The following is a 144,179-nucleotide window of genomic DNA, read 5'->3' on the forward strand; positions in this document are numbered from 1 at the left end:
CAAGTGAGTCTGTGATCATCTCAGTGTGTTAACTAGCTAAATGTGCACACCAAAGTGTATGACAAGTGCATCGTGTGTATCCTATCTTTAGACAGCAAGCTTACAACTACAGTGGGTTTTATTGGTTATTCAGGTACAGTATTTTGTTAGTAAGTAAAACTTTGGAGCAACTTTCTCAGGTTCTGTGTGTTTTCTTCCCCTATAGCATATATTCAGAACTGTCTGTGTGCATTTTTCTGTCCTTGTTAAAAACTGCGTGTGCTTATGTGCATCCCCGTATGAGTGTACCTGCCCGTCGTTGGGTGTGTGCCTGCCTGATGCCACAGGTAGTTGTGTGCTCAGTGGAGTGTGCGTCGCTACACCTGTTCTCCCCTCAGGGAGGCGCTGTCCACGGCCAGCTGGCAGAGCAGAGCCGGGGCAGAGGATTGGACAGATTGGATAAGCGGTAGGACATCGGGACGAGCAGAAGACATGACTGAAGGTGAGGGCAAAAATAGAGGAAATAGGCAAAGTACAGAAAGAAGAACAATAGGTAAACGCTGGCTGAATATTAGATTATGCAGCAAGCTTTGTCTGGATTCGTATAAAGGGCAAATATGATCACACGAAGAACCATGATCCTACCATATCCATCCCATGTCCATATCCATGTCATTGTCTTAGTGTGATAAGACTAAATTAGAAACGACAAGCCAGAAATAAGTGGCAAGTACAATACTGACAAAAAGACAAGCAGATGCACAAGAAAGTGCTCAGACAGGCCTTGTATGACTGTACTGACTCGTATGACTAGGGTATAACAGTACATCAGATGGAGTTTGACCTGTAATTGTCGCACCCGCGTCCACCCACCAACCTTCCTGGGGAGATCAGTCATTTCCAAAATGTCACATCACAGTGGAGAGATGCATCACAAAGTTTCACCACAACAACATCTACATGGTCTAGGTTTTGTATAAAAAACACAAAGGAATTTATAGATAAAAGAGCAGAGGAAGTCTGAGACATAGTCTTCACACTGTAGGATGAAATGCAAATTAAACCTTTATTTTCAGTTTTAGATACTGTTACAGCATTGTTAGTGGCCCTGTACCCACTGACTCATTTAATTGTATGATGGCTTGTTCAGTGTGGCATGATAATAAATGACACTGTACCTATCAGTCATTGCCTGTCTTTTAATTTTCATCTCTATTTTCTTCTCTCATTTTCTTTGGGTCTAGTTCAGTGTGTTTCCCCTTTTAGTGGTCTGTTTGAGGGTGAAAACTTGGTTTCAGGACTAAGGTAAGACTTTCTGTAGCTTCAGGTTAAACTTCTAGGGTTGGGGTTATGCATTTAGTTGTGACGGTAACGTTTAGTGTGCAAGGTTATGAAACGCAGTACGTCAGTAACTCTCCTGACAACTAAAGAAAGACAAATGTGTGTGTTTGTGTGTCCTGCACAAACATGCAGTGTCAGTGTCAGTGGCTGCAGTGTCATTGGGGACATGAGATGTCTCTCTTTCGCTCCATATGCAGTAGTTTGCTAAAATACTGCAGCACTACTGCAAACCGCTGAGGGGATCAGACAACACATGCACAGACACTTGTACTCATACAGATGCATACAGAATATAGTTCTCTAACTACATAAGGTATAAGTATACTGTAAACATATATATTCAATTTCTTGTTAGTTTGCAGCTGCCTCACATCCATCCACATATTGCAGCTTATTCAGTAGGGAATAAAGCTTGCAGGCTGAATCAACACAAACTCACACACACACACACGAGTCTCACTTGAGTATAATTTATATAATGTACTCATCCTCCCTCTCTTGCTCTCATACTTACACACACACACATCCCTCTAGCTCTACCCTGTCTTCCTCATTAAGAGAGCAGTCCTTCAGTCTTGGTCTCTGGAGTGTCTTTCTATATCTTCAAAGCCTGTGGGAATTCTGTTTTTCCCTCTCTCCCTCCTTCTTCCCTTCTCCCTTTTTCCCTTTCTCAGACTTTTACATACACACATTTAGACAAACCCACACTTGATAGCCATAGGCCCAGGTCCACTGGGAATGTGGTACGGACAGAAGGTAAGACTGGAAACAGAGAAAGAGCCGAAAGTGATAGCGGGTAGAAGATAGGATGTAGGCTGAGAGGTAATGAAAGAGGAGAATAGGGGGGGTAGAGAAATGTAGGTAAGAGTCAGAAAGAACTAGGCAGCGAAAGTAGTGAAAGGGAAGTGGAATTCGAGGAAGGAGGGCCAAGAGGGTACAGAGCTGAAAAAGCACAGTTTGAGAGCTATGAGAGTGGGATGGAGAAAAAAAAATCTCAGAAATGAACTGACAGGCAGAGAGAGAGCCAGAGACTTCTACACCCACAGTTATGTCTCACTATACCTCTGAGGACACTTACTGACATAATGACATAATGTATTCCCTAGCCCCCCAGCCTAAACTCAACCATCACAACCAGGTGTCTAACACTAACACTAACCCTAACTCTAATCCTGAAACCACAGTCTTAGAAAAATGTGTCCACACAAGCAAATAAAAACACATGCACACACATAAGAATTTGGAAATTGAGTCATACTCAGCCCTGAGTTTTAACCAGCAGCTACACCCAACGCAGCCAATTCTCGAACACTTTTGAATTAGTTCCCGCTCCCCTCTCCCCAGAAAAGAGAAGCGTGAAATTGACCAAGTCAAAGCTGCGTTCTGAGCAAAGCTGATTTCCTGCCATTGTACCAGAGGCAGCATCTATCCAATGCGATTCTGCTGTCGTGACCTGGGACAGAGTTTGTGTTTCACCCTTGAAAATCTTTATGAGGCTTGTGTTACATATGGGACTCTGCATTCTTTTGGTTTAGAAACGAGAGGTTGTGAATTAAATGAAAGCAGGCTGATTTAGGTTTGTTCAATATTAGTTTTTTTATACGTTAATACAGTTTCCGCCATAATTTTAACTGGAAAGTTATCTCAGTGTAGACTGTGTTCGTCTTCCAAAATGACCCCTATGAGAATTTCGAATTATTAGGTCACTTGTTTAACAAAATATCATTATCAGGAGGATCCACTTACTTCGTTTTTTGAAAGATCTTGTGGCCTTTGTCAGTGAGCTACATGATGAGCTGCGTTGAGAATCTTTTGGAAGTGTGTCTGTGATACCTTTTATCAAAGATGGGCAACTGCACTAAAAGTACAGATGTGTACCTTTGGAAAACCAAATCATACTGTTTGAAAACACCTATTATAAATCACAAATGTCATCTTATAATCATGATTCTAAATGTGTAATGTACATATACAGAATGTTACGTGTCTGTTTCTTCTAACGCACAGCAGAGCCCATCTGCAGTCACTCTGCCTGTATATGTAGGTAGATTTAATACTCCCCTCTTGTCACATATGATATTTAGCTCTTGACCACCCCATGCTTTGTTACTCTTCCTCGTTCAACCCTGGTGGTTTTTGTTTGGACGCGATGAAAAGCCCCTCAAAACAGCTTTATCTATGGTGCAGCAGAAGCAGAGTCTGTGAAATGTGGTAACGGTTTTGGACCCACAGGAAAGCGGCGTAGATGGAAACTCAAACCAGACATGCTTATGAGAGACACCAGGGGACATTGGGGAGGGGACTTCGATTCAGGTCCCTGAGTGGTAGGCACGTATAACAACCATCAGCTCTGTTTTGCTTTGGCTGCATTAAGACCGGCTGCTTTGGCACAGAACGCACACACTCGCACAGACACACATGCTCACCCTGGTGTCTGCACTGCGTATGGTTTGCATTGGTTCTGCTGCTGGCTTTTGTAAACAGCACTAACTGTCCTGGAAGTTCTCAGACTTCTGAATGAAAGGCTACCTCCATCTCTCTGTCTCCCTCCCCTTTCTCTCTGCTGCCCTTTGACCTGCTTTACCATATGGGCTGTCACGTGTGTGTGTTCTTGTCATGCGTGTTTAGGCAAGTCCATGACATGTGATCTCTGCAGGCAAAAAGTTCTACACATTCAATGTCGTCCACTACTATTGACTCCAAGTCAGTTAAGGACTGCTGCTACTGTAAAAAGGAAATTTCATTATTTATTTCATAATTTTTCTATTTTATAGGAACAACGTTGATTGGTTCTGTAGCAGGACTGAGAACTTTCTACAAATATATTACAAGTCATCGTAATTTTAAACCGAGAAAGTAGGTCGCTAGAAAATTTCTTTAACGAATTGGGGAATCTGCATTATCCAGTCCAGTATCCCTAGGAATTACACTCCAGATAATTCTGCACTTCAGGATTCAGTGTCAGTGCTGGAAATAGTGTACATATTAATAAGAACAGCTATCATCTGTGCAGCAACAATGAATGAAATTAGAATAAAGTGAACCAAAAAAATGAAATAACATCAACACTGATGAATACTATTCCTTCTCTAACGTCTTTCTGCAGGACAGCGAAAACAAAATTCACATTTAATGTTTGTTTAGACAAACACTAAAGCCATATTGACAATTAATACTCAGTGTGGGGTTTAATGTGGGAAGAGAAGCACTTCATTGCCCTTAAGGGGGTTTAGTATCTGAATTCTTTTTTATCTGTGTAATATTGAGTCATTGTTTCTCTGTTAGTGTGTCTTTTTGATTTCTTGTATTAAATGTTCATTAAATGTTTTGCCTCAGAGGAGCAATAAACTAAAAGAGTAACTAAAAAGACAGATCAAGTAAAAATCACAAAAACACAAACACACACAGAGTACAAAGGGGAAACTGTAAAATACTGAAAATTTGCTCCAAATACTTTTGCAGAGCTGGTCTTGATTCAGATAATTCAGAGAACCAAACTAAAATTAATCAAATTCAACTGAAGTTTCAAAAGCTACACAAACAGACACATCTTGTCCACATTAAGTCAGAAACCCTACCCATACATACCCTATTCCCAGTCACAGGATGTGAGGTCACCAGAGAGACAGTGTATGTGTGTGTGTGTGTGTGTGTGTGTGTGTGTGTGTGTGTGTGTGTGTGTGTGTGTTTGCGTTTTGTTGTGACCCTCCTGGTGTCTTCTTTCTCTGGGAGATTAGGTTTCAACCATCATTGGGGCTTGCTAATTAATGTCACAACCTGCTCGCCATGTCACTGCCAATTTACTCTACACACACACACACATTACTTAGAGGCTCAGGCCTGTACGTACCTTTTTGCACCTATACACACACACTTCCTCTCCTCACCTGTCACAATTAATGTCATACATTGCCTTCTGACTTTTGGGATTTTCTGCTTTCCTCTCTCTCCATGTCACTCTATCCACACAGTTCGCCTCCTCTCCACCAGCATTTCACCGTCTTTCTTTTGGCAGTTTCTCCACCACTGTCCTTTTTCACCTCGCTGTCACTACTAATTCACCATCTTTTTTCTTTCCTTCTCTATCATATTCCCCCCCCCACCCCCTTGTTTTTTGTCATTCATTTTTTCTTTTCTTTGTATGTCTTTCCCCATATGAGCCTAGAAATAACATTCCTATTTTATCACAACTATTTACTTTTATTTGTCATGCTGTCCTGCTGATCCACTCTTAAATCATCATATTGAAGATTAAGTTGCGAACAACTACGACATGTTTGGTTTACTTGTCAGCTTTGAGGCAATAACAATGATAATGTTGCAGTGATGTCATTTGGGTTATCTCAGCTTTGGCTTGGAGACATTACATTTTTTAACTGTAAGCCTGTGTTAAAATAACTGGGACGTGGAGTGTTGCTGCTGTCAGGTTACATGGTGGGAATTGCAGGACCTACACTATTGCTGCTTTACTCACACACTACTATAAATTAGTTTCCAAGATGAGTGCACATTTTGGCAGAACATCCAGAAACTATATGAAAGAAATTAAAGAAGCATTAAACAACTGTTAAAATGTGGTATTATTGTATTTCTGCAAACATGTTTTCTTCATGCTGTGTTGCTTTATGACCATTAATCAGCAAAACAACAAGTACAAAAAGTTATATTGTATCATATAGTTGTAATGTATTTAAAATCATGTAACGTGTAAAAAATTATCAATTTATTAACACGGAAACATTATTCTGTTCATTGCAACTGACAAAATATTTCAACTAAACTCAACAAACGTGGAGTTCAGAAGCATTTTTATAAATTGACATCAGTTGAATGGAAACATCCTATGATCAGCTACACCCATACACACTCAAAGCTTCTACTTCTCTGAAAGAAAATGTCAATGGGAGAAATAGGTGAGACGGGAGTCGTCCTGAGCCATGAGGGACACACTTAGTAACTACTCCTTTTGTCTGGAATCAGTGTCAGTTCTTTCTATCAAGGCTCATGAGCAAGAGAGTGGTCGCCCACCACTTGTAGGGTCAGTGGTTCAATCTCCAGCTCATCCTTTCCATATGTCAAAGTGTCCTTTGGCTCCCAGTGGGTCAGGCCAGCACCTTGCATGGCAGCTCCCCCATCATTGGTGTGTGTGTCTGTCTGTGTGAATTGTAAAGCGCATTGAGTACCAATAAGATATAAAGAGTGCTATATACTGTAAGCGCAAAACCATTTACCATTTTCTTTCTTCTTTGAAAAGAAAAGAAAAATTGCTACACAGTACTGAACATTATAATCCTCATGAATGGAAGGATTAGATGTACCCTATATACACTTTGCAGTAGCCCAGGTATGGCTCTCTTCTCCTACCTAGAGGGAGAAAAGGAGCCATTACCTTGTGTCAAAAAGGCTCCTTTCTCACCTATTTCTCAGAGTGAAATTTAGGAGAAACATATCACATAAAATAGAAACTGAAATGAGAATCACAATTCTGTCTCCCGAGCAGTCGAAACGCAAGCTTTGAGCAGTAAAATGTTCCTCTGTGCATTTGTGTCCCCTGTGGAGCTTTCGAGTACGGTCATGTTTAGATGTGACCTTGTATTTAACCACATCATTCCCTCCTGCAAACAATCAATAAGTCCTCATTTGTCCAGCCAGTCAGACAACCTCACTCAACCTCTGATTTTGTGCTGGCTGTGTCACTGTGTGTTCATGTCGTACTGTGTGAGTATGTTAATGTTTGCGTGTGTGTGTGTGCATGCAAGTGGTTAACACTATCATTATCCCTAATGATTGACAATGTCCTCCCATTTCCACCTCCCCCTCCCTCCTCCCCTTCCTTCCCTTATTGACCCTCCTGTCAGCGGCATGTCACCGTAACTTCCTCATGTCATCAATAACAGGACTTTATCTGGATAGACAGTCACCCCCACTGTCATGTACCTCATGGCTTATCTGGGATACTGTATCTGGAAAGAGAAGTAAACTGAGTCTGTGTGGGAGCATCTTTGAAAAGTCTCTTTTTAAAAGGGCAAAACATCCTCACAGGAAGAGGAAGGTGACGAAAGAAACTTCTCACATGAGGGGTCTAGAGTTCAGGGAAGTTGGATGTTTGGGGTCAGAGAAAAGCTCTGCTTAAAGAAAAATGAGTGTTTTGTTTAGTGTGTCTACATGATGGTCCATACCGTTGCTTCGAATGGATTGTGTTGCTCCAAACAAAAAAATTCCAGCATTTAAATTAGCAAAAACGGTGGTTTGAATAGGGTTAGGTACAAAAACATCAGGGGTGGGTTGAGTGAGTTAATGTATATTCTTGTTTTTAAACCTGACTTTTGTGACCCAACCACCAACCCAAGGTGTATGTTTTGGTTGTTTTTGGTGGCTGGTACAAATGATGTACTGTGTTGTATTTCCCAGGAAGACAGTCCCACATTATACAGGCGGACAGTGAAAATCAAGTCCGCACATAGTCAAACCTTGACATAATTAGGTACATATGTAGGTCTTTATGTTGTATGTACGATTACAGTCATGTGTAAAAGTTAGTACGCCCATATTTTGAAATGAGATGTAGGGTTAAGTTTGCATCCTCCTACGCTGAAATCGCATGTAGGGGGATGCAAAACCTAAACCGTAACCATACCCATAACCAAAGATTATTTCATCATCAGAAGTAATAAAAATGGTAAAGCAGTTAAAGTAAAATAATTAAATCAAGTTTGCGTTGACCCTTGATAAATAAATTACAATTTGTAATTAATTAAAACATTTGTAATAAGTGGGTGCTGACTTGCACATGAGTGCATTGCATATATATATGCATTGCATATATGTAAAAAATAATTTCAATATAAATAAAATGATCAATGCATTACAGTCATAAGGCATAGCCATGGTTCATTATAGATTCCCCCCCATCACTCTGTGAATCACCAGGTGTTTTATGGGTGTTTTCTTCAGAAAGATCAGGTTCAGTGAGTGATGTGTTTTCGGTTTGTGGTTTGTTTGGAATAAGTACAAAACAAGAGGGAGCGTATTGTTTGTTTCAACAGCAAACCACTGTGACTGAAGAGACACAGAGCAACACCCAAAGAACTTTAGGTTTCATCATCAAAGAGTCATAGAAAAAAGCCCTGAAAGTGGCCATACTGTAATGACAACTCATGACATGCAGTGCAAAACGCCACAGCAAAATCAAAGGGGAGATCATAGCCCTGCGGGGCATAATGCAGTTAGATCCTCAGAAGCAGAGTATTCCCACTGTGTGCCTGAGTGTATCTGATGTCAATAGCGTCAGACTTTGGGTTTCTTTCCGACACTAGTTCTAAATCTTAGTGTTTGACATGAGCTTTTAGAATGTCTGCGTCTCCCCTCTCTCCTCTCTTTCTCCCATCACGGCTCTTTTATTTAAGCCTTTGAATAGTTACTTCAGTGCAAAGAGAGCAAGAAAAGAGATGACGACAGAGAAAAGGAAAGAAAAAGGTGAGACAAATGTAAGAAAGGTTAAGAGGTATTACAAGGAGAAAGGACAGTGAAGAACAGAGGGAGAGAAAGTGAGAAGAAGAGATAGGAGAGAATGACAGATGGGCCCAAAGAAGAGAGGGATGCTGGGTTCAGCACTGCGGCAGAGCTGAGCATATGACAGCTTTACAGTGGTCTGTGTGTGTGTGTGTGTGTGTGTGTGTGTGTGTGCGTGCGTGCGTGTGTGTGTGTCTGTGTGTGACGTCCTGGCTCTGCTATACAAGCATGTTTGTATGTGTTGAACTGTGAGTTTGTGCATCCAGGCTAAATCTTTTCTGTGTATAACGGAGTGTGTGTGTGTGTGTGTGTGTGTGTATTCGTTCATGCACATGCTCATGTTCGTGTCTTGGCATGGTGCCAGTGTTTACCTACGGTTTTTCTCTGTGTTGAACGTAGCCAGAGGGACAGTTCCTCCACCTGTTATCCTTTTCATTCCCCCCCCCCCCATTTCCTCACCAGCTCCTGTCATCCATCTCCATATTGACTTAACCAGCGATAAATCAGGGCCGCCGTGTGTGTGTGTGTGTGTGTGTGTGCGGGTGTGGGAGTTGCATGTTTGTTTTAGCCGTGGCACATGTTGGCTTAGTGCTCAGGGAAGATTTCTCACCCATCTTAAATAAAATGTTGCTGAACTCATTTGGTGACTGAAGTTTGTTTTCCGATTTGTCGCCCATCCTGGTATGTTTTCAGAAATAGGGAACGCTGACAAACATTACACGCAAAAAATGTAGAAAAAATGTGTGAAATGACATTGTTTGCAGTATTTTGCTCTTTTTTTTTTTTTTTTTTGCTCCAGATGAAATCCCCATTCTGCCATTGCCTCCCTCTCAGCATGCAGTCGCTCCAGCTCCCACTGAACATCCTTCTCCTGCTAGTCGTAATTTCTGCACTTCCTGTTTCTCTGGCTTTGGCTGTGATGTCTGAAGCTGAGGTGAGAGGTCACGAGGACCAGGTGTGCTGGAGCTGGCGTTGACTGGTCCGGCTGCTTTGCTACCTTTGTCTCTCCTGCTGTTAATCTGGCACAGTTTGAGCACATTTTGTTCTATTGTTCTCCCCATGAATTAGGTGTTATGCTAAGCTGCTTTGTCTGGCTGCCACAGCTTTATGCAATGATTTGGAGCATGTTTTGCTGGCAATTAGCTGTTTTTGTAGAGCACAAACAACACTAATTGTGCAAAATTAGTATCAGATATGAAAAAACTAGTTTGTTTTCTTTTTTAAATTTACCTTCACTAATTGTTATTAATTGGTGAAGGTAAATTGTTGAAGTGTATTATTGATCAATTATAAACTGTTTATAAGAGCAACCTTTGTGCTGGTTTCTACATTTTCAACAGTAAGGCTTATAGTGCTGACTTTTTAAAACATTTATTTTCATCTTTTATTTACAAATAATGAATTTGAGGTTCACGGGTTTCCCACTAGGCCAACGTGTCTACAGTTACAGTCTAAATGTGTTTTTAGAGCAGGGTGGACAAGATCGTGACTATTAATTTGCATTGGAAATCACTGTACCACATGTGATTTTCAGTTTTTAAAGTACAGTTTAACCAACTTGTTAATACGTTGTTAGTACTGTCAGTTGAAGACAGTTACAGTTTGTTCAAAATTAATCCAGAACTTATTTGCACCCCTGGCTCTTTGACTCCTAACTGCCTGTAAACTATTCATCTTTTGTGGAACAGATGATGGAGGAGAATAAATCAAAGTTTATGGTTCCACACTGTTAATAGCTGTTTCCGTTCAGAACTGTAAATTTCTCTTCCCTCAAAGGTCAATTTGCTCTTGGTCAGAGATGGAATAAATATTTTGATTCACAGTATAGAAATACTCTGTCACAAGAAAAGGCCTGCATTCAAACTTTTTATACTGATCAAATTATAAAGTATTAGATTATACAGAATGCCACATTTACAGTACAACAACACATTTGCATATATTACTGTATAGTATATTGAAAGAATATAACTACTCATCATTGCTTTTGTACAATTTCTGGACCCCTTATATTAACAACATTTTTCTTAGTTACTTTCTACAACAGTTTTTGGCCATGGGAGCACAAAAGATTAGCTCAGTTTGACTTTATATCGTTGCTTTCCTAAAATCAAAAATATCTCACATTGTTGGATGTAATTGGTAGCTAGGTCAGTGGAGTGTCAAACATTACGACGTGTAAAAAGCAAACATTTTCCATTAAATTTGCCCTTCATACTGTAGGATTTCATAATACAATTTGTGGCTGTTTTAGGTCAACTGTTTTATGCTGGGAGCCTGTGGCTGACTTGTATTACACATTTTATGAATAGTTCCTGCTTAGATAAAGGGCAGAAGATTATAAGCCATGATAATTTACTCAATAAAAGAACAGGCATCATTTTAAGACTCTGTGGTGAGATATAATTTCCTGTCCTTTCAGCACATATCTTCAATCTTGGCTAAAGCCTTTTGTATCTGAACTTCGCCACATAAACCTTTCGTAACACAGCCATGGGCTTGCTGTAATAGATGTCAGTGATGGTTTTTACTGCTGTAAGGTCAGAACTGTGCCTCCAGTTCGGGGTGAGTCAGGGAGGTGAGACGAGCTGGGGCGATGCTGTTCCCCTCAGAATGGAAGATGTGAGATTGTGACTGTCATACGCCGTCGCTCATGAGTCAAGGGTAACGTTTAATTTCAAAAGGATGTGTTGCACAGTAAGGGTTTGCTCATATGCACGTAGGACACACACATACATAAACACATGCATGCCTCGCTTGCAGCCTTGTTTCCAGGGCAATAACCTAAACATTCAACATGAATCCACAGTCGGTTTGTCTATGAAATAGGACAAGAGCGTTTAGGGTCTCTGACTTGTCTTTAAACTGCTGAGGTGGATCACCAAGGAGCACAGGGCATAAAAAGAAGCCGAGCAGAAGGGCCCCATAAAGCCAGGCAGGGATTTAACAAGGACTGTGGGAACACTGGGGAAACATTAGATCAATGTCAGTGGAAAGTTGATTTAACGTTGCATGTAAGCTGGGGACGTGTTGTTGATGTATGAAAGGTTTTACAGGGTTCAGGGAGGGTCAGGCACTCTGAGGAGGTGGAGGAGGATCAGGAAGGCAAGTGGACGAGACTGAAACAAAAACAGACATGAAGATTGGAGAAAGAAGGAAGCAGAGACACTGCGAGACATTTGGGACTGGGAAGTAAGTCTGCATGTGCTAGCTTGTGGCCGGTGACATACCATTTGTCATGAGTCAAGAATGACAGAGGGGAAACAGTGGGGACCACAAGTGAACTCTTTTTCCTTCATTCACTTTGGGCTGTCAACTTGTTCCTCTTTCCTCTGGTTTTGGTGTTTCTGTTTAGATGTTATGTGTGCATACTGTGCTGTCTTTGTGTGTGTTTGTTTGTGCATGAATGAATCCTGTGTCTAAGCTTTTACTTCCCAAGTTATGTCTATGGTTGCAGACTTTCTGTGTACTCTCTGTGCATTGTGACAGATGTGGAAACCTTTATTTCCCATGATAAATAAGCTAAGCCAAGGGTGTGTAAGTTTGATTCATAGTGTGTGTGTGTGTGTGTGTGTACCAACTGTGTCCCAGAGCATGTGCTGAAGAGTATGTAAATGCCAGGCCATGCTGGGCCTAAGGGCAAACGGGCCACATAGGGCAACATAGAGTTTTGAAATGATTTTTTGGCAAACTAAACACTGTATGCATATTTATCTAAAATGTTGGCTATGTGCATGCAATAACTATAACAAATTTCCTTGGTTATGATATTTCTTGACTAACACAGATTTATTTTCGCTTGACTGTAGGGTGCCAGCACTGACTGACCTCATGCACACATTATGTTCATATTAAACAAATAAATAAACGCAAATCCAGGACCACATAGGAGCATGGAGGACTGGCCCAGAGCAGAGAGGAAAAAATTTGCTAAAGGCCTCAATTTTATCTGTCAACATATGAAATACTTTAGAGGGGTCCTAATGGATCCACTTTAGTAGCTGTAATCACCAAAGATCGACCCATCTTTTAAGATTTATCAGTACATGTACATTTTCTATCTGCATTGTCCCTCACAGATGAGGAAATGCAGTTACAGTAAAAAGAAAACATACCAAAAACAAAATCAAATTGTGTTCCAATTAGGTTAAAATAAGTCCTCATCAATCCACTTTGGGAACTGCTGAAACATGACATCTCATTCGTTCTACCAAACTGCATGCTCCTGCATCAGCATCATCCTCTAACTCTGCAATCTTCAGCTCCCTGCAACCCATCTCAATTAATCCAGGAAGTCCCACTGAGATAAAGGATCTGCACCATCTCAGCAGCCAATTGTCTCTCTCCTGACGAATTCACTCACCTGGTTGGCTAGATTGCAATCAGTGGGAGCTGATTGAAAGGCAAGGACACAAAAGGACAAAGACAAAATCACTTAGGCAGCCTATTAGGGCTTGAATGGGGTGCCCATTCACAACAATACAGTAGGAGCTGATAATCCGCTGCTGATAAGCAGGAGGGGACAAAGTTGCAGGCCTCAAGAGGAAGTCAAGAAGTGTGTGTGTGTGTGTGTTTGTGTGTGTGTGTGTGTGCGTGTGCATGAGTGTAGTGATTTGCCATTAATATGTATAGAAGCAAATTGTGGCCGTAAACATTTGAAGAATTCTATTGTTCCACTCAAACCAAATGTCTTTTCTTTGACATTTGTATTAGCTGACTTGAACTTTGCATTTAACATGCAATCATGTAATCTATGATTCAGTAATGTATACATAAAATTTATGTAACAAATTCAAATGGCTCCAACTCAATAAGCAAAGTCAAACTTGCTCTTGTTGTGCATGTGTTAAACATGTCTTTGCATAAACAGTAGACTGTCACTTACTAATGAGTAGAAACGTGTAATTGTCTACGTGCAAATCCCCAGCTGATCCTTATAGATGCAGAGAGTATATGGTGTGTATGTGTGTGTGTGAAGTAATGTGCCCACACTCTCCCCTGCTCTAATTGTGGTCTTGGTGCTTGGATTACCATAATACACTTCCCACCACCAGATTCGCAAACCGTACACTACAATACAGTCAGTTTAGCCACAACCTCAGTAGGCTTAAAGCTTAGAAGGCCTGAGTAGAGGATTATGGACCGGCCCCTAGGTCTCTTATTTTAGAATAGAGGCCAAGAATGTTCTACATCTCTAACACCCCTCTAATCCCACAACGTTATGAAAAACTGTATGTGAGCATATGTGCTTGTATCTGTGTGTGTGTGTGTGTGTGTGAGTGTGTGTTTCTGAGAGAGGAAGAAGGCACAATCAGTGGTTTGGGAATCTCTGAGCTTGTGTATGCATCAACAGTCAGGTGGAGGTCAACTGGGTCTGTTAACAGATGGATTGATGTGGGGATCAAAGGGTCACCGCATGCATGCATGGAAGAGGGGAAGTGTGTGTTGGGGAAGTGTCCAGTGGCCTTTAACAAATGTTTGGCAACAGGTTAGAAACATTTTCAATGTTTCAGCAGCTTCTTTGTTAAGATTTGTGTTTTTCTACATCAGTATTACTCCACACACATGTAATTTACCCAGTCTCCCGGGGTGACAAGAGGAAACCATGTGAGTGGATACAGGAGGGATCTTTTTCATTGCCAAAGGTACAACAGGGTGTGGTATTCACATCTGCTGGCATTGATTTGTGTTTGTGGATATGCCTTTTGTAAGGGGTTAAATACACTGCTGTCTAATGATGCTTTCATATTGTGTGTCTCTTCATCTCCCTCCCTGTCTCAGCCCTCATCATAAAGAGAATGGAGCAATATGCATCAGACATCAAAAAACATCAAAGCCCACATACTGTTTACCTTCCATGCTTTCTCTCCTTCATGCTTTTGCTCTCCTTTTTAGTTCCCCAAGCCCCCCACCCCCACCTTGCATGCATTACATGTCTGCAGATAGTGTTTGATGTGGAACATCAGCAAACAGGGTACGTACATGTGAGTTAGCATATACGCTGACACACTGTCCATGTGTAGCAGGTAACTTAATCTTCTAGTCACCATTGCAAGTACATTTTTCACTCTGCGGTTGCACCTGTGTAGTCTGTGTTATTATATTTATATTACAAATATTATATATTTTATAAACATATATTTATATATAAATAATATATATATATATATAGTTATAATATCGTTCTATATTTATATTTCTGTCTGTGTTGCCAATAAACAAGGGCAAAGGGTTTTTATTGGGGACCAGTCCATCTGTGGTCAAGCTACATCATGTTTTAAAGAGAAAGATGTATGATGCTCAACCCCAATAATAATAATGCTAACACTAGAGAAAAAGTCTGGACACCAACAAAGTCTATGGGACACATTTCCTGCAGACCAAGCAGTTTCATTTGGGGACTGAATGTCAAATAAAAGTACTGACTGGCAGAATTGCAGAATCTTTGGTCCCACTGTACAATATTCAGTTTGGTTGGCGTGGACACTGGAACTCTTCAAAACTACAAAGAGAGGATAATGAAAAAGCAGGTTTTCATATTGATCAATTGTTTTGACAATAAAATAAAGTTTTCTTACCTGCAGGCTGTGTGTGTGTGTGTGTGTGTGCGCTGACAGGGCGTGGATGCCTTTGGCGGACCAGTGAATGATTTTTGAGGTGTCTATGGGATCAAAGTGTCAAAGTGTGTTTTCAGACGTTCAGCACTGCCAAAGACATGTGTGTGTGTCTGTGATAAAATGAGGTGTCCTGTCCTCCTCCAAGGGCCTGTAACTCCGGTTTTTCATCAATCACTCCCTCCCCTTTCTCCCTTTGCTGTCCCCTGACCACTTTAATTCACTGACCCTGCCTCTAACTACACTCCTCAGTCAAACTAGCTGAACATTGTTTCTCGGTTGCTTCTCGTCACTTTATTTCCTCCAGCATCAATATTCTTATCAAATGTTTCACGTTTGTCTGTCTTCTCTTGTCCTCGTCTGTTTTTCTACCTGTGTATTTCTCATTTGTTCTCCCTCTCTCCCTGTATCTCTCATCTCACGTGTCCTCATCACCCTTTACTTTAACACCAGCGTCCCGTTGTGGCTGTGCAGTGTGTACATTGTGCTGCCAAAGCGTCTCACTGTAGCCATGATTTATGACTGCTTTAACAGCAGGTATGTTTGCCTAACAGTTACCTATCAGGGAAAAATCCTTACTCCCATCTCTTCATTTCCTTGTAGGCTTTCCACAGAGCCCAGCTGTCAACTCCAATGACCCTCTTTTTAAAGAACAGTCCAACTAACAGCTTGTAATACACCACCACACACAGTACACCTCCACCTGTGTGCCAAATATTTAACACATTCATTCAGGTAACTGGTTTAGGACACCTGAGGGTTTTTTTCTTGTGTGTTCCCCTGTTTAAAAATTCCTGTCAGTCTTGTTTTAAAGTTCTTGTTTTTGTTCACTCTCCCGTGTACGCATGCTGCGTGATACTGTATGTGCATAATAGTTAGATACAGGCCAGTTTTTTCTTATAAGCAGCTGGGAGGATAACTTTTCTTTGTTGTAGCTCTGCCAAACTGATATGTAGGCGATCAAACACAAATCTTTACTTTTGTGTGTTAAAATAGATGTTATTTCATAATATGTCTTCTTCTCTGCATGTGCTTCTTTATCTTTGCATTTCTACCCCAGTTTGAACCGTCCACAACTCCCACCTGCTACACTTAGAGAAACACAAATTAGTTTTCCCCAAACCCTCAGCATGAGCTAACTACTGAGCATTAGTAGGAAACGTTGTCCTGCTGAGTGCTCTTGCCAGCCAGGAACAAAATGCCAGCAGGGGAGGTTAAAAGAACTTCAGTGTAACTTTAGAACCGGCGTCAGGCTAGAACTGTTTTTCATTTGCATCCATGGATGAACTACAAGGCGAAATAAAAGATGGAAAAAGAAGGAGAAGAAGGGAAGGATAAGGATGAAGAGCTGTTTTGAAGGATGTTGTTTAGAGGGAAAAAGATGTGAGGATATGGAATGATCCCCTAGAGGGTTTTGTGAGCTTTGAGGCATCCTTGGCTCTTGAAGCGCTCACAAACGTGCTTCATCGCGCATTTGGCAGTATATTGATATAAGTTCAAAGGCGTGCACAGACTCGGAAACAGGTGGGGATAGATGGGGAATGCACAACTCATTTGCAAAGCAAAGATTTTGTTTAATATAAAGTTTCAAAAATGTGTCTGGTTCACTGTTTGCATGTGCAGAAGTACTGTATGTTATGTCTATGTGCACTCTATCAATGAATCCATCCCATGTGTTTTAAATTTGCACTGTGTTCACTCTGCAGGCCTCCCTGTTTACTTCTACATCGTCCTCTCAGCAGCTTCTGATATCTCTTTATAACCATTTGGTTGCATATTTCAAATGTAGTACCAACCTCAGAAATCGAGTTGGTGGAAGGTTGGAAGAAAAACAAAAATTTTAATTGGGAATGAAACTGAAAATAATAGTAAAAAAACGTTTTTAGACAGCTATACATACCTAATCAGTTAATGATTTTTTAAATAAAATATAAAAATAGTTTTTAGAGAACATGGTAACATCTTAAATCTCCTTGTTTTGTCAGACCAAAAGTCCAAAGTCACAATAACTGAAAAGTAGTTTGATGATAAAAATGTTTGAAACTTTTTTTAAAGTTAGATTTGAAAATGTTCTTGGTTGCTTTATGGGTAAAAAACAGGTATTAAGACACCTGAATATGGCACTAAACCTTTCAGCCAGTTTTCCCCAGTTGCCAAAGATACTGATAAAAAAAGTGTGTAAAACTGTTGACAAGACCAACTACAGTTTATAAGTCAACCACCATTTTCCAGTTCAGCATCCCCCTCTTATAATACATCCATGGTCAAGATAATCAGCTTAAATTAGTAAAACTTTATTCTGTTTATGTTTATGCACATGTGCTTTCTCCTCTGTACACACAGCTTGCTAAGACAAACCTGGCATCTTTTCCTCTTCTTGCTGCTACTTGAATCCACATGTGGGGTTGTTGTTTACTGAAGGACTGCAGGTCTGGATGTCCCAGTTTGTCCTGAAAGTTCAGGGGTATCTGAAAATCTGAACTGACAAAAACTGGATTTTGCTTCTGCAAAGACACACTAGAACCTGTATTTAAGCCTAAACTGAGAGAAGTATTTCGTGTAAGAGTAACAAGCTCGCAAATCCCAAAAACACATCATGTGAACCCCTGCATCAAGAAAACCAGTACCCATACCCTTAATGGTGGGTGCATTTGAAACAGAACCTCCAGATTTTGCAGGTAAATGTTTAGCCTCCATCGCTGACGAAATCTGTTGCACAACTAAAAAGTGCGGGCAAGCCAATCCAGACTAGTCACCAAAATGAAACAAAAATGTTCTGTTTAAACTGAGCAAATACAATACAGATTTGGGGATGGTGGAGGGTCTTTGTACTCACGAGAAGAACAAGTGAAACAATATGAGCATTTAATGAATTTTCAGTGTAGAAAATAATCCTTTCAGGACTAATGTGAACACAGCATTATTGTCTGCATGTTGGCGTGTGTGTGGGGATGGGATGTGTTTATGTGTCTACACGCATGAGTATACGGGCATTTGTGACCTCTCATGTGTGGTCAGTGCCTGAGTGACTCCTGTCACTGTGTGTTTGTCTCACGCACTTCACAGTGTCACCTGAGCTGCTCTTGCCCCCACCCACTTGTCCTGGGGCCTCAGGTGTATGGAGCCATTCATTCTCCTGGCAGTTACCACGTCAATAGCTGACACTCAATTTAGTCTTCCCCCACCACCATTTCCACATCCCGCTCCTTTCTTTACCTTTTAACAGGTTTCCTTTTGTTTTAGCTTGTTTTCTTTTCCCTGATTACTGTTGTTTTTCAATTTCATGGCCATTTCTCCCTCATAATCAATTTGAACAACACGCCCATTACTTATAACTGTTTGGCTGAGTTGCAATTGTCTCGGAATTCAATAATCATTTTCGTTCTTTTCTGCTTGGTAATTGAGGCAGTGAAGTGTGTGAGTGTGTTTTGCTTTTCAGTTTAGTCAACTCTGCCTGTCTCTTATTCTCTTGTTGAACTGTGTGTGTGTGTTGTGTGTGGTGAAGTCAATAGAACACCACATTAATTACACTTGATGCATAGATGACAAAGAGCATCCGTGCAGTGCACTGGTAGCATACAGTCACACAACAATGGAAACGCACACACACAAGGACACAGTATCTCTGTCTCCCTCTGTAGCATTTTAATTAAAAGCCAAAAGTCCCAAATGTTGTGAAAATGACACACACAGGCAGCCCCACCATCTACAATCAAACAAATTACATTTTCATGCTGAAAGCACAACACTAATAAATCACACTTTTCACATTTAATGCAGGATCCGGTGACAATGTGACAATGTTTTATGCTGGGTTTTCATTTCCTAATGGTTAAGCCCATACCTTTCTCATTTATTCCTTCTCTCCCTCCCTTGTCAAGTTCCATCATTGTCCTCATCTATCCTGGGTTCCTTTCTCCTGTGTGCACCTCCTGAATTTCCTGTTAACGATACTTCTTCTACCTCTTTTCCCTTGTCCTTTATCCTCCTTTCTTTCCTTCTTTTGCACCCCCCCACACACTTGCCTTTTACTCCTCATTGGGAATAGGAGGTAATTTAGAGCGATGTAGGTTAATGACAGCAGAGACTTGCGTCGGCCACGATGGCCTGGCGCCTGGGAACACGCCTGGAATCCAGACTAGGACATCTGACATCCTCTTCATCTTAGTCTATGCACTGATAAGCATTGAACAACAACAATCTCACATTATCCTGTTTTAACACAGATTAGACTGGAAGAATGCTTCTAACTGAGAAGCCATGCACCATTTTCTGTAGGCAAACCCAAACCCATCTAAGCAGGCTCATCAAGACTATCCTCTCCATCTGTCAGTATAGCATACAAGCAGACATTAATCAGACAGCTCTTGACCACATCAGACCCCCTCTCAGCCACCCTGAACATCCCTTAGTTCTCACACAGTTGTTTTTCAGCGTTCAGTCTGCTGTGCAGAGATGACACAAAACCCTTCTTTGTCTAATTGGCTCTTTAAGACACCCCAGCGATTAAAAATGTCCCTGGTGGCAGCATAGGAGGCAGTATAGCTATAGCTTCTCCTGCTGAGCTGTGACAGGCTACGTTTTGCCAACCCCCTCCCTCCCACAGCCCCACGTTATCTTTGCTTTCTTTCACTGTGATTCTCTGATTCTACAATACAAAAGGAGGCTACTTGGAGCAAAGGGGGAAGCCCTAAGGCAAACAGAGGCCCAGGCAGCAGGACAGAGGGCCATTGATGGCCAGTGCAGTGACAGAGATGCTGAAAGACACCTCCAATGGACAGGGAGAAAAAGAAAAGGCAGAGAGAAAGAACACAGATGAGTTGCATGGGCATTAATTCAGTAGACCCTAAGCAGAGGCAAAGTGACTGCAGCTCCTGTTTTGATGCAACCAAAACATCTGAAAAAGTTTCCTGGAACAAAGTGATCATCAGTTTAGGGAGAAAATTACTGCTAAATTTAACCTTGCAAAGCCACTAAAGCCCTAAATCTTCTAAGCTCAGTTTCTTCTACAAGATATTAGGCTGGGAAAAAAAAAAACAAGCATCCACTAGGAACAAACTAAGCCCATAATTCATAAGTCAACCATGTAGCAAACTATGGGGAGCAGTTTGGGCTGTGACTTTGCACTTTTCTAAACACCTAATTTATAAGACATTTATAAGAATTTGCTGATCCAGGTACAAGAGGAGAATGTGAGTATAAACAAGAAAGTCAATTTTGAGTAATACATTTAAGTTTAAAGAGTCAAAAACTGCAGTTACCTCTGCACCTTATGTATTCTACTGGCAGGATTTATATATCTAGCAACACTGATGTGCTGTGCATTTGGACACAATACAGATCTGGGGACTCTCAGGTCTGTGAGCTCTGCTCCAATGAGAAGAGACATAAGGCACATCACATTCATTAGCAGCCATTTTTTATTTCTTTGCTAATTCTTTGCTAAAGATTTGTCATGTAAAAACATAGGTATACTTGTCTATATCTGTTTTCTTGTGTATTAGCTACGTTGCAAACTTTTTAAAGTCAGTAAAACCTGACATTTTACAGAATATGTGGTTTTTTGTATTTAATTCTATTTTCAAATGGAGAAAAATTAACCACGAAGTAGCTGATTACCAGCTGTTATACCTTTGTCTGAAAAGGAATTGATGCAACTCATGCACTGGGATGGATGTGATGCACCTCGCATCACATCCATCATATCATCGTTCTTCCAGTTGGCTCACAGACGTTGGGTCCTCAGAACTGAAGACTGCAGTTGGATCCTCTTGGCCCTACCATCTGTTCAGACAGATAACAGGCATGTGTTAAAAAGCTAGTGCTGCATTGGTGTAGGCATGGAAGGATAAGATAAAAAACAAAAAAGGTCGGTTTGAGTAACAGCTTCCTAAGTTTGACGTCTTCTCAGACATCCAACCAAGGCACAGCAGCAGAGTGACAGGGTTTTACTAAGGGCCCATTCTCATGAAAGGTGAACATGCAACCTAAACTTGAGGTAATATTCTTTCACATAAGCTTTGATATGTTAGGCTAATTAAAATAAACTTACAATAAAATATGGAAGGACTGGGTTGGAATTTGCATATAAACAGTGACTCACATACACAGCAATCATTTTGTAATGTAATCCAGCAGGACTTTAACCTTGACATATTCCACTGGCTGCTACAGCACTTTTCCAGGTGATGTTATTGCGAAAACTGAGCAGAGCTGCTTGTTTTTGGTCAAACAATCTTGTGTCTGTCTATCAGAGCTTTCTTTGTCAACAGGGGGCTTCACTGAAAAACAAACAGCTTTTCTTCAGGCAGTGCTGTCTGATCATGAACTTACTGTAAGGTCAGGTAACTGAGGTTTTTTTCTACTTCTATACATCTGAACAAAGGACCAGTCTTAATCCACTAACATTGAAATTTATCCAATCAGATGTGCTCTAGGAGCAGATAAGAGCTCATGTCAAGGAAATATTTTACATATTCTGTGGTAAGCTTGAAACATTACCCGCCTGAAAGAAAATACATTTTTAGACTTTCAGAACACCATCAGTGAAACTTGTGAACCAATGCTGAAAATGTCCTGGTGTGAAAGGAATGTTTAGCAGGGTTATCTTGTCAATTTTGCTCTTAATTGTAACTTATTTTGCTTCAGCTGAGGCAAGTGCAACATCAGATAATGGCCAGTCTGAGCTGCATGGTTGAAGGCAAAGGGAGGGATCTACAACAAATATCTGGCTACATTAATCTGCAGTTTGATAGTTTTCAAAGTGCATATCTGCTATTTCACTGTTTTGGCCTCAGGCAAATTTGAGGCTTATTATCTGTTCAGCAATTAGCAGGCAATCTGCTCATTATCAAGCCAATTATCCTGCACTAATAGCATGCTTAATCAATCTCATTTTATCAATTATTACCGTTTAAGGAGGTGAGTGCCAGATAATGATGCAGTAATTTGAAGTCAAAGAGAGTTGGAGAGATAAGACCTAAGTTGTTTAGACTGTGAAGATTGTGTGTGTTCAGTGTTTGAATGCGAGTATGTGAATGTGTGTTTGTTGCATTGGACCGTTTGCAGCGCATCCTTATTACACTGTGTGTGCACACTCTAAAGGATGCTTGCCTGTGTGTGTCACTGCATGTCTATGTACAGTTGAGCAGTGAATAGGAACCTGTGAAAAGGCATGAGTGTGTAGGGTGGTGTGTGTTGTGCTTGTGGTGGCAGCTGCTCTCAGTGCGACATTGTCCTCTAGAGATAAGAGAACTGGGCCTCAGTCATAAGTGTAGGACTTATCAAAAGGGACCATGCACCATTACACAGCTATTCTGACAGCCTAAAATCCAGCATTACCATGCACACACACATACACGCACGTACACACAAAGCATATAGGTTCAAACATCACATATGGGTACATGTTTCAGTAGACAAATTCTATACTCATACAGAACCCATATGGATGCATGCATCAACAAACACACACACAGTCTGACAAAAATACACTCAGTAATAGCAGACACCCTGTTCTCCTTTCCAAACCACAGTCATTTTTACAATAACCCTGTCATGCAAGTAATCTTTGTGTTTTCCTTACACACAGGACACACTGAAATACACACACACACTGTTTCCTTGCCATTGCCCATGGATACCCACGCTGGATGCCCTGAAGGGGGCACAGAGGACAGGGTATCATTTTCAGAGAGGACCCATTGTCCCGTGTAGCTCTCGCCCCACAGGACATGGTATGTGTGTGTGTGTGTGTGTGTCATGATGAGGGGTAGAGGGTGGGGCTGAGGGGCATTAATTACCTGTGTGCCTCTCCTGCTGTGGGAGGCACAAAGGTCGCCCCCGCCAAGGGGCTAATTATTAGGAAAAGAGCTTTTTAATTTACCACTGTCTGCTTCCATTCCAGGGAGGAAGAGAACCATGTCATTCAGCACTGCTGCATGTGCATGTGTGTGTCAGTGCTGAGCACTAAAATGGCAAACCCAGCCTGCACAGGTGGTCCTCGATCTGACCCTGTGACCTCTAAGGACATACAGTTTATCTAGAGCCCTGTTGTTTCCGCCTTGACGACACCTGTCAATCAGCTAAGCTGTAATGGCGGTGGATTGAGTAACAGAGCCTGATGTCAGGTCAGATAATGTAATATGTGAGAGGAAGGAACTGGTGGAAAGACAAACAATGGTGTTGTGTCACATTGTATTACATGTGTATTCAGCAGTAAATTGTATACAAGTAAACAGTGATATCTACCTATATCCTGCCATTATTGTATTAGATTTTGATATTTGTTAGAGGGAAGATTGGAGCAGTGTTGCTAAATATGACTAAAGGCACATACACCTAAACACACATACACATACAACTAAAAATTTAGAACCTTTATTTCTACGAGTGAAAAAGAGGTGAGGAGGAAGAGGAGACATTTTGGATCATGTTGCTCCAGCTTAGAATTTGGAAGCAACGATATCAAAAGTCATAACTCACTTCAAACTAGTGTAACTGAATTTGATGTAAAAGTCTCTCTTTTTCACACACACACACACACAAACACACACGCACACACACACACACATTCATGTCACATTCCCTTTGACATCTAAACTCACCTCATCCCACCCCATTCCTTCACCAGTCTTTTAGCATGCGACACCACAGCTGCAGCCGCTCAGCAGGGGAGGGATCTGTGGATTTTTCAATCAACCCTGGCTCTATGAGCTTCTCCTCTCTCTGAGATATTCTGTCAGGTTGCTCCCTCCCAGCTCTGCCTTCCTACAGTCTGTCAGATCCTGCTCCGTCTGTTTCCCCTCGCTCCGTCTGTAAATGAGTGAACCAGCTACTCACCAGCACCCCAACCTTTCAATGCACCCCCTAGCCCGAAAGCCAGCATGGGGTCCCAGTTTCCTGACACACAATGATCTCTCAATTTGAGGGGAAGTAATCCATTTAGCCTGTGCACGCGGCCTCCATTTTGGTGCCTTTATCACAGCGTTTTCCCCTCCATCCTCCCTCCCTTTCTCCCGCCTGCTCGCGTTGCAGTGTCTCATGATTTTGCAGCCGTGAGGTTTAAGAGGGCTGAACTGATCAGCGCATGGCTGGTTTAGTCTTTTCAGTCAGGCTTGTGAATAAGCCAGGTCAATTTCTGTTACATGCTCCGACATCTGCTGGATTTGGTTGGTATTCCTGGAATGTGTATAATCTACTCCAAATGTGATATTCAAATGAGGGGTTGTTGTAGCACAATCACAGTACATATTTTTCATTTGCCACATGTCTCTGTTCCCAGACATCTTTATGTCTCGTTTTAGATGCATCTTCTTTTTGTTTCATTATTATGATTATTGACAATAAATATACATTAATTACACAAAAATCAATCAACAACTATCAGTCATTGCTTTTCAAAATAAAGTTGTGCGGCATGTCAGCCAAAGTTTAGACAAAAATACTACTTGGTTATGGCTAGAGGAAAGATGGTAGGTAAACAAACAGATGTCCAACTGGTGCTGTCAGTTTTTATACAAAAGACTGTAAATAAGTTCCCAATGTTACCTACTTTTTAATCTACAATTAAGGTAATGGGTTCATTTGAGCTTTTACTTTTGCTAATAGAAACACTTATTGTTTCCTGGGATAAAATAACAGGTGGTAAACAGCAAATAAGGATTTTATAACTTATGTTGGGGGAAAATAATAGAGCAGGGATAAAACAGAAAAAGGAAACAAAATAGGCAGCTTTAAATAACAAGCAAATGACATTTGGTCATAATATTTTTTAGTTGGAAAAATATTAAAACAGTGCAATGTGCAATATTCCAGCTTACAAGAAAATCAATCCATGCACTCAAACTGTACATTCAGTAGATACAGTATCTTTTCCCATTATCTTTATACAGTCTATACGTCTACAGCTTGTATCCACGTCATCAGGTCTAATCCAAATCACGCTACCTTTTGTTCCCAGCAGCTTGACAGGTATAGCCAAAACTAAAAGTTTTGTGGAGCGTACTTGCTCTACCTGCAGTGTAGTAAGTAATTCAAAAGAGACCTTTAGGCTCAGCAGAGTAGAAGTAATGTTTAACATCAGGGGAAGAGAGCAACAGAAAAATCTCCTCTGAAATGAGAGCGACTGGTCGGCTCCAGCCTCTGCAGCGAAACTAACCGGCTAAAGGTGTCAAGCTAAGAGGTCACGACTTGCACACACATACAATAAGACATATGCACACACAAGCTGAAGATGGGCCTCTGTTTCCATGGGAACAACCTGCCAAATCCTGTGAGTGAGATGTATTTAAATGGAAATCTATCTGTTCTCCGCTGCCTGCACATATCCAGATTCCTTTCAGGCACCCCCGTTAGTCTCTCCTCACCCCTTGTCTCGGTGCATTTGGCCACGGCTGGTCGAACTGCAAAGACAGCACAGCCCAGAGGTTTTTAAGCAGATTACTGAACCCACAGTGAAACCAGAGGGGGCTGCGTGTGCGTGTGTAGAAACTAATAAACGCAGAAAAAAATATATAAACAACAAAGAGATCCGGGGAAATGAAGTGAGAATTAGAGGAGGCAATGATTTAATTCAAATTGTCATTTTCCCAGCTTGACACAGAGATAGAATAAATCTAGTTTTAATGCAATAAATGAGTGGTTTGGGTTGAAAACCTCGAAAAACATGTTTTCACTTTGTCATCATGGACTATTGAATGTGGCCAGATGAAAGAAAATGGCAATTTTACAATTTTAAATAAAATCAACAAAAATAATTAACAACACATCAAAGGGTGTTAAAGGTAAAAATCTCTCAGAAGAGCTAAAAAAAAAATTCTATCAGCACGACCTCTAACATGAGTGAAACAAACCAAATTAAGTTTAGTTGGACTTAAGAACTGAAATGGCTTCAGAAAAGGACTCTGTTTGCAGTCAGTGTGGACAGGAGGGACTGTGACGATCACTCTATCCAATCCACACACGGGCTTGAAAAAATGGAAAGCTCTCCTCACTGAAAGAAATTCAGCCAACAAGTTGAACTGGAAACCTGGAAAACATAATGTAGCACTTCCTGAAAGATCTTGAGCCTGTAAAGCAGCATTGGTTCCCTTGACCTGAAACATCCTGATGTTTATTGATAAATCTGCCTGCTTTACCCGCCAGGATTTAAAACTGAGCTCCAGTGGTAATGAATTGATTTAATTGAGAAGACAAAGAGACTGATAAATACCAGGTACAAATCCAAGGCCCCATGATCCGATTTCAGAGCAGGTCATTACATGTCTCTTAACATCCTCAGTAGTGTTAGCCTTGAGTAGACACTGATAACTTGAGCCATTAACGTTAGCCTCGATCAGGATCCTTAGGGAGTACACAGTATGGAGGATGATTCTTCTTGTTCTAGCAGCTCTGCCGCCCACAGCCTCGCTCCTTAGTGTTTACCTATATATTTTACTCTGACGGAAGGAACAAATTAATCAGCTAGTGCTCTCTGTAGCACAGTGCAAATGTGCTGTTGCACCTAATGATAGTTTGAGGTTAATTTGTACACCTCCAAATGCGTCTCCTGTGGAATGAAAGAGAGAGAGAAAGAGAGAGAGTGTGTGTGTGTGTGTGTGTGGGTGTGGGCGTGCGCACACACACACACACACTCACACACACTTTGCTTATGCTACATTTACTGCACTCCCCTGGGCTAAGAAAGTGCCGTTCCCATGGAGGTATTAATGAATCACTTACAGCTGCATTAGATATAAATAGATACTCCAGCCTGTTTTACATTTTAATACACATCATTTAGTCTTCTTTTACCACTTTTTTTAGCAACTTATATCTGTTTTTGTTATAGATAATCACCAATCTGATATTGTATCATATTTTTGTAGCATTTACAAAAAAAATCTTTCTTACTACATAGGGACAAATATTTTTTTAGGTCCACAGTATTTAGTTAAATTGAATAGCTTAATTAATTGTAGATTTTCCTTGTAGCTTTCATCAGTTTAGAACCATAATTATGGTGGTTACTGCAAATAATGTTAATTATACAACAAAACATAAGCTTAGATATAAGTTAAGACAGGTGGGTTAATATCAAGAAATACATTGTGTTTAGGATTCAAAATGCAGCAGGAGCCATGTTAAAGGAATATCTTAACCCCACAACTCATCCACAATAGGTTTCATCACATTTCAGTCATATCTTCAAGCTTCCCTCCTTAGATATTACTGTCGGAATATTTTACAGATATTAACAAATAGTAGAGACCTCAATATCAATAATTAGTGGGAAATACCGTGTGTGTGGGATTGAATCTATGACATTTAAAATCTGGACATAAGACATTTTCCAGATAGGATGAGCGACAATGTTGTGATTGGAGATCATCCAGCCCAGATTTCATCGAATACTCTATGTGTCTGGACAGTTCTCTGGATACTGTTTTGTTTTGTGCAGTGAAAACAGAACAGTTGAAAGTTGATGTTGCAAATACCACAGGTGTGGGTGCTGAGACCAACAGGCAACCTGTTTCCTGCTGCAGTCTTCATGCTAAGAAACCCAACCAGATACAGTATCAGTTCTGACTTAATATCTGCACATAATAAGTGTTTTCTCCTAAATAGTATTTGTATTTTTGTTTGTATTTGCATATGCAAAGTGGTGTTTAAACCTTAAAGCCCAGCATTTGATCACACCTCTGTTTGGCACGACAGCTAATGACGAGCAACATAGGAACAGTGAGACAGCAGATACTGTCACTCAGCATGACACTGCTCATTATCTAGGCAAACTCGCATTTAATGAGCATAAATCTAGATATGAGTTTAGGAAGACTAGTGCCTTATGACCTCATCATTGTTTACATCACCTTTGTAGAAGTGATTGGTGGGATTTAGGCAGCTGAGTGACATTATGTGTCTCTGTGTAGTCGTCAGTGTAAAATGTTCATTGCGATGTCATTTGCTCTTTGAATGGTAAATGGGGATGGTGTTAAAACAGTGGCGTAGTGCAACTGTACTAAAAAGTCATGCTGCGTGCATCTGTCAAAAACTTGGATCAAGGACACTGGCAACAAAAGGGAATCAAGTAAATATCTGAACCACCCATTTTTACTGATGAAGGAATGACACTGAAAAAATGAGACTTCATGAATTATTTAATTTACATCCTGAACAATTTCAACTCGGCCTGCTGAAACTAACCAGAAGAAAATAAAGTGGTCTCGCAGTTGTTTCAGAAACATTTCCCAAAGCTTTGTTGTGTTTCCAGACGTCCCCCCCCCCCACCCCCCCGATAAAATGATTTTCTTTGTTACAACGCACCTCTGGGTTGTGCTGTAGATTCAGTGTGTGAGATGTTTTCCTGTGTTCCCTGCCAAACGCCCGCTATCCCCCGAGCATGTTAACGACCACCCCAGATGGACTGCATCACTTCCTCTGAGAGCAGCCTGCGACTGCTCAAAGCCACAGAAAGAGGCAGACAGGGAGAGAGTTCAGCAATAGATGATAGTTTTCCATTTTACATCACAAGCTCGCACGCTTCTGAGGAGGTGGCCAAGGTCAGTGCCAAGCCTTAAATAGTAGATTTTTACAACATAACATTTTTTATTAATACACTTTAAAACATTGTGCTCACAAGGGAGATTAATAAACAAATAGGTGATCATATTAGGTTTAAACAAATTGTTCTAAATAGTAAAATCTAAGGTGTCGAAAACTTTACTGCTCAAGCATTGTACTTTTTGTGAGCTGTGGTAACATTATAAACCAGGAGTATAAGCTACAGGGACCCTGTGGGACACAGGGACACTGTGCCCAGGCCTTTAGAGGCTAAAGGTCAAATAAGTGTTGTGTTAAGTCCCTCTACCATGTTACGTATAACAGAAATACATAGTAAAATCTTGATACTGTAAAGACACAGGGGGGCCCAGGCAAACAGCCCCCCCAAACCAACCATGTAATTTTTCTTCTAGTTTTTAAAATTTTGTATCATGTGACCAGAACGTTGTGCTTGTTTCAGTGCAGTAACAGATCCATCTAACGTTGTATGTATGACAGTTACAGGCAGCTACTGTGGCTGACTGTCCTAACAAATGGTCTCCATCTGTCCTACTGAACGTAGCTTAGAAGGGGCCCCACTCAGGGAGTTTTGGGGGAAGCTGTGGTCCACAATGTACCGGTTTATAGTTGTTGCAAAACGTGCCAGTTTGAGGGGCCATCTGGAGGCCCTTTTCCCAAAGTTTTAGGGAAGGATTTTTTTGTCTGGTTTGCCTCTTCTGATGGCACACGGCTGCTCACTCTCTCCAGAACCACAGGCAGGCAAATTATTGTCGCGTCACCTTAGTCACCTTCAAATCCACCTCCACCTTCACACACCTTACTGCTCTCAGCTGTCAGGCCCAGAGAGAAACACCCGACATTGGCTATGCACACCTAGGAAACTCCCAGTCCCGAGTTCTCGCCTCTAACTTTCCACTCAGATCCTTAAGCCAGGATGCAATGTGATGAATGTCAAAGTGGAGCAATGCCAGCCTCCAACTCCCTGCTCCAAGCTCAATGCTAGTCCAGGGACTTTCTGGATGGATATCCACCCACCCCAAAACAACTTCCTCATGCTCCCTTTCTTTATATTTCAGTTCTCACACATGAAAAATCCCACCCCAATCACTGTTGTCTGTAGGACCTGCTCTCTCTCATAACGCTGTGGTGTTTGTGGTCCATTTTGTCTAAATCAATATGTGCAAAATGGAGAATAAATTAGATCATTTTGACATTTGGATGCGTATGTGTTTGTATTTTTTTTCAGATGGCGCTCCAGAAGGTCAGATGGAGATGTGGTTTCATGTTTAGTTTGGATCCACACTGACAGTGATTTGCTCAGCTTCTGCTACATCTCACATTGTTGTAATGTAATGGGATGTGAGCCACAAGGTCAGTTTGTTGGCGCACACGTGTGTGTTTTTGTTTTTGGTACTGTGCAAATTTCTTCTTTTCTGTGTATTTTTTTAGTCCGCCAGTGTTTTTATGTGTTTATGTGCATGTTTGCATTGCTTTCTCACTTTGTCTCCCTATCACTGTGTGTTTGTGCACTGGTGTTTGTGTGTGGTTAGTTGAGGTTGATGAGAAACCCGGCATTTGGCAGGGGAGCCATTGTGGCTGCTGCTCTGTTTATACAATTTTCTGGCTTGGTCGTTGTGCAAAGCATACTGTCTACCTCTAGCCCTGCAAACACCCATACACATACCCACACACGCCTCTGTAGTTTTCCTTTTTGCATAATTCACTACTGTAAGAATCTGCCATAAAACCTGAGTTAAAAGTCAGTCAGATCAGGATGAAAATTAAAATGAATCAGTCCTGTAAACCCCCTTATGCTTCACGCAGCAGCGAATGAGTCAGTGACTTGTGTTGATTCCACAGCTTTAATGAAAGACTGAAGCAACAAAACAATTTAACATCTCTCATTTATAAATTACCATACTGTACAGTTTGACTTATATTGTAGTTTAGATTTATTATTGCTCATATGTAAATTCTGTCTCTTGTGTTTAAAACATTTATATCCCTCTAACAAATAACACATTGTGCGATAGCTTTTGGTGCTTACTTAACTCTCTGCACCATGAGTTATGAAGAGTAAAGGGTTTTGGGGGGGGAAAGAATGTGAAAATTTAACATAGTCAATAGATTTAACCATAGCCACAATCTTTCTGTAACCCTAACTGTGTTTTTTAGTCTCAACCCATAACGTCATCTTCAACCCAAAACATAATCCTTCCCTATGCCTCACCAAACTTAATTTTTTATAATACTGTCCTGCTATAAAACTAGTGTTGTCTCAATGTGGTTGTTAATGGTGGATGTCATACTCACTACTGTTGATCATTTTAAGAATTATGTCATAAGAAATAACATGTAAAATTAAAAATAAAATTACAGAAGGGTGGGAGGGTAAAAAAACTCTCTGTTGCCTCAGGTCAGTGGTCTCCTGCTCTTTAATAGATGGTCAATTCTTCCATCTTTTATAACCCTATTGAGTTTTTCTGATGTAGTTAGAAGCAGATATTTCTCTCAGGCACTATACAAACCTAACAAGCTTCAGTGGTCAGAGGCTCGTACAGTATGTGGTCGTGAAACCGAAAGGGACAAGTCCAGAGGCACAATGAGTGCAGAGTAATGACTGAAGTCAACACAGATGTTCATAGCTGCTGGACAGTAAGAAGAAAAAGGCAAACGTAGAAGGAAAGAAGCAAAAAGGGGAGTAAGCAGTGAGCAGTAAGTGGAAATTATGCCTCTGCTTATAAAATTCCTATGTTGCGGTTGGTCTGTATCGCGGATCTTACACTGTAATATTTTGCCTTCACATGTCTGTGTTGACTGAACTCTTGCTCCTAATTCAAAACACTTTTGGTTCCTTCCTTAGAAATCTGGCAAGAAAATACATCCTGGGGTGTATCTGGAAAGTGTCTAGTTAAGCTGAGTTACATTTTCACTTGACATTCAAATCTACCTCTAACATAGTCAAATTGGATTTGTCCTTGCTTTGCCAAAACACAGATTGCTGTTTACATCTGTCTTTTTCTTACTATTTACATGCTGCAAATGTGCCAGTAAACAACTTGTCTTCATTTTTGTATTGTCCCAACAATCTATTACTTAGCAAGATGTTGAACTTACTAAGCTCCCTGTCACCTGAGTGGATCAACAAAACAAAGCTTTCCATTTACATGACACCAAATGCGTCGGTTTTCACATCAACAGCTGAATTTGTTGATGCGATGTTAGGTGCTCTGTCAGTGTATTTACATCTGGACTTAATGCCAAAGTCCGAATGTAGTCCAGAACTACAATAAACTGTTTTTCCATTTATTTGCAGTAAATGTGCTAAAAGGAACATGTTGTACATCTTTTTGGCAGCTTCCTGCTGCAATTTGGCTATCACAACCAATTTTCCAGATTAGACAAGGACAGTTTTAGTTTGGAGCGGTTACAGGACATTTGGAGGTTCTAGCAGTGAAAAAAAAGAAAAAGAAAAAAATGCACATTGGAGTTGTATGATAGCTGACATATCTTTGTGGTGTGAGCTGCTGTGTGATCCAAGCCTTTATGTTGAACCATCATAAGAACTAGAGGTTTTGTAGTGGTCGGGCTTTGATGGGGTCCATATTTTGTAGACTTTAAATCTCTGTGGTAAATTCCCTTCTGACTTGTTTACCAAGGACAGAAGGGTTTGGTGCAGGAAATTAGTTTTTGCCATAAGGATATCGAGAGCCTTCAAATTAAGACATTGCACTAAATTTTCTAGCAATCTTGTAAACACGAGTTTACCAGATTACTAGAAAATTAATAGCGACTGTTTCCAGGCACCCATTTTGATGTGTTCTTCTGTTTTGTTATTCTTTATTGTTAAACTGTTAAATATAGCCCCCTTAGGAGTTCTTGGACAAAATAATTCCAGTGGTCCCTGGCAATATGACATTATGCATGGCAAATTAAAGTTTGTAAAATGACAGGAGCTGGTTAAAAGACTTGGATGCAGACAAGGACAAAAGGCTAAAGCGTCCCCAGGGAGGTGTGGAAGAGTGGAAGATGCTGTGTAGGGTAAATCTGAGTCAATAATTACATTCTTTGTATGAGTCATAACTTAAATCTTAACACAAAGACATGGAACATGTCATACTGTATAGTGTGACCTAACACTTCCAGAGAATATAATTTGGTAACATAAACAACTCCACCTAGAATTCATGGACAAAAAGATCCTTCAGGACTGAGAACTGCCTTTATAAAATGTTCTTTAGAGTCAAAATAAGCCAGTTAAAATTGTTTCTACATCCACAAGTATGTTTTACAAATACATGCTACACTTTAAACCAGGATACATCTAGAAACACCAGTTTGCAAAAATGTAAACAAAGATATACTACAGGCTTACAATGGGACTCCAATGTGACGGAATACGAGTAGCTGATGGCTTTGAACTCTTTATTCTGCAATGTGTTGGTGTGTGCACGTACCTCCCAATAGAATTTGTGAAAACATTTTCATGCATATTAAACAACATACAATGAGCTGATTAAAAAGCAGCTTATTGCATGGATACAAACTCAGCTGTACTTATTTTGGGGCAGGGAGCGAAGAAATTAGCCACATAAGTTATTGAAACTGAATTTACACTGACCAGTGCAGGTAATATTAAAGTCAGCTCACAAACTCTGGACAGAAATATATCCAGTCCAATTGAGAATAGTGTCTTTTTGGCTGTTAAATATGTTGAAATATTACAGAGAAAAACAGTAGTGACATAATGCGAGGGACTACTGGAAGCTTAGAGAAATCCATCAATAAATGTTGAATCTAGTGATCTACTTTAGTGATGTATTGTACCACTTCATTTGAAGAGCAGGCCGTATGAGTCCATAAATCACATCATCAGCACCACAAACTGCCAAAAGCACACACTCTGCTTTAATGGATACAGAACAAATGAACTGATAATGCAGTTTCATAAATACTGTAATACCAATAACGGAAGAAGCATTGTATGATATTCAACAAAGTCAGGGATGGAGCCTCACACTGAACTGAAGTTGGAGCACAAATGGACCGGTCTGTTATGGCAAAATCAGTGTGTGTGATCATTTTGACACTTGGCCACATTGTTAGGGGAATATTAATGTAGTGTCATTCAGCATCAGTGGCATAGATTTAGGAGCACAGTGATCACATTTGGTGGTTGCATGTAGCCCCATTTGTCTCTCCTGAAGCCTAATGTGTAAAGTCCCCAAAATACTTGCCTACCATTATAGGCAGACCCACACTGTTGGACAACTTGGAATGCTACCAAATTTAGTGTTATTTTTACTTATTTAAAATATCAGCTAATAACTAAGAACATTAATTTCTGAATTACTTTGCATTAGTTGCTGAAATGTGAAGAGTCTATTGCATTAAGCACCTTTCAGACATATCATAATGACAATACGAGCATGTTGGATCTTGGTTAAATTTTCACGTTTTGATGTGATGCATGTCTGAATTATGTTCCTTCCGCTTAAAGTAAAAGCAGAGTAAGATAAATGGAAAATGGCTGATAGAGTCAAAGAAAAAAAAAAATCAATACCGTTTTTTTATCTGGGATTCATTCTCTCTACTCTCTCCTTGACCAGGGCTTGAAAACCACAGTAATAATTTGAATCCACTTAATAGATAAATGCCCAGTAAAATGTTTTATATTCAGCAAGAGAGTAACAACCCAGCTTAATATGCTTGTGCACAGTCAGACTCCATGGAACAGGCAGCAGTTCCCCGCTCCAATAAAGTTAAACAATGAAATTGATGCAAATGCGTTAGATTCACAGGAGATGGAAAATGGAGCAATGAGTGTCCCTCAAGCTCACGAGGGTAATTATTTAAAAATTTTATGGCAACATATGTTTTAAAAACATATGTGATTCAACCTAAGAGAGTAGAAACTGTATTCTGCCATGCGGCTCTTTCAGTTAACGTGCTGTCACATCTGAACAACGCTGTAATGAATATGAATGTTAAAGTCACCTGTCAATGACAGTGCCAGAAATGTTAATGTGTTTTCTGTCTAATAAAGTATTTAACCCCAACATTTAAAAAGGTACAAATATGTTTATAAAATAAATAAATAAATAAATAAATAAAGCCAGTGATTTTATCGGTTGACAGGACTGAGCCTTTAAATGCTCATTCATGATGCTGGCCTTTATTAACAGAACGAGTGAATCAAAGTGACCTCACACACCTTAAACTGACCAGGTTTGGATTAAACAGAAGTCACTGTTTTAGTGTAACTGGTGTCAGCCAAGCCTTACTATGTTAAATGTAAATAAGCAGAACTTATTAAGACGAGCCAGTTTGCCTCATCCCCTCGTGTGTTCACTCATGTAATGACTGTAGCAGCAGCAGCAGCTGCCGCTGGTTCCCTCTGTGAAAGTCACCTTCCCTCTCTTTGTTGCTATCGCACCTGTTTGTAATTGGCTCCGATTTGAGGAGTAATGTTTTGCACCTGTGTCACTCGGCGACACTCCGGCCAATCAGGAGCAGAGGTTGTAAAAGTCTTCCTATGAGGGAAAAAGTCGATTTGACTTGAAAGAGGAGCTGGGATTGATGCTGGGCCTTTAGGGGAGGTTTTCAGTGAAAGGCTCTCAGAGCAGAACAGCCTGGATTTATTCCAGCAGTGAAAAAGATACGCGAGATGGGACAGATAAGTCTTTAGCAGGATGAATGTAGCTGAAAACACGATATTCAGTTGATATAGTATTTCATATTGGTAGGTTCATGTTTATTTGGCTCTTTTCTTGCAAATAACATTCAGATACTACAAGTTTCTGGCTCTGCTTTTCTTTCCTCTGTGTGTGTGTTTGTGTGTGTGTGTGTGTGTGTGTGTGTGTGTGTGTGTGTGTGTGTGTGTGTGTGTGCGTGCGTGTGTTTGCATCATGGGGGATTAACAGGTTTGAAGGGCTGACAGCTTGGTGACAAGCTCAGTTTGACTCACCAACTTCGTTTGTGATCAGTACAGTATGAAATGCACTCACACAGACACTTTATCATCATTCTCCAATGGACCTTCACACACACAGATAAAAAGGAATGCCCCCCCACACACACATGCACTCCCTCTCTTGAGCAGACACAAGTGAAATGATCTGGCCGTGTAGACTTTCTGGCTCTGTCCTTCTTCTTCGCTTTTCTTTGTTACTTCCCCCTCTTTCCCATTCCTTTCTCATACAGTAACAGGTCAAATATTAATAAAACAACATGTGTTGTCATCAGAGCACTTGGACGTGATCTAGTGTTGAGCAGCAAAGTTAATTCTAAACATTGAAAGTTGTGCTCAGGATCAACTGCAGAGCTTCTCAGTAAGAACTGACTGATTATACCGTGTCAAAGAAATATATCTAAACCAAAATTATATCCTTTTTAAGCTTTTAATACATTTTTCTTAAGAAAAGATACTGTTCTAGATTTTTTATGGAATCACACAAGCAATATAATTGTGCAAATGACACACAGATTTACACACTAGTGTCAGTTTCATTGCCGCATACAAGAACTGAGAAAGTGCATTGAACAATTTACTGTTACTTTTGTTAAAGTATTATTACTACAGAGTTATTTTATTGCAAGTGAAAGTCCTGCACAGAAGGATGGGACCAAGTCATCGGTTTATGTTGGACACATTAGTGGATTAAAAAGTACAGTATTTTCCTCAGTGTGTAGTGAAGCAGAACTAAAAGTAAATGCCTTTAACAGTGTCACAAGTCTTAAGTCAAGTCCACTTACTAGTTTTGCATGTTAAAAATGGATACACATAAAATCCAACTTGTCAAATCCAACATATTTTATATTCATTAAAAGCAGGATTCCTCCTTGACATCGGTTATTATTCCAAATGGGATAGATACCACTACATATTAACACATGAAACTTATCTAGTGAATTAATGGAAAAATGATACATAAATAAAATTAAACACTATGAGTAATTTATGTGAAAGTTTGTTTTGGGTACGTGTTATTATTTGAATTGCATGCTGGTATTTATAGTAAATTGTAGATTACAGCCAACATCTCCTAGGACCGAGAAACAATAATTTTTCAGAGCTAACGGATAATTGATATTTTTATGTGAACATATTCTTTGGTTCTCTTTATTTGTAAAATATCTGCCAAGAGAACCACAGAAAAAAACATCTACTTCAAATTTCCTGGGCTGTTGGAGAGAGGATTGCAGTTTAAAGCAAAAGGAGAGGTACTGAAATCATTATCATCCTAACAGTGAACAGATGCAGAAACAGAAGACAGAGGGCAGAGAGCAGAGGCACTGTTTTTACATTTGTGATTTCACTCCTTATCATATTCTAGCAAAATTGTAGACTAATAGGCTACAGCTTGGAACAAAACGTTTGAACCACTTGAAGTGTGTTTGATGTGACTTTCCAGATGTCTGCATGGCCTCCACAGTGGACTCATAAATTCAAAAATAACACTTATTGTGTGTTCAAGAATTAACTCGATTCCCTTTTTAGGTCTGCTCCTGAACAGAGGGCATAAAAATGTAATTTTAAATTTTTAAACAACCACATGTTTATAAAACCAGTCCAATTTTCCTGACCTATCGGTAATGGAGAAATTATTATTATTGCTCCAAACAGTAGAAATAATACGAACAACAAGAGATAATCTGCTTCTGTGTAAATAAATAGAAATGCAAAAGCTGACTTGGCATATTTCTCCCAACAAAAGTGGAGGACAACCCCAGAAGGGAGTTGATGAAAGGCAGAGCAATACAGACAGAGAAAAGGGAGTCACAGAGTCGTGGACGGGTGGGTCTCACAGTGCTAGGTGCATTTGAAATTTACAACATGTGGTCTCTTGCACTTAATGCAGATATTAAAATCATTACCACTGTGTGTTAGCGAAAGCCTCCCCCTGCACGAGCCAAAGGGCTGTGTTTTATGGCTCTTTTATTTAGTAATCCACAGTGGTTTCTCCGTTTCTCCTCTCGGCCTCCCGTTCTTACTGCGCTCCTCTTATCAAAGAAGGCCAGTGTGTACTTATTATTGAGCCTATAATCCAGTTATCAATCCTGGCACAGGGGGGGAAAGTACAGTTAGTTCTGAAGGTCGGCTCTCAGGCGAATTGATTTAGAGACAATAGCGTAGAGGGGCGAAAAAATAGAGAGATGAAGATAAAGTTTGGGAGGAAAATTTGCAGGCAAACATAGAAGGAGTGTATGTAAAGAGTAAAAACACACCCAAATGTAAACACATACCCAGACACCTGGCCCTCGTTTTATGAGCCTTGCAAAGATCACAAATATGGTGAATTTAAAATATCTTACTGGTGTGTGGACGTTGGTGTTAGATGGCGGTCACCCTATATAAGCAACAGCACAGCCACGGGGAGAGAGCAGCTCTGTGTATCTGGCTCCTCCACCACAGGGTAAACACTGAGTCAACGCAATGCTTTATGTCAGACCAGAGAAATTCATTACGTCTTATCACACATTTAGGTTTTGAGGTCAGCAACAGAACATAAACCCACACATGCACTCAGTGTTTATTATTGTGCACTTACATATTATTACACTCCTCCATTTTCATAACACACATACCGGGCAAAGGCCTGGGCTGAAATTCAGTGTTTATTAAATGGGCTGCTCTGCAGGGCTCTGCACGGAGAAGTCCTTGCTGGTTGAAACGGCAAAGAGAGGCAGAGCAGAGAGAGAGAGAGGGACAAGTGGGAGAGAAAGTGTAGAAAACATTAAAATAGTCTTTTCAAACATATTATTAAAAAACATATTGTCTTTTTCTACTAGTGTTATGAAGCCACGTAGATTTTTCTTTATTTGTCTGTCGACATGTCAGCTTTCAATACAAAGTGGATGAAAATCAGTAAAAATGTGATCAGTTGTCATCCATTGAAAAAGTGACTTTACACACTGAATGTGTGTATTGGCCTCTTTTTTCCATTTTTATTTATATAAAATGTGTAACATGGTTGCACACCTCCCTCTTTGCATGAGTCCTAACTATGTCCACTTTTCTGATCCTCTTTGTGGTGCTACTGTTGTTTGGTTCTGTTGAGGGCATGCAATATCCTGGAGTATATTGGAATACTCCAATAGAACCATGTCTTATTTACTTGATACTAGAGCCATCACCGGGGGGGCCCAGACTGCGGGACCTGACAGGTTCGGACAATGGGGGCAATAATTCTGAAGATTTCACTGTAATGTCAGTGCTTCTGTAAATTCAATCCATTCCATTGTGGCGGAGACACATTTCTGAAACGGAATAATACAAAAGCTGGGCAACAAATAAATCCCAAACTTTGTCTGTGAGTGGATTCCACCAGGGAAACAGCTTCTTGTAATATGGCTACTCTGACCCTTCAGGGAAAGGAGAAGAGATTTATTTGAAATAGAAAGAGGTGGTTTACAGAGAGTTGATTTCCCAAAGCGTTCCACACGTACCAGCCTGCTACTGTCCATTCTCCTTTTCTTTAGATCTGCCTGCATATGCTTTTCATATAGAGAGGTATCCAAGGTCACTGAAAAATAGAAGAAGAAACACAGTCGAACTACTTTGATCCTTCCCCTCAGCCTGAGTATTTTATTTACCTTAATGATCAAAGGATGCTTCCAAGCACCTTGACCACAAAGTTTAGCACAGCCTTCATACTTTCTGATATGAAATACTTTAGCAATTTTCTGCATTGATGTAATGGATTCTTGACTTGCTGTATGAAGGCCAGAGCAGTATTGTACATTCAGATTTACTGAATTATTTGTTTTGACTGGGTGTTGCATGAGCTAATTAATGAACACACATTTTATCGATTTATGTCTTGCTGCTTTCACACTCAAGCTTTCCCTGTCTCAATTTCTCCAGCACTCACTGATAACTTTCTTGGCCTAGAAATTAGTTTGCTCTTATGTGGATAGAGGCTCCCTTGTGTGCAGGATGGCTTTTCATCTGACTGTAGCAGATACCCTTGGCCCAGTTCACCCGCAGCTCATCACACGCACGCCTATATGGCATCCATGTAGGCCATTTCACATGCCATTAAACATTACTGACTACACAGTTCACTCCAGCAGGAAAAATAGCTCAGTTACATCAGCTTGTGCTACGAGAATGAGAAGGTTATAAGTGCAAGTGACATCTTTAGCTGCAGCTTAGTTGGCTGCTAATTAGTCATTATATGTTTTACTCTGCAGTGCACAGTTACTGGCAGAGCTGAACTGGCTGGAGCGGAAGAGAGAAGTGGAAAAGATTATTGGGTGCGTGTGTTTGTGCGATCTCGCTGATGTGTGTGTAACTCTGTGCTGCATTCTGCGGTTTGCAGCTCCACTGACTGATGTCCCGTCCTTCCTGTCTACCAGTGTGGATTGATGTTCCAGACTGCACTGCACTCAAGGCCGACCACTGCTCACCCAAGCCCCTCCCTGACTCTGCCTTAGCCTGGCTTAGCCCTCCGCAGCCCTTGTTCACCTTCACTGGTCTGGCTTGGCTCTCCTCAGTCGAACCTCTTTGTCATGGCCACAGCGCAGCTCGCCTCAACTTAGTTACTGTTACTAAGGGGAAGAGGAGGAGGCTGAACCTCTGGGCCCGCAGATATACGAGCCCTAAATGATTTTTCATTAAGCTGACTGTCATAATGAAAAAGCCCTTTCTTTTACCTTGTTTTCTTCTCCTGCTTCCTCTCCTCCTCCTTCCCCTCCTACGCCTCGTCTGCCTCCATATTACTTTTACGTTCAAGGGCAGAGCAGTCATTTGGTGCTTTACGGTGGAGAGGAGCCAGGCTGAAATGAAGGTTTGTTCTACTTTGTGTGTGTTTGTGTGAGAAAGAGCACATCCGGGTGGGGAGGGGTGAGGTGTGGTGAGAGGCTGGGGCCCGAGGAGACAGATGACGAGGGAGGCATGGCCGTTGTGAGGTGATGACCTCAGTAGTGTGGAGATTTAGTGAAGTGTGTAAGGCCAATGTGCTGTTTTGACAAATGGAGTGGTGTGTATTTCAAGTCATTAAGACAGCGGTCATTCTGCCAGTGCAGAGGCAAACAGAGTTTATATTGTGTAGAAAGCACGTTCTTTATACTTTAGAAACCATGGGTGTACAACCACCCCCGCTAAAGTTTCAGTAACTTCACCTTGACTCAGATATTGGATTCAGAAACTAACGTGTTCTATTCACTTGATTTATTCATTGATCTGATTGGACATAATGAGATTTTGATGAAAAGCACACAGATGCAACAAACACACACTCAGATACACACACAATTGTGCATACGACAACCTCATCACCAGCTCAGGCTCCTCTAAATTCTCTGAGGCAGACAATCCCCCCTTGACATCTCTGACATGGTGCGGCTGTATAGCATTTTTATTTTTCTTCTGTCCCAAACAAAGCCCATAACTCAGGCACCCTTTCCTCTCCAAATCGTAAAAAAGCAGGGTGGAAGGAATGAAAGGCGAGTGGCTGTTTTACAGCGGGGAGTGGGATGTAAATCCTCTGGGTCGTCAAAACAGGGGCGGCTGATCTGAAGAGGGCCTTTGCGACTCTGGGGTACAACTCCAAACAAAAGACTTCTCCAGGAGTCATCAAGGACCCCTCTCAGGTACTCCTTTATTAAAAGCCAGCTTGCACTCACATATGGTTCAAGAGCAGGCATCTGCACATGAGTGTGAATGTAGACAAGCTTGTGGAGCAAGAACATTATATCATTCCCCTCCCTTTGCCTCAAGTGCATCTAATTCTTTCATTCCGAGCATCTCACCACTTCCTTTCCTAAGTTGGCATGTTGGGTGTCTGTAAGTGCTGAGACTGTGCTATGCTGGCGAGCACAGTGACTATATTTATGGCTCTTTCATAAGTCCTGCATGAATTATACATGAGGTCTCATTGTGGAGCTCAGAGGAGCGCTGGATGTAAATCGATAGGTGTTCACTTGGACTGACACAAATGATATCTCCCCTAAGCAGCTCCCTCATCTCTCTCTCTCACTTTTCCAGTCTCTCCGTATCTCGCTGTCATTTTACACCTCGTCTCTGGATAATAATGATTACTGGTGCAACATCACTCGTCCTTACAAAAACACATGTGAGCAAAACACAGGATTAGGGTAACTTTGATGAATGTATTCATGTGTAGCTCAGAATGGATAAACAGATGAATAAGTAAATTCTATTCATTGCCTGAAAGGAGAAGAAAGGAACAAGCTCTGACTGGAGCTCATTCGCTTTTTCCCTTTCTTTCTGTCTCTTCTAAAACAGGAGACACTGATGTAATGACATATAACAAGCGCACAATGTCTGGATTACAACAAAGCCTGAAAGGTGTAATTTACACAATAATTACTGTAAAGCAAATCACTCACACTATCATTTCTAGACATATATTTAATGCCTGAAGATGGGAATCTTTAAAAAGACGTGACAAATACTGTTTTCATGTGTGAATTAACACATATTTGGTGTGCAATTATGACAGCGGGATAGTGTATGTGATTTAAAACAGCCTACAGTAAAGGAGGGACATGTCAAATAGTTTTTGAACGACACTGTGTGGAACAGATTGAGCACTTACAGACTTTAGGTTTAGGTTTAGGTTTTCTTTTGATTAGTGAAAAGTCTTTTGTAAACATTTGAAACCATGCGCCAATTTGTAATATTAGTATTAGTAGCTTTAGATTAGATTAGTTTTAGCTACAGGTGCATGTATTAAACTGCTAATTGAGTGCAGCATACAGATAATCCCAGTGGCAATCTGTGCATTTCTATCTTAAATAAAGGCCTCATTCCTGGGTGATCAGTGTTGACGACTTTTCAATTTAGGCACATTATTGGCACACGACTTTTAAAGACAAACTAATTCTCTCCTGGGCTACAGCATCTGGCTGTAGCCCAGGCTTAAAGGTGTTGATTAAAAAAGTCTCTGCGGAGAGCATTAAAACCGCAAGACAAACAAACACAAAAACATGCTCCACTAATTATGTGCTTCCTTACAATGAAGCTAGTTAACAAATAATAAATGAAATCTGTAATAAACAAATGTTCCCTCATTTTACTGTGTGATGTGTCTTTATTTTAGGCTTTTACAATCCCACCTCTCTTCACCACTGAAAGAACCATAACATGTTTTATAAGGGCTGATGTTGCTGGAAGAAAGAAGCCATTTATGAAAGGCTCTATGAGGGGAACAGGGTGCTTCTTCTCAGATTTTAAAATCAGATCAAATCATACATACATATAACTTGTCATAACAAAATGCCACATGTGTCTTAACGTTTTCTTTTCCAGAAAAACCTTTTAGACAATTTTATACAATAAATGAAACATTAGATATGCAGATATATAGTAGCATATAGATAGATATAGAAGATATTAGCTCTCATCTTGTTTGCCACTGAGAGACATAAATGTGTTGCTATAGACAAAGTGATGCACTTATGCTTAGTTGGTAATGCAGAGCTAAGTGAAGCCTATTGGATTTTTACACTAAATGCAATGTGTTCTATTAATTTAAATAAGGAATTTGACCTGCCTCCTTTTCAGTAATATCCTGTGAAACACATTTCTTATCACATACATTTTGATTGCCACCCTACATTGTAGTGAACCACAGAAGTCTTTCATTGTGTACTGTTTACTTGTACAATGTATAGAGTTCTGTGCAGGAAATCTGAGGACACCCCTGATTTCTGGTAAACACTTGTCACACCTGTAGGTGATGAGTTGACACTGTGAATAAAATAAAATGATATTGTTGGTTCAGTTGTGCAGAACTTGTATGACCAGTTGCAAACTAGACGGACAGCTACAAGCCAATGTTACAAATGTGCCTCTAGAATGAACTGTCACTAACCGATTTCCCAGTTCGTTTCTCTAGAGCACTTTAACACTTGTTCTAACTGCTTTTAATGTGTTTGCTTTGATTTTTATTTGATACTATGTTGGCAAAAATTGTCAGATAAATTACATGTACACACATTTGTATATTTTGTATGTAATAGTGGCAAGTGTGTATAATTGGTCTATAGATCATTTGGTGGCATCACATTAAGTAAAAACAGCTATATTTCATTCTAATAACAATCCTCTTTAACTGTGTTTTGAATTTGTGTTTTTCATCAGGTCAGTCGGTCCTCCTACAAGCTCAATCACTGGAAACATCTTTTCCACTCCACTGCAGGTAGCCTGCTGGCCCTGTTTTCGAGATTGACGGAGTGTTTGTAAGAGCGGTTTGTTTCCAGCACACAAAGAGACTCCGTAACGGCACACTGACACACCTGTTTCAGAGGTCAGAAAGGTCGTGACCTGCAAGTGAAGGGGCAGAGGAGGCATGTATCTCCGCATTTAATGCCTCAAACAAGCTGTCTTCCAATAGCAGCCTGTGTTTAGCTTTTCAGGGGTTTTTTTCTCAGTACAGTTGAGTCCTGTTGTATTTTTAAAAGTGTTATTTTCCTTATTGTGCCGGTGGTTTGCCTGCTTTATTTAACTTTATTTCGTTTAGGGCGGTGCTGTCATGCCTCTGCTTCTGTTGGGTACTTCAGTTCTAATACACACACAAACACACATTCATTCCGTCTTTCTGTAACTCTCTCTCATACACACACAGTTTCTAAAATCCACTTTGAGCATTCTCAAAGAGGCGAGTTGTCCTAATCCACCTGGCTTTGGCTCTCAACTTCCCAAATGCCGACATCATAACTCATCACACTCACACACACACTCTCACACACACACTACTACCACTACTACTCCAGAGGCTTTCTTTGGTGAGCCATCGGCGCCGTATTACATTAAAGGTCAGTCACTGAGTTTCCATTTTAGTTTCGCCTTCCGCCGGTAGCACACTGTGAGCCAAATAAATTGAAAGATTGTCTGTCAAGTGACCTGCTCGGTTTCCTCAGATGGCGTGAAGTGTTTGGCTTAGAGGTAACCATGGACCTCTCCCTGCATCCTTTCCCCTTGAGTTGAAGTTACATTATAATGTTTGGCATAAGGAAAGTGTTATTACGTAAAGCAGCTTAGCTCTTAAATGTGATAATGTCAGTAGTGAAATGTGAACATGTTAATGTGGTTACGTGTGTGCATTTCTGGATTAGACTGCTGTTTCAAGTGCTCAGTGCTAGTTTCACTATTTTCAGTTCCAACACTGATACTTTTTTTTTGTCTTTTCGGCTTATCCTGTGAGTTCAGGGTCCCCAAAGCGGATCGTTTTTTGTCCGCGTGTTGATTTCCCACAGTTTTTACACTGGATGGCGGAACCCTCCCCAATTTTTACGGGGCTTGGGACAAGCACTGCATGGCTGGGGATGGGGATGGGCTGTCAGGGGTTCAGTGTCTTCCCCAGGTACACTTCAACTTGTGGAAGAGCAGGGCATGAACATCCAACCCTATGGTTGGTAGGCCTCCACTCTACCAACTGAGCCACTGTTCCACCACTGATATCATAAATGTTAAAAGTATATTTACTGAATTAAAATGAACTTGACTGGTAAAACCCAATCCCAATAAAAGCTTTCACATCAAGTTCTTCAATCTTAATACCCACATAGGCGATTTGTTCCTACTCTCCAACAACCCACAAAAGTGTTTGTCAAAATAGCGCCCCCACGGATGGAAGCAGGCGTCTGTTGAAAATGCATGGCTTTTGGTGCCAGGCACATAGAGGCAGATTCTGTTTCTTAAAATGGCACCAAAATGGTTGCTGGTCTAAAAACACTGGCGGTGGACCTGCTACCCCCTGGTGTGACTGCAGCTACCCGACCATTTTTTCAGTCTAAAGTTTTATATAAAACATAAATAACAGATTAATCAAAAACTTACTATAAATAAAACAATGAGGTTTAAATAACTTGATAAGATAGAGTACTATTACTACACCACAGGGCTGCAGCGCCTATCAATTAAAACTACTGAGAGAAAAGCCAGAGGTCTATTTTTAAGTGAACTGAATTCCACACTTTCTTCTTCTCTTTCTCCAGCTACTCATTGTTGTCCCCAGTGGACATGTTAATCTCTTCTGTTTCAGGGACTAACTTACCCCACAGACACTTTATTTAGACTAGGGGGAGAGAGAGAGAAAAAGCAGTGACTGGAGGAAAGAGGATTATTGTGGATGAGGGGGGAAATTATATATTTTAACATTAAATTCATCACAGCAATGAATGAATGTACTCTAGGACGAAAAATGTTTAAATGTCGAGTTTTTAACAGGCACGTTTAAGTCAAGTGTATCCAACATGGACTCTAAAAGGGTTTCATCACCTCAAGGGTCATAGACTGGGCTTGACCCACAAAGGAGCCATGTCATCCTTCAAATGAAGTGAAAACCTGAAACTCACCAGAAGCTCACTTACAAGGTTCCCACATGAGAGTGTAATTGTACACAAATTCACTTGAGCTGACATCAACTGTTTTACTCAGTTTTTCTTTTCATGCATTCATCAATTTAAAAAATAGAGCAGTGGCCTGCTGCACCAGCTGAACTTTAGCCAGATTGAATGTTCAAATGAAAGTCAGTATTAAATGCTAAGTGCATGTTAAAGTCACCACACTGATTGTGCCATAATGTCTGTGTGTCTACTTTCCCTTAATGATGGTAACATTGAAACATTTCACCAGATGCATTACTTGGATAAAAGAAAGAAGGGTGTTTTAGTATAACAGAGAAACTACAGTGTGCTATTAATTGGCTCAACAGTCAGATTTTTTGCACAGGTCTGTGGAAAACAGCCATCTTGGCAAAAATGTTCTGCTGAATTCAACAATACAGCAGTCAAAAGTTTCTATTACAAAGAAGCAAGTAGTGCCAGCAGCAAATCCCTTCTCAGGTGAACACAACATCAATTCTGGTTTGAGTTAGACATTTTCTCTGGCTGTGTCTTTCTACCTTACTGTTTTTCTGTCTCACCATATAGTGGCCACCCTTGTTTACAAGGAATTGCTCTCACCTGCTCAGGGAGGGGTATATTTAAAAAATTTAAGTTTGTAAGTTGTGTACAAGTTAAGTATCTTAACTTGTACACAAGGTGTTTTTTCAACTTTGCATGTTGAGCTGAGTAAAATTGTACACATGTATGTTACAGTAGTTGTGCCTGGTAAAATTACCTGCAGAGTATTAAGTGTATGTGTGTGCGTGCGTGTGTGTGTGTGTCTGTCTGTGCCTTGGTTTGAGGCATTCCTGCTATGACAGACTGTGTGGAAGTCCTTCAGTCTGGAGTGATGCTGTTTTTGATGTCCATTAATTAGCAGCATCATCTAGTTAATCACTCTTCTGTAATCAAGGATCTGTGTCTATGTGTGTGTGAGTGCATGAGGGGAGTTTTGCTGGCTAAAATGTTAATTTCTACTCTTTGTTCCATTCTCCTTTTCTTTCTTATACCATTCCTCGTTGCCTCGTTTTCGTATTTTACTGCAGAGCAGCACTTGACTCGTCTGTTCTTTTAGTAATATCACCAATTCCTGTGAGACAAGGCCATTGGAAAAGAAGGAAATTTAAGTTATTGAACCTCCCTGATTTGTTAGGAAAGATTTCTGACCCAGTTTAATTGCCAATTAATAAAGAGAAAGACTTTGGTTTCCATGGTGATAGTCTAGCCATAAGTTCCCTAGATAGGTCTACTGACCTACAGTAATGATGGTAAAGATACTGTAATAACTGTTATTATTAGACACAGAGCCTCTGGGTTAACAAGCAAACTTTAAATCCTCAGAGAACGGTGGATTTCATGGTATCCCATATTCATGTCAAATGGAAAAACATATTCGTGTGTATTTCCAGGTAAAGCTCTCTTCATACATCTCATACTGTGCGACCCATGCCAGGTTTGCTATTGTCCCTTTATAGCTACTTAATGGACTGTAGGATTAGTGTCATTGGTTCAAAAAGCACAAGTAACCTAACTAGCGACCCAAAGCACGAAGCACTTCATTTCATTAGCCTCACTGTAACCTTATTATGGCCTGTCTCCATCCGTACGCACTGTTTGGTCTCACTGAATTTAAGTGGACCAGTCAAATTTATAAGCACATGCACACATATTCCCAAGCTAAAGAATACATGTAGTGTACATGCACTGTCTGGACTTTAAAGGCAAACGTGAAACTGAAAAAGCAAGCCTGTGCTTAGACCTACACAAACACACACTTGCAGAAAAAATACAAACATACACTCCCCCAGTGCACACATCTTAACTACTCAAAAAGCTTGCTATTTTAAACTTTTATAGCCACGGGCACATTTCCTAGCAAACATACACAAACACTCTCTGCCTCATTCCTGCACACATATTTTTACTGGGTCTCCTGGGTTTATTATACATTCAAACACACAAACATGCTGTACACCATGGTGCAGCTGAATGGCCAGTCAGCCTTAGTTGATTTTGGACTCAGGAGTCTAGTTAGCAAAGGCTAGTATCAATCATTGAGCTAGTGGAGAGCAGCTCAGTCGATGGGGTCGTGTATGGGTGAAGAACCTGGTCCAGCCCCAGAATCCCTCACACCAAAGGGGCGAGCAGGGACACTGGGGGCTGGAGTTCAAAGATTGATTGATGTCTTAAATGGGATGTGAGGAGGCAAGCTGAGTGAGGCTGGATAAAAGAACTGGAAACATATGCAGAGAAATATCATCCTGCCACCAGACCTGCTTATTACACAGCCTTATTGAGTACTCAATTTCCACTCTCTAAAGGATGCATGCTGAGCTTTGTTATTTGTGAAAAACACATTTCTACTGCACATCAGATTATACCACTCTGTGTGAGCTCTGGTCCCTCCAGTTTTTGATGATTTCTAATGAGCAGAAAAGGTAAAGAACATGGGTAAGTCATTAAGCTAATAATCTTGGATCATTTTTCTTGCTAATTTATCCAATCCCAGCATGCATCAGGCAGCAGGAATGTAAACACCCTTGATACTGTACCTCTGGGCTATGTAGAGTCTGTAGTTAATCACACCTGCGTGTTTCTAAATTGGGAAACCCAGGGAGAATCCAAACCCCTGCACAGGAATCAGATTCATGACTTTGCTGGTAATGATTCAACCAAGATGTCTTCCTCAGGAAAAATCTTTTTGTTTGCTCATCAGTAGTTGCCAAGCTGTGCCGCACAATGAGTGTCATCTCACATGAGAAGCCAATAGCTTAGACTCAATAAAGCCTATAATCAATGTGTGAAAGGTCTCAACCTTATACTGAAAGGCAATGCTGGATTATTTAGACCGTTAGGTATTATAAATTAGCTATTGTGTTTAATCAAAGATGTCCTAACCTTCTGATTCTAATAGGAGCCAAGATAACCTGACTTTCAGTTCCTAGTATGGGTCAGGCTACAAACATATTGGATCCTAATGCAAACTAATGGTGTCATCATCTTCTGGTGTGCCTGCTAAATGCCCCCTGATTAGATAATCAGGGTTATTTTATTAAAATTATGATGTCGTCCAGAGCCACAAAACCGCTTTCACAGGCAGAGTAATAACCCTCCAGACAAGTAAACTGAACTTAATGTGCAAAGCATTTGAAGGAAAAAATTAAAATCTCACAGAATATTTTTCTTGCACACTGTAAGTTATTACCTAACTGCTGTTTCTTCTTTAGCTGCTACTCTGTGGGAGCAGTTGCTGAGGAGAATCTTGTGTAGTGCTGGTGTGTTGCTCCCTCATCGATGTGACATAGCGTAAAACCAAAACTTTGCGTGTTAAGCTCGGTTTTCATTGATTTGTTCTGGATTCTAGCATGTGAGACTGGACAAGTTTAAATTCTATAATTGTTTATGATTATGTCACTAGTTACATTATAACGTCTGCAATAGAGCAGTTTCACTCTCTTTGTCAGCACTTCACACCTCTGGATTCTCTGCTAACTCAGACTTCAATATTCATTTTTTAGTTTGTTCATCATATACATTGTATTAACAATTTGCCTTTATGTCGTCTTTATTTCTCTTGCACTACTTCTAGATAATAACTATGTGCACGTACTTGCGAAGATACTGTTTGTAGTAAATATTCAGTGTACAGTTGTGAAGTGTAGAACACTTTACAGTAAAGCCTATATTATTCTTCTTACTACTTAGCTACAGTTTTAAGTTAACCTTTGTACAGTTTTTCATGTCATGCTTCAATAATTATGAATAATATATTTGTTTGTGTATCTTGCTATAATTCTATTTTATTCCATTTCATTAGTTTAATGCATATCCCATGCATTATTGAATCCGTCTGTCTTCTTCATGGTATTTGTGTTTTTTGTTTCAAGTAGCATTAGTATATAAATCGTGTTGTAAATTGTTGTATGACACAATAAAACAAACAAATGATAGTACTAGTATTCCATATTTATTGTAAAACTGTGGAAGTAGCAATAATAGGTTTTTATATTAAATAAAAATCCATGTTATCTTATATCTCTTTAACACGCATATCCCCTGTTAACAATAAACACCCAGGTATTAAAGGAATCTTAAATGCAGACAAGCTCATACTGTATTTCTCTGCTCATGATCGTATCACAAATTGTTGCAGAACAAACCTCTGGCATGGCTGCTATTTTAATTCCAATCTCCAACCTGCTGAAAACTGAGGATTAAGACTCTATGGATCATGTGTATATGTCCACATGTTTGTGTGTGTGTGTTTGAGCTGGCTTCCATGTGTTGCAGTGCACATGTGAGCACTGATAGGAATCTTATTTCTGTCAATGGCCCAAAGGCCAAAGCTGAGCTGAACAGAGAAAACCCCCGAGCCCGACTCCCTCAGCTGCATTGCCGAGCTCTCTGTCTCCTTTAATCTACACTTCTTTTTCTCACTGTTGGGCTCAAACCAGCAGATGATGGATGGTTGCTGTGTCACGAGGTGCCTTTTCTTTCTTTCTTTCTTTCATTCAGTCTATCATTCCCCCTTTTTGCTCTTTTGTTCCAGCTTTTTAAAAAAATAAAATAGGGTGGGGGGGGAGTCGCAGAGTTTGAATTGAATCACCTTGCTGTTTCCAAACTTCACCTTTCATCTACAAGTTCTCTTTTCATTTCGCTTCCAATTTTCTTCTTCTGTCTTTCTATATATAAGTAGTTGTCTGTCCATCTCCAGTCTATCAGGCAGTTATCAAGGGGATTTTGAACATTGCTTTCAGAGTGATAACCAGGTTTCTGCTTCAGCTGATAGCCTGCTGGACCCTTCATCAGGCCGCCATCCAGACACAGAGAGGGAGGAATGGGAGGAGGGGGGTTGACTTGATTAACCTTAATCTTGCCAGAAGAAATAGAAGCTAAAGCTGCGTTCCATCCTTAACCCTTACAGCTTTGGCACATAGGAGTCCGGCACAAGAGACCCAGCGGCTAGAGAAAGTGGTTTGTGCTGGAGATTAACATGTTTGTGAGTGGATTTCTCTGCATGTGCATGTTTGTGTTCAGTAAGGTCAAAGGCCAGCCTATCAGGTGGAGCCAGCAGCTTGGCCAGTGGATCTGGATAAGGACCAACTGAGTGGTCAAGTAGGTGACCTCCCTTCAGCCTCATCTGGGAACAGCCCACCCGACAGCAGCCTTTGGCCTGGAGGTGAGATTAGCCTGGTGGGCCTGATAAAGCTGCACGTTCTCCCAACGGACCAGCAATCATTGAGGATTATGCTCTTGGAGAGAGAGCGAGTTTCACATACAAAGCAAAGTGAGGAGAGATGCAAAGACCACTTACTTGAAGGCCCTCCATGTTGCTGGGTCAGTGTCTGTAGCCTTGAGCAAAAACATACTAATTTAGGTCTGCTGCAATCATCACTGTCAAACAATAGATTTCGTTTTCCCAGAAAAGCAGCTGCAGTAGTCATTGACTGGCGGTGTGTTCAACCAGTACATACTTCGGCTTTACCGCAAATGCGTCTTTCAGTTTTGTCCTCCTAACCTTTAGACAGATGTTCCTGGCTCTGACACATTTAAAAACAGCAATGTTTTATGAGGTGCTGCGTAGCAAGTTCATAAACAGAAGAAACCTCTCTGCCTTTTTGTCCAAAATGTCCCTGAAAACAGTTTAAAATCCATCCATGTGCAAGTCCCAGCTTGAACAGCCATTACAGAAAAAGACGACAGCCATAGCAGCAGCTCGATGAGGCACAGTGCAGTTAATTGGTCATAAAGTAAAAACTATGAAAATGTACATGATAGTGGAACTAGATGGGAGATCAGGGGATCCCCAGCATTTTCTAAAATAGTTCCTGTTGGAGCCATAAAAGTTCTTGCCAAATTTTGCAGCTATCCATCCAACATTTGTGAGGACAATCCAAAAATAATATCAACCTTTTTTTGATACTAGAAGAAAAGTCAGAGGATTGCAAAATGATTCATCTTCTAGGCTCAAATATTTTATAGTGATCCAGTTATTAGTTCAACTCACTTCGCTAATAATCAAAAATCCATTTCATGGTGGTAAAGAAGAAGATCCCATGTATGTACAACATGTCAGTATCTAATAGAATTCAGTCGTGGGCTGATTCATTTCAAGTCAATTCTGGTTTATTTTAAAACTCTTCCCTGCTTCTTATATAGTCATCTGCATGGTATTTATACAACTGTATATTGTTTATTATTATTTTCAATATAAATACACATTTCTTGACTCAAAGACTTTCTGGGTTATGTCTCTAAAGTTGTGAACCATCACTCTTCACTCACTTTCCTCTCACTTTTTTCACTCACTTTATCTCCCTGCTCTCTCTTTCTTTGCCCCACGTGACTCAGAGCTCAGTTTTCCAGTGTTTGTTTTGTTCCACGACTGTCATTCGTCTCCTCTGTTCATTCCCATTACTCACCGAAGACTCAAGCGGAAAGAAAAAAGGTGCCTTCAGGCTGAGTTGCGAGCAGGAGAAGCTGTGTTTATCACACATGGATGTGCATATGTGCTGTCCATCAAACGTCCTCTGAAGTAATACCTCGCAGGCCAGACACAAGGTCATCTCTGTGCTGGAAGCCTCTCGATCAATATGCTCAGACGTTTGAGAAGCTCAGCCCAACTCTTTTCCTACTGATTCAGCTCTCATTGTTTGCTTTCCTCGGCTTTCCTCTTTTTTTTTTTCCTTCCACATGTGCAGTACTCAGTTTTCCTCTTATATTGTCCTTCACTTCAACAACTCTGTCAACCTGGAGAGTTAAGTAAAAACAAAACAACACAATAAACTCGACACAAAATTCAAGCAGCTGGGAATTAAGACTCAAGTATTTGGATTATGGATTATAATAGTGTGTCGACCTAAGGACGTACTTAAGAATGACAGCACAAAGGATAGAGTAATCATAATGTCAGTGTGAAGGGTGGCGCCACATTGTGATTGGCTCAGATGACAAGCCAGGAGCGGTTTTACCTTTGAATCAGTAAATTGAATTATGAAACAAAGTGACCCGATGAAAAGGGTTGCAGTGACAGTATAGAGCTACGGGATGTAAGCCAGTTTGAAGAGCTGGCTCTTCACCCAAAGGTTTCTTAATTAAATTGGTTGACAAAAGCATTGAGGCTTGTATGTGTGTGTGTCTGTGTTTGCGAAAGAGGATTTGAAGTGGCGGGATTGTTATCTCTTGACTTGGTCTTCATTTCAGCTTCTTTGTGTTGCCATAGGAGTGAGAGGCTTCAGTGAATTAGGACTTGCTTGAGTTGTCACAGCTGAGGTAGGTTTCAAAATAACTAAAGAAGCTAAAAATCCCCAAATTATGCTTTTAATTAAACGTATCCCTTTGGCTAGCCAGGATGTCAATATTGGATATTAATTATATTGGAATTTAATTCATGATATCTATAATACAGTATCTGCAACTACAGAATAAAAAACAAGACTAGGGTTATGATGAATTCCATGAGATACAGCTAATACATATGTCCCAATATAGTTGCATTGACAGCAGCATTTAGTCAATTTGTTTGTCTTGCTTTTCTCCATTTCAGACATTCAACACAGCCTTCTTCCTTTTGCCACAGTAGCAGTGTTGCCCTACAAATGTCTGGTTAGTCCAACAATTCGGTCCAGGCAGAAATATCTGTGGGTTCTTTGCCATCAACTTTTGTTCAGACATTTGTGGTCCGTGGATAATGAATCCTAACAACTTTGGTGATCCTTTCAGTTGTCTTGTGGCACCACGATGATGTTGACAAATGTGGTCCAGAATGACATATCTTTTCAACTATGAGAAGACTGAGGTGACTTTTTCTTAGTACCTAGAGGATAATTTATAACAGAATCTGCCAACAGTTTACGTAGTTCCTAAAATATCTTTACAGCTACAGGATGGAGGGTCAGCAAAGAACAATAATAATTTAAACATTTTAAAATAAACACGAAAAACTTTTTCAATTTTTAAAGAAGTGGTATTATAAAAAATATGTTTGGGATGGTTTGGGCTGATGGTGGGGGTCATTCTCTCCTGATAAATCAATGCAGTGTTTTTAACTTGTTTAAAATATTTAATCTCTTGCATCCTCGACAACAAGCAGTGTTGACATTGTGCCCGGTTTGACGTGACACTAAAAAATGAAATCATACAATAAGCCCACTCCTGTCCAGCCTTACGTTGAGTGCATTAGCAGACTTTTGGTAAAGTTTTCAAACAAACACTGCTGTATTTAATCAACTTAGTATGTGTTCAAATTTGGCCAGTGAGTGCTGTCATTCACTGTCAGTGGAAACCCGACATAGTCGCTCAGTGCACTCTGCTGCACAAGACAGACAAAAGGCCCCCAGCATCGCTACAATGACAAGAGGAAGAAAACTCGACTGTATGCTAATATGATGGGATGGAATTCTGCGACGGACGTGTAAGAACCAATCAGTTTAATCTAAATTCCAGGGGATACCATACCAACTTGTCAAAAATACATTCTTAGTCTGTGGCAAATTTCTCAAACTCAGTCTTGCTAATCTTTTTCATCTTCCTATGAGCTTGCCAAGGATCTGAGAAAGCGGTACACTTTCCCTTTGAGGCTGATAACATCTCCCTCTGCAAACCTCAGAGCTTAAACATATGCGGCCTTGTGCTGGTAATTTCTCAGGAAATGTGTAAAATGCTATTTGGCTCAAAGTTTACCCGAGCTCTGTTTCTAAAACAGTCCTTTCTTCCCCCATCTCTCTCGGGCCCTTATCAAAGACTCGGGACAATCAACAGTTTATCGCTGCTGGAAATGAACACAGGAAGCAGATGCTGTTCTGATTAAATACACACATGCCCTATACTAAATGAGTGCTGCTTGCTGCTGCCTCGAGGGCTGAAGAGTTAAGGGCCAAGTCTTTGAGTCATGATATCTGCTGAACATGTGCTGCAGAGGGGGACACTGCTAACTGCTAACGGACTGGCCATTTTTATCCCGTCCGTGTGTGTGTGTTTGTGTGTGAGTGACAGTGGATAACAGAAAGCAAGGAACATTGCCAAGATGCTTCCCCCCCCCCCCCCGAGTATTATATGCCATCATATAACACTGTATAATCAATTAATGATAGTTGCATAATCACCTCTGGAGATGTTGCCATAATTGTACACATTACACTGTGTGTGTGTGTGTGTGTGTGTGTGTGTGTGTGTGTATAAATAAGAGCCAGGGAGATCGTCATGTAGTTTCTACATTTTAATAAGAATGCGCTTTGGCACCCCCTTTATTTTCTTCACTTTAGGCTATTATTTTACAAACTAGATATAAAAGGACATAAATAAACGACATAAGTTACATGTACCTAGATCTCCTTGTCAAAACAAAAAAATTAAACAACCAAACAACAACAAAAAAAAAACAACCCCCCCCCAAACAAAATCATGATCATGTCAAAAAAGTACAAAATAAAGATTGAGAGAATGTTAGATCTAAGTGGCTAGATCATATGGCATCGGAAGGCATACAATGACAAACATTAACTCTTACATTTTGTTTTTGTTTTTTTGTTTTTTTCATATTTTTGTTTGTTTCTTCAAATCAGCTGACATTTAAGTAAAGGAAAGTATTTTACATTACATTCTGATTTCTTTCTCCTTCCCAGCAAGTCTTGCATATTTCCAAACAGGTCCTTTTTTGATAGATAAAACCCAAAAAAACAATGCACTGCCAAATAAGGAAAGAGCAGTAGAGCTGTATTAAGGACGGAGGTGTTTTTGTCGAATATGAAGCGTCACTTATGAGTTCAAAAACATTCATTTAAGTATATTTCAATGACAAAAAGGAAGAAAACAAATGATAAACCTGTAACTGTATGATGTGCTCGGGAAAGAAATAAAAATAACCAACAGTTTTTCCTTTTCCAACACATTTGGTCTTCACTTCTCTGATCCTTTGTAGTTTACAGGTGTGTCAATTTAAAGTACTCCCATTTCCATATAGAGAGACATGGTTCAGGCATTTCCTTCTTGACTTGTCATGAGCTCTAGGCCGTGTTTGCACAGACAGTAGGCTTATGGTCACTTTTGTCTGTGTCTCTGTGTGTCCATTTGCAAAGCAGAAATGCGTTGCATTCTAGAAAGCTGTTTAGTAAAAGCTGCTGCTGCTAAGTAGAGCTTGCACAATGGGATCAACACACCTTTCTTAAGATGATAAAAAAGCAGAAAAGTCCAGGGTTTTTTTTCTATCAAAAACAATACACCTCTGTTGTGTCCTCTTCCCCAATAGTGGCATGAAAACAGACACAATTACTGATAGTACTTTAAAGACATTGTCACTCACACACCTGGGCAAACACACACACACACACACACACACACTCTCTCTCTCTCTCTCTCATGCACACATATCATTACATTCACACAAATCAAATGCTTGTTACTTTACATGCAAACGGAAAAACATTAAAAGCAAACCAAAAAAATAAAAACATCACAAAATAAAATGAACTTTTAAAAAAAAAGTACATTATCCGCTGAAGCAGAACTCCTCGATTATATTACATTCTTCTTATTGTCTCTCTTTTTAATCCGGTTAAATCATCCGTAGTAATTCCAGTACACTGCTGGATGGTCACAAGCACACAGTGGCTAGTTTGTCAAGTTGACATGTTGTGACAGTGGACGTCCCATACGCTTGGGAATGGATTTGTCATTTCGATGTTGGAGGAGGCTCCTAGTAGAAGAGGGAGGTGCGGGAGGAGGAAGACAAAGAGGAGGAGGAATAAGGAAGAATTATAGTCGTGGCGAGCAAGGCCGGGTTCCTGTTTATGATGGACGGCAGCAGCTGGGTTGAAAGAAAAGGGGAAGGAAAAAAAAAGAGGCCGCGTCAGTCATGGTGATTGTGAATATAAACAATTTGCAATTTACTTGGCATCCAGTCCTGACCAACAATACAGCTCTGCAGCTCCAGCTCAAAGGAACATTCAACTCATCCACTAAACAAAGTCAGTGCCAAAGCCAGAGCATCCACAGAGTGTGAGGAGCCGCCCAACAGAGGGAAAAATATGGATTCCATGGCAATAATGTATTAACTTGTTTGCATCACATGCTGTTGTGTGTACATAATATATGAAACATGCCCTTGACTTGTTGGCCCACATTAAAAGAACACCAGATTAACATTTAATGGCTGCTAGTATGAACACTTTATGTAAAGATCCATTATACCAGGCTTTTTTTGATGTCAACTGAAACAAATGAACAAAAGTAAAATCATCATCATGTCTCACGCACAAATATTGGTTAATTATGGCCCATTAACATATGTTGCAGATATACTGGTTTAAAATGGTTTTTAATACTTGATCTACACACACTGATATATCCGGAGGACAAAACATTAGCACCTCAATATAATACAGTTACAAAGTAAACCTAAAAAAATTTTGTTCAGTAACATTTTATTATTTTGGTCAATCAACACACAATTAATTTGCAACTGTTTCGATCATAGGGCTTTTAATGTGAGGATTTTCTTTGTCAAAATGTCGTATGTTGATGCTTTGGACTGTTGGCCACAAAATCAATATGTCACTGTGGACTTTAAATTAAAACAGCCCATTGTTCAGTGCTTTAGAGACACAAAAATACATTGTCAGACCGTAATTATGAATTGCAGGTGTTTTCAACAGTACCACCAACTAATTAGCATAACATGGATTTGACACCTCTGTAGAAATTTTATAAGTAAATAGTTAAACCTTGTTTGAGGGCTATTTAACTGCATTACTTTTACATACCAGTATTACGTAGCACTGGACTGTCTAAATCATACTAAATAAAAATAAATCAAACAGGTCAGTTTCATCATATAAATGCAAACACATGTGTATGTGGATAAAATCATTCGTGAACGTGCTGAGAAAGCTTCAGCTATGCTTTATTAACTTGTGGGCATGTGCTCATTTATGTGCATAAATTATTATCTTCTGCTCAGAAACTGAAGAAATGGAAATGTAGTTTGGGGTTAAACAAAAAATGGGAACAATCAGTAGTATCGGGTGAACTAAAATAAATTAAAACCCTCTGTTAAGACCCTTGACGACATCTTTCTGTGTTAGCTCAGGAGAAAGTTACACCCCAAGAGCACCAGCTTCTCTTTCCTGGAAAGTGTTGCCGAGCTCTTGTTTGGCTGACTGGGATTCAGCGGCTGATTAATTCTTCTCATTAACATGCCAGTGGCGTCAGCATGCAGACTGATCACAGACCAGTGGCTATTGATCTGCTCCGGCTGCCTAAGGTGGTGCAACCCGCTTGTTAATTAACACAGATTCTGGAGCTGAGGGGCCAGTGATGAGAGAGGAGGGGGTCTAATGAATCTCAAAGTCTGTTGTTAGCTGGATATTAAAACTGAAATAATAGGGAGGTAGAAGCCAGTATGTTCGTTTTTTTTAGTTTAATTGAGGCATGTTTGTGCTGAGTGTAGGTAAAAAAATTAAAAATAAAAGAATATTGATCCTCACCTTGATGATGGTTTACTCAGTGTATTTTCTTGTTTATTTTCCTGGTGATGATGATGCTGATGATTTTAACTCATTCTGCATCCATATTGCATTTGCTGCACCCCAGGGTCTGAATAAATCCTGCCAAGAAATTAAATCATCCATTTCATGAAGGCAGTTCAACTGGTCCAAACACCTGTCTATGAAAAGCTGTGATGAAGAGTCAATGGGTCCAGCAATAGCGGTGGTGGGAGCTTTGATTCAGATGAGGAGACAAATGGAAGAATCCAAATTGTGTATTTATCAGAAGTGTGGCAGAGCATTTTTGGGAAGACAGGGGAGTGGGAAGGCTCCTCTGGAAGATCAAAGACATTCTCTGCAACGTCCTGAGGGCAACAAAATACAGTGTTCTGGGAGAAAAACAAGGCCAGAACATAGCAAAAAAAGAAAAACATCAGTCCTCCCTGCACCGCCATCTTCGCTCAGAATCCGACACTCAACCTCTCAGATTCACTGTTTATATCTGATGGTTCGGATCCTCCATTTTGTCAGTGAGATATCAAACAGATCCAGCTGAGACAGAGAACAATGGGGCAGCTGCTAGGCCCAGTAACAATTCATGTATAATAAACACACTCAAAGGAAATCAAAAAAATCTGCTCCGTGGATTATTCCAGAAAAAAAGTTCCAGAAACAACACTTTGCCCCGAGAGGAGGAAGAAAGGTATGATTCCTCCTCCCTTTCTCTTCCTTTCAGGCCATTAAAGGCACTCCAGATTTGGCCTCTCGGAAGTAGTTTTCCAGCAGTCCCTCCATCTATCCATAAATACTGCAGACAGAAGTATCCCATTCTCCAAAACAATAAAAAGGGAAAGGTAAAGGTCGGATTTTTAAAAAAGTGCCATTTTCACCACTTTTTTTTCTTCATCAACCTCTTCTTTATTTTAGATCCAATTTAAAGTGCATGGATGAGGTAAACTATTTCTTCATAGTTTATTTGTCTCAGTTTTGTTTTTTTTTATAATTTTTTTTTTTATTCATTTATTTTCATAAGAAATGAAGTTGCTTCGCTTCCTTTTCCTTTTTTTCTGTTTAAATCTCTCAGACGGGAACCATTCTGCCTTGCATCTGTTGCATTTGGGACAGCATTCCCTGGACGCTGGTCAGAATTTTGTTCTGGTGCGCTGCTGAAGAGATGCCTATGCGAGCCATGTCCCTGAAAAAGATGGGAAAAGAGGCCTTTTAGGACCGAATACAACAATAATAAACACATGAAGGCCTGATCCACTTGATGCATTTCACAGCTTTCCAGTGGAAACCGGCCTGACAGTTTAACTGCCATATAAGGGATTTTACTTTCAAACTTAACAGTCTTCGTCATGTAAACTTAACGAGTGAAAAATGAAAATATCACAGAGAAGTGCTTTGCAAATGTTTATATGCTAATCTTAAAGAACATTTGAGAAAACACACGTACACCTATTTGCCTTGTTGCTGAGAACATTGAAAGTACTCTCAGATCTACAGATACTTTAAATGAAAAGCCGTCAGTCCCGGAGCTCGGCTAAAGCTGTGGAGCAGAGAAAAACAGCAAAAGAGTTCCATCCACTCCATCCAAAAAATTCCCTCGCTATAAAAAAGTATGTCACTGTTTTGACTGGCTTGCACTTTCTTCTCATCTCGTTCACTTCCTCTCCTTATTCTGTCTTTCCTACTCACTCTTGCGTCATGTGCACCACAGCCTCTGGAGTTGTGTAGCCGGCGGCCGTGAAGTTGTCACTATATCTCTCCATGCCGATGGCCTGCAGCCAGTCCTCCACTGTGCCCACGGCCGAGGACGCCTCAGGGCTCCCTGGCTCCAGCAGGGTGGTTTTGGGTCTGCTGAGGGCAGAAAGGAACTGAGAATTAATTTTGTAAATTTAGTTTTACACATATTTTCAATTTAGCTCAGTGCTCAAAGACGCTGAAATTTTTGGCCCACGAAACAGTTGCACATGATGTGTGCAACCGTCTGTGCAAATAGACAGTAAAAGTTACACTCTGTTTAAGTGCTTATCACTTGAAAGGTAATGGTCCACTTTCTTACACAGTCAGGAACAGCAGTGATTTACTGCACCTACAGTAACAGCAGCATTGTGTGCTGTCACTGTACTGTGATGCTGTGCTGAAGTATCAGAAATGCATGACACATTCACCTTACGTGATGACAGTTGACACCCACAAGCTGTAAAATGCACTGTGCTACATTTCTCTCTGCCTTCACCTTCCTCGGTGGGATCAGCAGGTTTGTCAGTTTAAGCTCTGTTTTGTTGGTCCTACCAGAAACCAAGCCAAGTTAAACACAGTGGATGTGTCCGACACAGTTAGTTAAACCTTATGGTAGAGAAAACACACAAGCTGAGCACCCTTGGGTGAATTTTACAGTGAGACATTCATCAGCAGATTTACCTCTGACTTTTTCACTATTTGAAATGTTCACACTTGGCCACTGAGTCCAAGTTAGCGGCAGCTTTGTCCTGCTTTAGTGACTGTCTCACACACTCACTGTCTCTCTTTATGACTCTCTCTATTTTAAAGAATGTTCAGCTCAACTGTGAGAACAGGATGTCAAACTCTTTAATAAGTAATATCTACTCAGTCAGTGGAAAGAATTATGCTTGGAGATCCTCACACACACACACACACACACACACACACACACACACACACACACACACACACACACACACACACACACACACACACACACACACACACACACATATTCTACAGTCCCCCTCCTGAAACTATAAAAGCTGCACTTATAGGATTCAGTTCTGCTAATTACTCCACAAGGACTCCTCTCTTTTGCTCTTGGTGTGTACCATTAGGTGAGTGTGTGCGCATGAATCCACACTCACATATGCTCACACACTCGTTAAATTCAAACAGACTCCCACTGGCCCCCGTTGAGTCTGTAAACATAGAGTACGTGGGTCATTCTTAACACATTTAGCCAGCAGAGAGTAATGGTGTCAGAGTTGTAGTGTTGTGTTTGTTTTTAATTCGGTGTTACATCGTAATTCTCCCCCACCCTGATAGAGTGGCTACATTCCCGAATGTACAGCATCATTAAAGGTAGTTTGCAGAGAAACCCACCGTGGAGGGGGTTTGTGCTGAAAAGCCACAAATTGCTCGTAGATAATGTTTAATGGTCAATGTAAATACTGAAGAAGAGAGTGTATGTTTTTGGTGGTGGTGTAAGAGATTTAATGCCGTGCACATAGTCGCGTTTGCAGAACACAGGCCGCATAGAGTGCAGCCTAATGAGTAAATCCGATGAGTCAATGTGTGATTATACACATAAGCTTTTTAATGCAACATATTTATGGGTCGTCAGTGTGTATATGTCGGTGTGGAGTTCTTGTGAATTTCAACAACTTTTTAAAAATAATTTTCATGGCCGCAATAGAGTCATTAATGTAAAAAATCTGTGTAATCTGTTTTTTGTGGATACTGTCTTGAAATGGATCGTTTTTTCTCTCTTCTACCCCTATTTTGGAGACAATGACCTAGAATTCCTGCTTCCTAAAATCAGTGATTGTACATAATCTCCAAAAGCTCACATGTACATGGATGGATAACCATGTACTCTACATCTGAAGTAAACATTATTAAAATTGTTCATTACAAACAAAAAGTAAAGATTACAATGTCCCTTGAAAACATTTACATTATGAAATCTTAAATCTTTTAAAGCCCATATTTTCTAAAGAAGGAAAAATATGTGCTCTGCGTCTCACCTGACAGTGGTTTCTCCCCCGGTCCTCTTCAGTGTGCTGGGGTTGCGGATCAGTTTGTCCAGCATGTTGACGATCTGTCCAAACTTTGGCCGGTCAGCTCTCTCTCTCTGCCAGCAGTCCAGCATGAGCTGGTGGAGCGCCACGGGGCAGTCCATGGGCGGGGGCAGCCGATAGCCCTCATCAATCGCCTTGATCACCTACACAGTAGATTAGTGTTGCTGTAAGTCACTTTGTTTCAGAATTTCTTCTGGAAAGTGAAATTGTGATAAACCCTGTAAGCAATTTGATTAAAGTTATGTCTTTTTTTTTATCCCCTAATTTTAAACCCATAATTTAATTTGTTATCACCTCACTTTAGCCTCCTACGCAACATAATACAACATTATGCATAAATTAAATTCTTTATCATCATTAGTGGCAGTAGAAATGTAGATTCAATATGTAATGAGAAGAGGGAATTTGCTGTTGGTGATTTATCACCCCTGCAGGTAATTTGATTTTATAACTAAGTTACAATGATGAAGTATCTTCTAAAAATGTTTGACATTACACATGCAACTGGGAATTATTTGAGCTCTAATATCACATGCTAATTAAAGTTGTATATTTTTTATTATTGTGTTATTACATTTCTCCAGACTTACGTCTTGGTTACTCATGTCCCAGTATGGTCGCTCGCCATATGACATCACCTCCCACATAACAATGCCGTAGCTCCACACGTCGCTGGCCGAGGTGAACTTCCTGTAAGCAATGGCCTCTGGGGCCGTCCAACGGATGGGGATCTTCCCTCCCTATAATTGAAAGATGGACTGATTAATGAAAGCTGACAGAGCTGACAAGTAAGGTGACTCGCAGACAGGCCTCTGACTCAGCCAGGCACACGCTCACCCACACACTCACCCTGGTGGTGTACGCAGCCTCGGGGTCGTCCTCCAGCACTCGGGACATGCCAAAGTCGGACACCTTACACACCAGGTTGCTATTGACCAGGATGTTGCGAGCTGCCAGGTCACGGTGGACGTAGCTCATGTCTGAAAGGTACTTCATGCCTGATGAGATGCCTCGCAATATGCCGACCAGCTGGATGACAGTGAAGCGACCGTCATTCTTCTGCAGAAATTAATTGAAAAATTTGGAATTTATTAGCATTGTACATGTTTTGGGAACAGTATACTTGACTGATCACAGTAGCAACAATAATTTTACTAGTAAGTAATGTTTAATTTTTTAGTTAAAACTAGCTTTTTCTTTGATGGTATTTCTCAAAAACTCAAAACTCATGTCACTAAATGACAAAAAAAAAAAATGCAACTCAAGTCAGCCTTGATCTTGAGTCTTGTCTTTTCTTTGTTATCCAAGAACGTTTTCATTGTGTGATATGCGTATTTTGCCTTGGTCATAAGTAGCCATTCGTACTATATATGTCTCCTCAACACTATATCATGGAAAACATAACTGTTTGTTTTGATGTATTTGTTAGACAATATGCACTGGATTAAGATGATTGATGACTAAAATTGATTAAAACCCAAAGTTTAGTGAATCTTGTCAACACTCAGGAGAAACCTGTGCCAGCCTCCTTGTCTGGAAACAAGGAGGGGATTAAAGCTGGGGCGAATGTTTGCAAACAAACATTTGTAATTTTAGTGGATGACATTCCAGAGATAAGATGGGATCAGTGTATAACACAACCACATGCACATGTGCACAGACAGAAACGCATGACTGACCCTCAGGAATGCATCCAAAGATCCATTTTCCATGTACTCTGTGATAATCATCACTGGCTTACCTAGAGAGAAAGAGTGAGAGAATGAAAGGCAGATGATTATGGAGGTAAACGATGCACATCACAGCTCGACACAGCAGGGGGGTTCTCATGGGAATATATATGTGTGTGTGTGTGTGTGTGTGTGTGTGTGTGTGTGTGTGTGTGTGTGTGTGTGTGTGTGTTAGGACATCCATTTCTGTCCCGTGTGATTTAATTAGCTCAGCGTTTCAGTTGCCATGACTTACCCCTTCTTTCCCTGCACATGCAGTGAAACAAAACACCAGTGCGTATACACACACACACACACACACACACACAGACATACATACACCATCTTGTGTTTATGCAAATATGAACTGACGTTGGACGCATTATCCAAAGTCCCATCACAGTCACCCACCCAGAAACCCTCTGACTTGCTATTTATGTTGCTCCCTGTCCCTTTACCCCCTTTCTCCTCTGCCAACTTTGGACACATCTGTCACTCTCCTGCTAGCTTCTTACTGTTACTGTCTTTTTTCCGTCCTCCTTCTCTCACCCTCTCTTTTCTCCCCAGTCATTGCCACTCCTCTCTGGCCTTTATCACCCCATCCCTCTGTCTTCCCCTCCCTGTCTCTATTTGGGGAGCGTCTGTCTCTTTATCTGAGCTGGGGCAGGCGATGGAGAGGGTGGACATTCCCTGGTGTGTCTCTGTCTGTCTTTGTCTTTTAGGATCAGGGGGGGATAGCTGGCATGGGGAGGGGGTGTTAGAGAAAAAGAAAAGGAAGAGAGCGTGTCTGTTTTCGTCCCAATACGGCAGCAAGCTGGTGTCTAACCAGCCATAGCAACAACACATGCCGAAAAGTGCTACCACAAATTCCTCCTAGGACTGCACCATTCTGTGCTTTCTTTTTCAAGTGGCACAGTTAAGGTGGACTTATTGTGTTGTGTTTAAGAAAAGTGCTGACTTAAAGCTAATCCCTCGAGAGCTGGTTATGTGAAATTTCTCCTAAAGAAGAATCACTAAAGAAGCAGAGAGTCAGCCGAATGGTTAGAAGCTAAAGTCTTGAAGGTGAAGTTCCTCCACTTCACAGCAGGCCTCTTGCCATGCCAAGGGGCCATCAGTCACCGCTTTACCCGCTGTGTGATTGGCACTCCATTAATTATAGGAGCTCCAGCGATGCCCCAAAAAGAGGAAGTAGAGTTAAAGCTGGGGGAGAGTGGGGGCCCTCTTTGTCAGCCATCTTTGTTCCCTTTGTTGTGTGCCTTTGCCCCAGGGCCGACGGTGATTGACAGCTCCCAAATCAAGTCTGAGGAGCATCTGACCTGCGACCTTAAACTCTCGCCTTCCCAGCCCCGCCCTCTTCCTCCCAGGCCATTTGCATGCTAATTCCTTGTTTACTGAATACGCACTGCCGCCTTTGGCAATGAACTCTGGGCAAGAGCCCCGCCAGTGGGCCGATTATCACCTGCCAACAAAACAGGGGAAGGGGAAAAACGCAACAGGGGGACAGTATTGGAGGAACGTTGGGCAAATGCTCCATGGAGGCCCTGGCGTTTGCAACGAACAAAGATCTGGCTTTTAAAGGGCAATCCTTTCTAAATTAGCACACTTTTGCTTTATGTAAATCAGCCATTACACATATCATGTCTGATTTTGAGCTCTAATGGAGGCTAGAATTTAATTATACACTCGCATGGTAGAAACATTAAGCATATACAGGCTTTGAGATGGTGGACTACAGCCAGCAGTCCACAGTGAGAGATTTTTGCACATTTATGTATTTTAGTGCCTATTTGGAATTCCTCCATAATTAATAAGGCTTAATTGGCTCTGTTGGACATGCCAGCAAACTGGGGCCAGATTGAGAATTCCTTTTAACTTGATTGTAATGGAGAAGGGAGTGCAATTCAAATAATGGATTTTTAATAGATTCCACTGACACACTCAAGTGTGAAGGACTAATTTGCCCAAACCTCGTGTCAAGCTCTCAAAAGTAAGAGTGGAAGGAGGTGGAGTGGGAGTTATCGGATGCCCTTCTTGCGTTGGCTTCTCTTGCTTTCACTTCTGCTCTTGTCGCTGCTGTGTAGCTCATCTGCTTCTCCTTCATTTCTCCCTCTGTCTCGCTCCATCTCTTTCTTTTTCAGCCTCCGGTTCAGTGGTTCGACCACCCTCTGCTTTCGCTCTCTGTCGTCCTCACTATTGTTCTGTCTTCTCTCTAATCTATCAGCTTCTAAATGCCTCCCTGTCTCTTTCTCTCAGTGTCTCTATTTGTGCCTTCCTGGCTGACACTTGCCTGTGATTCCTTTTCTTTCCTTCTGACCATCTGTCCCTCTTCCTTGTCTTTCCCACTCCATCTCTGCAAGGTCTGAGAGGTCGTTCCCTGCCGTGAGACGTGTTATTGGTCATAAGCAATTCTGCCTGTGCTGCTGTTCACTTTCAGCTCTGGCTGGGCTAAATGTGTGTGCTTGTGTGTGTGTCTTTGTGTACAGTGAGTACAAAAGTGAGCGAGATGGTGTTATCTAGCAGAGATAGGGCCAGGATGTTGTGTCACGGCACATTAAGGCCCTTCATCCATCTAACTGGAGCCGAGGCTGACCATCACCTATTGTAACACTCACACACATACATGCAATCAAAGACATGCAGACAGCGACATGTGCTGACAGGACACACACACGCACGTGCACACAAGCCTAAGAAATAGCAGTGGGAAAAGGTATAAAAGGTAGAGAGAAAAACTGTGACAGAGAGGAGAGAGTTCCAAGGGCAGAGGGAGGGAGATTTGGCCAGTGTTTTGTGGCCATGCAGCAGCAGATAGAGGAGGGATAGGGTATCACTCCCTAACCCCAAACACATTTACAGCTGACACCATGATTAATGAGCCTGGTGCTGTGCTACAGGGCCTGTTCCTAGACCCATTAGACCCCCTCCCAACTGTCCAGCTACTTCTAACTCCACTTCCCCCTTCCTATGAATGCTGAACGTCTTCCATCTGGACAAAGCCCACCTGGGGATACATGGGATGGGACGTATTGACACATATGTACACATGCCCAGCCATGTGCACGTGTTAATGTATGTATCCTAGAATGTATGCAACATAGGCATTTTTATCACTTCAGATACTGCGCACAATGGTCCACACACACACACACTCACAAACACACACACACACACACACACACACATTTGGCTAGTAAAGATTAGTTTGTCCCTATGCTCACTCTTCTCCAAAGTCACCAAAAACCGCAGACGTAGTTTGTAATGATTTATTCGAGAAAGAGGACAGGAGAAATAAATGTCCTTTCTGTGCTATTATAATATAATAGCCATTGTGTGTGCAAATGGGTTTGTGTGTGTATGTGTATGCAAACTGAAAAGTAATATATATTCCCAAAATAGATTAGGTTTTTTTGAATAGTGAAAGAATAAGGCACTAAGTTATGTCCCTGCTCTGATTTGTAAATAAGAAACAGCAAACACACAAAAACAAAAATGCTTCACATACATTTGGTAACAACGCCCTCTAGGTGAATGATGTTCGGATGGTCGAACTGGCCCATGATGCTGGCCTCGGACAGGAAGTCCCTCCTCTGCTTGTCAGTATAACCGGCCTTCAGCGTCTTGATGGCCACACAGATCTCCCTCTTTCCCGGCATCTTCAGGCGGCCACTGCAAACCTCACCAAACTCCCCTGAAAACACACGTTCCAGTTGAAAATGTGGAATGATGATACACAAGCACTCTGATACTACAGTGCATGAGCTATAAATCACATCAAGAAAGGAGTAGGTTAAGGTTTGTGTGTGTGTGTGTGTGTGTCTGTCTGTTTGTATGCGTGTGTGCAGGTTAGAAGGGGTCCAGTTTAAACATTGATCAGGGTCTCTAATCCTTCACTCCCCCCCTCTCCTCACCCACTGGAGCAGAGAGAGAGAGGGGAAATGGATATTGATTCTTTCTCTTTATTATTTTGTCATTGGATGACTTTTCTCTGGCCACAGGAATAGCACGGACAACATATTTAGCCTCCCCTGGACTTTCTTTTTTTATTTGTTGACCTTTCTAGAGGCAGACCAAATGTTACTGGCCAGGAAAACAATGGCTTTTATTCTCAAGCACTGCATATTAGAGCACACACAAACAAGAATCATAGAGAAAGGTACGCTGGCAGCAAATATTTGCATGAAACGAATACCAAAGATGCAGTTATCCCATTTGGTGTATGCTTTTATCTAAACTATGTTAGCGTATACCTCACTGCAAAACCTCCACATAGTGCTGTATTTATATTTAGCTTATGAAAAATACCTGAATAAATTAAAATATCTGGATAAACACCATATACAGCTCCTCACCAATGCCTATAACTTTCTCAATCTTGATACAGGAGGCGTCGATCTCCTTTGCGAACTCACGGACAGCTTGGTTTGGGTCCTCATAGGTAAAGGGGTCAACGTATATCCTCACTCCTGAGAAAAGAAGTTTGCAGGAAAGAAAGGAAGGAAGGAAGCAAAAAAATAAAGAAGGGAGTGAATAAAATGAAGGTTAATTCATTCTGGCAACTACACTCCATCTGTTCTTTATTTCCATCATGCTGCAGGCTACGCCGCCTTCCTCTGTGCAGCCTCTCCTCCTCCTCCTCCTCCTTTCTTCTCTTCGTACCTCACTTCACACTCTGACTCCATAGCTTTTCATGTCACTGTGGCTGACTCCAATGAAGATGGAGCTCATTAACTTTTTGTGGGAAGCAAATAACAATGCTGATGACTTGATAATGAGGTGTTTGGAGCATGTTAGTATGCAAGTACATTAACTTCAAAATAGTGGGGTTTTTTTGTTTTTTTTTACCCATTTCATGGGCTTCATTTACGGCTTAGAGTGCATGCACATGAACACACCTGACAGCGCTAATGTTTGTCAATTATATAGTGTGTAGGTGGAGTGTTAACTATGAGCTACCTTGATGTAAGTGCTTTTCTTCATCAGAGTCCTGCTTGGCCTTGCTGTACTTACTCCTTCTGGGGGCAAAAACAGCAGGATGGTTAGTCACAGTAGATTTTCATGTTTCAAACGAATGAAAATACAAACCAAAGTGTCACTTCAGTAACATCAATTGTGTTTGAAGCAGCTATACAAATACTGATTACTGGTATTCTTGAGCAGATATTATTAACAAAGAGCTCATTACATGAGCATCATTCGAATGCTTACCTTAATCTATTGTATTCGATATGTTTTGGGAAACATACAATTTACTTTATACATAGTGACTACATCAAGCAGGCATTAAAGACTAATACTGGAGGAGGGGTCAGTCTAGTTCTATCCAAAACAAACATCCTAACACCAAATACAAAAGTGTTCAACAATTAACGTGTACCAAATACGCGTATTTAAGACACGTATACACAATACACTTATTTAAGAAGATTTTCTAAATTACATCATTGTTCTAAATGCCTATAGTTTTCTGAAGGTCTATTCTGCATAATGAGTATTTTATTATTTATTATTGTTACTACTCTTACACAAGTACATTTCTCCTAAAGTATTTTTACTGTGATTTTACTACTTTAAATTAAGAAAAACAGCTTCCAGCACTAAAGGATTTGAAGGGCACTGAGTAAACACCAACAACATGAAGAAGAGAAGTCACAAGATGCAGTTGAATCCCTGCGGATCCCTCAGGCAGCCTGACACCTGTGCTTATATTGACATGTAGGGTCAGTGGTGGAAATGACCAGATGTGTGGGACATTGTCCTCATCTATGGCTGTGTAATGATGGTAAACGACTACGTGATTACAGTCCCTCCCCACAATCACAGGATGGCCGCAGCAGCACAATGACAGTGGCCGTCACATGCATATAAAAAAGGCAGAGACAACCACCTGCTTGGCTGGGAAGAGAAGCAATCACATGGAAAAGAGAGGACACACACAAGCACACACACACAATCAACGTACCCCTTCACTCCCCATCATTCTCAACACCAATACACATATGCATACAATGATTTGGTTTCCATATAAAGGAGGCACTCACACACACATACGCACACAAAGGGATCAACAAATGGTCATTAAAGGCACACAAACACACACACACAAGCAGGAATCAACACACAAGCCATTAACACTCTCCTTCCCCCAGTGCAACCACACACATTTACGAATACACGCTCGGAGAGTGTGGTTAACACCCTGAGGTGAAGCAGCCCCATCTGCATGTAATCCCATCTATGTGACGATACTTTGGCCTGCTCGCCATTTAACACCCTGAGATTGGGTCACTGAAAATCCACCTGATGCCTCCATTTCTCTCTCTTTTTATATGCTATTGCCTACTTTCCATTGGCTGCTTATCTCATTGTCCACCTTCCTATCCCTCTTCCTCATATTTTTCTTTTCTCCATTCTCTTCACAGTGGTCTGCAAGCCGCAGCGGGGAAAATAACTAGCAGCTAGGATTACAGCCACTAGCTGAGAGATAGAGAGGGAGGTTTGGAGAGGTGCAAGGAGCTGGGATGGATGCAGAGGACGGGGAGTGAGGGGTCACTGATTGCATCTCTTCAGCTGTCGGGGCTGTCAATCACATCTCCAGTGTGGCAAGTCATCACTCATCTGACGTAAGCGAGTTGCACTAGCTGTCTGACTCAGTGTGTGTGTGTATGTTTTAGAGTGATGTCCATCTCCTGACAGCTGCTTTTTCTGTCATTAAGCAAGACATCGCTCATTTGGGAGGAAAGAGGGGGAGACACAAAACAGATAAGACAGAGGGACATAGCTCACCTTCGGCTGATGACGAAAGCACTGATGAGGATGATGAGGAGTACAACACTGCCCACCACAGACACCAGTAACACTGTAGAGTTGGCCCCATCGCCGATAATGGGGGCTGGGACTGAGAGGGAGTGGGGGGGGGGGGGGTTAAAAGGGGCGGAATGTTGGAAAGGGACAAACACCAAAGTCAATATCGTTACTCACAATCAAGTCACATAAAAGAGCAAGTGTACATTACGTGTTTGTCATTGACCCCCCTCACACACACACCCTCTGTCTCCCTTCCTCATATTTGTCCTTTTTCTTCATCCCATCATTTACGATTCCCCCTATAATCTCTGGATGTGTGCTTGATCATGTCATTATCATGAGCCACGCTTCCTATCTGCATTATAAAGGGGACACCTGGGCGTACAGTGCCTCTCTGCAACCCCCAACCTCACAATCTGCCAGTGACAATGAACACTATGTGGAACTATATTTAAGAGAAAGTATACAATGTGTCCAAGTGTCTCTGGGCAAGACACTGAACCCCCAACATCCCATTCCCCTCCCCAGCTGTGCAGTGCCAGTCCAAGCCCGGTAGAAATTAGGGAGGGTTGCGTCAGGATGGGCATCCAAAACTGTGCCAAATCAAAATGCAGACAATGATCTGCTGTGGCGACCCTGAACTCACAGAAAGGACGAAAATAAATAAAAATAAAAAAATAAAAAATATGAAGAGTTACTAGGCTTTTTATCTGAATTTGATCCAACTCCTTAACAGCCAGTTTTTCAACTTCTTTTAACTCGAGTAGCTTTAAGGTTTTTAAATTTATTTATTCCATCACCAATATTATATATATTTTACATCAGCCTGCCTCAAGACTGTCCACCAGAATTAAGCTCTGCAAGTTTTAACATTTTCTGCATCAGTGTGTAATAACTGACCCACTGGCGGGTCAGTTAGGTTTCAGAGAATAATTAAATTTTTATTTATTTTTTTTATCAGACTCCACCCTTGTTATGGTACAGTTTTATAAAGGCTTTTTTTTTAACTTTAAATTCAAAGTCTACTCACGCAAAACAAAAAGTAGCTGATTCCAACTAAAATGTCAGAAATTGTATCATTCTTCAAAACCCAAATAGGTTGAACCTTAGTTGGCGCATTCACTGAGCCTCATTGCAGCTTGAATAATGGAAGCTACTCAAGTTGCAAGCCAGGTGCTGTAGCACAATATCATCTTTTATAGATGACAGCTATTTTGATTAATGACTCCACAATGAAAGAGAAAAACCCATAATGCTATCATTGCAGGATTTCGCAGGAGTGAGCGTGACAAAGTTGGCATCAAACCTCTCCTGCTCTGCACTGCACTGATGTCAGTGAGGCGAGCTGAGCTATACTCACCGGAGTTGGTCATGAACTCAAATGGGCCACTGAATTCTCCGTATCCTGCTGCTGTGCGAGCGCGCACGTGGAAGACGTAGGAGGTGAGGGGGGTGAGGCCCTTGATGTCGGCGCTCCTTGATGAGGTTTTTATAATTCGATAACTTCTTTCATTTTGGTCCTGAGGACAGAGAAAGAAACAAAAAGAGAGAAGAATTACATCTGGTTTTCTTACCGTCTACTGAAACATAGTTTCAACACTATTTCACCAGCAGAGACTACATGCCTCATGGGACCCCCCACCTTCTCATAGTACTTGACTTCATACTCCAAGATGACTCCATTGGCTCTTTCTGGTGGCTGCCAAACCAGTGAGATGGTGTGTCTTGTTATATCCTTTGCCTGGATGGAAGTCACTGGAGAGGGGGCTGGTGAGATTATTAGAGAAGAGAAAAAGAGGAGAAACCCATTAAGGCCCACTGCTGTCTCCTGGTTCTCCATGTTGTTTTCAGTCATGGAGACACCAAGTCTATTTTGTGTTGTTCAGTTACCCCCCGCAGCTCCTGCTGAGAAACTCAAACAGTCGACCAGGCCACAAGGCAATCACTTCCATTTGTTTTTGAACTTGGCTTCCATTCAAAAGCTGGGGCGTTACAGAGCTGTATGGCCACACAGCTAAATTGGCGAAGTGAGAGTATATGGCAGTACTCTATTTCTGAACTAATAGTTGGCATCCATAAGACTGATCCAATTTCCTCTCGGGTGACGCTAGCGTCTCAGCCACTTTTCCTACAAGCTGGCAAAATAATGTTTAACTTCATTTTGTGCCGATTCCCAGGTCACCCTGGGAAACCTTACATTGCAACAAAGTCCGCCTCAGAAAGCTGGAAATGAGCTCAATGCCTTCTTCTTTTTTCTTTTTTTTTTTTTTGTCTTCAAGAGTGCAAATCAATTGGTTTTCATTATAGCTCCAGTGAGTGATCTTATCTCAAGCCCTTTCTGCTGCAGCTGATAATGAGCACGATGCTTGAAATATGGCCTATCTGTGTTCACATGTGAAGGTTAAAGTACAGATAATGGCTTAAACTCATCCCCTCCCTCCAGTGTGTCACCGCTGCACAAATCAAACCTCTATCTTTAGGCAGTGTGACAACACTAAAATTGGGTCATACACATTCTCAGTGCTACAAAGCGGAATCCATGGGCAACGGAGGGTAAGTATGTTAAACTATAAAACATTCATGTAAATACTGAGAATTGTGCAGACAACACAAAATACAGGGACAAGTGGAGTTACAGACTGAGGCACAAAAAATGAGGAGGCCTGGGAAACAAACACGCATACAAGTTCTTGAAACTTAAACCCAATCTGGCATGCACACAAGCACCTTCAACAAGCAAACAGTCTTACTCATCTATCCTCCACGGAGCCAGAACAAAGCGCCTCACACAAAAAACTATTTCCAGCGATGCACAGGTAGTATTGCATTGTGGTGTGGAGTGAATCTTTGACCTCTGGTCCTCAGTGATACTGCAACCTTACTCGTTTCAGGCCATCTGCCTTTTAAAAAATTACAGTGGGATGATTAATGAGGGGTTCACGGTCCGCCGATTACGATTGAATTATCTATGACATTATATACATTCTCATCACTTTGACTGAGGGCTCCAGGGAGGCTAGTCTTCAGGCTATTGCTAACAAAACCTAGCTTTTAAGTAGGGATTCAGTTCAAACGGGCCAGGAGTTTAAGACCCATGCGCCATGGATTCGGTTTCAGTAGGGTGAAAAACAAGGCAGGAGGGGGGTGGGAGGTTTATGACTATTGGGGATTGAGATGGAGATGGAGAGGGATGAGATTGCAGACATCTTTTGGTAAATGGATTAACCCAAGGTTGTGTCATCCTGTTGGCCTAATGTGTTGCGTCTCCGTTAAACAATTAGATGGCGGCCATTTGTATCCCTCCGATCAATCTTACCCACCAGCAAAAGCCAATTTGAAGGCCCTCCTGGGGCTGACCAAGGATGCTCCAGCTCAGAAAAAAAAAACTCAGAGGGGTCTCAGACCTTTGTTGCCCCGAGGTAATCCGCACATCCATCTTTCCTCCAAAGATGACAGATATGGCATTTTAATCGTGTTCGCCTCCTCTTGTTGCGTTTTTATGTTTCCCTCGACTAATGCGGGGATAAAGATGAGTGATCCCTTCTGAGGTTTGCTACGTGAGACGGCAGCCCAGACACATAATAAGGGATATATCAAGGCCAGGTTTTATGACTTTTCAAAGATAAATTAGTCCGAGGAATGTCTAAGAAGCAACACATACACATACACATACACATACAAAATTTAAATATTGTGCACACTGTACATAGGCGATGCAAAACTAAACCTAACATGTCTATACTAAATAGAGAAAAAAGTTTAACCTGAGGCTATGATTTGGCTCGACCATGCTAGACTAGCTGGCACCTCCACAGATGAATTTAAATGTGGGGCAGATATGTAATTTCTTACTGCCTGTTGAAAGCGTGAGCTAAAATTGCTGGTGGAATAATAAGTGTTAGACGCAATGAATATTCAGATCTCATTTCAGAAATGTGGAAAAAAAAACTTTTCAGCCTGCTCTTGTACACACAGACACAGTACACACACACACACACATCCAGCAACACAAAAGACCTCATTACACAAACAGAAAGATAGAAATTCATGTAGAAAAACACACCTAGCCCCATTATCTCGCGCAGACAGCAAAAACTCAATTACATCACCTTTGCATATATTACAATGAGTAAAATCCTAACACATAGAGTTCAGAGTTTGGTGTGGTTTGAAAAAAAAATTCCATCTCCCAGGAGAGCAGTGGAGGTTGTGCAGAATTTTTTGCAAACGTTTGTGAGGTTTTGTTTCTGCTTGGAGCACACTTTGTTGAGTGAGCAAGTTTGTCTTTGAAAGCATGTTCATCATAAAGAATTGGTTCTGCAAGGAGCAGCTGGGGCTGTGTGCGAATACGATGCCGATTACAGTTTGACATTATAAAAGACAGGGGCTGGGTTGCACATGTGGTTGCCAGATTGAAGGCCTGGTTGCCAGATTGGAGTCACTCGATTTTGCTGCCGCCAAGGAAAAATAGCCGGGGAGGGAGCCATTTTTCAGGGTGTCGAGAAAATGGCTCCTGCGTACAAGATCCTTTCCCCCCCGCCTATAAAACCTGCTTCCATCTCCCCGAACACATTTCCACATGTACGTTTGTCCGGTTTGCCAGAAAGATGGAAACTCACACACATGTGCACTGACAGACGTGCCCACACACACTCTCTCTATTGCACTAATTCACTTTTAGTCACCTAAGCCTGCCAAGTATTTTGTATCAAGACATAAACACCTCACACGCTGACTCTCTCTTTCCTTCTTTCTCACACACACACGCACACACACACAACGTGCTTGATCCCATAAACTCAAAAAAACATCCATTTACAGCCAGGGGTCAGTTCAAAGCTTAGACATCTCGCCTCTCTCCCCTCCCCTTCGCTATACAGTCCGGGTGAAAGGGTCACGCTTACACTGATTTACAACAGTGGAATTGTTCATGGTGAAACGTGGAATCTGACCTCCTCACACCCAAACACATGCACGCAAAAGCACACACAAGCACATGCAAACGTATGTCCTCTAAAATGCAGGCAGATTCAATCAAAAACACTCACATCTTAATTTTTGTCTGTCGGCATATTTCTCCCCTGCACCTTTATCGTTTTTGCTCTCACGCAAAAATACAAAAAGCGCTCCTCCCTTCCAACCTGCCTACCTCACTTCTTCCTCTCTAGCCGAAATTTGAACTTTTATGGAAAGGCAGTGGCGGGGGTGTCTTTTCCACAGCGCTTATAAATCCTAATAAATCTATCATAATAAATGTGTAATCCATGGTGTCTGGAAGAGGGGAGGCAATACAGAGAGAGGGACAGCCACAGATGACTGGCTGGATTACCAGAGCCTGAAACCAGAGCTTCCAAAGCCCCTGCTGAGCATTAGCGGGAAGAAATCCAATCAGACTGGAGCTATTGTTTTTAACACACATACATGCACATAAATTAGAATAGACACATGCACGGAGACACATCGAGGACATTTTTCAGGAGGCAAATGAACGACTGTTTCCATCCATGTGCATGCAAACATTCTGTGTAACACATTTTCTCACTTTTAGCCAAGCCTGCAGACAGTTCTTCAAACACACTCACTCACAAACACACACTCTAACAGAGCTTCCAGCTGCAAGTGCCATAAACTAATCCTAGGGAAGAGTTGTGAAACATGCAGCAGTGACAAGCCAAAGGCAACATCATCTATATCTTACAACTTGAAGTTAGTAGATTAGCCTCAAGCAACCTCAGGGGAACATCAGTTTGTGTGTCTTACTGTGTCTTTATATGAATCTTTGTGTAAGAGTGTGCACTTTAGAATTTTGCTGCGCATCATTGTGACCATACTGACATGCCACTATTCTGAGCCCTCAGCCTGGACTCAGGGGTGTGCTTTATTACTGCTCCCACACATGACTGTCTGGCAGGATTTGCAGCTCTCCCACAGGCAGCACATCTATTCATCTCTATCTTTCTGACCCCAGCTCATAAATTAAGCCACCGTGTCCTTAAATTGCTTGTCCAAGCACTATTCAAGATATTCACTTTTCCCAGGGATGGAAATTAGTAATTAAAACAACAAAAAAATAAAAAACGACACAAAAGGCACTTTGCTTGCCACCCAAGCAGTAAAGATCAATGTAATGATGGACTATAAGTGGAGGAGAGAAGGGAGGGATAAAGAGAAAGGACCTGGGTCATAAAATCCATTTGCACAACAACCAGTTACAAAATGGATAAATGACAAAACGACAGGAGGCTCTGAATGCACCCCCAGGTTAGAGGGCTTGTTTCCAACTTTAGAAAAGAAGCTGTATTCATGGGAGTATTCCGCTAGAAGAACCATGCAAACACTCACATGCACAAACCCACAATATCAAGCATCTGTAATGAATCCTCCACAGATCAATAAACTGATCTAATTCATTAGCCTGAGAGCTAAATATAGCACATGGTCTTCATCCTAGGCTTCTCATGCCTAATTATGCAAAACTCAAGTGAAATATTGCAGAAAATCATTTCCCGCTGCAGAGAACCCATCATCCTCCCCAGTAATCACCCATCTTTCACCCAAATTATTCACAGCTTTAATAAACATGTTTTGACAAGCACATTGCCCCCAAAAAGTACTTTGAGTGCTCAGAGTAACGAACCTGTGCTCTCGCAAAAAGTCAAAAGACTAGTTTGAATTAGCACACAAACCACTGGAGCAAACCAAACATTAAAATTTGAAAACTTGTCCTACAATTTGACGATAACTGTTGAGATTAGGAAGAATAACGACATATATCAAAGAAAGTTAACATAGACATTAGCATTATCACATTTTAAAATGGCCACCATTAAAATATATTGTGCCAGATTATTTTGAAGAGGATCAAGATGAGCTTAAACTATTTAGTGGTGGGACTATTGTTAGCTATAATTTTAACTATAATTTTAATGTCATCATCAACCTTATTTATGTAGTTTAGAAAATGCTTTTCCCACCACCACACGCGGACAACATGCTCGTCTTACCAGCCTGATTTGTGGTGACGGTCACTGACACAGCCTGTTCCGGCCCGGGGCTCTGAGGCGAGACGCCGTTCACCGCCCACACCTCAAAGGTGTAGTTAGTGTGGGCCTGCAGCTCGTTGATGGACACCCTGGTTCCCTTAAGGCTCAGCTGCTGGGGGCTGAAGTGAATGCCGTTACCACAGGGTTGACAGCGCCGGCCATCAGGGCCGCAGCGCTTACACACCACATTGTATGTCAAATCCTGGCGTCCTCCTGAACTCCTGGGCGGGCTCCACTCCAGGTTTACAGATGTTTCATTGACATTGGAGATGAGGTGGACAGGCGCTGATGGGGGACCTGTGGGGGAGGAAAAAAGATGAAAAAGTTGATGTTATTACCAGTAGCTGTTAGAAGCCAAAGGCAGGCGGGTACAGATTATTTATTGTGGTGACCGTAAAAAAGTAAGTGTTCCGAGACATTTTTATGTGATCATCTAAAAACAAACAAGTTGCTGAACATAATTCCAACAACAAGATTTCAGCGAAGTGTCCAACAGATGTGGTAATTGATTCTTCCTACAGACACATACGACAAAGATGTAAAGGTGTAATTGACTGGGTTGTCCCCTTATTGGGAACTGAGGCCTCTTGAATTCCCTTTTAATGTCCTGTCCATTACAGGGAGGGAGGATCCAATTTCACGTTGGTTAATACAGCACAGTTAACTGAAATCCAATAGGCCAGCAGATTTCTTTTCCATTCGTATGTCGAATCAGCTGGAGGTGGCAGAGAGCCCAAGCCTGCTGCTAACAGTTGGGCTTTACAGCACCCACTCAATAACTTTAGACAAAGTTTGCTTTGGACTCAGTTATAAAGTTCCTTCTTTGATGTGCTACATGGGAGCAGCTCCACAGATAAGTGGCAAAACCCCCATGCTCATCAATCCCAATTTACTTGTCAGCTCTATTGTAATTAATGTGCTTTTTTGTGTTGCTTTCAAACATAAGCGGCATTAATTGACATAACTTTCCCCCTCCCTTCCTCTTTCTCCCTGTCTCTGTTTTCCCTGTCTCGCTTGCGCGCTTTCTGACTAATGAAGCGCACGCGAGCAGGCTGCAGGGGGATCGATGCAGGGTGAAATATGAAAGCTATTCAGTCCACAGACAAATCATTTCACAGCGGAAATTAATTATCAGTGTTATTTTTGGAGGATCAGAGTGGCAATGAGTGATTTCACAGAGACACAGAGAGCAGCAGAGGGGACAGTGTGTAGGAGTGTGTGCACATGGTCGCCTGAGGAGAAATAAGTGCGCTTTTGTACAAGTCTTGCCGTATTGATGGAAGTAACATTTTACCCATGATGCATGTGTCTTCACAAAACACTCATGCGGTATGTATATGGATTGGACTCGCATAATTCGCCAGCACCTAGCAGTGAATGAGCCAACACTGACGCTGAAAGGATAGAGAGAGAAAAGGACAGAAGGAGAGGACAAACACTGTCTGTTCATCCAGGAAGCAGAAAGCTGTTGGTTAGTATCAAAGGAGCAGGTCTGGATTGATGGATAGAGGGTGGCAGCAAACTGAATTGGGATGTCTCTATAAAACAAAAACTAGCTAAATGGGCAGCAGACACAAGCAGCGAGATGGAAGGATAGAGAGTGCACTGCGTTAGTCTTAGCATCACTCAGCTTCCCCTACCAACCGGAGCCTCCAACGAGAACTTATTAATAAATTCTCATTAAAAATTATGATAAAGTGCTCACACACCCTCCTTTTTCCCACTTTTTCTCCCTCCCTCTTTCACCTCGTTCCCTTCATCCGCCTCCCAGACAATGGGAATAAGTTACAGATGGTGGTTTCTAAATTAAGGTGCCTACACTCAAACGTCATTACAATAGTGCCTTCGTTTCGCCACTCAACTACCCTCCACTGCCTACATGAGTGTGTGCTGTCTGAGATACACTATGAAGCTATTACCAGCTGTTATCTGGACTTCGAGTGTCATAAACCAAACAGAACAAAGGGGATATTAATGTTTCCACTCAGTGACTGAGCACAGAAAGATACTGTGTCCCAGCTCGACACAGTATTTGCTTTTACCTACAAACACAAGTAAAGAAGGGAAATGGGATAATGGTCAGCTCATTATAAATCCGATCGTTCGTGCTAATAATTAAAAAGATGAATGTCATTACCTTAACACAGCAAACGGAATTAGGTCAACTAAAAGTAAAGGTACACTTGACAAAATAAATGAAGGTATACACTGCACGTATGCGGTTTAATGGCGTTTGCTTGTTTCCTCCAGACAAAGCCGGGTCAACTGTTTTTCCCTGCTTTGGCTAGAGCTAAGTGTATCAGCTCCAGTTTCCTAAATGTACAGATAACTCTCTCCATATGCATTTATTGTGACACTAATATCCTCATGCACCAAAATATGAGAGTGTGTGTGTGTTGGCAGGTGTGGTTATAATCACCTCTCAAAGGATATTTGTTTGTTTGTTGCTATGGCAAAAGTTGCAACAGCTCTATAAAAGTTTATGATTGTATTAAAGTCTAAAACAAATTCTACCACATGCCAATATTCCTTCTTGCCTTACACACACACACACACACACACACACACACACACACACACACACACACACACACACACACACACACACACACACACACACTCTACCTTTGGCTGTACCTGTCGCTCTCCCAGAATGCACCAGTGGGAGCAAGGGAGCGTGGGAGAGCCGTCGGCTGTGACTGACACTCGGTAATTAATCCTGGGAGAGAGAATGGCGGGGGAAGACAGGAGCACAACACTCTCACAACCTACATACAATGTAAGCGCAATATGGCCTTAAAATTCAGAAACTCCTTACGGGTGGAATCCAGGGGGACACTTAGAAAGTTTCCCCTGAAAAAAGTTTTTGATTTTTTTCTCCTCCCTTTTTCCATTCATTTATAGCCTTGCAATTTGCTCTGAACCGTATTGCTTTATTTCCTGTTGCTCCTTTGCTCCCATCTGCCCCTCCTTTACTCCGTCTCTCTCGTTTTTGCTCTGCTCCATTCTCTATTCTTCCTCTCGACATTCTCCCACCCTCTCCTCCTTTCTACATTTCTCCTCCTTTCACCCCTCTCTCTTTCTGTCTCTTTCTATCAGTAATTGTTAGCCGTTTGTTGCGAAGGGCTGAGGTAGAGAGCAGGCTAAATTGGCCGGAGCATCGACCCCGCTATTACCATCCGGCTGGAATTCATTCAATGCCCCCCTCGAGTCCTCCCAGCTCTGCGATCATTCCTTACTCTGTCCCTCCCTCTTCCTTTACCAGCACCGCTAAGAAAACTGGGGAAAATCTGAGAAACACATCAAGGGCCAACAGAATCCCCAAAATGGAGAACACACCTCCTTATAACCTGAACGAAGTGGAGCGACTAGCTCCCACGGGTGTCTGTCCCTGGTCCTCATTACCGCCCTGTGGTGAATGTGTGTGTATTTATATTCACTCACATTTATTCATGTAAGTTGTCGATTTTGCTCTGAACATAGTTTAATATTATACATGTGCTTGAGAATTGACTGGGCTGCATATTAGGTTTAAGAGTTTAACTTGTAGCTCAAATGCTTATAAGCTATACATGCTAAACATTTAAATATATTTTAAAGTTGTCTACACAAGGTAGCAAACAGTAATCACAGATCAGAAGATCAATCGCTCCAAACGCTCATAGTGCAAAGGTGCAAGAAAAGTGGCAGCTGATAGACACATGAAAAGTAACAGGACTGCACATAGTGATGTAATTACACAACATCCAATATTAATCACCATCTTCCATTGCTAAACCCTGGGCTAAGAAAGGCGAAAAAGTGTTTTCAATTACCCATAAACACACACACACAGACATGCACCCCGATTACCAGAGATGCGGGCTCTTTCCCAGCTTGACCTTCAGCGAGGCAAACTGGGAAATTACGTTAAGAGTTTTTTTTTTCTTCATTTGCTCTGTTCGTGACTGTGAGTGGGTTTTCAGAGAATGAAAGAGTGAAAACAAAATATGGCTGGGGAGGGATGTATGAATGACAGCTGTAATTACAGAGCTGTAACATGTGGGTGAGAATTTAAAAAAAAAGAAAACACACAAGGAAGGAAAATAGGAGACGACAGACAGGGTGAGAGTTCAAAGATCAAATGTTGGCTGGCTGACGAGGCAGGGCAAAGGTCGCTGAGACTCCCACTAATGTTCAGTTCCTAACCAAGGACTTAGGAATGTCATAGATATGCTGTAGCAGGGTCCTATAAACTCAACTAAGTAATGAGCTTTGACAGCTGTTGCTTGCAGCAGCCATGTTCAAATGTCATGCTGACTAACAGGACAATGAGCTCCCAGCTAGAGAGGAGGCTGAATACTCTTAATAATGTATTAACAATGTGAAAACAGTGAGGAACAGAAGCATGTGAATAAATAGTAGGGCTCGTGTTTTTATTCATTTTTAATAATTAAATGCTTACGGTATAAATAAGTTAAAGTAAAACACAGGGGTTATCTCAATGAGGCATTTTGGGATGAAGTAATATGTCATCCAGTGGAGCACTGTGTCTGGCTGTGTTTTTACTCATTTTGGGACAACAACAGAGGTCCCAGACAAACAAGCTGATTCAGGCTGCAGACTGAAAACCAAACGTAAGTAGAGAAGATTCAGTGTTGGCTTTAGCATCTGTATAATGATTGTGGAATATGACCAAAGTATTTTTTTATATAATTGATAACACCTCTTTTGGATTTTTTAACTTTAATTTCTTACATACCTTCTTCCAGCGGGAATTAGTGAAAGTGACTAAATGATGACTCTGTTTAGTGTTTAAGAGCCTGATCATTGTTCCAACTGTTGAATGAGTAATCATTTCCGCACCGCTCCGCACTCTACAGAATGTTTAACGTGCACTTAAGTAACCAGGTTTGCAGAGAAACGTACCTATACAAGTGTTATGTCATGTAAGGACGTGAAAACAGGGCTTTCCCTGGGCATGACAGTTGAAAAATCAGCCTATTGAAGAAAGGCTGTGACCAGGTTACTTGAGCAGACTTAAACACATGTTACAGTTCCATCATATTCCTGCAGCATTTTTACAAGGACAAATAGCTACTTAAGTCCAATGACAATGTAGAGTATAGATTCACAAAAGTTTTTTTATCTGCTGGAAGTATGATAGTCTGAGCAAACTCTTTTGCTTTTCTTTTGGTTTAGTGACACTAGGGAAACACCTCAGCAATAAGCCAAAATCCCATGAAGAGTTTTGCAGATTACCATATTGTTCATATAGAACAATGACTCATATTCTTGATTATGAGCACACTCCACACTAAAGCACAGCTTATGGGCCTGCACAGATACTATACAGCAGGGGAACAATTAGGAGCTGTTCACTTTTGTTGCTGCTTAGACAGTTAAGTGTCAAGCAGGGGGTTCAGCTGCTCGTCTGATTTAATAAACTGTGTTCCTGAGTGATGAATCCACAGGAACTTCAGATCATTCGGGCCAAATTGTAAGCCAACTATGAGCTAAGCAACTTAACAGATGTTTTGCTTGTAAAATTGGTTTATGACACGTATTCACTCATGCACAAATATCTGTCATGTAAAGAATAAATGCAGCTATTTTCCTGGGAAATGAGTGCTGTGTGTGTTATGTTATTTATTTTTTCCCCTTTTGTTCTATGTACATGTACATTTCCACCATTAGTAACTCCTAAGTTCTATGAGTCACAGAAGCAATTTGGGGTCTAAAAAAAAGGAAGAGGTGTCATTAGACAGCAAGATTGTTAACAATATTTGTTATCACAGTCACAGTGAGTCAGGAGGAGGATTGGAAGAACCACATTCGCCAGAAGTTGACTCACACAACCAGATGGAGGAAAGTGAAGACACACACTGAGAAATATACCACTCAACGTTGTCTGTAAGCTCCACATATTCCTGGATTTAGTTCCGCTTTCATTCTTCTTGCTACCTTACTCTCTTCCTTCATCTTAGTCATTCACTGTGTGCACGTCAAGCTTTGCATCTGCCTTTGTTTTTCTCTCTGCAGTTCTGCTAACATCTAGCACTATTTGTCTTTCACCACTGTTCTCACCCTCCTTTTGTGCTTTGGAGTCTCTCTATAGCAGACTGGATCTAGGATGCAGTGGTTTATACCCTCATTAGTTCTCTGTCACCATGAATGATCACTAAGTACCACCTGGATTCAAAAGATACCTAATAAACCAGCAGCTGCTTGCCTCATGTGTGTGCATAAATACTGTGTGTGTATGCGCGCGTGTGTGTGTGTGTATGTTTGAAGGGGGGGTTGGAACTGCAGGTAAGAGGGACAGAATCCATGAGAATGTTATGGGTAGGTTAATAGATCTGTGTGTGTGTGTGTGTGTGCGTTAGCAGTGTGCCTAGCCAGATCATTTACAATGTGTACGAATTAAAGTAAATCACTGCTCATCTTGGCATTCTGTGTATTCTAACATGTGGGTATACTTACGGGTGCAGGGCATGGATGCTGGGTCCGTCTCAGAGCGAAAGTATCCCTTGTCACAGGCACAGGAGGTGGATCCCTCCCTGACAGAGTAACTGTGGAGCGGACACTTAGAACAGGCGCCATCGGTGGCCAGAGCACGATAGTAACCAATCTTACAGGCTGAAAGATAAAAAAGACACAGTGGATTTGGTTAGATGTGCCATCAGCATCGTGTGGGATATACTTTGACCTGAAATACAAGTATATCATGTAAAGTACTTTTGTATTATACAGAAAAGTTGTAGAGTCAAGAGACATGCAAGCAGCTTGGGGAGGTTAAACAGCTGTTTAGTATTTTAGCTAAATGCTAACATGAGCATGTTAATACGGTCAAACAAATAGTATAGCAATTTTGTACGTTAAAACTAGCTTGTAAACAGTAAACAAAGTAGAGGTGAAACAGATGTAGACAATCCTTCCAACGGTTTTCATGACATTTCATTTGGATGGAAAGCCAGGGGATTATCATAGGCATCAGAACCATAAATACAGTGAGTCAAAATGTGGTGCTGCTCCATCAAACCGATGTTGTGAAGTTGCTTAAACAAAACTGCACAAAAATGTGTCCGAGAGATTTTAGTGGTTCAACAATTACCATGGAGGTTATATCCTCCAAGTATCACAAATTAACTTGATATGGTTGTTAAAAGTTTTAGTAATTAGAGGATGTTGCCATAGCATTGCACTTGACTTCTAACAGTTTCCAATGGAAGAGAAGAACAGAACATTGTGATCTTGCCCATTTTTCCCCAATTAGAAAACAATATGTTGCCCAGAGGCTTCAACTCTTCTCACTAATTTATCCTCCTCTTTTTCCATCTTCAATGCTTTCTCCTGTTTCTACTTTCTCAGAAACCTGCACTCTATTATCAAAAACAGAACGAGACAGTACTAAAAGGGTGCTGATTCCTCTGACAAAAGAAGATCAACTAACAACCCGTTGTCTCTATCACAAAATTAGGCTATGCTCTATTGGCAAGTCTTGCAGCTGCAATGACACCAGAGCCTTTGGCATTTCAGGCCATTTAACAAAAAATGGCACTATGCTCGGCAAACAAGAAGGTCTGTCACTCTTGCCTGGCTGTCTTCATACTGGCCTAACGCATTCACACGCACACCTGCACACACATACTTCAGTCTTAAATGGTAACTTAAGTGACACTTTTCCTACTTTTGGCGACGGTGCTCGCCTTTCTCTTGAGTGACAGTTTGATCGCAAAGGCTCGTCTTTCAAGGAGTTGCTCCCTGGTCTATCCATTTCTATAATGGCAGAGGAAGCCTACCCGGGTTATATTTCACCCCCTGAGCGCTGAAGCAGAAGAAGAGGACAAAAGAACAATTCTCTGAGAGGTGCGGTGCAGACAGTCGCAACACTGATTGGACCAAATAACCTTTCAGTCAATAAAGTTGCCGTGTGCTTGGCAGTGGGAGGCAAACTGTACTGAGGCCAGAAGGTTAGTGGTTTGTGTTTTGGTAGAATGGGGAAGTGCGTGTAAATGTGTATGTGCGTGTGCATGTCTTGTTATGATGTGAAAAGACCCATTGGAGAGAGATGGGTAAATTCATACCTAATATAAATGAGATAATTACACACTTATAATCAGCAGGGGTAAAGCTATACTTCCCTGCACACACACACACACACACACACACACACACACACACACACACACACACACGCACACACACAGAGGATGACTGACCTCACAAGCACATCAGACATAAAAGTACTTTTGAAAGGCATGCCATATAATGCCGCAGTCATAAATACATCAGGGGATCCTGCATTCAAAAGAACAGTTACAAAAACATATTGCCACATGTGTTCACCACACCAGAAATCAAATCAGTGCCTATCCACATAGACCACAGCGAGAAGGAAGTCCATCCTCCAACAAAAACACACATTCCACTACCCAACAGGCTCACACATACAAACAGCAAAGGAAATCCACAAACCCCTTAAAATACTGGGAAATCCCTCTCTTGGAGGCGTAATAAAGTCAGGCTCTTTACCCCACGGCCGCACCTCTGGAGCAGCTGGATTAGCGTAGTGTGGCGTTAAGCGAGTCCGGCTAGCTCCTACCTGCTGAGGCATTCTTTGCCCATTCCCACTCAGACAATCAGAGCTAAATCCCTGCAGCTTCACTCGCTAAAGCTAAGCTAAGGGCCTCTTTGATTGTAGCCGGCAGGGGTGCGTGAAGCCTCCGGTTCTTTTCTTCACAGTAGCAAAAAGGAGGAGAGATTAGTTGGGAGGGGCTTTGAGTTATCTCTCTATCTTTAGAGCAATCTTTCAACACCCACTCTCCTCAGTAGAGACAGAAGGACACTGGGATTTGTGGGTATTCTTGAAGAGGTTGTGACCGCTTCAGGTGACATACACAAAGTTACTATTAAGGTGCACTGATCAGGAAAGAGTCTAGAGTTGAAAGTGGGGTCAACCAGCTGTTTGAGATGATGCCCCCTCGCTAAAAGCTGGAGGGAGAGTTAATTGAGTCCCACGCTTCACGGCCGTTGGGCCTGAGCTTCTTAAAAGACACACAGTCTAAGAGCAGACTACCTCAAACTGTGCGCGGTTCATGAGTTTTTTGGCTCGTCAATTATTGAGCTGTCCCAGGCGGACCCCAGTGTCCCCCAGGTTGTCCCAGAAATCTTTGCACAACTTAAAATCCCTGCCTGTCAAAGAAAGGCTCTGGCATCTTCATCATGTGGGTTGAAACTCTGGATTTCAGAAATTGTGTTTGAAAATGCGGTGCCAACACACACAAGCTTGTTAATAGCAGCGACTGCCCTGCAGAAAGGAGCAGTCAGGGGAAAAGAGAGGTCGATATCCAAGTAAAGCTAGGGAATTTGCTTCTTATTAGGAGTGTGAGTGTATGTGAGGGAACAGACCACAAGAGTGGGTGGTCCAAGAGACCGTGGCTTCAGAGAAGAATCTCCCTTAAGACTTGTTGGATTTATCACTGTCCGGGCCAGCCATGGCAAACCCACACAAAGACACAAATACAGACACACATGAACACACATGTATTTACTTTTTATGGGATGTGAGCTGAGAAGCCCTCATCATATCCTCTCATACAGCTCTCAAAAGTCTAACCCACTTTTTCCACACTATCTTTTTTAAACAGTCTCCTTTTGCCCCTTCGCTCTCTAACTCTCTTATATTATTTTTTTCTCACTTTTCTTCACCCGCTATCTCTCTCTCCCACTCTCCTAGGCTTTCTCTCGGCAGGCCTCCTTTCAGACAGAGAGGGGTTTGTCAGGTGCCAAATCCCTGAGCTGAGAGATCAAAGGCAGACAAAGAGACTGGTGACTTACTGTTCTATTCTGGAAAGGCAAAAAATGGAATCCCTCATATAACGGGACATCACATTCTTCCCCCTTTTCTCCTCTGGCAGCTCTTTCACTCATTCAATCCTCCTCACTGGCTTTAGTCTTTTTCCCTTTTGTCAGTCTTTCCCCCGCCCTATTCCCATCCCTGTTGTCTCTAAGCTAAAGCATGTTCGTAGGAAAGGGGGCAATGAGAGGGGAGGGATTGGGTTGTGGGAGTTAATGAGTAGTTTTGTCTGTGTGGCGGGATTCTGCTGGCTGAATTGGTTGCACCACATGAGGGGAGGTAAAAACAGGAACTTCTGTTCAAGACAAACCTGTCGACGCAACCATCTGCAAAAAATAGAAGAGCACAAAAGCTAATGATACAATGATGGCTTCCCACACGTGAATCAACAAAAAACCAGCTAAGTTTTTCCTCTGAGTGGTGACAACCTACACACCAGGCTTTAAACAACCGTGGATGCGCCCTACACTACTGCCAAATACAACCACATCTACCCACACACCCACCCACTGTGGCCCACCTCGAGTGACCCGCATGCAAAGCCCGGTAGGCAAGCTTTTCTGCAGCCTGCTCAACAAAGTATCCTATACACTGGGGACTGAAAGCATGAGAGCAAACCTGTGGTACAATAGGCATACAAAAACCCCAGGAATATAACACCCAGCACACAGCGCACAATAACTAAGCCTGCCCAGGCAGAACAATTGCTTGTCTTATAATCAAAAAAAGAGAATTAAGTTTAAACTGCAGCATTTTTCCTCCTTTCAAGTCTGTGATTTATCTTCTTTAAGTGATGAAAACTCGGTCACTCTTTTTTAGTCATAACAGACAGTGCGCGTTCTTCAGAGGAGCAGTCAGGGGCGTCTTCACAAAGCTGCTCTTTCAAAAAACGAAGCGATCGACTTTCAGGGCCTGAGGGCAAGGAGAGTCTCTCCTTCTGCACCTTCAGGAGCAAGCGATCGCTATTCAGCTTGCTTTCTGACTTTGAGTTTCTTTGGTCTCTTTTTATTTTCCCACTTTTTCTGCCTTTGGAAATCAGTTCATTGCTTAGGTGAGAATTATTATTCCACCAGCACTTTTTTGTGACCCCCGATCTCGACTAAATAAAGTCTTAGATGTATAAACAGATTACTTCCATACAAATGAATATCTAGATAATAAATCACCCACATACATTAACATACCTGAGCTGCTGGCATATTAGCAGAGATAACTAGCTGCTGACCGTTAGCATCTGTCACTGGAACAGCAGGAGAGTAGAGCAGGTTAACTCATTAATTCTGTCACTGGGGGGTTATTAATTACCTCCGGCTCTGACGGCGACATACAGCCACACGGCCAGCGAAACCTATCAGTGTGATGGATGAGGGACACACGGCTACCGAAAATGATCACCATGATTGATGACATGCACTCAACAAATATCTTGACCTTGACCTGGCAAGGGAAAAGGTCCCATACTTGTGGTACCGTCTTTTAAAATGCAAAATCCCCAAAAATAGGGTAGGGACATCTGGGTTGACACCCTTACTAGTGTTAATGAAGGGTAAGAACAAAAGCCAGCAGGGCTAATGATGTTAATATCACACAAGCCAACTTGTATACGGTCACTTTGCTAATGGTGGCCAGTGCCAGGGGGAGCAAGAGTTGCCAGCAGTTTGTCTGTCAACTGCCGGATGATTTATAACTGTATTTTCAGCAGCACCGATCCATCACTCAGGAGCCACCCAGGACCCTCCCCTAATTAAAATGTCTATACCTGACACACAAGCGCACCAGCCAGAGAACCATATGAGCAAGGCATGTTGTAAAAATGAAAATTACAACAAAAGCAGACAAAGAGAACAAACATGTTATATAATCATTAAAACTTTAACACAATTTTTCATTCTGCCATTCTGTGCCATTCTGATTAAAATGCAACACCAGGACAACCTAAATGATGCAGATATGTACGATTTATACTATATTTAATATCTGAATTTATGATGTGTAAAACTGTTCTCAAACACTTGTAGTTAAACACCATTTCCTGCTTTATTTAAGACTACACTGTGGTGCCACCTATATTGTTAGTACTGTTTGGATTGCATAACTGACAACTTTTAAATATTGTTCTGAAGACTTCCTGCAGACTAGGGTCTCTGTGTTCTTATTGACACATAGACAGCAACTTCCTCCCTAATTTCTAGCCTGGCCTTAAGAAGTAATATTAGTACAATGGTTATATCAGAAAAATCTAAAGTATTCCACCCAGCCACTTCAGAATGAACAAAGACCTTTCCTTAAAAAATGAGGCACATGGTAATAAAGGCGAATGTAAGGAAAAGTGAGAGACAAAAAGAGAGCTAAAGAGAAAATGAGTGTTAAGGGCACTGCACTGAGAGGAGACACCAAGAGACTCCAAAATGGACACAGAGAACCAGAGAGATGGAGGGAGAACAGGAAGAGGTACAGGCAGCAAACAAATCCATCTTTGTTTGGTGAAACACTGTTTGACTTGGCTGTGTTGGGTGGGGGTGACTCAGATTCCACTTTTGCACCCATGCCAGGCCCACAAGGGGAGCACCGCCCAAAGCCAGGCAAAGCGCCAACCCACTAAGGACCTTTAATGACCCAAGATTCACAGAGCAGGTGGGTAATGGACAATAATTCGAGGCAAACAAGACAGAGATGTATACACAAACAGAGGCTTACAAACCTCTGCACACCTGCACTGGCAGGTATGCACACAAAGCCCTTCAAAGGCCCTCTGGACTACACCGATGTACTTTGCAATGCCATGCATGTATGCAAACACACACAAGGGCCCAGATGCAGCAAACAGGCAACAGCAGCATTGCAGGGACGATGGGAGATAAACAAACTCCATCAAGGTATTGTCTTGATTTCCCCAAGGCTCCAGGGGCTTGAGTCTCATGTTGGCCATTTGTGTGTGTGTCTACATTAGTGTGCGTGCACAGTCAGTGTACTGACCATGCTTTCCTCATATTGTTTACAATAAAAAAGCAGCATTTCAATTGAAAACAGATAGGTGGGAGGTGGGGGAATATGCTAATGCTGTTAAATCACATGGGCACACACCGCTAAACAATTGAGAGAGCTAAACTATTGTACGTGTGGCGGCTGAAAGGAGAATAGAACAGAAAAAAGGGAGGACGTGTGGCAAGAACCCAAACACAAACACAAACTAAGAATAGGTGAAGAGGAAAAGGAAGAGATAGAGAGGCAGACTCAATGGGGCCTCAAAGGCAATTCTGTAAACAAATGTAACCTATGTGTCACATTGTAGCACTAATACGTGCAAAATTCATTTAGCACATTTCACAGCTTGGCGATAAATATATTCTATTCTAAACAGTATCGATATCAGTAAACTAGATTCAAACTAATGTGGGGTCTGAGATTTGCTATGTTGAGAAATGTTTTTCATAAATGCTAAAAAGACCATAAAACAGTATTACAGTTTAATAAAATGAGCTAAGAATCAATCTAATGATTAAGGCAAAATGAGAGAACTATCAGTGGAAACCAGTTCATATTGGGGTTGCAACAAACATTGTATTTAGGATTTGTTAATTTGGAAACTCAAATTTAAATTAACAATAATAAATAGAAAATAATACATGTCAAACCAAAAAGTAATCATTTTAGCCATATCAAAATATAAAAAAATAATCTTTGTATACAAACTAAATGTGTATGCATCAGTGTATCAGTTAATGATACTGAGCTGATTGTCAGTTTATCTGCCTAAAAAAACGGTGACAGTCATGTCAAACCTTTACCTGCATTTTATGTAGCCTGATATCCACATAAATATGAAAAAAAAAAAAGGTAAACATATTCAATATATTATATATAATATTCAAAACACCAACAACCACAAATTAAACTCTGCCGCTTTCCCGTGGAAAACAAAAGCTTCATTTAACCTTGAAAGTATTTACATCAGCCTAAAAAAGTGAGTTTGGGTGGCTCTACCACACCCGTGTAGTAAATCACATTACAAAAACATACACGTGTGACGTACAGTACGCTGAATCGGCATGCACACACATCTGTCAGCACTTAAGTGTGCAGAAATACACATACAAAACTTTAATTACCTCGTTGTCTGTGGTCTCAGGGGAAAGTTTAACATCAACCTTGTCAGTTTGTCAGAAGCAGCTTGTTGGATTATGAGGAGGGGTTAGAAGGGGTCGACTTGTGGGTGAAAAGAAAAGGTATTTTTAGATTGTTTGTTTAGGTAATCTACTTGTAGCTCCCAGACGACAGCCTGTCTGGGGCCTCACAACACCTTCTATTGTGTGTGTGTATCCCTGAACCCTGTGTGCACTATAGAGCCTCTGCATTGTGTGTGACTATGTTACTGTATATGCATGGAGAGTGTGTGTATGTGGGCTCAGTCAGGGTACATAAAAACTTTCCTGGTTCACTAGCTCTTCAACAGCCAATGTCAGCCCAATGTCAGTCCGCTGGTCTCCAGTGTGACAGTCACTGCTTTAACCTTTGACCTTTCCTGGTGTCGCTCAGGCCTCGCTCCCCTCAGTCTACTTTCCCTTCTCTTTTGAGGTCACTGCTGTCGAGAAAGCGATACCCCCTGTGACTTGAAACTGTGTCAGCTCCTATTCGCATGGTATGGCCCTACCAGTTGTGTGTGCGCATTCCTTAGCTAATAGTACGTATGTACGTCCAGAACTTTGTTGCAGTGTGGATGCATTGCCCTCCCTAACCCCAGGCTAGTTGAACCTGGTCTTGCAGGGGTGGGGGTCTGGGTGTGTAACAGGAGCCTGGGGTTAATGGCTGCTGCTTAGACAGAGATACTTTGCTAATGTGTAACGTTTTAGCCTTTAGCTTTGATGTGAGGACAGACACACAGACAGTGTGATGACGGGAAGCGGCAAACAAAGGGCAGGCAGATTCACATGCACAGTAAGCTTTGAAGTAAGTGTGTAGGCACCCCAGGAAGAGGGCAAGAGTTGAGTTTCTAACTTATGTTTTGTGTTTTGTTCTTTTTGGACTCCCTGCCTTTTTCACTAGAAGTATGTGTACTGTTAACTTCCTGCCTTTTCTGTTATCTCTCCTTATCTTTATGGTTTCATTCACCACTTAGGGTGATGCTATTTGGCAACTTTGTCAGTGAGGTAAGCAGCACTGATGCTCTGCAGAGGTGCCAGAAATGTGTTCATGACTTCCTTTATTCTTTTTTTTTATTGCTGCCAATCTCTAAAAACCAAACAGAAAGGACCATGTCACATAAAATTATATTGATAAAGAAAATAAAAGGCTTTATTGACAGCTCTACCATCTCATTTTAACGGCTTCAAAATTAAGTTTTGTAGACCTTTACTCTGTTTTCATAAAGCCTATTTTTTAGGAATGCAGTTCCAGTGAAAACAGTTCAAAGTAATGTGAACCTGCTCAGCAATACACACAGGTAGAAACTGACAGTAATAGCAACTGCAGCTGTCAGAGGTTGTGGCACGACCACACTAGGCTTGTTCAAAGAGTGATCACCGTCTGTGCCTATAACCCTCCAACCTCACCTTTCACATCTCCAGCCATTTATCAGGGCTGCCAGACAGGAGTCAATTCATCTTTCTCTCGCCTTTACTCTCACACGCATTCCCTCTGTCACACACATGCACGTTTTACTTGGTTATCTTTGTGCCACAATTCATTTTAAAACTCTTTTCTCTACATTCTCCATCCTATCTCTTTTTTTCCACCCTCCTATTTCTTCTTCCTGTCACATTCCTCCATAGTGTGTGCCTTCAAGGTGTTGCATCTTTTTTTTTTGCTTCCTCCCCTTACAGCAGTATTTGACAGCTCACTGCAGATCAGTAAGGATCAAGGTTTCTAATCCCAGAGACGTGCACTAGCATGGACACACCTCTGCCTCTGGCTGAGGATCTGCAGCTTCAGATATCCCGGTGCTGCGAGACCTCCACATCCACAAATTAGATTTCAGCTCTCCTGCGGAGAGGTTACACCTGACAGGCAACCCCATGGTGTGTTTGATACAAATATAGCTTGCATGACTGTGTGCATACACATGTAGTAGCAGCAAGAAGTCTGAGCTAAAACCAAGAATAGGTATCAAGTGATTCCAAATGCACAAAGTCAGTTTTGCTCTTTTAGGTTGATTTTTATACTGATTCTACTGATACTATGACTCATTAATTAACACATTGTGTCTCTTTTTATGTTCTTTACAAAACCTCAGTGTATAAGTGTAAAACGTTGTAGTTTTACTCGGTATAGGTGCCAGACCATTTCCTAGCCAGGTGTAGTAATGTTCTGGAGTAACACAGTAACATGTCCAGACAAACCAAACAGTCTTCCATGTCTCTCCACCTTCATTTAATGACATTTACAGGTCATTTTTTGCAAAAAGGATTTATTTTTTCAGTTGGGAAAAAAAAATGTGAGAATCATAAACCAACAAATTTCAACTGCTGAATATATTTTCAGATTTGTATGAATCATAAATTTAGGGTCAAGCACACACAACCAATTTTCACACTTCAGATTGGATGTTTTTTTTCTTTGCTTGCTTTAGGGTTTTACTGCCAGCTCTTTATCAGCAAAATAGTTATTTTCTAATGAAGAAACATGTTTGTTTTTTTTTGTGGTGATGAATCAACCTGGAGAGCTTTTTATCCTTTCAAGCCTTGGACTTCTTCCAACATTATCTAACATCATCTATGTAGATAATGGTTTGAGCTTTGCTTTGAGAAGCCTGGATGCCCAAAATACATCCTCCCTCTTTGCAATTCTATTTACTGACAGGCTTTGTACACAAACCTGTGTTTCCTTGCATCAATGTGCATGCGTTTCTCATACCATCTTCCATACTATTCACGTATGTGTATGTGTGTGTTTTTCTAGGTAGAATGATCCAGTGTGCCATTTCCTCCACCGCCATGATTAGAAAGGAGAATCTCAGCTCATTGAAATGGGCACCGTGTCCCTTCTCAGGGCCCATCAGATTACAGAGCAGCCCTTTATTGCAAGGCTTTTTGTCATAACCCCTAACTGATTGCCACGGAGCAGCCTTTGATTTGGGTACTGAACTCTGCACCCCCCGAGAAAAAAGGATGATGACGAAAGAGAAGAAAAGCCCACCTAGTATCGCCGCAACAGGATGGTGGGAGCTTAAGATAGAAATCAGCAGGAGGAGGAGAGGGAGAAATAAAACATTTTCAAGGTGTTTGCAATCAGCCTCCCATTGTCAGATACTGAGGGAGAGTTGGCCAGCCATGTGAAGAGCTGCTGGGCTGCTTTGTCTCCAAGCTCAGATTGTGCAATGCGATTGGAACGTTAATAGAAGTTTGTGATACAGCATCTGATATGCCTGCTGCGACAGATGCACAGAATAAATATAGGACAGATACCGGTTCAGACACACAGATACTCTCTGTCCTTCTGCACACACATGCACAGTCTTTGCGATCAGTAACACATTAGCCCAGATCAAAGGGATTTCCGAGTAATGGTGAACCGATGGATGAAGTGTAGAAAAAGCATGGTTGCCAGACTGGAACTAAATCGCTTTCCACTTCACTTCCTCCGATTTTTTTGTCTCTTTTTCTCTCCCTACCGCCCTCCCTGCCTCATCATCTCCAACTCTTCTGCTCTTCTTGGCAAGAGAGGTCTGTTTTGCCTCTCCTTTAGCACAAAGAAGGTGGCAGAGGCCTTCTTTCTTTTTCATAACCTCCTTCTGTGAAAGTCCACCTATTCCCACTTGATCGCTGTCCACTTCTCTCTCACCATCCGTCTTTCACTGCCTATACATCTGTCCATCTCTCTTTACTAGCCCTGCCTCTTCTGTCTCTCTCTCTCCCTCTCTCAGTGAGCAGAGGGAAAAAAACTGTGGTTTGAATGAAGAATTTTTTTAAGTGAGCAAAAGAGAAAGACGGGCAAGCGAGCAAGTGGGAGAGTGTGCAGGAGTGCAGGAAAAAATCGAGGGAGAAGAAGGGAAACAGCCGGAGGGATGGGGGAAGCGATGAGGATGTATGAGGGAGGGGTGGTAAAGGACTGCATGGTTGTGTTGGTAGAGAGCTGGGGTATTGATTCAGAACCTTTTGACATGCTAATTTGCTTGCTGACTGCTTTAATCGCTCCCTCTTCCCATCACGGGCTTCAAAGAGAGGATGCATTTTAAAAGGATGGAGGAGAGGAGAGGAGAGGAGAGGAGAGGAGAGGAGAGGAGAGGAGAGGAGAGGAGAGGAGAGGAGAGGAGAGGAGAGGAGAGGAGAGGAGAGGAGAAGAGAGGAGAGGAGAAATGTTATAAACCTTTTCAATCCCCTTTGTGACAGTATGCGGTATATGTTGTTGATGCTGGCTGACAACCATATCAGCTGGACTGTTTAAAAATCCATTTCAACATGTGAACTGTTCTTACTCCATATTACATTAACAATGGGTTAATAAATATACAGCTCACACTAATCTATAGATTATACTGTTTACCAAGCATTGTACTATATCCCTGTATGTTCACTTTTTGGTGGATTTAAAAATTTTGAAGAAAAATTTTTTTCTGAAATTGGTCAAAAAATGTATTTAAAAACTGAGACCCTGCTTGTTTTGTAATTCTCGTTTCGAAAACCAAAGCCAATTCAGGTTAAAATAATTCACAATGTAAATCAGCTTGTTATATTTTCATTTAAATGACACCTGTTGCTGCTCCACACCAAGAGCCAGACAAATTTGCTTCACAAATTATATGATAGCAATTTTGTGAGGCATTAATATTGCATTCGTATGTTAGTAAGCTATTCATTTTCATATTCAGTCCAATTTCACATGGTTCTGGCACTTAAAGTCACTGTCAGTTTGTTGAAACAAGGAAAAATAAACCACATCATGTCAGTAAGTGTTTAAAATGAAGTAGATTTTCAGAAAGAAAAATCAGCTTATTAAACTCAACAGGAGAAAAATGACTCAAAGACAGATGTTCATTGAAGCGTATGCGTACGCATATGGTAGCTGGCACTATGGGAGCAATACGGCCATCAGCTCGGGTCATGCTCCATCACCGTGGTTTCCTGCCCTAAATAGGGCACCACAAGGAAAAGGAGAGAGGGGTGATGAGTGTCGAGAACTGCAAAGGGAACAAACACTGAGGCAGGACGGCAGCCCTAGCAGGAAAAGCATTTCAGCACCTCAGCTAATGACGGCTGAATTACCGCCACTGCCAGCACCCCCCCTCGCCCCCCCTCCTAAATCCAGTCAAGGGAGGATTTGTGTTTTGAGAGGACTTTGTTTCATCAGCGCTAAACAAGGACGGAATATAAAAAATGTTAAAACCAATTATTTCAACAGTAGGGGGAGGGTGGTGGAGGAATCGCTCATGAGACATTTCTGTATCTGTTGTTTTTTCCTGCTCTCTGCTGGTAATAGATTCATCGTCTCTATTCAGCAGCACAAAATGAGCCTCTCTGGTGGCAGAGAGAGCGATGAGTACATTCACCTCTATTCAGCTGCTCCCTGGTCGGCTTTGAGTGTGTGTATGTGTTTGTTAACGTGTAATAAACCTGGTGTGTGTACCTGCTGTACATACTTACGAATGTGTCTGTGCACTTGAGTCTATTACTTGTCATTACATGTCTGCATGCATGGATGAAAGACTGTGTACATGCACAGTTTGGTTTCTGTCACAGAAGACATTCATCCCTCCATGCTTCTGGATTTTTATTTTTTGAGTTTGTGTGTACACACTTGTGTGCGTGCTTCTGGATGTGTGTGTCTTCATGTGTGTTTGTGGGGAACAATGATAGGTGATGATGTTCTTTGTGCTGCTCCTAGCTCCCTCCGTCTCAACGGTGAAGGTAATCTCATTATTCAGCCCACTTCCTGCTGCCGCCACCAGAGACAGGCTGACAGACACTAACCACCTCAACGGCCGAAGTAGAAAGAGGGAAGGAAAAAAAGAGTGGAGAGGGGAGAGTGAGAATGGGAGAAAATGCTAGCAGAAGCTAAACAGTGAAATAGGGGGAGATAAAAATGAAAAAGACATGAAATGAGAAGAAAGCTAATGATGAGCCATTAAACCAACATGAAATTTGAAGAGACAGAACAAATGAACAGAATAAAACAAGCAAGCAACACAGCTGGCCAAAAAGAAAATGAGAATTCATAATATGTGTGTGTGCAGAAGAGGAGAAGGAGGAGGAAGAAACCAGGGTAGAGAGGGGAAGTGTAAGGGACTGGCAAGCTAAATAGAATTACGTGGTGAATTTAGGATGATGCTCCCAAGTGCATATTTAACACTGTCAACAGAGGCAGAGAAAGAATGGAAAAACTAGATTAACTCTCACACAATGACTGGAAATCAGGAGAGAAACTTCCTCCCTAAAACCTTTCAATCAATCTGACCCATAACTGTATGCATGCAGGTAAAAGTAAATTGCTCTTTCGCTCTTCTCAGGCTTTAAATGCAATTTGCACTAAAGAAGATGAGTATATTTGTTCATTTGTAATTTTAACTCCCGTCCTATTTTTGACATTTTGCTAGCAATCTTTAACTAGTGTGCGTGTTGATTGGTGGCGACGATAGGTTGTGGTGTCCCCGTTCACAGCTCAACCATGAGCAAGCTCTGTGGTGTCAAAAGCGTCTGTCACCTTCACACCTCAACCAAGCCATATCCTCAATAAACACACAGGCCAACAAAAACAACTTGAAGGAAAATATACACTCACAACTTGAAATGTGCTGATTTTTGTAAAAACACATGTCACTGCTCTGCAAAGGTGTAACCTCTGCCAGAGCACACACACGCGTCCAAATGATTCTCTCACTTAACAAAAAGCAGTTGGGGTAATTAATGTAAGTAATGACATACAAGATTCTTACTAATCTCCCCCTCCCACCAGCTTATCAACACCCCTCCAACAGTAGGGACCCCTTCACCAGATGAGGAGCGAGGGGACACCCTGACCCCCACCCTTCCCCACAGAGCAATGTGGGGGGAGGTTATTAACAGGGAAAGGGATCCCAAAAGCAAACACACAGATTCTTCTCAGATCAGGGGCCCCCTTGGCCCTCAGGGTCCCAGTTGCCCCTCTTGGTCTGGCCCAGGGTGTACACCCTATAGCTACCCTTGGTCCAACCTCAAGCACAGACACACACACCAACCACAGCTGTCAAAACCCTGACATCTTAATCAGTCCTGGTTCCACGACCCTGACAGATTCAGTAAGATGGATGCAGTAGGGGATGACCTCTGACCTCCGTCAGGGGTGGAGAATACAACTCCTACGTGGCCGTCAGTCCCCCCCTTCGTCTACCATTTCCCCCGGTAACATCACTAGCCTCCTTCGCCTCTGTCGTTGTCCCAAACAATGATGGAAAGGAGCCCATTCATCCTGGGGTGGGAACCAGGGGCCAAGGTGCCCTTGTAACCCCACACATACACAAGACGGGCAAAGACACACAAGTGTGTGAATGCACACTCTTATACCAGCATATGAACAATTGGGCTTGTGTGCACCATACAAAACATTTTAAAAGATTAGTCTAAACCAAACCAGGACACATAGAATGAGGGTGGCACATTCTCGGACACTTGTTTTAACTTTTTAATTTATCATTAAAAAACAATTAACACACACTTTACATGACTCCCCCTTTACTCTAAATCAGCTTCTATGTGGTCAGCACGGTCACACAGGAGCAGAGCACTTCTCCCACACACTCTGTCACACTGAGTAATATTAACCAGCTGATCCGTGCACTCGAAAGATTGACAGTAACCAGAACCTTTCAACCTTTGAATCACTGGAGCTGCCCCACACTGACGCCTTGAGCAAACATACCCAATGCTATGCTTTCCAGTGTTTGATTGAAGCAGCCATGTTAAACTATTTAAAACTGTGTAACCAAAGCTGAAATTGAATGGAGTGGTCGTATTGGCACTCTAAACAAAGTAAAGCAGATGCAGTGATATGTGAACTAAATGGATACATTGGCTTGAAAAGGAACACTGCCAGCTCAGAGTCTGGCAGACAGGATGAGGCTGCATTAGTCACATAAAATCAAGAGTTCCAAATCCTTTATTGCCTTTTTTGGACGGTAACAGCTCTTTATCTCAACTGGAATTAAAGAGGAGAGATAAGGAGTCTATTTCAGTGTTGAAGGCAATGTTGAAGTTATGATATACAGTATGACATCAGGGTTCCCATTTTAATTTAAAACAAAAGAGGTCATTATACTGAATTTCCCAACAGAAAGCAAATCTAAGGCAGATCCAAGGCAGAGTAACTGTAACTAGGTACCATTTGGTCTACTTTGCACAATCCTCTGTCTGTCTCTGCGTCTTTGAAGCCGACCCTGGGGAGCAGAGCAGAGATGGGCAAAATTCCAAGTGAATTCTTAAAGCTCGAATGATAATTTTTTGAACAAATGCACACACAAGTGCACACACAAACCCATCTGTGACCACTTGTACCCCTTTACCCCCTCCCTGTCCCCACCCCTAAGCAGCCAGTGGTACCCATAAATCACCAGACCTGTTTGTCATGCAATTAGTCCTCCAAGATAAAGGCTCCCTCGTAAATTAGGAGAGGTGTAGCATCCGTCCCCTGTTAATCACCCATGCCCAGCCTCTGACCCCTCAATGCTGTGGCCCATTGCTTTTTGTGTGTGATGGTGGTGGGTGGTGGGTGGGGAACACCAATAAACCATTGTGGCAGAATTGGCATTCCCTCATCGGGCCACCTGACAACTGTGCCAAGGCTTGGCAAAGTGCTACATGTGATCCACAAAACAGCTGCTGAACACTGTTAGATGCTACCCACAACGTAGGACTGTGTACGATAAACTGCCATTTACTGGGTCCAAGGAAACAAGCAAGTTAAATTAAGGTGGAGACTATGAAGCATGTCACTAATCATAAGAGCCTGAGCGTGAAATAGAAATTCAGAAAGCTTTGTTGGCAGGTTTTGAGAACATTCCTAGGCAATGGTTTAAACTCACAAGCATGCTGAAAGCTATATCATGTTCCGGATTTTAAAAAGTCTAGAATGAGGCACTCTGCACGGACCTTAAAACCTCATCAAACAACCTAGTATAGCATCACCGTGGGCTGAGATGAGAATAATCGCCCACGAAGGGCTATTCTCCCCTACCAAATAACACTATTTCAATCCCATCTCACAGTTGTGTATTTTCACTCCTCTCATACCTGCTTGGAATGATAAACTTGTTCACTCTCCTTGAATTCCTATAAAGCTGTCTATCTCTTCTTTCCAGCTTCAGGTTCCACTGGGAAGAAGGGAAAGAGCAGGTAGGGGTGAAAGACACAGCAGTAGTGCGAACCAGTTGGATATCTACCCCTCACTCCCGGTGTCACCAATACATCCCATTGCACCTCCCAGTGGGCCTACTAATTACTTTATATACAATTATCATTGCTTTTACACTGGGAAGAGGACTGCAGATAGTGGGACAGAAAGAAGAAAGAATTGTCCAACAAAGAGTATAAAATGGGTAGATCGAGGCAGGGAGGAGAGGGAAGGATAAAGAGAATGAAAATTAGGGGTTAAAACATAAAGAACCAGGGAAAAGAAAAGGCAGAAATCAATAACGAGGTGGAACACTCTTAAAAAGGTAGTAAAGACAGAGTGGACTATAAATAGAGAATGGAGGAACAAATAGCCCCAAATAACAGAAGACAAAAGGCCGTTGTTTACCTTGGCACTCTGCATTACGCTCCTCATATCCAGGGTTGCAGAGACAGTTCCCAATGGGCACCAGCCACTCTCCATCCGCCCCACAGTACATCTTAGGAACCTCCTTCTCCTCTGAATTATCCACGCACGAGCCACGAACTTCTACAAGCGAGGAGGTATCAGCTCCAGTTATGGTATCGGGAAACTGGGCCAAGTTGCGCACTGCTAAAGGACATTTCTTGTAGAAGACCCTAACAGACACGAGTGCAATGCATGCTCCAACATCCTGAAAGGCTAAATAGAAGCCCTTTCGGGTCAAGGCTCCCACATCTCGCACCTCCGTGTTCAGCTTCATGATACGATCTCCGATGTCCACCTGAGTGAAGCTCTCATCCGCGGCGATGGTGTCGATCTTGCCGAACTGGTTCTCCCGGATGTAGCGCTCCTTGTCATTGTTTGACTCATAGTAGTAAAGATTGAAGGTTTCCTTGCAGGTTCCCATGACCCCCGGGAGGCTGTTGCAGTCTCGGAGGGTAAATTTGATCTCAATGTAGACACGTTGGGCACCGCCACGGGGGATCCAGTCAGTGCGGAGCCAGTTGTTCTGGTTTGGCTCCATGACATTACACACCTGGTATGTCCGAATGGGAATATTCTTCTCATCCATAATACTCACTTCCTCCCACTGGCAAAAAGGACACAACAATAAAAATGTTACATGGCTATCCTTAAACCTTTTAGTTTGAGTTTATAGGCTGCACATGAATTATCTTGATTGGGCTTCGTAATATTGTTAAAGGCAATTATGAGAACTGGGAATATCAGAACAGTGGTAAAGTGCTATAAAACTGTTACAACGGTATTGTTAAAGGTTAAGAACATCAGAAAAATATCATAACTTCTAATTAAAATGGACTGTGTAAATATCACACACATGAGTGGGAGCCCGGCTATGCCAAGAATGAGAGATACTGTGCAAAGGAGCATGTGAGACAGATTAGTCAATATTTGAGTCTCAGCAGAGCAATTAATTGATGGCTAAACTTAATGCATATTTTATGAATGGCACCTAATAGACTTGTTAGGTCCTAATATAGAATCCTAAAGAAATTAATATTCATGGCTCCTCCTCAACTGCAAAAAAAAAAGAAATGTGTAATTAGTTCTATGCCTCAGTAACACCTAATGTTCAATTACTTGGGGAGTGGTATACAAAATCCTCTCCAAACACACACACACACACACACACACACACACACACACACACACACACACACTGAGACCTGGATGGCTCAGGGTATTAGGAGAAGGGGAAGAGGAAAGAATGAAATCAAGGGATTACGTGGACGCGAAATCTAAAGGTCTCTGAGTCAGTGCTAATGACCTAATGCGTGCCTGCTTTACATCTGCATACGAGGAAGAGGTGCACAGGTTCACCTCTGTTGCGAGTATGAACTCATAGTTAAGGAGTTCCTAACAGGGGGCACATGGATTACGTTATCCACCGTGGCCTGGCTTACTTTTGCCAAGAAAGAATGTTTGTTTTACTTATGATAAAGTTCCCCTCTCAGAGCACTGTTGAGCAAATACAAGCATGTCTTAAGAGGCTCAAAGCAGTGTGTTGCCCTGTGTGTTTCACAGAGTGTTTTAAAGAGAGTCTTTGACTGAGCTAGTAAACAAGAGCAGACAGCCTTTGGCTGCTGTTGTTTGAACCATTTTAAATACACTGCATGAAAAAAATCATATTGGGAAAGTTGGGGATAGGGGTTATGATGCCAGATTTGATTTGACGTCTTATCATAAACAATCTGGTTTAAAGCCTTATTTCCCTAGAGGAGGGTGGGATACTGCTAAACATAGCTGCAGCTGTATGATCTGTGGCAATGTCTATCATTCCCTGCTGTTCCATTCCACTCTGCTCTCTTCCCTTAACCCCCCTTTTGTTGTGGAAATCAAGCAGTGCTGAGATAAGGCTGCACCTTTCCCCGATAGCAGGGAAGAGGGAGAATAGGGCCAATTGGTAGTAATGAGAGGGTGAATGCAGACTTGGCAGGGCTGCCAGGACCCTGTCAATCTCTTATTTGTGATAAAATGGCTAAAGGGGGGGAACCTGAGGGTGCAGCACAGGCCAGGTTCATTGAGAAAAGCTCGGGAGCAAAGCCTGCAACAGCTGCACGAGGAGAAACTCTCTTCCCCTGGGATCACTTCATTAGCTGACATGATTGTTGCAAATTTTTATTAATATTCATAAAATGTTAAAGGACTCACTTGTGCTCATCATCACATTTCTGTGTAGTATAACAAACGAATGAGTGATTGTTGACTTTTATTTGTTTAATGTGAACAATTATTAATTTAGGTCACCACTGACTTTCAAATATACTGCATTTAAATATTTAAGTATCTCAGTTTCTCAGTGATTAAATTTAGACTTGCATGGTTAAAGCATGTGCTTTACCTTTCCCCTAATATCCAATGCCCGTAGGACACCACAGCCACTGTAGGTCCTGTTCTTTCTCTTATCAGTCCCTCTGAAGATATCCCAATTAGACTGAGGGATCAGACATTTGGTCGACCCTATTCCCCGTTGCTTTATAGCTTGATCCAGTCGTCCTGCGGCAGGGGCTGAACCCCACTGCACTTTCCTCCTTATTCATCCATTCCAGAGCACCCTCTCTCAGCTGTCAATTCCCCCTCTCCCTCTCACTCTCTGTTTCCTTCTCTTTGACTCAATGGTGGAAACGGATATAAAGTTTCTCCACAAAGACCGATTCAATCCACCGTCTATTCAGGAAACCTGACGCCCGCTGCAGTATCGGCCCCTGCATCTGACCATTACAGAGTGGTTAGAGAAGGGGAGCGAGGAGAAAGGGTAGCAGGGGGTGCTGGGGATGAGGGGGGTGTCTATTGACACAATGGTTCTCAAAGTGGAATCTGGGGACCCCATGGGGCCCTGGGTGGTGTTCCAGAGGGTCTCTACATACAACAAATCCCAATTTAATCATATTTTAATGTAAGATACTGGAAAATATGCCTTGATCTCACCCTGACACCAACACCCCTACAGTGCTGATAGCTACACAATAAATCATCAACACAGCTATTCCTATAAAGGGCTCACCAGGACAAAATCTTATCAAAGAGGGCTGTGTATCTATTTGGCGGTCCACTCCAGAGTCCCTGCCAATAATGGATATTATATCTCCATTTTCTGTTCAATAGGGGACCATCCGTCCTAACAAGGGGACACTTCTTTGCAGGACTTACCCCTCCTTCTGTCGGGTTGGCGACCCATCCCAGTTCACCCTGTACAGCTCTGGAGTCCAATAACGTGACTGAAAAACGAGAAAGGGAGACGTGAGCATGTAGCCTCAGTGCGTCCATACGCCATCAACACTGTGCTCTCAGTTCTGAGACACCGAGGAAGCAAATGTGGTTGATACTTTTTGAAGACTTAATGGGTAACAATAATTGTTGAACTGATTTCTGAAACACATTAGAGGTCAGAATAAAAAAACTGAAGGTTAGTGACAAATTATAAACTTGTATGTGTTGCACTAAGTAATTCCCTGCTATGTTTCACCTGCGTCGTTTCTTATTAAATTTTTGCTAGAAAATAAAGGATTTTCTACACATTTATTCCCCAGTGTCTCTCAATTGTGTGTTCGCGCATCAGCAGCGTTAAGGGCGTTTGTCTCGGTTAGGAAGCCGTGCGCAAAAACGCATTTAAAACGCTCCTGAAACACGGAGTTCTTTTCACAATGTCAATGTTTTCATGCGAAAAGGCTAAACTGGCTATTAAACATGTCAAAAAATTAATATAATTATTTATTATAATACAATATTATCTTAGTCTAACTATTTATATATTAAGCTGTTTTGAATTTGATGTGGATAGAATGTTTAATCATCTAATCTGTAAAAATCAATACATGAATCAATTATGTGAGTCTGAATGATTAAATACAGACACATCAATTTAAAATTTGAATCCACTTTTTTATATCTAAACACACTGGGCCCGTGATCGATAATTGTGGACTTGTGTCAAAGTGCTTCGCTCTGCTCATCCGGACAGCGCTGCAGGAGACAGACGACGTGCTTCACTCGCGTTTTTTATTAAGTGCTTAATTTATTAGTGCCTGCATTATAACATAAGATTGAATCTGTATCAGGCCTATGGAGATTGCACTGTGCCCCGACAACCTGAGCAGGCAACTCTGCCCCGAAACCTCCCGAGCTCGGATAAGCGACGCTCGACGTAAACATTTTGCAGTTTAGTGTCTGGACACTTTTCACTTCCTAGACATTGGTAGAGCACAATTGACGACCTTTTAATAATTGCTGGCCAGTGCAACCGTCTTTGATTGAGCATATGTCTAAAAGCATCATAATTGAACTTTTAGCATTTGTTTCCCTGTCTTCTAATCTCACACAGCGACTGCAAGAGCGATCACTCTGTGCAGTTCTGAAATATAAAAATGAAGAGCTGCTGGGTCAGGCAGATGTGCGCGATTTGCGAGTCTCCAACCCGCTCGTAAATTCCTTTGGTTTTCCACAGGACGTGTCCGTTTAGTTTGATGCTACGCAACATTAAAGTGCTTTTTGAGCATGGATCGGCTTGACCTTCTCCATGCACAGAGAGGACACTGAGCACTGGGGCTACAAGTAGTCCTGCTCCCAGCCTCTCGGCAGCTGCTCCACAAGCCTTAACAAACCAGACCAAAACAGACGCTGCGCATTTTTCTTTACACAAAACCCACATAAGTCGCTGCGTAACAGTGAGCGTCGGTCTTTTCCATCAATAACCTCATTGCGACTCCATGCACGCGCATCTCGGGGCCACAAAGTGAGGCTCCGCGGCGCGAACATGCACACAGACCGAGCAGGGACGGAGTCAGAAGTCTGCGGTACTTATTCTCTACAATCAACCTTACCTTCATTTGGGGGATAAATCCGGCCCGAAGAAACAAATGTAGAAATCCCCAAAACAAGAAAGGTGACCGTGAACAAAATCCCTGCCATGAGTGCCATTTGCGTCGCTGTTTTTGTCTCTTCTTTTTCTTTCGTTGCTCTTCTCCCAGGTCCTGCGCTCTCTCTCCCTCTCTCTCCCTCTCTCTACCTCTCTCTCTCTTTCCCTGTGGAATATGGGTTTGAAGCGGATACAGGGAGAGAGACGCACCGAGCGCACCACAGCCAGGAGGCGGGTCTACTGTGCCTATTCTGACGCGGATCCCGTCAATCCATATAGGAAACGCAGTGGACTGGGGGGAATGAGGGGGGCACATAATAATTAACTACCCCCCCCCCCAAAAGAAAACACCCCAAAAAGCTGACTCTCTCGTGTGAGGTATAGTCATACACAACAACATGGTGATTATGTGAGGTAGATTTCTCCACGACACTTGCCATGCAGGTAAAAAGGTGATGTCAAACTCAGAGGGACAGTGACTCAGCGACTGACGTTACAAGAATAAACTGCGGAGGAAATGTGTGTTTGGCAAGTGTGGAACCGAACTGCAAGCGTGTGCGTGCGCTGCTTCGTTTCAAATCGAGCACGTAGTTTTGCTTCAAAGTCTGCTCCAATATTTGGTTCTTTAAGTTTAAATAACAGAAACTATGCACCGACTATACATTTATATGCGTAAAAGGCAATGCGTCACTTTTAAGTCTTCTGTGTTCCTCAGCAGTCACACTGTGCTGATCCTGCATGTAGTCTGGCTCCAGTCAAGCGCAGCGCCGTCCAAGGTGATCTGCATCAGACCAAGGTCGCCACCTAGCGGGGATTTTGATGCCTGCCCTGTCTCAAGAATTGGATTAAACAACAACCATGAGCGTGACTCCTCTTACATTACACGATGTTGCACTTTGTGAAATTGACAATGCCAGTTCTGTGAACTGTGGCGAGCTTGTATTGGATTATTGTCACTTGTTATCATTCCAACATTATCAAGATGTCTTTATGATGAAATCTAAACACAGGTTTATCAATAGTAGATCTGTAGATCTGGTGTTAAGGGGCAGCAAAGGGTCTCTGGTTTTTCATCAGATAAAGGGTGCATTGTTCATATTAGAGAAAAAAAAACAGTTGTGTCCAGGTTTGGGGTTTTGTCCCAGGTGCTCTTACTCTTTTACATCTTCCTACACAAGCTGTCTATTGCCCTCATGAGATGTGCCTGCCCGCAGTGTCCAGGCAACCTTTCAATGATCTGCAGAGCAGATTGTCTCTGTGTGGGCAGGTTTCCACATCACAACCAGAACCATAATAAGAGTGTGTCTCATTTTGTATGTAATGTTGCCCTTGTCGGTTAGAGAAAGAGTGTTTTAACTGAGAAACATCCACAATGCTAAAGCGTCCTTGGGCAAGTCATTGGATCCCTATCAGCTGTAGTGCTGCTGATGTTTTCTGAGGGTGGAAAGTCAAAACAAAATCCCATCACATGAACCAGAAAACTGTGTCAGTATCATGTGAAGCCTAGTGTCTTTAAAATTTAAGCACAGCATTTTTAATTTAGGCAGCGGGTCACTTGGCTTAAAGAAATCTGTTTGTGATGGTGAGGTAAGTCAGACTTTAGGAACTCAGTACGTTTCTGAATGCATTTTGGGCTCATTTCATTACAGCAACTGTGTATAAGTGTGTCTTTGTGCAGAAATCTACTGTAGTCTGTCGCCTCTAGCATCCATGTTTGGCAGATCCAGAGCACTCCAGATCTCATCCTTTTTTTGTAGCTGTCCCACCTACCTCAGGCTTCCAAGACTTGGCTACGAAATATATTATTTCAGCACATACAAGGAAACATCCAGGAGTTTTCTCGTAGAGGTGATCTCACTGCAAAAGACCTGCCTTGGTCTGCTGTTACTGTATGGCTTTGTTTTTCCTTCGCAGGTAGCACTTAGGGAAAGAATAGTGTTTTTATACACTATACACTTGATTACACACATGCAACAAACTCGTTCTCCATGAGGGCGATAATGTTACACCTTTTTTCGAATTGCTTTAGAGAGGTGTTGATTCAATACAATCATTTAGGAAGACCTACTCTACACTGTGTGTATATTGTCTGAGAGGGCAGCAATAGAGTGTTGATCTTAGATCTATGAGGAAAAAAATCACAGATTGGGGGTGATTTGGATACATGGAGAAATGTGAGTGGGTGTATTGTGGGGTTATGTTGAGCTCAAATGATGTGATGATGCACACAAAGCATCTGGTGCTCTTGCACAATTAGCCAGTTCAACCTTATCATTGACTGACCACAACTACACCCCCAGATGAAAGAGAGTTTTGCAGTTTTCCCCCTGACAAAAATCTTAAAAAGCCAGAGGGAGACCTGGAGGGATCGTTTCTGACAAATGTTCATGCAGTGACGATGACGGGTGGTGATGGTGGTCGGGACAGGGTGTGAGTGGGCTGGTCGTGTCTATTGTCTTCCTTTATTTGTGTCACAGTATTTTTGATTGATTACACTTCCACTGTTTCCTTTATCTTCTTGTCAAACCAGTCAAGTGGTAGAGTGCCCCCCATCCCCTCCCTCTACTAGCCCACTCTGCTTTCTCCAGATGGCATCTGCTGCCCACACATCTGCATTGTGTGCCAATCACGCACACCGACTCAGACACATACACACAAGCTCACTCAAACCACGTCACACAAACTTGTGATATACACCGATTTGCTTGCTAGTATTGGCTTTGTCAAACATTAGATATTGTCAGATATGTTTTTGTTCTAACAGGGTTGTAGTCCTAACATGTTCTCTCAGGACACCGCTCTGAAATCAAAGCCGAAACAGGTTTTTTCAAAGCTCTGGCAAAAGTTACACTAAAACACTTAAATAGCATTAATGCCATAATATTAATCTTAAGCTTCCGAGCAATAAAGAAGAGCTTTTTGTTCATATATTTTATGTGGCTTTAGGGTATATGGTATGCATTTAAAAATATTTTGATATTAAAACAAAATCATTTATAATAGCTTGCACCTATGCACAATTAATATGCATATACTATGGCTTTTCAAAATTTTTAATAAAATGCATTATTCATCATTGACAAGTTAAGCTAGGTGGGCTGAAAAAAATAAAAATAAATAAAAGCTTCTGTGATCTAACTAAGCAACACAGAATGTAACTTAATGGTTAGCATCATCTTTCCAATCCACTATTTAAAGTGGAAGTAGTGTTGTCAGGCAAAATTATCCCTCAAAAATGTAGACATGTGTTTCCAGCTTTGACAACATTTGAAGTATAGGCTGTGAAAATAACCAGGGCAGATGTTTTCAATTAAAAGTCAACGCAAACGATGAGCTACCGGCTGTCAAAAACCCGTCAAAGGAATCCAACACACAGACAACGTGCTTAATCAATCACTTTTTCAGGAAGGGTGCTACACAATTACTGTCAAGTAAGCAAAATCCTTCCAATCGTCACCCTCTCTCCTTCTCCTACCTCCCTCACTACAGTTTGGGCTATTGTTTCACCCAAATCCCTCAAAGTCCCTCCTGCTGGCCTCTGACCCCCCACCCCGGCCTGTGGACCCTGCCCACCGCCTTCGGATCCCTAGCTTCATGCGGTGTTCCTCTGGCCCGCAGTCAGGGAGACGATCCCAGGAGGTCAGAGTGAGTGGGAGAAGTGCAGAGCAGAAAGGAGATCAAAGGAGCAGCAGGAGAGCAGCTCTGATCCACAACGTCAGAGATGAGAATCTTAGGACAGCACTCTCACGAACACACAGATTCACACAAGCTTTGCGCACTTGGTCCATGTTTTTACTACATAATGGGACTCATTTTGTCTTTGCTTAGAATCATCTAAGTCTCCTGAGGCCATTTTTCAGTAGAAATCGGATTAATTATGCCAGTTCATTTTAAGTCCATTTATGATAATGTGCATAGCTGATGATCCATTTGAAACACGGAATCACAGGTTACTACATTATCTGCAGAAGTGTGTGTTAATTTTCTGTCTTCAACGTTTTCTTTTTTCCAACATTTGTCTCCTATTTCACAGTTGCAGCACTCGTAATGTCTGGTTAGTGTTTATCCTTTATCTTCTCAAGACAGCCTTCAGAACTCTTTAGGAAAAGCAATGTCTGACTCGCATAATGTCTGTGTTTATCTTCCGAGCTCCTTCTTGACCAGTGGCTTTTCTTTTCCTTTTACATTTATATTTAAATGTAAGGCATTTGGAAGATGCTGTCACCCGGAGCGATTTGCAAGCCGTCTTCGTATTCCTGATTAAGACAATGCCATCACTTTGACTGAAGGTAAACATTTAGAGGCAAATCAGATGCACCACTCTTCCTACATTGTCTGCAGTGTTTGGATTTAAAGAGATAAAAAAAACATGTCTCAGTTTTTCCTTTGCAGCGGCTACAGTCCGAAGCTTTTTCTCCTGTGACATTTCTAAACAAACTGATGGCTGTTTGATCAGATGGCCTGCACATGACTGTTTGTTAAGCGTCCGTTAGCAAACTGTCTCTTACTGCATTTTGACACAATATTACATTGATAGAATAATAACCATAGAAAACGATAAAGGCCTGTTGTAAGAATACTTCTTCTACCCTAGTAAATAAAATGACTAGCAGACTTCATCAAGTACAAACATTACATTTAAAGGCAGAGACACATCAGACCAACTGCTAAGTCTGCTTACGTCTCCTTCTTCGGGTTAAAAAAGTGGAATTTGAACACATCGCAAAGACTGCAGCCAGAGGCCAACTTGCACATATGTGCTGCAACTGCACCAGACGAAGGGAAAGCAGAGCCCCTAAAGCTGCAGGCATGAACCCATAAACAAAGCTTATCGTTTTCATACCACTTTCACTCACCAAAGACAGTGTGTAGCCATTATTCAACAAGCTGAATCGTCTGAATAGGGGGCCAGAGGGGGTTTAGTGCCAACTGTGTGGGACACCACAAAAACTGACAGCCCGACATTGGCTGACACCTCACCGCCATTTTGCTGTGTCACAGCACTCAAACTAAAATCTAGAAAGGCAACAAAAAAGACTCCAATTTGAAAACCCTTTCAAGCATCTTTCTTGCAAGTAAAAACACCTCTGCCACTCACAAAGGAGAGAAATCTTCTGGGCAGCCTTGTTAAGCTGCAGTACAAGCCATCTACCATCCACATCCATCCCCATGGCAAGTCACTGGCTGTTATCTGACCTATTCCCGCCCCTGCCACCCAGCTCTTTACCCCCTGACGGCAGTGCGTCAGTCGATATGCATCACGGCAGGTCCGGCAGTCGGGCCCAGCAGGCGCGAGCTCTCTCTGTGGTTGTGGAAAAGCAGCCGGTGAGAGACCCTTTGTGTCATTGCAGAATTAGCCGAAGGTTTTCAAAGCGTACCGTTGTTGTGTCTACCCTGTTGTTTACCACCATTCACTTCCCAGTCCTGAGTTGTTGTTCTGGGAAATGCCACTGGTTAGAGACTCAACAGCAGGAGGTGTGTGCTCACACAGAGAGTTTCTCTAATGCCACAATGTAATATCAAGATATATGGAGGTTACATGCCTTTCTCTGGCAAGCATGACAGAAATAAATAGAAAGTGCAACAGAAATGTGCATTTTATGAAAACCTAGCCTATTTCCTGAGCTACGTCTGATGAGGCTGATTGACAAGTTGTTCTGTCTTGTTTTATGAGATGTAAAAGTAGCAAAGTTGTAACAAACTCACAAATGATTCTGTGTAACCCCATGAAAACCCACTTATCAAACCATTTTCCTACAGAGGCATCATTTTGGGTTGTTAGGGGGCTTTGTAACGATCCAGCAAGCTCTCATCTGGCTGCAAGATTAAGCTGCTGCAGTCAGACGCATTTAGATGTCTGTAGCAGCACAGTCACTCAGCGCTTAAAGCATCATCGCAAGCTACAAATCAGCTCCAACTCGAGGCAGCTTTAGAAATTTAATATAAAAGATTACACGCAAAAGACATTTGGTAACTTCGAAAAGGAACAAACACTACAGGGGAGATAATTTAAGGTGTCTCTAAGTTATTTTATGGTGCAGTGTCAGGCCTTTCAGAGAACCCCCTAATCATCTTACTTGGAAAAGATGAGGTGGAGCAGTGACGATGAGTGTATGTATGTAGAAGATAAGAAGAGCACGCATGCCGCCATGAGGGACATCACCCTAAGCCTTGGCATATTTGCAATAGTGTCTGTGCATAAAGGAATGTGTGAATGTGCAAATGAATTATTTATGCATGGCAGTAATAAAAGTCATGCACAGACCATCACTCTGAGATATTGTTTAACTGTGTAGTTTACGACTGTGCACAGACGCAGACATACAGTAAGCGTCTCAGTGCACACAGAATGACACTTGGCTGAACTATCAAACTTTTGATTTGATGATCGAGTTTGTGTCGACACTCGAGTTAGAGAGAAACAAGAGGAGCACAGAAGGTAGTGGGAGTTTGGGCACATGATGAGCATTTGGCCATTTCCAAATGAAAAGTGCTATGGGAAGAGCTGGGATCATTATTCTAAACAAATCAAAACATGGTCTGTTGGAAGCCTTTATCTCAGTCCAGTGCTATTGCCGATGTTAAGAAAAGAGTGGTTTACAAAATTACGACCACATTTTCCAGTGGCTCCAAGTCACAGAGACTGATCCGAACCAAAAATGTTCAGCTCGATTTGCGGTGGAAGAACAGTTCCCACTTCCTGTTTGTGCCATAAAACAATCAAAGTTTACTGTCACGCAGAACCCAGCACCACAAGAAGAAACACACAGACCTAATTAATATGTTAATCATGAATCAATTTTCAATGGCTACACATAGTGTGATGCCTCTAACTGATTAAATGCATAAGTATTTTTATTCATTACATCAAGCGATGCCAACAATCAGGGAAGAGGAAAGTAGTTGTGATGTGTGCCGAGCAGCTGGATTTGGCACTTGAGGCAAATAATGAGATGACAAGAAAGGAAAAGGAGATGCAATTCAGTTTAAGTTATGCCCACCTGTGTCTGTAATAAACACCATCTATCTGTGTGGCTGTGAAACTGAAACTCCTTAATGTTATTAGAGAGCACACAATCTAAAAGTAGAATATCTCTGAATGTCTTTGTCCTCATTGGAAGTACAGACAAAACAAAGCCAGCACAGATATGGGATGTATTTCACACATGTCTGTGTTTTAATGCAACAAAATCAAGCGTAAGCCAGGAAGTATTCAGCATCAAGCTTTGGAAAGGACAGCCCTTCACTCAAATCTGTGCTGTGGAGGTGAATTCTACTTGCATAGTTACAATCCAAAGCTGCTGGTGATCAGTCAGGGGTTGATGTATCTGATAACTCAGATTCTGAAAGGGATGCACCACTCTGATTGCTGTGAGTTCTGATATTGACTTTATTAGGCAAATGTTATCTGTTATCATCCAGTGTGACCTTACATCAAAATGACGCCAGTCGGTTTCATATAAACACATGAGAGATCTCAGAGTGGCAGATATTCTGAGTGAGTATTTAGAGTCACCTATCAGGGGAGAAGGCTCTGGTTCTGTGGTGCTTGTGTGAGTGAGGCACACTTAGTTGTAGGCAGAAAGAAGGTGATTGGAATTTGTTAGATGAGTGGAATATTGTAGCTTTTCAAATTCTTAAAATTGCTTGGATGCACATCTGTGGTGCAGGAGGTAGAGCTGTCATCCACCAATCCTGCTGCTGTGAGATCGATCTCTGGCTGCTCCATTTAAATGCTCTGCTTTTGACTGTAAAGTGCCTCTCCGCAGCTCCTCTTTATTCCTCTTTACAACTGTGCCATACGATTACAATGTAATTAGTGTCAACCATGTACATATCCTCTAACTGCAAAACCAGTGTATGTCAGTGTGGCAACATTTTAATATAACAATCTCTGTTGGTTGTGTACCAAAATGTAAAGTTGAATTATGTGGTCACAATTTGCAAACGTATTTGTGAGAGAAAAAAAACTGCCTATGAGGAGATTAATACCATCGGATCAGTCAGACCATCCGAACAGTCAGACAGATGTAGTGTAGTGTAGGCTCACTGATGTTTCAACACGTCTGCATCAGGCACTGGAGCTCTTCACAAAGTGGAAGGAAACCCACGCAAGCACAAACAGAGAGGCCACGGTCGGACGCAAACCCAAAACCTTCTAACTGTGAGGCGGCACTAAGCATTTCACCATCATGCTGCCCCTCAGACTTAAATATCACTGGAATCCTGTGGGTAGTTCTGAAGGAGGCTGTACATGGCAGACAACAAAGCAATCTGGAAGACTTGGAACCATGAAAAAATGGAAGAAAACTTACACCTGAAAGGATACAAATGCTCCTCAGAAGGTACCCAAAAAGGTTGGAGGATGTTATAAAACTGACGACATAAAAAGTATCAGAGACCATTTAATAAAAGGGGACCTTTGCAATAATATAATCTTCATTATTTTACTTTAACTTCTTTTTATACACCTCTTGATCACTATTTTTTACTTCTGATGATGAAAGAAATTTTGTACTAGCAGAATGTCCAATACATATTATGGTGATGGAAAAATTATTCTTTGTTTTACTCTTTTTGCCATTTCAAAGTAAGGTTATGCAAATCTGTTCACTCAGCTGTACGACTGAACGTAATTTACTCTGCTGATTCTCTAGTGCAAATAGAATAGCCACTGAAAATGTCTGTCATGAAGACATTTGCAAAATCCACAATGCGAGATACCATCTAATGTTGAATAAAGATGGAGAGATGCTAAGGTACCAGCTATGCTTTTCGTCCTTCCTCCTCCTTCGCCTGGGGGCAGGCTGTATTTGCACCATGGGTGTTGATAGAGGATGTGGGTGAGGTAGGACTGAGTATGGTAATCACCTAAAGGTGGGCTGGTTGCTATGGTGTCCCACCGCTGCACAGTGACAGCAGTGAGAGCTTATTGAGTTGCACAGAGGAGGAGAGAGCTGTCGAGCTGTCGAGAGTACCGAGGATTACACACACGTTCTCACACACACTTACACACAACACAATTTGACTCACTATACCTGTGAAGACCTGCTGGCTGTATTAGCTTGACTCCCAACATTAATCTTAACCTAACTCTAAATGAATCACTTGAAAATAATGGAGGGGTATAGAAAACAAATCACGTAAAAAAAAAAAAAAAACGCAAAAGAGTTCTTCTAAGGATGGAAGCACAAGAACACGCTGGCAGATGCATTTTCTAAGCAACAGACAAGTTGCATACATAGACCATGGTCAAAAGCACATGCAAAGACAAAAACAAACTTATTCAAAATAATCATATTCGCATAGAAACACAACCATCTAAAGCAACTGACAGCTGCCACATATTTGCTTGAATTGAGCATATTCAAACACAAACCCACACAGATGAGGAGAGAGTGAACAGCCAGAACTAGTCAGACCAACCATCTAAAATACACAGCTGCACACTTGCACCACGGGACAATATGTGCTGATAACAAACTGCACCAGCCCAACACCAAATATCAAGCTGGGGAGCTGTAAGGTACACGCTCATCCTGCAGTCTCCCAATGGACTCAAACTAACAGCGTCATCCAGACATGTGCTGCAAATAAAATGAAAAAAAAGAGCTTTTTTAGTCAGAAACCAAACATTCACACACAATTCCCTAATAAATTGAAATGTTGATTGTTATTCAGATGATGTCTCCTTATACACACAGACACACACCCACACGGTTACAGTCACACTTAATCATGCACACAGGTAGCATCTCTGTGCCAAAATAGCAATTACCCCTCCTGTGCTGTGAGATAGGAGCTGCTGGAACCCCGGAGAAGCCGCCTGTTATTACTTATGTAAATATCACATTGCAGTGTCTCTATCCAATTTAGAAAAGAATGACAGAATGTATGTATTTATGTATGTGTGTGTGTTTGCCATGGAGGTTTCCATGCAGGAAGGTATGAGCAGTGTGTATGCTTTGCAGGTGTTGTGTGAGCCCTTGTGAGGACAGAAGAGATTTCACATCATTCCAGCTGGGAGGCAGAAAGATGTAGAAGATGTGATTGATGAGATCATAGAATACGGATGCATATGTTTAGAGGAGAGATGGGTTTTGAAATTGAGAAAAGGTTAAGAAACAGTGCTTCTCATGCTGCTGACTAGAAACAGTTTTCAGAAAAAGAGAGATTACTTTTGAAAATGATCTCTGACAGAAGCAGAAAAATCCCAAACACTCAAAAATACTTGTATTCACTTTATTACCAGCATTTGAGTCCTCATGCCTTCATCTGATAAAAATTAATATTTATAAATCGCAGCATGTTATTGAATATGTCAATGTAGCCTGTATGGGTGCAGTTTTGGTTTGAGGAGTAAGGATGGGGACACATGAGCCACTTGAGGTTCTTCTACAAAACTGAAACATGTGAAAGCTATTGAATATTAAAATGAGGTTACAAATATTTCTAAAGAAATGGCTGATGTTCATTATTCCCATTTTAGGAATATTTACTTTAAATAACAGTTAAATCCTATTTTTGCTATTAGAAATTCCGATCCATCCAGAAAATGGATGGACTAAAAAGCATGGAGCCCTGAGTACTGCCTGCAGGTGTAACCTCTAACACTTAAAAGCTAGAGCCTCCAAGTAGAGTGGAGAAAGGTGAAATCTGGTGCAGGAAGTGACTTGCTGCTCCTTTTAAACTGAAATTACTGTGAGCATATTGTGATACATGACAGTGACCTAAACAAACACATCAGTATTTGTATAAGGATTTTCACAGCTGGGCAGTAATTAACATTTCTCTGTTTAGGGATGGTTTAATGACTGAATCAAACTAATTAACCAGGAATAAAAACAAGACTAATTTCCCACATTATGCACTGTTACAACGCAGTAACAATAATCAGTCGACAAATTATTTTGAATTCCAGGACTTGAAATGGAGAAAAAGTAAACCATAGCTAGCTAATCACTGACAGACTGAGGAGCAAGAGATGCCACCTTTAAACCTCAGCCATGACCTCAGGACCTTTCTCATGTGACAACATCTCTTTGTGAGACAATAACTAGGCAAGCTAAAACATTTACAGAACGTTTCATTTGTCAATTAGCTGCTTAGTTCTGCAGAGACCAAATGTTACTATGCTGTCATAACTATTTTACAATAATATAACTAAACTCTGGGGATATGTCACATGTGCCAGTTACAGCTGAAACTGTACTTGCACTTAAGTGAGAAGTCATTGGTTTTGAATTCAAAGTGAAGTTTCTTGTCTCTTTTGGTTTTGTCTAATGGACCTATGACTATGTTGAGGTGAAGTTGGATTTAGTCACATTTTACAATGAAAATAAATAAGTTAAACACATTTTCTGTTGTCCTGGCTGTATGTGCATCAAATTTCTAAACAAGGGTATCACGCCAGTCCTATTTTTAGCATCTTTGTGTGTGTACAGCTTGCTGCACAGTCCCACAGTCTCTTGGTGTACAACTGTGAGTAAGCCCTGCATTAAGCCACTTCAACCACACGGAATCCACTTACAGCTAAAAGCAGGTGGGCTTCTATCCATCCACCCCTATATGCATGGATATACCTTTGGAGTGGAGTCCCCTGTGTCCCCCTTGCAACCTAAGCTCTGCAATAAAACTCCCTCTCCTCCACTCCAGTTCACCCTCAAAGGTTGCAGGTAAATGGGGTAATCTCCTGGCCCATCGCCCCCTCTCTCTGGATGGATGAAACTCAAGCCCCCCATCGCAGCATTTAGACCCCCATCCTGCCCACTCGCAACAAGGCCCACCTATTTCTCTCTCTCTTTTTTTCTCTCAACTTCTCTCACTCTGCCTCTCCTCCTATCTAATCACAATCCATTAGCCGCCCCATTAAAATTCTTTTGTCCAATTTAGGAGGAATGCTACCCTCGTGGAAAAACAGAATGAAGCCACAATAGGGCCTTTTCAAATCGTGCTCGACTTTTATTACTGAGAGTCGCTGAGGAGTGCCACCCACCTCTAAGCACCACTGTGTCCTCCAGTCCCCTCCTGTTTGCTCTGTGTGTGTGTGTGTGCATGCACTGATATTTGGAAATATTACAGCTTGGTGTGCAAAAGTCTGATACTGATACAAAATTAGATCTATCTTGATTCTCTCTCTTTTCATCATACAGGGAATTCTATGCAGAACAATATTGTAAATTCAAAATCAGTATGGCCCTTAAGGCACATGAAATGTATACTGTCTTTCTATGTGTAGCATAATGTGAGAGCCTCAGTTCAGGAACCATAGCAGCATTTCCAGTGTTTCTGAAGAGCTGGAAAAATCAACCAGGCAAAACCAATGATGGTTTAAAAAATACGGTTTTCACACAGAAGGAATCAAGTGCTGATCTTTATTCTTACTGTCGATTGTTCATACACATAACATTGTTAGGAAGAAGTAGAAATAAAATTTACTGTAAAAATGTGAAATTTGTGATTGACCAGTCAGCAATGTTAAGCTCTGCACAAAAAAATGCAGAACAACTCAGTGTTGTTATCTGTTCACATGCAAAAATAGACCCCAACTAAAGCAAATAAACCTTTAGTAGAGTAATTTTTCAAATCTTTGGTGTTTGGTGCACTCCTGATATCCTGGGATTATGTAAAAGAATATACACACACACACACACACACACACACTGACGACACACAAGTACCAACCTTCAACCTTCCTGTTTTGCCCAAGGACACTTGGCCAGGAGTGGCTTGGGGTTACTGTAGCTCAGTTGGTAAAGCACTCGTCCACGGACCACGGGGTCAGTGGCTCGACTCCCGGTCCTCCTGTTTGGTTGAAGTGTCCCTGGGCAAGACACTAAACCCCTGAGTGTCTGCTACCTACTTGCAAGTCGCTTTGGATAAAAGAGTCTCCTACATGACTAATTCCAAACTGCCAACCCTGCAATTTGCGGACAACCTCTCTGCCTCCTGAGCCACAGCTCCCATTGTTGATTACATGCTTGCATGTGTTAAAACCTAAGGGGCTGTGTGCTTGTTTCTAATTGACTCTCTCTATAGTTTAGTTACATAGACCTGACATCAAAAACCGTGCTGCACAAAACAAATCTTCACTGTGCCCTACAACAAGTATCTCTCTGAGTTGTCGGGCCTTATTTCATGCTGAGTTATGCCATCAAACGCTGCAGTGAATTGATGTCATGGTTTAGTGAGGCTTGTATCACTGCTGTGACTATTTCTTCGGTGTGACATCTGACAGTGACTCTGTGCTTGTATTTATAAATGTGCGGTCATGTTCACATCCATCTAAGAGTTGCATTGTTTACATCACATTGTGGATGTCTGCGTGTGTTTGTATATGCTTTAGAGCCACTGACAGACTGTCTACTTGGTTTACTAAGTGATTACTTTGCCAAATCGGGACTAGTGGGACCGAGGTCAACCCTGCAGAACATGGGAACCCCTTAAAAGTGGATGAGTGTAAGATCCAAAAAGACTCCACTGATGCTTGACTGCCACACACACTCAGGCTTATCTGTCAGCGTTTTGGGACACAGGCGGCAGACGACAGACTTGCAGTATGACAGGCAAAGACATACTGATAACAGATAGGACTGACCATTTGACAGAAGGCATATGTGTGTTCATGTGTGTGTGCGTGTGTGTGTGTGTGCTTGTAGATGAAGCAGAAGAATTAAACTGTGAAAAAATGCAGGATGTACATGTGCATGCTTGTCATTTTGTACTGCTCAAACGATAGGCTTTCATTACACCTTCCACAGAGTAATTACTAAAATGAAGCCAGCACTCATAGGAGGGGGTGCTTTCCATTACCACTTCCCTAATACCTAACAAAAGGATGCATGTGATGTGTGTGAATGGTTTGCTTTGTATCACTAACTCAACAAGCTCTATAGGTGTGTCGCTGGTTGTCCATTAACATAACACTTACAAACCGATTATAACAAGTTCGTATTAAGGGGGTTAGGAAATAGCTTGAATATCATTCTGTGTGTGTGTGCATATGTGAGCATGAGTAGCAAAATTGCAGTTTGAATAACCCCAATGTGAATGTGAGTGGGTGGGAGAGGTGAAACGGGGAGAATGGAGACTGACATTGAGATAAAGTATGCGTGTGTGTGTGTGTGCGTGCATGCGTGCGTGTGAGTGTGTGTGTGTGTTTGTCCTATATACTGTAAGCCTGGATATAATCCAGAGCAGGAAGCAGAGAAGGGCGTTACAGTAGGTGCTAAAGCTCCACTACTTCCCTGAAACACTGCCGTTGACTGTTTCACTCAATGCCCACTAATATGGAGCCCCTACTGGGTTTCAGCACCACAGCCTGCAGAGCACCTCCAACCATCATCTCTGGTGCAGCAACCAATCAACTGCATAGTCAAGGTCGCTCTGCACCGAGACACAGCAAATAAATTAATCAGTTCATTTATTAAAATGCAAGACCGTGTGCAGCCGTGCAGAAAAAGCAGAATGAGAGAGCAATGTTTCTCCAATGTGACAGTCTTGTTAAAGAAACAATCATATTAAAATGCTTGTTATGGTGTCGACGCTTGAGGCCTTAGCACATATGCTAATTGCTAAACTAGAACGTGTCTCTTCATCGATTTGAATTGTTACCACATGGAAAGTTTCACAGCAGATGTTTGAAGCTTGCAGCAGAGATCAGAGTTTGAGCTCCATCTGGTTATGTTTTCCTATGACATTATCTCAGTAGTTTTTGACAATTGGAAAATTGCATGACATGTTATTTCCCCTACTCTGAGCACAGTATTGCTGAACAGCCCAAAAGAAGACAATGTGAGAGATCACAACATGTCAAAAACTTCCTGTAACACAACTGTGCCATCATAAGAGACACTCATTTACTTCCTACACCAACGACCACGACACGGGAACCCAGCCGCCTCTTCAAAGAACACTGTTTCTCTGACAGGCCTGTCCGAGTGAGTCTGGCCCATTGGGCAACTACCTGTCATCACGATCTTAGTGTTTTATCGGTTTTTCTCCCTTTCCCAGACCTCCCATCCCCTCTTCATTTGCTGACAACAACACCAGTGCAGTGAATGTGTGTGGTGGTGTGTAGGTGAGAGCAGGCCTGTTGGTCCATCCTGTTTCTCTTCACTCTCTTTGACAGTCCTTCTTACTTTAGAGGGGCAGTGTGACCTGCTCTATTGTTATCCTGTGCCACAAATGGGCTCTAGTTCGCATCTTCTAGCCTTACGAGCCAAACTACTACACTTGACTTGGAGGATGTTTATTAGTTGTAATCAGCTGAAACTGACCTGAGACCAGTTTCTCAGCTGATTGTTACGTGAGTTTGCCCTTTAAAGGAGACTTTATTTAGATTTTTAGTCATGTAGACTCATGTCTTCAGGAATGACAGGAGTAAATGATAAAATAAAATTTGGTAATACCTCAAAATGTCTGGTTATAATGACTTCAAATCAGTTCAAATGTTTTGTTCATTTGTCCATCGCTTTTGTTTATGACTAACCAATAAAAGCTGCACTTAGTTTCTTAGAGCTGAGTTATAAATGTAAGTATATTTTATTGCAGCTTTATTGCTAAACTAGCATGTTAACACTGCCATCAGATAAAGCATTTAACCTAAAGCAGGGGTAGTGAATTATGACTTAAAGAGGTCCAGATAGAGGAAATTTCCTCATGTACAGGTTTAAAGCATCATCATGTCTAAGTTGCATATAATTTAGTTATACATTACAATTAATTTATATAAATTGATTTTATCAACATCTACAATGTGTGAAGTCAAAAACTCAAATCATATGAAGAAAACTATAATACAATACCTTTTCAACAATATTTTCTTTGAAACTCGAGACTATAGTTGGCTTCAAGATTGCTCGAAGCGCGGTTCCTGTGTCAACCTTCCACTGTTTAGTACAAGCCATGACACACTGATTTACAATTTCACTGCTCTCTTTCACTTCTTTTTTCTCCCTTGTCTTTTGTTTTTTCTGTCCCCGTCACTGTCACTGTTTAACTTTTCACTCGGAATGCAGGGTTTCTATGGGGCTATACAGTGAAGTCCTGCCCTACTCTAACTGTTATTGGCTGACATTCTCACCGTAACCAATGTTAGTCCTCATGCCTAAACCCGAGAGTACTGGTCAATCAGAGACAGGTAGGATGTCTCTGTTGCTGAATGGAGGTGTAGAAAAAAATGTCAAAATGTAATCTCCCCAAAAACTGAATAAAAACTCAATGATATCAGTTCCAGCATTGGGTCCAGACAGGGTGTCTGGGTCTGGAACGAGATCGCGGTCTGCCTATTAGTGACCGCTGGCCTAAAGGATCACGTTGCATTTATAGGCTGTAATTGGCATGAAAACTGTAGCCCTCTCATTAATTTTAAACAAGCCAGGCCATCAGCATGGCAGCTGGCAAGGCACAGGGCTTTGGAAAAAATAACATTGGGTCATCTGGCAAAAAGTTGAACCATGCTCAGCTTTTGCTGGAATGGCCCATTTCACCATGCAGCAAGGTGCCAGGCCGCGGTAGCATGAAAATGCTCATTCTTGGTGGAGTGCTTTCTCCTGCTTAGCCTTGTTAAATTTAAAACACGCATATGACAATCTCTAGTTCATCAGTTGTGGTATTTAATATTCTGCTCTAATGGATGGAATCACACGACACTCAAGACAGAGCTAAAAGCAAAGCTGACCTGATCCTGGGTCAGACAGCCAGTTGCTGTCACAGGGGTGTTTATTGGAGGGTGGCTGGAGGCGGGGGGAGGTTTACACAGAAGCTCCTGAGGATCACTGAGGACTAACAGCCTGATAACGAGTCACGCACTGGAGCTGGGGTGAGAGCAGAGGGGGAGGGTGGATTGTTCGCCTGTGGATGTGAGACTGTTACTGGGGTAAAGCTGGCTTGGTGAGATACTGGTGCCATCCATCCCCAAGAAGAGGCACCATAGGCAAATTTAAGGGCAGAGTCAGCACTCGTGTAAAAACACAACAGCCTCTCTATTTAGAATGTCACCAAATGAGCGTCATGTCCAACAACGTGTTGTAGGAAAAATGGTAAAAAGACGGCATTTGTTCTCCTCTTGTCTTTGTTGCTACAATGACCCAGTTTCCCCAGAGGGATTATTACATTTTCATCTCATCTTTGAGTTTAAGATGCAAAGTTGCTTAGAAAGCATAATATATAGCTTGTTAGGGTTAAAACAAAATACAGGAGATTATATTATATTTTTAGTGGGGAAACACGTTTTTCTGCTGAGTTATGTAAAGCTATGTGATTGTTCAGACATGAGGTATGTTGCCCATATATGTCTCTGCGTTTGCTATGAAAATATTACGCGGTATGACTTTGTTACTATTTGCCTTTGCCTATTTGGTAAAGGCATATTAGGAAATAAATAAAGCTGCCACACTTTGAACATCAAAACTTGATTGTTTAAAATCCCTCTCACCACTGCACTTCCTTCCTTCTATTTTCTCATGTGTTTGTCTGCTGAGAGCCCATCATTTGGAGATGGTGTCCTCACTCTGGTGTCAGTAAACACACGCATGCTGGCCCAGAGATGGCAGGATGTGGGTGGAACACACATGCACAGAGGCACGTGACTCCCTATAAATCTGTGTTCCTTACTATGTTTATTTGACTACGTGACCTCAGTCAAAACACATGCAAACTTTGAAGATGAGCACAAAACGTGATTTCCCTTCGCTTGGTCTGTGTGTGACACACTGTTTAAATATGCAGAAATCTCTTCCACTGACAAACTGTGGATGACAAATGATTTCTGGATGTCTGCTGCAAATGGTATTTTGCGCATGATTCAAGAGACAGCTTTGTCTTTAAGTGATTTTTGGGAAGAGGTGTTTTCAGGTACTTTACTGATGGTTTATGGTTCAACATTGGGGAAAAACACTTTTTCATGTTTTTGATGAGAAAGGTTAATATGCATTTAGTTGCATTACCTGTTAGCTTAGGTTGGCATAAAGACTGAACACTGAAGAAACAGACAGTAGTTTGTGGCTGCCAATCAGTAAACACATCAGGAAATGGCTTCCTAAACTTCATTAGTTTTATATTAAATTTGTACACAAGTGTGTACAAACTTTTCACCTGGCAAAGTTTTCTTCAACTTTAGTTTCAGAACCTTTTCTCTACTGCTTTTTCTTCACAATAGTGCCGAAAAAACAAAAACACTGTGCATTAATCAGATTATCTTCATCAGGAGAGAGTTTTTATACTCTATAAGCAACAACTTTGGACAAATACTCCCTTGGTGCTCAGAACAAAAATGGAAATTTTAAGATTTAGATTTCCATGAAAAATGAGCAAACATCGTGTGCGAAGATCACGACTTATGATTTTAATCTCCATGCATCTCTATTTGTGTTGGATTGTTTTGAAAATGACTTAGTGTTTGTTATGCAGTCAGTTTCTAACTTTCAACAAATAAACCCAAATAATGAAGTGGACCTTGGGATTTTCCCAAGTTCTCTTTTCCTTCATTTATCACACAGAAGTTTCAGCCAAGAGCTGGAAGCAAGGGTTTGCAGCCAAGCACTGGAAGCACAAGCAAGGTAGAGGGCTCCCTCACAATGATTCATATATGAAGCAGGAACCAGGGTCTTTAGGCAGTGGATTTCCAAACCAGGCAGTGTTATTGCAGGAGGCCAGGAAGGAGAGCAGATGCTTCACTCATTCAGTCATACATGTCACACCCTAGACTGCTCGCTGGCTGCCAAGTTAAATTCTACTCTCTACTGCCACCTCTCATTCTGCTGCATACTCTCTCTTTGGTCATCTCTAACTTTGTGTGTTTGTGTGTGTGTGTGTGTGTGTGTGTGTGTTGCAGAAAAGATACATCTGGTGTCAGGTGCTAATATAAGCCAGGTGGTGGAAGACCCAATCGCCGTTGTCATGAATGTGACAACAAACTGCCAGTCACCTCACACCCCACACTGACCCCACAATGAGGAGGAAATGTGTGTGTTGATCTCTTTTTGTGTATTTATTTGTAAAACAGAGACTTGAAGCCTCAGCTTCTGTTTCAGCCTAAATATCTTGATGTGTGAAAGATTGGTGAAAATTAGTAAGAGATAGAAAGAGATATAATATATTAACTGCTTATCTTGTATGTTTGTGTGTATGTGAGTTTGTGTATGTGTGTGTATCTGTGTGTGTGTCTGTCCTTGATCTCCCTATCCACAGAAGCCCACCTGTGGCACATTGGGGCGATAGGGGTTCTGGTGGAGTGTCAGCGCATGTCAGATGGCTGTTTACCTACCATGACGGATGGGAGTGGGGTCACCAGAGAGGCAAGCATTTCATCTAAAGTCACCTTTGACCAGGGTACACACACACACATACACACACACACACACACATTCTCCATCCCCTGCTTCTGTCCCAAGGTTTTACTTAACTCTGTGCCAGTGTAATAAATGTAATAATCTATTCTCTTTCCCACTCAGCCATCTATTTTATCTTATCTTCCTCCATTTAATGCACATTTTATAATGGACGGATGGTTACTCCTGTGTTACTTTCTCTGCTAACAGGGAAATGTTTGGCTGAGAACCTAAAAAAATCTGGAAATATTGTATAGGTACTGGTTGAAAATTACGTATACTTCAAATCCATGTTCTCCAAAGCCACATTCTCAAGATGAAGAAATATGTTTTATTGTGTAAAATAAGCAAGATGACACTTTCATGTGATTATTACTTGTTATAATCATTTTATTATTACACTTTTTATGTAACGTCTGTTGTCAATCCATGCTACATCGTGTATTTTATGGAATTTTTCTCTGCGTCTACGCCCATAGAGCTTTCCTGTGTTTGTCAGACAGGGATTGGAATTCTGTTACGCCCTCTGATTATTATTAATAATGTCTGTAAACTATCTATTTAAACTACCAATTGAGCTTGTTTAGAGATTCATGCATTTTTGCCTTTATTAAGTCATTTAAATATCTTTACATACTGCGTTCCTTTAGCTTATAGTTTACTTATGGTGCACAGTAGTAATTGGTAAATGTGTTATGATTTGGTGTTGGAGCAGGTATATGCATCAGTGACATTCAAAGAGAAGTGCACTAAATATATTTGCATATATTCTGGACTATGTTATTTGCAAGATTTGTGAGCTTTCTGAGGGTGTGCAGAGATTGAAAACACTCTTGGTGGTGATGGTTTCTCTCTACTCCACTGCTGATTACCATGCAACTCAGCATTAACACACATGCAGGCACACTAATTTAGTGTGGTGGTCTCCTGTTCACAGTCCCAGCTGGGTCCCGCAGACTTTATGCTGAGAGGTGAAAGGCTCTTTGGGCTTCTGGCCTCTTAGACAATGGAGTAATTAAAGGGAATCTCAAAGGAGGGAAACGCCATAAACCCTGTCAGCTGCAGACACACACACGCACACACACACACACACACACACACACACACACACACACATCCATTTGCAAACCACCAGTGGTACTGGTAAGTTCTTCATACAAGGAATTCCCCATAGCCATTAAACATTAAAACAATATATGAGAAAGTGTTTATCTTATTATTTCTGTCTTTCAAATTGTTATAATATAAAAGAAAGTTTCTGGCACCAGTTTATCAACATTTTTCTAAAAGTGAAGTTTCACTGGCCACAGTGTATATTATCATTCATTAGGTGATAAACAGATTAAAAATAAATTTTTCTTTCACAAATCAATAAGCAAAATCTAAATGTTTTCTGTTGAATCCATGTGGTTTCTAATGTATCTCATACTGTGTTTTTCACAGTTGGATGAATGAGAGAGAGAGATTATTCAGACACAGGGTTACGTACATAAGTCATCTGTCCTCGTCTCGTTCCTTTAATTACAAAATTGTAGCTTCAAGTCCTCTTCTGGCCTGCAACTCCTTATGTACCGGAGTCAGCCACAGTATCCAACAAAAACTGTGAAACTCCCTGCAGAACCGTGGCTCAGTTTGGGTTGGCATGGTGGGCAGTGAAAGCACAAATACTCTGGGCTCCATGTCTGCAACATCCTGCTTAGCAGGATTCTTTCTATGATGGCTGCTGGCCAGGCAGCAGCACAAATGAGCCTCTGCCTCTAACTTAGCTGCACCACCTCTGTACTGCTTTTACTGTGATAGCATGTTCTTTCTGTTGACATCTATTGAAGCTGTAAGTAGATTAGAAACTCAGTTTTGTGCTCTGATAGCAGACTGATCTCCAGTGACGCCTCCACAAGGAGAAAACAAAACTAAATTTATCTTTGCCAAACTGTCTGTAGTTCTTCCAACTTAACCTCGGTACATGAAATGAGAGGTCTCAAAATTAAAATATATAACTACATATATATAACTACATTTATAAAAATAAAGTTTAAACAATAAATTGATTGTTTAAACTCTTTCTAATTATTTGTAAAACCTTTTGAGAAAATAAACTGTGAAAATGTTACTTTGGGCTCTGGGTTACTTTCCCAAACAAAGCAAACAATCAATCAGTTAAACATAAAAATAATCAGCATAATAACCCACGATAACAATAATAATTTATTACAGCCTTACATTAATACTTGAAAATAGCTCCACCTCCATCTGCTTTATTAGTCCTACACATTAATGCACGAGTCATAAAAATGAATACATTTATTTTATGATTCACAAGTACACTCCGCTGATTACACTAGCATACTTTTACCTAAATAATATTTTTACTGTAGGATCTTTACTGGGTTTTTGTTTCTGAATTTCTAGACTTTGTTCACCACTGGATATCATGTTTACTATTGTTAATAACTGCAGAAACCTGCAGTTTCTCTATGACATGACTGACATATGCAAACCCCTATGTCTCAAATAGGGAAATTACTAACAGTCTAAACTGCAAATATACCATCAACATTTTTATAATCCTTTATGTTTTAAGCTTTCAGTGAGGGACATTGGAATTTAAACAACAAACCATGCAAGTTTAAGATGAAGTGGGGGTGAGGATGATTTAAATGTTAAGTAAGAAGCAGCAAGAATGCTATAAAGCTGGACCAGCACTGAGTGTGGTGGAGCATGTTGCCTTACACAGTATCAGAGTCACTAAGGTCGACTCCGTCTGACACAACCCAACACAGCTGCCTGTGTTTGTATTTTCTATTGTCTAGAATTTTTTTTTCAAGTGTACAAACTGACATTTTAGCAGGTGAAAGAAAGAAAGAATGAAAGCAAGAAAGAAAGAAAGAAAGAAAGAAAACGAACTAATCTTCTACCATTCTCTTATGTGTTCATTATAAAGAAATCATCACTTCATTTGCAGAAGAACTGTCAAATCTCTTATCTGCTAATGAGAGCTTTGGAGCTGATGGCCAAACAGAGATGACAGCTTCTTTCTGTCTCTAAACTGCCTCCTAAACAAATCCCACCGACTCTCCGTGAAATCCATTCATGGAGCCATTAACGTAATTGTGTCGTATGACATGTATGAAATCAACAACAATGCTTCGCTGCCTTAGCCCATTTACAAAGTGATGGACTGACAAACTGATTGGGGACGGGGACGTAGAGACAGGAATGCGAGGAAAAGGAGGACAGCTGCGATGACAGAGGTTCGTGTGAAATAAAGACAGGTGTGTTATGCACATAAAAGGAAGGTTGTGCAGCACTTCTTTTATGAGGAGAGTTCTTTAACAATGAAATGACAGAAAGAAATGTTTGATTTATTTTAACAAGCCTTAGGAATCTACAGCCACACCAGTAGCTCTGTGACAGTGATGCTTTTTATCCAAAATGCTGCATTTATCACACTGGCAGTAAACATCACAGTGGTGAATCATACAGTAGGCACGATGTTGAGCATGTTTAGCGTAGTCACCATCTTAAATCTGCATGTGAACAAGCCAGAATGAGCTAATCTAACCACATAGAACAGCTCAGAGGGAGACATTAGAAATTTAAAAATTTAGCCTAGAGCAATGATCAATCGTCAAGGTGTCAACAAAGTCATAATTAACCTTGAGGAGCCCATGAATATTTGCACCACATTTTAGTCCAACATGCACATTAGGTACATGTGTACAATCTAACGTAATCCAATTCAGTCTGATAGTTTCCACTTAAAAACTGAACATAACATTGTACGTAGAATTCATGGTAGAGCTGCTGTATTGGATTGAATTAGATTGTACAATTGTACCTATTGAAGAGGCCAGTGAGTATTTATTTGTTGAGATCATTTAATCTGGGCCAAGTGATCCAACGAACAAAAAAGTGAGTACATGTTTTAAGTAGACATAAGTACATATTTTCAGCCATTTATGCATCAGTATACAAGGAACAGTTTCTATCATGTAACCAAACAGGATTTACACTTCACCAAATGCCTACAGAACAAATTCTGTCGTCTGAAATGACAACATTTTGTAAAGAATCGCTTACTATGAATAGGTGGGAAATAAAACCCAGAACTAAACTGACAAACAGCCACTGAGAAAACACGTGTGTGTGTGTGTTTGTGTGTGTGTCAGCATGTCTTCTTGGACATCCTGAAGCTCATGAACATGTACAGTACATAAATCTAAAAAGCACTAAAATAGGAAAACCAGCCAGCCAAAGAGCTGAGCCTCCAAACACCCAGCACCGCAGAAATGACACAAGGTTACAACTGTAGTGCAGCGTCTCATGTCCTTGTCACATCTTTGTTACGGGTGAGAGCTTTGACAGCAGCGCAATGGTGTTGCTCCTCTGTTAATGATAACCCAACTCTCTCCCAGGGTTAAAGTCATTTACTAGGCCTGTTCTCCCACCTCATTCCTCCGTAACAAAACACAGCCGCCATCCCTCAATGGCACATAACCCAGAGTAGCAGAGACAGGTCGTATTTATCACACTGAGCCAATAGTAAATGACTCAGGCCAGATTTTCACACATACAGTACATACACAGTTTTCCAGTACATGATCAGTGAAGGCAGGAGTTGCACTTGTAAAATGTAAAACAGGAAATGGGTGACATAGTGTGGAGCCTTCGATGCTGGAGTTTTTCCTTTAATGCTAATGTAATCAGTTGGGCCTGTGAAATAGCTGCTAGTGTTTCTGCTGAAGGAGAAACAGCAGACTGGGTGAGAAAAATAATTATAGGTTGCATTTACAAACATGTTGGTTGTTAAGAGGATCGTCATAATAAAGTAAAGAATAGGTTATTTACTGTTTGTTGTTTATTTGTATTCGACAACATTTTAAATGACATTTGCGCTAATGTTAGCCAAGGTATATAAACAGGGTGTACAGTTGAGTGTGTACAGCCGTTCGGTCTTCATCGGTGTCACATCATGCAGTGTTGGTGCCCCTTAAAAAGCACATAAACAGGTGATTCCCCACAAATTTAATTTGCATTGCACCTGACCTGAATGAATTTTGAATGATGTCATCACACCCTGGAAATAATCCTGCAGACGAGCCAACATGCAGTTCAGATATAAGAGAGCAAATGAAATCATCCACCAATGTTCTAAAGATGCACAAAATATTACATCAGTAAAACCTCACACTATGCTTTATGCAACGATTAAAGAACATCACACTTTTCACATCACTTCACTGTGGGAGATGATTTTCAGGTTTTGTTTCCATAGCCATGTCTTCCATTTTTTTATAATACATTTAGTTGTTGGGAACCATGTACAAAAACAAATTAGGAGAAAGTTTGCCATCAATTCGTAGAAGTTACTGGGAATGAGAGGGTTTTTTTTTATCTGTGCCACCTAACCCCACTTCGCCCCAAATTTTACTAGAATATTCAAACACCACTTTAATTTGCTATGTTCCCAACTTGACAAACTGGAGCAACCCCTTTAATCGTCTAATGCAGGCAGTAGAGTAGGGTCTCTAAAAGCCTATCTGTTACTGTGCGTTCACTCTCACTCTCTCACACTCATTACACTTTATCCACAGTTCCTGTCACTCTCTTCCCATGAGGCTGTGTTACAGTCCTATCTGCAGTGTTAACTGTAGCCATATGGCACCTCTTAAAAGAGTGGCTGTGGGTGTCAGTCACAAACCAGCCGTTGGGGACGGGCCCACAAGCCAGTCACACATGACAATTACATGCCATTAAAATCCATTGATGGAGACAGAAAGGGGAAAAGAAAGGTGGTAACTGTATGAATTTTTAATGTTATAGGGAAAGTAGAGCGAGAGAGTGTGTTATCTATTTCTTTAAACATAAAGGGAAAGACATGGCTTTTTGGAAAAGGTAATGGGATTTGAATAAAGGCCCGTTTCCACCACGCAAGTGTAAATGTTCTAGGCTAATCTGAAAAGTTGCTTTGGCCAAGAGAATACTCTCATTTTCGAATGTAATCAATATTTCTTTCACGTACTGGGTATGTAAAAAATGTGCATGGACATGTGTGTGGGATTCCATCTTCTTACGGTCCACCCTCAGGACATCAGACAAACAAAAGCAGCTATGTCCTCTTTGTCAGAAGCCAAGCGTTTCTTTATTGACATCTTCTGCATCTTCCACCTTTCTTTGACGCTACTTCCCCCACTGAGCAGCATCTCCCTGCCTTATTTAACATCAGAAAGAACCAGGCATCTTCAGCACGTTACTTTTAAGTCTCACGAGTCCTGCTCAGTCACTTACCAAACACTTAATCACGTTTTGGGATGTCGACCCTCTCCACCCATATTACTAATCCTCCCTGAACCTCATAGCTTTTGTCTCCAGTTAAAACCGAGGCTTAAAGGAGCATAAAGCCTTCCTGAGAGGCAAAGGCCCCAGAGTTAAACTGATCTCCCGTGAGGAGTCAGCTATTCGGGGGATCCCCAATTACTGCAGCATTGTGTATTGGAACATGGAATTAGGTTTATTTAGGAAGAAACCCAGCAACATGTGAGTGTATACAGAAAGTGGAGCTGTACATAAATATTCACACATTAGCATGAATCTGCATGTGTGTGTGTGCTGAGCAGTGTGCGGCACCCAACGTCATGCAGAGGGTAATCAGTCTTAATTGGTGCAGTCTGATTATTATTTATTATTATTTCCTCTCAAGCCTTTATTCAGCAAGCCTCTGGATACACACTTAGGAAACAGCTCATAATTACTAATGGATGATGACAAAGCGCCCGGGTCAGCCAGGGTATGTGAGAGACTGAGGGGAAAGAAACAAAGAAAGAAGGAAGAAAGTGGGTCTTTGCGGCTAATTTCTTCCAAATGACGCTCTGTGGTCTGTGCCCTTGTAATTCCACAACTCAGCTGAAGATGCTATGTTAAAATGTCCCCCCCAAACCGGACTATGTCTGCAGCCGTCCTTAACCCATTTATCTGCCTTCTTCAGATCTAATCATAATTTATGACTCACTCACTATATTTCTTCCCTCTGAGTCATTTGTTTTTGCAAAACCACAAAAACAAAATCTTTGAAATCTGCCCTCTTTGATGTCATAAACTAAAACATTAATTATCCAGAATGGGGAGACTGCTTTGCTACAATTTAATACCGAAAACAAAAGTTAGAAGTTTAAAATAATCAAACTGTCAGGAAATGGCAAAATATATGAATAGGGTTGCAGTAAATCTATTAGGCATTTTCGTTCTGTCTTTCCAAGTAGACTACTATCTTCTCTTCCACCTCCATTCTAAACTGAATTAGTGGAAAAGACACTGTGCTGGTGGCACATCAGCTTAGGGTTTCAGGCATCAGGATTGACTGGTTTATTCTGCATTCTTTTCAAAGAAATGTCAGCTTTTTTAACATTGCATCTTTGGACAAAATACACAATGTTCAGAACACAGAGTTATAGAAGCCTTTGTGGACTGCAATTCCTAAATATCTCTTTTAAGGTTCTTCAAAAACACACTTCATTATGAAAATGTTCAGTTAGACTACCATTGATTGTGTATAAGCACGGAGACAATAAAATCAGCCTGACAAACCAAGAAAATACTGTAGTTTGCGTAGCAATTTTGCCTCTTGAAACAACAGACTAGCAGTAATTTTCCACCCACCCCCTCAAACCCAGCCAAAGCTGATGACAGAGCCACCACAGTTACAGCCCAATCCAGGGGGGTTGTGTTCTTTCAGGTACACCCACGGGTAGTTTAGGGAAACCCTGTCGCTCTGTCATTAAATACCCCCTGCCACAGAACTCATACACACACTGCTTTGACCCCACTCAAAGCGGTTCCAGGCAGTTGGGTTGGACGGGCCTGCTGGGGTGGAGGAGTGCTAGGTGGAAGGGGGATGCTGATTGAGCTTTTGCATGGGTGTACTGTGTATTCCCATCCAGGTCCCCTGCAGCTAAAAGTACATAGGACAATTCTTTACAGTTCCTCACTACACATGTACACAAAGAGCCACATGGACACAGACACAGTTCTGTCCTACCCTGAAGGTGTCTTTATATCCTCTGGAAGATGGGTGTTAAACTGCCTATTGATTTCTTCTTACTTCTCCTTCAGTGCACATCTCAATTTAGCTGCTTTGCTTCTGTGTGTGTGTGTGTGTGTGTGTGAGAGAGAGAGAGAGCATTCCTTTCATTCAGAGAGATAAGAGTGGCCTCCAGACATTCTTGATGCCCCCCTGCTTTGCTCTTCTTAAACCCAACTTAAAATCTATCTATCCCTTTATTTCTGCTTCACATTCATTCTCTCATCCCTTTTTTCTAGCCCCCAACACAAACTGCATCGACAACGTAGAATCCTTTGTTTCACCAATCTCTTTTGTTCCATCTTTCTCTTTGTTTCTTCATTAATTTGGACTACATTACAGTTGCCTTGATACTCTTGGCCTGCATAAACACCATTTATCAAAGCAAGCTGATGTTTGCACCTCTAATTCAAACAGGAAAGTCAGACTGTGGCTGAAAAATGGCATTCCTTGGAACTGTGTGTGTGTGTGTGTGTGTGTGTGTGATTGTGTGTGTATTGGGGGGCATGTTGTGGCTGTTATGTCATGATCCCATCAACCTACCAGCCTCCCCAAACTGACCTGTGACATAAAAACACTAGCAAATGCAGGAAGTCACATGTGTGCACTCAGCCATGAACTCCCACATTGGAACACACACACACACACACACACACACACATAGACACACACACTTTCCTATGCACATACACCTGCAAACAACACACACATTTATACTTGTGCATTGATCCACTCCCACATGCGTCTATACACACACAAACATCCAATGTTCAGGTGTGAGTCTCCCACTGATAAAGGCCCAGCAGGTCAAAGGGAGTCTTGATAGACCTGCTGGCTCTGTCTAATGGATGTGAGTGTTAACATGGGAAGTAACACGGCTGTACATCTAAACATTTACACTTCTGACAACAGAGGAGAGATTGATCGCTGCTTTTCTGTCTGCACTCTGCACTTCTTATCACAGAGACCTAATTAGGGATTGACATGTTGAATGTGAAAGGTGACATCACAGTGCAGGTTGGAGTAAATAATTAAAATGGTACGCACAAAGATGAATTTAAATCCAAACTGTCCACTGATATTGCTTTCAAACACACCATACAATTCAAGTAAATGATGGCATGTTTTAATTTAGATTGCAGCTGACCTGATGCAGTGGGATCAAAAAATTTGGGGTTCAGTGTTACTCATGGACAATTCTACATATGACAGGAGGTGCCAGGAATTGAACTACCGAAGCTGCTGTATGTCTGCTCTACCGCCACGAGCCACAGTTAGATGAAAGGTCCTCAGACAAGGCACCAAATGTAATGACAAAAGAAATTCTTGGACTTGTTCTGGTGGCAATTTTCCCAGCATCCCCTTTCTTTGTCTTGAGGTAAAAGGAAATTAATTAATTCATTATTTCTGAGTAAAAAACTATTGACAACTCTGGTGTTCACCTGAATTCATTGGAAAAGTAATACAGCTAAAGATTGTGACTAGCTTGCGAACACAATGTAGCATTTAGCAGCAAAAGAGATTTGGTGGTGTTGAAGACAAAAACTACTACTTTTTTTCTTTTTTTTTTTTTGTCCTTTTGGCTTATCCCAGGCTTGGACCTGCACTGCACAGCTGGGGAGGGGAATGGGCTGTTAGGGGTTCAGTGTCTTGCCCAGAGACACTCTGACATATAGCCAGGGCCGGGGATCAAACCACTGACCCTGTGGTCCGTGGACAACTGCCTTTACCAACTGACCCACAGCCACGCTGAAGACAAAAATTACTACTGATTATCAAAAAAAAAAAAACATTTGTTACTGTATGTAGCTACAAAGGCTTAGTAGTTTGCTCTGTTTCTGTTTCATTTTGCTCAGTCAGAACAGCTTGTTCACCTGCCCCAGGAAAAAATTCACTCATGCTACTTCTGTTAGTATTTTTACCCAGCGCATTATACACCTCAGGTTAATAGCTGTTATATGGGAGCATGAAGACACAAGGTCAAAGTAAGAATTGGCCAAATTTGTTGGGAGATTAAGTGGTTCCCTTTGTTGGAAATAATCTATAAGGCAACATCAGAACAAATACAAATTTAAGATGAGGTTATATTTTTATCCAAATATCTAACAATTTGTGGTGCTTCCATTTTTTTCTGAATATATAATAACACATAGTTATCATCTTTAGGATTTGTTATGCAAAGGAGATCGGTTGCAAAAGCCTCTTTATTTTAAACAGAGAATCTTTTTTGAAGTCCAGAGGTTGCCAGGTCAGATCTGGGTCTGTGGGTGGTCAACTATTGTTTTGACACTGGCACTCATATTTGTGGTTTGGTAACATTTTCCCATTAACATATCTCCTGGCAGCATTGAGGGGTCAGGGGTCACCTGCTGCAAGAATATGTGCAGGACTGGGCCTGTGGAGGTGTAGAGGCAAGAGGTGACCGAGGAAAATAACTGTCATTAGGTAAATTCATGTTCACTCTGTTTTATGAGCTTCATTTGTCTCACTGTTGGGCTGTGGCAAGAGGATTGTCAGACCACCCTCTCCCACCAGACCTAATTTCCTGACTTAGCACCAAGCATCACCTACTGCTCCAGTGGGTGTGTGTATGTATATGTGGAAGGGGGGATAAGAGCGAGTTGACAATGTGTTTTGGTGTTTTTCCAGTCCACATTCCAGTTTGTTTTTCACACTTGAGACAAAGAAATGTCTGAAGGCCTGCGATGAGTGTGAAATAATGAAAAACATTTTACCACAAGCCACTAATCATGCTGCCTCTTAACAAGGGTTTACATGCAAACATTACGCAGCCGGACACTGCAGCCTTTCTTTAAGTCGCCTATGATGTTGTGACTTTGCTGCGGGCTTATCCCATGCCAGTCTGCACCTGTGATTGTGCAGCTGTTGTCTGATGAGCTGATTGATAAGTAAATCTTTTCTGCATCTCATCCTTCTCTGGTAAAAAAAAAAGCCAACTGTGTATCACTGCATCTTTAGTCCCTAAATCCCTCGCTCTGTCACCCTTTCACCTCTGTCTCCCATGGGACTCAAGCCTGCTCTAACCAACTGGCCGTCAGTCTCTGAGGCCAAGACGGCTATTTAATTGAGCCCTCTGTGAATGAATAAGGGAAACAGAGGAAAGCAGTGCTCTGGCCATCAATAATTAGGGCGGACGCTGTGTTATCAGCCATTGATTATGTGTGAGTCATTATCTGAGGCCAAAGCCAGCTCTTGTTCTGCTTGCGTTAGCCCATTGCCCTGGATTGAATGATGAATTACCAATCAATAGCAAGCAGTTTGATAAATCCCCAGTCGGAATTGCTCTGAATCTAGATTTTATTTCCTAATTCTCCTTGATGTAGTGGTAAATCTAATCTTTATAGGCTCTTTTTTGCATCCTGCAGGCGGTTGTTTCACTTCAGTCTTGGCAAGACTGGGAATAAACTGCTGTAAAAAAAAAAAAACTGTAAAACGCTGCTTAAGCTGTAATGTTTATAAATAAAAAATCAGCCAACCACGGTGAGGAAGAGTGGAGGAAAAAGCTGTAATATTTATGATGGTGGTAAAAACATGTGAAATATCACCATGACGACATGTGAGCAGTCTATTCATTTGGTTAAGTGATCAGTGTGTTGTAGATGAAATAGTGTGGCAATGGGTTTGATCCTGCCAGGGTCCCGTGCTGCCCACTGACTCACCCACACTTTGTGTAGTTGATTAAGATGCCCTATCCTCCTCCATTACATTAGCTCATGAACTATAGGGCCAATTAGAAAGATTAAAATAATAAAAGCACCTGCAGCCATCTTTCTTTTAAAGGTTTAAGCAGAATTATGTTGACTACGGGCACAAACATCCTCATTAAAGCATGATAACATTAAGCTTCTAGGTGCCTACTCTAAAACAGTTCAGGTGGCACCACTGTTCCCTCCATGCCCTCTCCTCCTCAAGGAGAGCCTGGCCCCAAGCATGTAAATGCAATTATCCAAATGACTGAGGTAACCTTTAACATTGCCATAATCATGTTGCCGGTGTCCCATTCCACAATTTGTAGCTGGTAATTACATATTTAAATTCTGCTTGCCCTTGGATGCATAAAGCAACAAATAGAGACATTTGCTTTAAGCTTGTGTGTGTGTGTGTGTGTGTGTGTGTGTGTGTGTGTGTGTTTATAGGAAACAGGAAATGGTCATCCAAAGCCTCCTTCCGAGCAGGCACAAATGTAAACACACGCCAATCCTTTCTCCTGTGGGTACGCTCCAAAGAGAATAATTTCAATCTTTTATTCATGCCGTTTAATGTAACCCTTTAATCTGGGTGGGAACCCAGGGGACCTCTAATCCAGGAGTGCCAGCCGCCTGGTGTGCGCTGTACACTGCTCTGAGTACATGAGCCACTATTGTGGTTCCAATCAATCACACACTCATTACACCAGCACTATAAATGCCAAGGCATGCCAACAGCCATGCCCAAGGCCCCAGTCGACAGCTCTTCCAGATCATGTTCCTGCCAGGTCTACCAGTGTGTGAGCGTGATTACCAGCCATGCCAGTCTGACTATACTGCTGTGTCAATATGTGCTGAGTTTGCCAGTGCCGTATTGTCATAATGCACGTGTGCTGTCTTAATGCTGCAAGGCAGTGGAACAAAAAATGGCTTTCAGGATGTAAGAGCCCGCTGGGGATGCTGGTGCCTGCTCCAACCACTTGTGATCATTCATTTGCTTTGCCAGAAAACTGCTTGGATGAATTGAGAAATGCACAGTGGCATGATGGGATATTGTCAGATTTGCATGATTGGTGTTTTTATCCATGAGGATTGTTTCTGTAACTCAAAAGCAAAAGCATTTTCCGACACCAGGATTGATTTACAAAGGCTACCGTCTCAGGTGCACAATTTTCACAGCTGTGATTTTCAAAGGGGCATTTTGCTTCACAAGCAAACTTAAAGCACTAAAAGTTCTTCTGCAAGTCCTGCTTTATTGGCTGTGGTTGTTTTCAGAACTACCAGAAACTGCCAGGCACACGTCACACCAGCCAACCTCCTCCCCCCCTGCTAATAATGACCTGCTGGTAAACAGAAGGAAGTGCAGAAAGGAAATTTAGAGGAAGAGGACAAAAGGTGAAGTCACAAAACCTTTGCCGCTACCTTTACCTCTGACGGCTGTTTCAAAGAGCACAGTGTGCTTAGTGATGACCTTTAACTGCATTCTCAAATGGATGATCCTTTGAAAGCATGATTTTAAGAATAATCTACAATGTTTTGATGTTAATAACATGTTTTGGTGATTTCTCATGCTAATTTGCGGAGAAACCTTCTATACTTGGAGGTGAAGTCCCAGTGTTTTATTCCACTAAAGGTAAAATTTTGACATTGTTTCTATAAACAACTGACTAACAGTGACATAGTGGTTCATAAAAATACGGATTCACATTTGATTCTCTAAATTTCAGTGTCTAAAAGTGATAGTGTCTAAAAGCATATGCCCCCGACAGAATATATATTTACACAATTTCCTCTGCTGAGGCATGAAATTGTATCACTGAACTATTGAATCCAGGTACAATTTATCTGGATAAGCAAAGTGTAGAGGAACACGTTGCTGCAGTTTGTATGCACATAATTGGAACCGGCTTAAAAGAGAAAATGGAAAGTGAGTGAATGTACAGTATACTAATGCACTGGCAGAATGGCTTTTACTTAGAATAGTTTAATAAAGTTATTACTGTAATGGTGCACCTCAATTACAACAATTTGAATGAAATAGGAAAGAGTCCAAAAATGCATTTGGGAGTTTAAGATCAATATGAGTAAGCACAAAAAAGACTACAATCAATACATACAAACCCATTAACACAATTACTATAACATATGAATACACATCTGACTCACATTCCTCTGCTCTTTCTGAAAGTTCCTCTTGTCCTGGTCTGCTCTGCTCACCTGTAGTTCGTCCCAGTGGTTATCACACAAACTGGTCGACTGTAGAAACACACAAAGCTTAAGGGAGTTCTTGTACCACTTTTGTCTTCGACTGTACACAGGGGTTCTTGCAGCCACTAATAACATTCAGACTAAAAAAAACTATAAGTTTCCCCCGAATTGCTTACGACCAAGTTTTAATGGTTCTCACTATAGTTTATCTGGGTGTGTGGTACTCCACATTATTCGGCATAATACTATAATATTCTTCAATAATCCTTAATTGGTTCCTGGCTAATGCGTTAAAAGAAAGGGCATTAAACCATAATTTGTTTAATTTGTTTGCTTAGCTGTTCTGGAGGAGTTTGAGTTAGTGTCACTCCTCCAAGTTATTAAGATGGTGCAGCAGATTAAATAAACCAATTGCTCACTGGACATTATACTTTCTGTTTTAATCAAATATTCTTTTGAGACCAATTGGCACTGTCTGGTTAACTTTTTCAATTAAGATTAAGCTCAGGATCTGTTCCAGCTGCTTTCAAACATGTTATAGTCAATCCAGTCTTTAAAAACTGAAACCTTGACCCCTCACTGGTCTCCAACTTCAGACGTGTCCCTAAATTGCCCTTCATTTCTAAAGTACTCAGAAAGATCATGCTTACTCAGCTGCAATCTTTTTTAAAGGAAAATAGTATCCATGAAAAATTTCTGTCTGGTTTTAGGTTACATCATAGCACAGAATCGAGTGGGTGGGGCTCATGGACACAGCTCTGAGATGGTTCCAGTCCTATCTAACTATAACTATTTAACAATAAATATATATTGGGGAGCATTCATCTTCTGTAGAACCAGGAGTAGAACCACTTATCCTGTGGTCAATGGACGACTTAGCAGCTGAGCTACAGCTGGTCAAGTTCTGCCTGCACCATTAATGCAGATCTTGACTCTCTGGCATTTGGGTTTTCCTCGAAGGGTCTGATTAGCTTTGACAGTCAGACCAGAGCAGTAGATTTAACCGAGGCTGTTAGCTAAGGCGAGGCAGATTCAGACTTTTAGTGATTTGAAAAATGCGATTCATGCTTTTATCCATATCCAAGCTGGAGTATTGGTCTTTGGTCTTGAAGAAAAGGTGATCTTTAAATCGCCTTTCCCTCATTACCCGAAATGCTATATTTTTCCACTCTTTCATTAAAAAAACACTCTTTAATCTGTGTTTCATTTGTTTTTATACTGAGGAACTGATAAACCCTCTACACGATCCACTCTTATGTCATAAATGTATAAATAACCTTATTGTCAGCATAATCTGTATAGTTCAGTGAAATATTTCCCATTATCAGGTGCTAAAGGCACTTGTCTCAGGGTTTTAACAGTTAGGCCTCTTTTGTCAGGAAGCCAAATATCAACAAGTGTAGTGAAAGCCGACTATTAGCTAGTGGACCATTGATAGTGGAACGTTGCCACCACTGATTGGTATATTTATCTTGGTGGCCAGCCCAGTACTGACCTAAACGATTTATAACACACACATTTGGTCTGGAACACAACTGCAGAGATCTGCCAAGCAGCAGGTGACTGAATTAACCAGGAGGGCAAGAAAAGCAAAATGGTTGTTAATACAACACTTACACATCATAAAACACAATTATGCCACAGAGCCCGTTTAGGCCAATGTGTTCTTCTGGAGTGCTTGGTCATGTTGACCTTCTAGCAGTGCGGAGATTATTAGAATAAGTGTGTCCACAGTGCTAAAAGAAACACTGTTGAGCCACTCGGCTGATATGTTCCTCCCAGCCTCATTGACTTCACCCTTTCCTCATTCATGCTTTTTTAGGCCATTGCTGATTGGCACCATTGTCTGTCAAAACACCAGTAAAAACAGTTTTATCATTTCAGTTTAGCCGCTTCACCTTTTGTATTGTGTTTAAGTGAGGCTGGGAAAGCATCTGGGCTTTGTCAGGGGAAATCAGTTAAATTCCAGTGTCTCAGTCATTCAGCAATAGCCCAGCGAACAGCTGAGGTATCAAGGGTACAGACAATGTCAGCGGAGTTGTATTGGCAGCATCCTGCAAGCTTGCCAAGTCTTAGCCCGGCTTTAATGGGTTTTCGCTCAATAACAATGAGAAAGCGGAGAGCACCATAAAGACAGATTCAGCCAATCATTTCTGAATCTTAATAAGGACAGATGCGTTTTAAAATGGCTGTTTCGGCACAAAAGCCTGCTTTCCACCTCAAGCTCTCGTGCACTGCCAATCAAACAAGTTGCAGTAACTTACGGTCTAGCAAGACTTTGGGAAAATAGCCCAGAGGAGGAATAGCTTCAGTACATGCTTGCTGTATATCAGTGAGGGAGCAGAACTGCTGAGGAGGATCATTTTTCCCGAACAAGTCTGTTGAAATCTAACCCAGATCAGCCACACCGAGCTACACCACACATGAACAATATTTATGCTCAGACATTCACTCGATTTATCATAATAAAAAAGAGGGGGGGGGGACACATGTGAAACTATTCATGCATACTTACTTCTCTTATTGCACTCTCAAATATTGATGCCAGGTGTGTTGGTTGGATAAACTCTCAAAAGACAAGTAAACTCAAAAGAGAAGCCTGCATAAACACACAGCTGATGTCCCTTAAATTACTAGATAAAGTGTGTCTTCCCCTAAAGCTGTTGTGGTTTTTAAGGAGAGAAGTTCTTGCTGAGTCAGTCACAGCGGTTCATCATCTGACAAGCGGTCTTTATGGAAACCTTGTCAGCTAGGACTTACAGTTAGATGGAGCTTCCTGTTTAGAGATGACAGAAGTAACCATTGAAGTGTGACGACCCATGAACTGTTATCATGCCCCAAATACAGTGAGGTCAACTACTAAACAGTATGGTTTTACTCTCATAGTGCATTTTGTGCACTGCTGTTTTTAAATTTCTATTCCCCCCAGAATGCAGCCACTACTCCCATTCAGACATGTCTGGGGCTGCACTGCAATCTGGTCTATAAAGTTGTAACTACTGCATCTACTTCCAATACTTTACATTTTCATTGTGTATGCAGGACATTTTAATCAAAGCGAGGAGCTCAGGAAAAATCATTCCTGCCTTTTTAGTTCGAGATACTGGCAACAAATACTGACAAGTAACGATGATGTTGGACACATTTTCCGTTGTCAGCAATGGCAATATGCAGGAGTACGTTGTAAACCTGTTTGGATTATGTTGTTTTTCCCTCTAAATAGAGCATCAAAATTTAGCTTTGACATCAGGTCAAAAATGTTGTACCATTTTGTAACATTTTTACTATAACGGTTGTATGACTAAATGGATGTTAATGGTGTTACTCAGTTGGTTCACAACTTTGGTCCAGACTTAAATATCTCATAAACAAGCTACAAGGACTTGTGGAACTAGATGATCTTGAGCAGTATGAAAATTGTAAGTAGTAATTTACATCATTTCATAACATTTTATGACTATACTATTAATTACGGATTAATCAGAAAATGACTCAATGATAAATTGAAGAAATTAGCTTGAAGGACACTTTGACATGTGAGAGTGGGGGCGCAAACCACTGACCCCATGGTTGATAGCTGGGCACTGTACTAGCTGAGCCAGTGCCCCCTCCCTCGTTTCACCTTTGCCACAGTTTACAATTGTTACTGTTTTAGCCGTGAGAGCATAGATTCATTGGAAAAGAAGCTGAATCTGAAGCCAAAGAGCAACTGGACGAGTGAACCGTCAAATGAGATTATCACACAAAACAACACCTGGTCCTACAAATTTCAGCAGTGACCTTCATTAACACACAGGTAATAATCGACCTTTTTCTTCGAGTAATGAAACAATGTGGAATTTGGCGCCGTCCTTCACTGTTCTCCTTTTCTCAAGCTTTTTAAACCTTGTCCCTTTCAGTTTTATGCTGAGGGCAACAAATCTGTGGTGATACCCATTCCCTGTGTTTGTGTTTCTACAGCGAATTGCCTCATCTGTTAAAAATGGGGAGGTGATGTATCTGGAGGGATGAAACATTTATCGAAGGACGATTTTTCATTAAGGTAAGGAGAGAGCTCCCATCAATATTTCAATGGCCCTGCCTGCTCAGAGTGTGTCAGAGTGTGCAGGCAGTGTGTGTGTCCTGGAACATTTTGTAATAATCCAAAGTCCCCCCAAGGATAGTCAA

The 144,179-nt window shown here is 41.5% G+C and overlaps 1 protein-coding gene across 3 annotated transcripts; it reads right to left on the bottom strand.

Annotated features, from left to right (window-relative positions):
* Nucleotides 1-55,550: 55,550 nt before the first annotated feature.
* On the bottom strand, nt 55,551-106,888 carry epha4l (eph receptor A4, like). 3 transcript variants are annotated; one of them, XM_067507604.1, is made up of 18 exons: nt 106,655-106,888; nt 104,985-105,052; nt 101,739-102,402; nt 84,662-84,817; nt 78,161-78,496; nt 72,799-72,923; nt 72,517-72,676; nt 71,136-71,247; nt 69,306-69,361; nt 68,702-68,815; nt 67,855-68,040; nt 64,323-64,384; nt 63,493-63,702; nt 63,234-63,383; nt 62,590-62,786; nt 60,527-60,688; nt 58,829-60,023; nt 55,551-57,150 (listed from the first exon to the last, which is right to left on the bottom strand). In XM_067507604.1, exons 1-17 carry the CDS (start codon nt 106,749-106,751, stop codon nt 59,909-59,911), a joined length of 2,970 nt encoding a protein of 989 aa, XP_067363705.1. In that variant the 5' UTR covers nt 106,752-106,888; the 3' UTR covers nt 55,551-57,150; nt 58,829-59,908. The 3 variants fall into 3 exon arrangements, with proteins under 3 accessions (XP_067363705.1, XP_067363704.1, XP_067363703.1); XM_067507603.1 differs by having other exon boundaries at nt 60,527-60,685; nt 69,306-69,364; nt 106,655-106,886; XM_067507602.1 differs by having other exon boundaries at nt 69,306-69,364; nt 106,655-106,886.
* Nucleotides 106,889-144,179: the final 37,291 nt, after the last annotated feature.

Source organism: Channa argus, chromosome 6, assembly GCF_033026475.1.
Source record: "Channa argus isolate prfri chromosome 6, Channa argus male v1.0, whole genome shotgun sequence".
NCBI classification, from domain to species: Eukaryota; Metazoa; Chordata; class Actinopteri; order Anabantiformes; family Channidae; genus Channa; species Channa argus.

What these genes read in the sequence shown, in the direction of transcription:
- epha4l (XM_067507602.1), bottom strand. Translation starts at nt 106,751, where the DNA reads ATGGCACTCATGGCAGGGATTTTGTTCACGGTCACCTTTCTTGTTTTG. An exon ending in AGAAAAGCACTTACATCAAG is followed by an intron (nt 68,816 to 69,305) that starts GTAGCTCATAGT and finishes TTCTTTTCTCAG; the next exon opens with GAGTGAGGATATACGTTGAC. An exon ending in TGAGAAAGTTATAGGCATTG is followed by an intron (nt 68,041 to 68,701) that starts GTGAGGAGCTGT and finishes GTGTGTTTTCAG; the next exon opens with GGGAGTTTGGTGAGGTTTGC.